General features: G+C 40.4%; 4 protein-coding genes and 1 pseudogene across 5 annotated transcripts; all 5 read right to left on the bottom strand.

The window, feature by feature from the left end:
- Positions 1–16,364: 16,364 nt before the first annotated feature.
- Positions 16,365–22,061, bottom strand: TTC32 (tetratricopeptide repeat domain 32). 2 transcript variants are annotated; one of them, XM_030311593.1, is made up of 4 exons: positions 21,483–21,783; positions 18,415–18,471; positions 17,920–18,086; positions 16,365–16,962 (listed from the first exon to the last, which is right to left on the bottom strand). In XM_030311593.1, the coding sequence occupies exons 1-4, from the start codon at positions 21,515–21,517 to the stop codon at positions 16,823–16,825; spliced, it is 399 nt and encodes a 132-aa protein (XP_030167453.1). In that variant the 5' UTR covers positions 21,518–21,783; the 3' UTR covers positions 16,365–16,822. The 2 variants fall into 2 exon arrangements, with proteins under 2 accessions (XP_030167453.1, XP_030167452.1); XM_030311592.1 differs by lacking the exons at positions 18,415–18,471; positions 21,483–21,783 and adding an exon at positions 21,800–22,061.
- Positions 22,062–26,259: 4,198 nt separating this feature from the next.
- WDR35 (WD repeat domain 35) lies at positions 26,260–86,550 on the bottom strand. Its single transcript, XM_030311590.1, has 27 exons — positions 86,409–86,550; positions 85,600–85,717; positions 84,018–84,089; positions 82,902–82,994; positions 81,081–81,209; positions 77,352–77,485; positions 76,057–76,222; positions 75,781–75,926; positions 71,555–71,680; positions 68,805–68,990; positions 64,000–64,060; positions 56,694–56,838; positions 52,800–52,869; positions 51,483–51,536; positions 47,456–47,565; positions 46,518–46,728; positions 41,269–41,349; positions 38,655–38,791; positions 37,638–37,841; positions 36,119–36,265; positions 35,347–35,479; positions 32,488–32,598; positions 31,366–31,530; positions 30,119–30,259; positions 29,094–29,250; positions 27,273–27,513; positions 26,260–26,971 (listed from the first exon to the last, which is right to left on the bottom strand). Exons 1-27 carry the CDS (start codon positions 86,430–86,432, stop codon positions 26,821–26,823), a joined length of 3,513 nt encoding a protein of 1,170 aa, XP_030167450.1. The 5' UTR covers positions 86,433–86,550; the 3' UTR covers positions 26,260–26,820.
- LOC115511095 lies at positions 65,519–66,920 on the bottom strand (annotated as a pseudogene).
- Positions 86,551–89,496: 2,946 nt separating the features above from the next.
- Positions 89,497–111,085, bottom strand: MATN3 (matrilin 3). Its single transcript, XM_030309063.1, has 8 exons — positions 110,869–111,085; positions 105,255–105,821; positions 101,851–101,976; positions 100,923–101,048; positions 99,170–99,295; positions 95,406–95,531; positions 91,710–91,820; positions 89,497–89,552 (listed from the first exon to the last, which is right to left on the bottom strand). The coding sequence occupies exons 1-8, from the start codon at positions 111,083–111,085 to the stop codon at positions 89,497–89,499; spliced, it is 1,455 nt and encodes a 484-aa protein (XP_030164923.1).
- Positions 111,086–123,232: 12,147 nt separating this feature from the next.
- Positions 123,233–141,365, bottom strand: LAPTM4A (lysosomal protein transmembrane 4 alpha). The gene is made up of 7 exons (XM_030311587.1): positions 141,086–141,365; positions 132,726–132,846; positions 128,741–128,817; positions 128,518–128,640; positions 125,487–125,582; positions 124,861–124,959; positions 123,233–123,870 (listed from the first exon to the last, which is right to left on the bottom strand). The coding sequence occupies exons 1-7, from the start codon at positions 141,194–141,196 to the stop codon at positions 123,796–123,798; spliced, it is 702 nt and encodes a 233-aa protein (XP_030167447.1). The 5' UTR covers positions 141,197–141,365; the 3' UTR covers positions 123,233–123,795.
- Between the last annotated feature and the right edge of the window lie 2,814 nt (positions 141,366–144,179).

Raw genomic sequence — 144,179 nt, 5'->3', positions numbered from 1 at the left:
GTGTCAGAGCAAGACCCTCAATCTTCCAGTGAATCTCAGTGCCACCTGAGCCTACCAAAAGACCTATCCATTCCTTCTGAGCAATTTCTCAATCAAGATCTTCCCCTGACTTCCAAGTAGTTCCCTCCAGCCCCGTGCAGGCTTCCTTGAGTGAAAAGAAGGGGCCAGGATGGACTGAAGGCAAATGCTGATGGATGCAAGATTTCTCCAGAGTGCCCCACACCTTGTCTCCAAATTCTTCCTGGCAGATGCAGAGAGTAACCTGTTGGAGGTAGACTTTTACCCTCTTTCCCAGAGTGAGAGTCCTACACCCCTCCTTGGTCAGGAGGCTGGTGGTAAAGCATGTGGCATCTAGACCCAGAAAGGGGAATTCTGGGAAAACCACAAAGGGCCAACCAAGAATCTATACTCCCAGTTATATGGACAGTTTGGTAACACTGAGGAAAGTCCCTGTGGAGCCCCAGGTCCCGTGTACTTTCTAGGTTTTCTGTAAGAGATCTGGCTCACACATACTGCTTGTGATTTGGCATCAATGTCCAGAGGTCAGGTCCAACAGATGGTAGGTAGCTAGTAACTAGGATTAAGCATGGTGGGAGGCAGTCTGCCATAAGTTGGACTTCTAGGAGATCTGCTTACCCAGCTACTACCTGTGTGACCTGGAACAGTCATTTCTCCACTTTGAACCTTACCACCTCCTTCTGCAAAATAGTAACTTGAACCTCATTAAGGTTACTGAAGACTTTAGAAGTGTTAGTAAAGCATTCAATACATTGACTTTCTGTTAGGGAGTCTCCACTGTTCTTCACTCTTGTTCTCACATATGTCTACACTGCCTGGCCCCAGTCTGCCTATACCTGAACCCTATGGGACATTTTCCGGGCCAGTGCTCTCCTCGGGGGAGAAGAAGAGGTGAGAGCAAAGCCCTCTCATGTTGTACAGTGGTGACACTGAGAAGTTCTGTCCACAGTCCTCCCACAAACATCTCCCCCTCTCCCTTCCATCCTCCCAGATGAGCCCAACCTTCTGAGAGCTGTCTCGAGCCCTGACTGAACTCTGAACTAACCTTTCTTCAGAGCTCTCTGAATAGTACTCTGCATCAACGCTGCATCTGCACAGGCCCATTTTGTTCTATCAGCCCAAGGAACTCCTGCTTGAAGGGGGCTTGCATGCTGATCCGGGTGAGTTCTAAAGACTCTTTGGCCAAAACCACTTGGCTCGCACCCATCAAGCTTGTCTAGTGTCTGGCTATGCTAATTTTCAGGCATTTTATGAGACATTTAACAAGTCTGGTTATCCATCTAGGAGAAGGAAGTCCTGCAAGAAAGTCCACATGAGTCCAAAATCTCAGTCTTCCTGCCTCAGTGACAGCCCCACCCCACATCTACCTTGAACTCAGGCCAGGAAAATCTTGACTGGATGGATACTTGACTATCCATCCTGGGTTCAGTGACTGTGGGGGCAATGTGCCTGCTAGTCAGATGGTCAAGATCTGAGGGGGAGACTTTAGAAAGCATGTCACCTGAGACCCCTGCCAACCCTGAGACCCTGTCTTTTGCCTCTTCACAGAGCAGCACCCAAAAGTCCTGGCCGTGGTCCTGGCTGGCTATCTGCTTCCTCATCACAGTGGTGGCCACTGTGCTGAACCTATCCGAGATGGCCTGTAAGTCATTCCATGGATGACAACTGATTTTAAGTATGATAAACATATTTATCCAAGCACACAGTGGCCCCGCTACACCATAGGGATCTTGTCTCCTTCCTTAACAAAGGAGAGCTCTCCGTGCTCCATAGCAGAGGCCCTCCAAGTGGGGCTCATGGCCTAGAGGCCATCAGCAGGGGAGAGAACTGCCCAGGAAACATAGCTTCCGATGAGAGTTTTCAGCAGCTTGGTCAGCCTGACCCCACTTTCTCATGACTCTGCCCACCTGTGAGGGACAGTCATGTCCTATAGAGACTACTTATAAGTCCAACTATCCCACTGTTCCACATGAGTATTTGCCAGGGGTGCCCACACGACCATCCTCAACCCCTAGGGTCAATATTTAACTCAACTCTGGGAGTTCACGGCACACAGTCTAGCTCTGGAGATTACCTTTGGCATGGCTCTCACTTCCTGAACATGTGATCTGGTGCCTGAAATGTGGGCCTATTGTTTCTGGGGCCCTTGCTGGCCAGGTCCTGGAGCAGTCTCAGAAGAGAGTGGTAAGAACGTCTCTCTGGGGCCCATTCCAGAGCTTGTCCCACTTCCAGATGATGCTGTAATGGACTGAGCCCTCAACCCGGCCCCCACTCTGCTTCCTGGCCCACGTAACTTTCTCAGGAGGGCAATGTTTCTCACTGTAAAAATGGGTGGTCCATCTCGTTAACCCAGCTGAGCATCGTGTTGGTTAGCTATAAGGGCCAAGGTGGGATGGCTGGGGGGCAGCTCTTAGCCTTGGCGATTAAGAGCCCTGGCCTCAGAAGTCCCTACTGGGGCTGCAACCCCTGCTGGGCCATAAGGGCTTTAAGAGGCTGGCTTCTCCCTGGTGAGGACCTCAGGCCCCCAGGTCATGATCAAAGTTTCAGAAACACCAAAAGCATTGAAGAAGAGGAAGAAGACAGTTTAAGTACAAATATTAGTTTATATAAAGGAGATTCTTACAGGGGCCCTAAGAAGACAGGATTTGCATGTGGTCACTAACACTTGAAGTGCTTTGAAAAGCAAAAGGCCCTAAGTAGCAGGGATAAACTGACAGGTATAAGAACTCAGAGAAGGGAGAAGAGCTCTGAGGAGCACGAGAAAGGCTTCAGCAAAGAAGTAGTAATCCAGAGCCTTCTCGAGGGGGGGGGGGGGGAAGGGGGCTCTAAGCCTGAGGAGGGCCAGGTGAAGCACACCCTGCTCCTGGTGTGTGGACGGTGGCCATGACCCAAGGCTGTTGCAGCCAGACTGCTGGGAGGGACAGAAGAGGCTTACTCCCTGGCTCCTGAGCCCTCCTCCCAGGTGGGTGGGGCCCGCCTAGCAGTGACCTCCTCACATCCCTCTCCCCCCTAATCTCGTGCAGTGCCCCCACCCCTCAGCCACCTCCCTGAGCGGTGGCATCTAGAGCCCAGCCATGTCTTCCCTTCCCTCACTCTCTCGGGAGAAGCCCACGTTCAGCCTGTGCTTCTCTCGTCCCCTCCTCACTGTGAGTCTCACCTGGGACCATAGCAACCTCCCCACCGCAGCCTGGCAGTGCAGTGTGGGCAGGTGAGGCATCCTAGTTCTAAGGCTCCGTTGTTGGAAAAGCATTCCACTCTCTCTAAACTAAATCCTCCAACCTAGTCCCTCTTCCAAAGAAGCCCAGCATCCCCTCTGAATGTGCCTGTCTGATTCGAACCCCAGTGCTATTTACTGGGCCCTTCGGGACACCAGGGATGCTGGGCTGAGAGAACTGGAAGGCAGGCAGGCTACTCCCACACCTCCCCTTCCCCAGGCCCACTCAGGCAGCTTGTTCTTGGACCCCATGAAACTTGTATCCTTAACATAAAGTCCCTTTTGACTTCAGCTGAATCTGAATAAGTTTTGATCCTTGCACCTAAATTTGTCCCAAGGTGGAAACAGCAGGGGTTGTCTTCCCCAATGGCTGAGTTACTTGTCTTCTTGTTTGTCAACCTCTTAGTCTGGGCTAAAGCACAACCAGACAGCACTCTACTCTTGGAGACCAGTGTTCTGCATTAAAATGCAGGGTGATGGCAAAGATTAGTTGGCCATACATTTGTGGGTCCAATTCTAGGTTCTCTATTCAATTCTATTGGTCTATGTGTCTGTTTTTGTTCCAATACCATACTGTCTTGATGATTACAGCTTTGCAGTACAGGCTGAAGTCCAGGATTCTGATGCTTCCAGCTTTGGTTTTCTTTTTCAACATTACTTTGGCTATTCAGGGTCTTTTGTGGTTCTATACAAATTTTAGGATTGTTTGTTCTAGCTCTGAGAAGAATGCTGGTGCTATTTTGATTGGGATTGCACTGAAAGTGTAGATTGCTTTGGGTAGTATCGACATTTTAACAATATTTGTTTTTCCAATCCATGAGCATGGAATGTTTTTCCAACTCTTTGTGTCTTCTTCAATTTCTTTCATAAGTTTTCTATAGCAGGAAAGAGTATCCAATGGAAAAAAAGACAGTCTCTTTAGCAAATGGTGCTGGGAGAACTGGACAGCAATATGCAGAAGAATGAAACTGGACCACTTTCTTACACCATGCACAGAAACAAACTCAAAATGGATGAAAGACCTAAATGTGTGACAGGAAACCATCAAAATCCTAGAGGAGAAAACAGGCAACAACCTCTTTGACCTCAGCCATAGCAACTTATTACTTGACACGTCTCTGAAGGCAAGAGAAATAAAAGCACAAATGAACTACTGGGACCTCATCAAGATAAAAAAGCTTCTGCACTGCAACGGAAACAATCAACAAAACTAAAAGGCAACCAGTGGAATGGGAGAAGATATTTGCAAATGACATATCGGATAAAGGATTAGGATCCAAAATCTATAAAGAACTTAACAAAATCAACACCTGAAAAACAAATAATCCAGTGAAGAAATGGGCAGAAGACACAAGTAGACACTTTTCCAAAGAAGACATCCAGATGGCCAACACATGAAAAGATGCTCAACATTGCTCATCATCAGGGAAATACAAATCAAAACCACATTGAGATACCACCTTACGCTGATCAGAGTGTCTAAAATTAAGAACTTAGGAAACAACAGATGTTGGTGAGGATGTAGAGAAACGGGGACCCTCTTGCACTACTGGTGTGAATGCAAACTGGTGCAGCTGCTCTGGAAAACAGTGTGGAGTTTCCTCAAAAAATTCAAAATAGAATTACCCTACAACGCAGCAATAGCACTGCTAGGAATTTATCCAAAGGCTACAGGAGTGCTGACTCACAAGGGCACATGTACCCCAATGTTTAAGGCAGCACTGTCAACAATTGCCAAATTCTGGAAAGAGCCCAAATGTCCATCTACTGATGAATGGGTAAAGAATATGTGGTTTATATATACAACGGAATACTACTCGGCAATGAGAAAAGATGAAATCTTGCCATTTGCAGCAACATGGATGGAACTGGAGGGTATTATGCTAAGTGAAATAAGTCAGTCAGTGAAAGATATCATATGTTCCCATTCATATGTGGAATTTGAGAAACTTAACGGAAGACCGTGGGGGGAGGGAAGGAAAAAAAAAAGTTACAAACTGAGAGGGAATCAAACCATAAGAGACTCTTAAATTCAGAGAACAGGGCGCCTGGGTGGCTCAGTCGGTTGAGTGTCTGACTTCAGCTCAGGTCATGATCCTGCGGTTTGTGAGTTCGAGCCCCGCATCAGGCACTGTGCTGACAGCTCAGAGCCTGGAGCCTGCTTCCAATTCTGTGTCTCCCTCTCTCTTTGCCCCTCCCCTGTTTGCGCTCTGTCTCTCAATAATAAATAAACATTAAAAAAAAAATTCAGAGAACAAATTGAGCATTGATGGGGGTGCCGGGGAGAGGAGAAAATGGGTGATGGGCATTGAGGGGGGCACTTGTCGGGATGAGCACTGGGTGTTGAACAGAAGTAATGAATCGTGGGAATCTACTGAAACCAAGAGTACACTGTATACTCTGTATGTTAGCTAACTTGACAATAAATTGTATTATAAATAAATAGATAGATAGATAGATAGATAGATGGATGGATGAAGGCAGTGTGATGGGAGCTGGCCATCAGCAGGCAGCCTGGGGCTGTGGACTCCATCCCATGTCACCAAAGAATCAGGAGGCAGCCACCTGCCCTGGGGCCAGCACAGTCAGCTGAGCAAAGCAGGCCTGACTCAGGTCTTGTGGCAGCCAGAGTGGTTCCTGTCAAGACTGCCTGTACCCTGGGAGGAGGAGGAGCAAAAAGAGGAGGAGTAGTTTTGCTCAGATTGAGGGGGTTCCAAGGATGCTGGACTTCCCGCCTCAAAATCAAGAAAGTCCTGGGCAAAGCAGCACAAGCTGGTCGCCCCAGAGGCAGCTCAGGTGCAAGGAGAGGAAGAACCTGGGACTTTCTAAAACGTTGACCCCTGCCTAATTAAAGGCTAATTGAAACCTAAGTTAAGTCAGGACTCTTCCCTTTTTGGTAAAATAGAAATACCGTCAGTTTGGAAGGGATATCATGAGGCTTAAGTGAGACCCAATGGAAGATGACAGGCATTTGTTTACTAGAAGTTTCTCTAACTAGTCCTTGACCCTAATCCCAGTAGCATTCCTCCTCTTGCACCTCCAGTTTTATGTGAATTTCCATTCTCCTTCCCATGTTCACGGGTAAAATTATAACCCACATTTACATGGGTGGAAACACCATTAAGTCTCTATTACCCTTTCTCTTCTACCCTCCCGAAGTTCTTTATAGCAGCTTCCTTTCCCGCAGTCCCCAGCTAGGGCCCCACAACTTACCTGGGCCTTGGGGCATCCTTTCTACTCAGGGGTGTGAGCTGGGTCCCTGTGTACATGATGCTTCTTTGCATCGCGTTTCTGAACTCTTGCACAACTCATCACAGGGCTGGGCCTATGGGCTCCCACTCTGGGGATGGCCCCGGGCAAAGAATTGCATCTTGAAGCAGTCTACAGTTGGCGTCAGGATCAATGAAAGCAAATATAAATGGAGGTGCTTCACTAACTGCAAGTCACTGTTATTCTTTTAAAAAAAATTTTAACGTGGGCGCCTGGGTGGCTCAGTCGGTTAAGCCACCCACTTGGGCTCAGGTCATGATCTCGCGGTTCGTGAGTTCGAGCCCGGTGTCGGGCTCTGTGCTGACAGCTCGGAGCCCGGAACCTGCTTCGGACTCTGTGTGTGTCTCTCTCTCTGCCCCTCCCCCACTCACGCTCTGTCTCTCTTTCCTTCAAAAATAAATAAATGTTAAAAAATTTTTAACATTTTTTTAGCAGAGCAGAGCATGAGCTAGGTTCATGCTTGGTAAAAAAAAAAAAAAAAAAATTTAAATTAAAAATTTAAAAAGGCACCATCCTGGTGAGTGATGTCAGTCACGAGGGATGCTGTGCATGTGTCGGGGTAGAAGGTTTATGCATCATCTCTGTAGTTTCCTCTTAATTTTGTTGCAAAGCTAAAACTCTACAAAATAAAGTCTTTTAAATAAGCAAATGATACGTAAATAAAAATAAAGGAGTAGATGATTTCTCAAGTTCCTTCCAACTCAAGTGTCATATGACTCCGATTAAAATTATATGCCCATTAAGCAACTCAAAAGGAATGATGTCTAGAAATGTGAAAGCTAGCAGACGGAGGAGGAAGAGCACTCGAGGCAAGGCCCGCCCCCCCGCCCCGCACAAGCCCGGGACTGCTGGCTGTGGCCTTAATTGATGATGATGGAACACAGCAGTGTTTTATGAGAGCCCGTGAGTAGGGAGCCTGAGGAGGCTATACATTAGTCATGTCTGAAAATCCTTCTCGCTGATGCTGGAAGCCAACAGAACTAGCCACTGGTACTTGCCCAGAGGAAGGACTTATTGATCCAGTAATAGGAACAGTTAGCCAGCATTGCTTTATTTGGTCAATAGCAATGACCTTTTTTCCAGAGAGGAAATCCCACATAAAACTATTGGAGACAAAATTTTGGATCAAGGCAGGTCCCGACGTGATAACTCAATATTACCCATTGTGCAAAATTCTGTGGTACCGATTTGGTCTCCAGTTGGAGACAGGAAACAACACCCCACCCTCTCCAAAAACCTGAAATCCGTGAGAGACTCAGCAGAACAAAGGGAAGTCTCCCTCCTCTGTACTCTCCTCCTCTCCCCTTCTCCACATGCTTGAATAGAACAGATGGGGGAGGCGACACTGATCAGTCACCTCTGGACATCAGGCGTCCATGCTCACACCTGGGCCAAGTGCCAGAGACACACACACAAATACAGTTCCCGTCCTCAGGGTCCTCTGCTTGAAGGGCGAGAGAAAACACCCAGAACATGAAAGAGCAAAATTAAATGCTGAGCTGAAGGATATAGGCAAGTGGCTCTCACCTTGAGTGGGCAGCAGCCTCTTCCGGGGGTGCCAGTGAAACGCAGAAGGCTGCCTACCCCCTGACCAAGGGAGTCGGGTTCAGTGGGCCTGGGGTGGGGTCCAGATGTTTGCTCTCTGACAGGTTCCTTGGTGCTGCTGGTCCGGTGAGCACACTCTGGGAACCCTGAGATACAGACCCAGTTGATGCCAACACCACGGCTGTGTGGGCCACATTCAGTGGCAACGATGCTCCGTCTAGACCATAATGAAACATTGGAGAATAAGGAGAGGAGTCTGGGCTGATCTTGGCAGGGAAGGGCTAATGGTAGTTCTCGAAGCTTAAAGAATGGGCAGGATTTGAATAAATGAGGGAGGCAACACTGAGAGAGAACACTGTGAGCAGAGACAGACAGGTGGGAGTGGGAATAACAAGGGGAGAGAAGTAGACACGGGCCATTGCCACATGCTGGCATCCGCGACAGATGCAGGCTTGGGCTCCGCATGCAGACGTCTCACTCCATTCTCCCTCCGCCTCTCCTCCCCATTCAAGAGGCTGCTCCAATTCCAAGAAGTCTACTGGCAGCTGGTCTTCATAATGGAAATGATTATCGTTCTGCGAGCCCCACTGACAGCTCCCAATCCTGCCGGCTCAGCCAACTTGGATGGCGTCTCACCTGGCTTGTTGTAATGGCTTGTTGCTTGGCAGCCTGAAAGGACTCCCACTTTTCTGTTCAGCCTCAATCCAGAGGAGCCTCTGTCCTCCAAGAGTTGAGTGTCTTGAAGGCACACGGGGTGGTTATGGACTTCTCAGCAGACAGCCAGGAAAACCCAGAATGTTTTGGAGGGTGCTTAGTCACGAGCCCCTGTCCTGATTCAGCCTGAAGAAAGGGAAGGAAGGTCCCTTTCTTCCCTCCCCTCCCTTGGAAATCTTTACTTTACAGGTTCATTCCAACAAAATGTTTGCTGCTCCTTCTACAGAGTAGAACACAAAGGCATATGTGTAAAACACAGATCATTTGGAAACTGAACTAACAGTCATTAGGTGCTGGCTTAGTTTCCCAGGGTTTTGGTAACAAAGCACCACAAACTGGGTGGCTGATGACAACGGAAATGTAATCTCTCCCAGTTCTGGAGATTCAACGTCTGAAATCAAGGTCCACCAGGGCCATGCTCCCTCTGGACACCCTAGGAGAGGATCTTTTCTTGCCCTCCCCCAGCTTATGGTGGCCCCAGGCGGTCCTTGGCTTGTGGTCTCTGCTCCCATATTCACATGGCCTTCTCGCCTGTGTCTGTGTCCAAATTCCTTCTTCTATGGACATCAATCATATTGGATTAAGGGCCCACCCAGCTCCAATATGACCTCACCTTAACTAGTTACATGTGCAACAGCCCACTTCCCAAATAGTCTCACATTCTAAGGTACTGATGGTTAAGACTTCTGCATATCTTTTTGGGGGACACAATTCAACCCATAACAGGTACCTGTTATAAAGCCATATTAAAACATAAAGTCCCTGCTGAATTAACCTTGCCTTCTAGAGGACTTCTTCCTCTAAACTAGAACAGTGAGCTGTTTTAAATAAAATAAAAACAACTATACATCAGGCTCTTTCCAAGATCGGGAAACAAGGGATCCAGCACTTGTTCACACCACACCTAGTAGCCACCAACGAATCTGTAAGAGCTAAACAGCAAGTGAATTAGCAGATTTGATAAGTAATGCATTCATCCATTCAACACATTGGAGACCCTTCCGTGTGCCAGGCTCTGTTGTAGGTGCTGGTGATGGAGCAGTGGGCAGGGCAGACAAACACCCCTACCCTGGAGGAGACTTACCTTCCAGTGGGAGAAGACTGGGAGGCACAAGGAATCCACACACGGTGCCGGTGCCGGCAGAGAAAGTGAGATGAGGGGGTCAGTTGGACTTGCAGGGCAGATGAGGGCCACCGTGAGGTGAAGTGATCAAAGGCCTTTAGGAGGGGAGGGCCTCAGGATGAAGGGCGGGAGGGAGCCGCATGCACAAAGTGCCTTCGGGAGAAACCTGCTTTTCTACAGACAAGCCACTATGGGGTGAGAGCCAAGGCAGACCAGTTGGGAGACCTGCACAGAAAGAGGGGGCAGTAAGGGGGCCTGGGGTGGTAGCAGAGGAGGAGGCGAGAATCACGTGGCTCAGGGTCTGTGCAGCTGCTGGAGCTGGGGTTCTGGGGTGAGGGATCTGGGGTGTGGGGCGGGGTCTGGGGCGGAGGAGTCTGGAGCAGGGGACGGTTCGGCACGGGTTTTAGGGCAGGGGCGTTGTGGGGCGGGGTCTGGGGCTGGGGCGTCCTGGGGCAGGAGGGGTCTGGGGCAGGGGTCCGGAGCAGGGGAGTCTGGGGTGAGGGGGTGGGGGGGTGGGGGCGGTCTGGGGCAGGGGTCTAGAGCAGGGAAGTCTGGGGTGAGGGGGTGGGGTGAGGGAGTGAGGGGGTGAGGGAGTGAGGGGGTGGGGGGGTGGGGGCGGTCTGGGGCAGGGGTCTGGAGCAGGGAAGTCTGGGGTGAGGGTGTGGGGTGAGGGGGTGGGGGGGTGGGGGCGTTCTGGGGTCGAGGTCTGGGGCAGGGGTCTGGAGCAGGGGAGTCTGGGGTGAGGGGGTGGGGTGAGGGAGTGAGGGGGTAGGGTGAGGGGGTGGGGGGGTGGAGGCGGTCTGGGGCAGCGGTCTGGAGCAGGGAAGTCTGGGGTGAGGAGGTGGGGTGAGGGAGTGAGGGGGTGGGGTGAGGGGGGTGGGGGCGTTCTGGGGTCGGTGGAGGTGTGGGGCAGGGGTCTGGGGCGGGGATAAGGGGCGGAGGAATCTGGGGCTGGGGTCTGGCTCCAGCAGCAGCGGGGAGCGGAGTGGGGAGGCCCAGGAGCTCAGACTCGCGCAAGCTCAGGTTGCACCGTGGCAACTGTAACCTTAAAAAGAGCGCTCTGAAGAAGTGGAAATAGGTTCCGGCAGATGTGGTGTCAAAAGGATATATACTCAGAGGTATTCTTGGTACAAACTGGCCAAAACCGCCTCGAGGGCACAGATCCATAAAGGTGGTGAAAAGAACTAAAACAAATGTTTTAAAGATGTGAGCGGCAGGAACAGGAAAGTGAGCTGTTCAACACTGTTTCCCGTTGTTCTGGTTAAGGCGGTCACCTCTGGAGGGGAATGCGGAGGAGAGGGTCTTATTCTCCATTTATCCCTCCGGTGCGCTTTTAATTTTTATTACCATATGCATTATTAATTTTATAACAAAAAATTGGCAAGCATTCTTAATGTGATTTTTTAAAATCATGGGTCCAAGCAGAATGAGGCAGATCTCTGTTCTTACAAAGAAGAATGTCCAAGACAATCAATAATTTAAATTACCTTATAATGATACGTAAGCCGTAATTCTGGACATGCATATGCATACGTGTGTCTGTGTGTTTATTTGTACAACCAGAAAGGTCTGGAAGGATAGATACAATGTAACAGTGGCTCCTTCTGCAGGGTGAGAGCAGGAAAGGACCTGGGGTTGGGATGGGGGATGGGGGGGGCGCTTTCCTTTTTTTTACAACACATTCTCTGCAGCTTTTGCCTACTTTTAAAGGGAGTACTTACATGTATGTGAGTTAAGGTTAGGGCCTTCCCTATACTCCACTTCATTCGGAGCTCAATTAAACCTCAACATAATTCAAACAAGAATTATTGAAATTTCAAATAAGCAGGCAGTAGAAATTTCCAGTCCCTCCTTTCTCGTAGTCCTGCGAGAAATAACTTAAGAGACTATATAATGGCAAACTCTATTAAAGTTGGTTTTGTTTTTTCAATAGAAGTGCAAAAATATAAATTGTTTAAATCTACGCACAACTTGGGGTGCCCGGGTGGCTCAGTCGGTTGAGTGACCAACTTGGGCTCAGGTCATGATCTCACAATTTGTGAGTTCAAGCCCGGCGTCGGGCTCTGTGCTTACAGCTCAAGAGCCTGGAGCCTGCTTCCGATTCTGTGTCTTCTTCTATTCTTCGTGCTCTGTCTCTCTCAAAAATAAATAAACGTTAAAAAAAAATTTTTTTATAACTATGCATGACTCTTCTAAGAAAACAGAATGAACACGTGACAAATGTCTTTTTAACTCATGAATGAGAGAAACACCAAGACAGTAAAAGAGCATTTGAGGAACTGAGTATTTACAGTCAATGAAGAAAGAATTGGGGAATAAAGTTACTAGGTTGGAATCAAAACTGGTTAATGTCCGCCAGGGCGATAAAACCATGATCTTTAGGGTTATCATTTCTACCAGACAGAAATCATTTACTTCTCCTCTGGACAGAGATCTGTAAATTACATGTAATCCCAGAGAATTAAATAGTCCCTGGGTGGGTCTGTTAGGCTGTGCTCAGTGTGCTATTGAAAGGACATGCAATCTTCCTTTTGCCTTATTTATAGATGTTGGATACTTTTTCTTAACATAAGATACAAATTTACATATTGGCAGCTGTGGCTTTCCATTTTCCAAATGCAGTTTGCTCATAATATTAATCTGCTTTTCACCATCTTTTGTGTCTGTTTTCAATCAAGAAGGAAAATTACCAACAAGGAACTCTAGAATTGCAGTAATGTTCCATTGTAAAAACCAATTTTAATATTGGTTTGGTACTCACCTTGATGGACACTAAAACAATTTACTAGCGATTTAAATTTTGTAGCAGGCAAAAAAAAAAACAAAAACAAAAACAAAAAAAAACAAAAAACCAAAGAAAAAAAATTCTCATGTCTGCTTTGAGTTGATGCTAGCAACAAAAATCAGTTGATAACTAACTGCAGTTTCGAATGTTTACATGGATTTTGGAACATCATTTTGAGCAAGTTACTGAATTTCTCAGCCCCAGCTTCACCCTTTATGAAAAACAAGACCTCCTTCATTGTGTTGTTGCACGTGAGATTATATGCTGACACACACACAAACCTGGGAGGACACTGCTGTGCTCTGAGTTCACTCTGTTTATGCGTATTCTCAGGTCAGAATTTCTTTGTGGGCTTCCCTTTTGGGTTTGTTTTATCATTTGTCTTTTGCTACATCTTTTATCATTTGCCTTTTGGATGTGTCCTTTCATCTGCTTGTGATTTTAAAAGATACAAACTGTGTTTTTAAATCTTACCAATTGCTTTGCTTCTCAAAAAAACACAATTGTATTTCTCATCTTCTTTCCTTTTTGTAAAGAATGTAATGGCGTTTGTTTGTTTTTAAGCCCTCTGACATCAGATGTGAAATTCAACAAATCTCTCTGTCTCTGACCAAATGCCATTTTAACTGGAATCCCTTTCCCATAATTTATTGTCACATTTTTGAGAAGTATGGAAAACACCAAAACATGAATTCATCTAGAAGCTGTTATAATAACACACTTAGCTCATGTAGCGACTGTTGGCTTTTCACTAGGGTCTTGAAACGTTATACCATGTGTTTGTCAGCACTTTTTAAAAATAACAACCTGTTCACTCAAACACGGTAAATGTGCTGCAGAAGTGAAATTCCGATGTCAGCTTCGGGCAGAGCCATAGCCTCCCGTGTACTCAGTTGGCATTGTGCTACTTAGGGGATGAGACGACCCTTCAGGACTCCCCATCTGTTTTGTGTGTAAGCTCTGAGGTACTGTTTAGCCCTTCATTTGCCCAAAAGTGTTTTTCTGTTATAACTTCAGTAAGTGCAGTTTACAAGAGGACCATGAAACCCAAAAATGCTGAAAACTTGCTTTTAAAAGCGGGACAGAAACTGAATATATTCAAAAAAAAAAATTGAATTGTACACTTTAAGGGGGTGAATTGTATGCTATGTGAGTTATGTCTCAATAAAGCTTTTTTTTTAATAGTACAGGAAGAAAAAAATGAGTATAAGTCAACATTCATGACATAACACTTGATGTAATTGTTGTAAATGTAATTATGTGATTTCAAATTCCTATTACTTATATAAACTTGTCTTCATTGCTCAATTAATATATTTTTCTACCTGTGAAAATTATTTGGATATCTTGGGCTAAAATGGAATTCATAATTTTTCCAGTTAAACTTAATGGAATGGATTTTTTTTTTATAATAGCTTTTCAACTAGAAACATTTTCAGGGACAAATAAACGCTGTTAAGCAAGAAAGAGGCTTAATTAATTACTTGAAACTGAGTTAAAATTTTAAGGGGGATTAGACTTGGTACTGAGATGAAGATCAGTGTAAATGCCAAATTGATTTGCCCTGAAGGCAGGTTGACATCTATCACACCCACTGAAAAGAGACTTAAGACCTGGACGGTGACAGGGGCCCAAGATTTATGTTGAGAGTGGGGGAAGGGTAGAGAGGCCAGTGAAAGAAGGAAACACCAGAGAAGAGCCAGGAGAGGGCAAAGAGATAATGATTAAAAGCTGACCTGGAAATTTAGTTTGCTGTTCCACTAGCAGACTGTAGTTTGTTGTCGGAAAGTTAAGTCCTCAGGCTTCATTCAGTTCTAGATTTCAGCAAAAATAAATAGTTCCCGGCTTTCAACTGGTGGAAGAGTTATTTTCTAAGCTCAAAAGTAACTTGCGTCCATTTATTCTATCTTACCGTACTTTGTAACAAATCACAATTTTCTGCCTTGTTTTTGCAGAGAGAAAAACTGGAAAATGACATCGTTTGGGTACTTTTCTAGTAGAAATACTAAAATACGAGAAATCTGAGTAATAGCACAAAAAAGAGTATCTTTAAGGCACATAGCAAAGGTATTATTTAGTCAATCAGAAATTTACAATCTGGTTGCATAATGCCTGAAGTTTTGAAGTGATAAAAATACATTATTCTTCAGTTATTTCCAGTAACAAGAGAAAAAGCCGTGCCTGGGTTCTAATTAGCAAGTGCTGATTCAGACCTTCAGTGATTTTCTTTTCTTCCGATAAAGGATGAAGAAATGTTGAATCTAAAAAACCAAATAAATTCTTTTACGGAGTTGGGCGGGGTGGGGGGGGTGGGGATTGGTTTTTGTTTTTCATATTACTTCTGACCCCAGTCAACAGTAGGGAAAAGAGAATAGAAGCCAAGAGAAAACAAAGTTACTGGAGCGTTATATAAATATTTGATATTCTGGATAGAAGGGCTTGAAGTTCTCCCAAGGCCTACGGACTTTGCTTTTTAAATAAAAGTTTTAAGAGAGATTTTTTTTTTTCACATTTTAATGCAACTTTACAAATTGTTTTAAAGACATTTCCAACAAATGGAAAGAGAAGCCACGCTGGAAAATGTGAGGAATTCCAGAGATATGGATACTTTCAGTTTCCTTTCAAACTTCTTTTCAAAAATACTCATTCACCTGCAGCCCAAATTCTCCATGTATTTTGTCAGATATTGTTTATGAACTACAAGCTGGGCAATTACTTCTTCTGCTTCACAAGACCTCTTGAACTCGAAACAGCCCTTTAAGGCCCATCCGGTGCTTGCCTCTGGGCCGGCCGGAGAACAGCACATCTTCCTCGAAAGCCACCGGGCAAATGCCCTGGCCTTTCTCCTCCCAAGGGTCACTGCCACCCCAAAACGGTTTTTCCCACGGCAACAGTAAAACGGTGTGGGCGATCCCAAGATGGAGGATATATATCTTTTAAAGTCAAACCTCAACAATAAAAACAAAAAATGCGGAAGAGATACGGCATTGTCTTGTCTCCCCCTTCTTGCCCATTCTAGACAGCTTTATCAGCCTGTTTATTGACAGCACCCAAATAAATCAGATTTTTTTTTAAGCCTTATGTTTATGAAGTGCTTTTCTCAGTCCCTCACCTCTCTATCCACCCCCTTCCAATTCCTAATTCATTACACAGAGTCCGAAGAGTACTTGGCTTGTAGTGAGTAGTCAATAAATGTTGATGACGATAACTCCTGTCATTATCCAGAGACAGAAGACTTACGTATTTAAATATCAACCTATCTTATCAATGATTTCTGGAGAAAATCTAGACTGGTTTCAAATTGTTCGCATGTAGAACATGTGTTTGTTTTTAAGCCCCAGTGTGGCATCTCTTTAGCTTAGCTGTATAAAAAAGCTTTGCTCGCCAGGTGAATGCCACGGGGAGAAAATGGCAGGGAACTATTCTAGATTAGAAGAACTCAAAGAGATACAACAACAAAAGGCAATGTAACTTGATTCATTCCAGGTCCAGAAATAAAAAGCTACGTGAGACACGGTGGAAGCAATCAGGGAAATTCGAACATGGGCTGGGTATGGACGATATTACAGAATTATTAATTTTATGAGGTACTATAATGGTATTGCAGCTGCAGTGGAGGATGTCTCGATTCTTAGAAGCTGCAGACTGAAACATTTAGGGGTAAAGTATTGGGATATCTGCAACTTCTTTTCAAATGGTTCAGCAAAATTTATATATTTAAATACAGAGAGAAAGCAAATGTGGTCCAATGGTAACAACTAGCGAATCCAAGTGAAGAGTTTATAGATGTTCGTTGTATTGTACTTCAACTTTTCTGTAGATGCCAAATTTTTTAAATACAAAGTTGGGGATAGAAAACAACAAAAAATATAGTTTTACTGAAGAAAATGCCACACCCTTCTTTAAATATTTTACTGTAATAACACACTATACCTTGGTATTATTTATTTACACTTCATAAAAAGCAACTTATTCAACATAGTTACTCAATCTGAAATTAACTACTTTAAATACATCACTTAACTTTCGGTGCTAATAATGAATCTCTACCTTAAATATAAATCGAAATAGCTCAACACCTAACTTGACATTACAAGCAACGAGATGCCAGGTATAAGGATCATGAGTTAATATTTCAATTATGCTAAAACTTTCAATAATTTTTTTCATTAATTCTTCTTTGTTTTTCTTCTTTGTCTAGAATAGTCTGTTTTAAGCTCAAAGTAGCATCTTGGAATCCAGGATTTAAGTCTAATACCTTCTTGAAATCTTCCAAAGCATCATCAAAGTATCCTGTACCAGAACGCAAAAAATGAAAAAGAGTAATAAAACTGAGTATTTCTATACATTATTCATAGCAGAGTTCAGAGAACACACACTTTGGCTTTTTTATTTACGAGCTTTCAACCACTCCTAGTAAAGGATTGTTTTTCTCTTAGTAATGACATACACATGTGTATATCAAAGTAATTTTGCATGCCCTTACGCCATCATTAAAACTAAAATTTTAAATTCAATTTAAATTAACACTTAAAATTAGCTCTGGGTTTATTTCTTTATAGCATAAATCATCATAAAATCTCAACAAAATCCTAACACCGATTTTACACAATGACAGTAAAATTAAAAACAGGAAATTCGTATTCTTTTTAACACTTTAAAAGAGAAACAGTACCTACAGTCCCATTAATGCAAGGATCTAAAACCCTTTCACTTTATATTGTCTCAGGTGCCTTTAAAGACTTTAACTCAGAGGCTCAGTCGATTGAGTGTCACCTCAGGTCATGATCTCGCAGTTCACCAGTTCGAGCCCTACATCGGGCTCTGCTGTCCATGGCGCACAGCCTGCTTTGGATCCTCTGTCCCCTCCTCTCTGCCCCTGCATCACTTGCTCTCTCTCTCTCTCTCTCTCTCTCTCAAAAATAAATAAACATTAAAAAAAATAGATTTTAACTCAGACAAGTATCCCAGGTGGCCGTCAGCACTGCCCTCAAGTAGCAGTTGGGAAGGCACAGGCGCCCAGTGACAGGCTCACCCTCACCGGCCTAGGTCCAATCACCACCCCAGGGCTCCACTGCGGTCTGTAAAGCCCACCAAAAGCCCAGAATAAAAGCTTTCTTTGTTCCAGGCTCTAAGCCTCAATTTTAACATAAATTGGAGACTTGGTGTTTACTACGTTAGTTTCACAGCATCTGAGAGCTCTGAATTCACAGAATATAGTCAAAGACAAAAGGGGGGAAAAATTCTTACCCAGCCTATACAATATCAACCCTCTGTTGTAATACGGAACTTCGAACGTGGGCTGGACTCGTATGGCAGATGTGTAGTCATCCATGGCTTCATAAAAATCAACCCTCAAGTACTTGATTTGCCCCCTGTTGTTATACGCAGTAGCCAAATCCTCGGGGCTGCATTTGCTTTAAACAAAAAGTTCGCATTAAAAACGTGTGTTACCAAATGCCTCCCGCTTCCACTTTCACTCTCTTTTGGGTATTGTCAAACTTCATCGCCTATAACATGCAGTATCTAAACTGGAACACCACGCTGGAGAAAGGAAATGCGAAGAAATAAAGCAGTGGGATCAGTTTTTGTTTAATCCCGTTATCTACGTTGTAGGGAGGTAGCGCTACCTGGTCAGTCTGAAAAAACACATTAATTTCATGGTATGTTCAGAGACCCTGTTCACTGACTACTTGTTTTGCAGAATGTAATATTAAAATCGTTGTTCATTTTCTCAGCACATACCAGCAGGGCAAAGACGACATGCTGAGCAAGGAGGAAAAGCCAGCCTGAAGTTCCAGTCTGCAACAGACATACATGCAGCAGATTGAATCATCAGTGTTACTCTCAAATTTTTAAGTGATCCCCCCAAAAATGAGATTTCTAATCATTTTTCACCAATAAAGAAATACACGTTGACCCTGACTGGAAATTCAGTATGCTGTCCCCCAGGGAGGGCTTCTCAGGACAAAGCTGCCTTCCCTCCCATCTTAGGTGGGATCGCCCCCAAGGCCACACGGGCCTTCTGCTAGGGGGGCATCAGCCCCCAGGACTCTGGGGGTCCTGTGTGCAGAATCCGCTCTGCTTCTGAAGCCTCCAGAGGCTGCCTAAGGGGCTCTGAGTGAGCAGACTTTCTTTAAGGGCTTAGCCGAGGCAGCCAGACCAGCCACCAACTCAGCGGGTCACCCCTCCCCTGCCAGAGGAGTCACTTGCACAGAGAACATTAACGGACGCTGCTCCGTGTCCGAGACAATTCTGTTTTCCTTTCTTTTTTTCCAAGGGAATTCTCAAATTTGAGCCAAATAGAAAAGGCACAGGCTACACTCAGCTCTCATTTCTTTGTGATGCCCCACGGTGCAAAGTACAGTCCTCAGAAAACACTGTGACTGCAGTCAGTGATATTAAAAGTGACATTCTCTTAATATTGAGATCCTTGAGATCTGACAGGCACTGCAACCACGGCTTCCACCAGAGGTCCTCACGGGGGTCTCCTTCAAAGTCTAAGTTCACTAACTATGGACAGAAACATTGCAACATGAGAAAACTTCTGCTTCCGTGAACTATGACAGAGACTGAGTGCGAGAATACTCTGGATGCCACCAGCACCATCGCTGAAACCTGGGGAACAGGAGGGCACGCTCCCTACAACTATCTCTGTTACGATACTCAGTGAACTGCCGCCCAGTAAAGGGTTTCTTTTTAAAAATGCAGCCTCAGGACTCCAGGAAGGTTTTAGTCATTCCATTTTTAAGCTTTAAAACTTTGTTACAAATTTCTTATATTCAGAGGTACGTAAAATGTTTGGTTCAGAATTAGATCTCATTACAACAAAGTCTAAAAATGTACTTTTCATGTGGAAATTGCTTCATATTTTAAACACACGGGCTGGGGCGCCTGGGTGGCGCAGTCGGTTAAGCGTCCGACTTCAGCCAGGTCACGATCTCGCGGTCCGTGAGTTCGAGCCCCGCGTCAGGCTCTGGGCTGATGGCTCAGAGCCTGGAGCCTGTTTCCAATTCTGTGTCTCCCTCTCTCTCTGCCCCTCCCCTGTTCATGCTCTGTCTCTCTCTGTCCCAAAAATAAATAATAAACGTTGAAAAAAAATAAATAAATAAACACACGGGCTAACAGTTAAAGCCGAAATTTATTTTCACAATATTGAGATTTTAGTAATGATAGTATTTATCATACTAGAATTTAATTACCTAACACAAATGTGGATTTTTTGCATTTGCACACTTTAGCAAAAATTAAAAAATAAAAAATAATAATAATAATACATTTGGAAGTTAGGTTTATGGCTAACACTGCACTTTGGGATATGAAAACAAAATGTTGTAAACCATTCAGAATGACAGGAATGCAAAAATTGCAAATACTTTTTCAAAATGGTTCAGTGACCTATTATTTTAAAAAATAAATTGAAGCTAAAAGATATATTTGATGGAAAAAATCTGAAATGACAGAATTCATTGTAAATTCATGAGATCCTAGAAGATTTTCAGAACTGTAAGGAAATAAGGTTCATTCAGGCACGCTGACCACCTTCTACCAAATGTTGGCAGATGTTCTGTCCTGCCCTCGTTAAGACGCAGATACTACATTTGCTACAAACATAGTCAGTGCTTTTCAGGTTGGATGTGCCAAGGAGACTAGATGGCCCAATATTTCTGTTGCTGATGAATACTTTTTGAAACCTACTAGGTAAGTCTATTCTTTGAGCTTGAAACAATGATAGAAAACTACATTTTCTATGTTTACTAATCTTTTTTTTTTTTTTTTCCTTGGCTGGCGGGGTCGGGGGAGCTCAGGGAATGGTGCTACTGTCTTCCTGCCTGTTCAGAAATTTCTATTAACTATTACCTTGGTGTGTTATCAAAACAAGAAAGCAAATTTATTTTTTCTGGTTTCATTCCATATGAGTTTAACAACCTGGAGAAGAATCATAAGGCTCATTCAAAAAACAAACTGGCATCCTGTCAAGAAAAACCAAATCCCTGAAGAGAGAGAAGAGTGATGGTGCAGAAGACACAAAACTGGCAAAAAGCTGTTCATTCCACCCGTCTCTGTTCTTTCTTTTCTCATCCTCGTCCACCCCACTCCATCAATAAGAACACAGACAAAATTTGGAATAACAACAAATGCTACACATCCAGGTATAAACCCAAAGTACTTGGGGCAAGCAGGTATTAGCAGGTGAGGATGGTAACATCACAAAAAGAAAAACATTATATGCTTTCTGACGGAAGTCCACACCACCACCTGTGACATAGTCTTGCCATAATACAGGATCTGAATTGGATCGAGCCTCGGGATTTAAATGCCAACTCACAAACAGTGCGGGAGACATCAGGGAGATGAATTCAGTAAACACTCAAAACACACGATGGCTTCCTCGACAGACTTCGAGGGAAAAAAAGAAGGGGAGCCTTATAGATTAAGAGACCTGGTGCATCCTGACTTGAACCAAATGCTATAAAAAACAAACCAACCAAGAAATCAAACAAACAAACAACAGACGTTATTAATCAGGACACAACACTAATTGTGTATTTCACATTAAGGAATTTTTTGACAATAATGATATTATGGTTGTTTAAGAACCCTTAATATTTAGAAATGCATTTTGAAATATCGATGGATGAATGATGTGTGGGTGAAATAATATTTAGGCCGAGTGATCTCCAACCCCACCCCCCCCACCCCCCCCACGCAACACACACACACACACACACACACACACACACACACACACACAAGTGAAAAAGGAAACACCCTCGCTGGGATGTGGAGGTTGGAGTCGCAGTCCCACGTACTCGCGTGGCACTACGCAGTCGTGTCCAATCGCCATCACAAGGTCTCCGATATCCGCCTGTTAAAATGACAGGCGGAAAAGCGTAGCTGCCGCTCTGGGTCAGAGTGAGTAACACAGAACTCCCAGGGGCGGGGGGAGAAGGCAGCGGGTGCCCCGGGTGTCCCAGAAGAACGCGACCCTTGCTGCCCTTCTGAAAAGGCAAGCATCCGCCCCCAGCATCCTCGGTACCCCAAAGTCAGGCGGCTGAGCGCCGGGCTTTGACGACCCCTGCTTCGCACCTCCCCGAGGTGCAGCTACCCCACCTCTCGCGATAGTTACCTCACGGGCGCCGCTCGCTCGGAGCCTGCACAGGCGCACTGGCGAATGTAAGCGGAGTACAGCGTCTCGGCTTCCGCGTATTCGCCCTTGTTGAAGTGAGCTTGGGCGAGTGCGAGCGATGCTTGGCTTGGTTGCCCTTGCTGCCCATCCATAGCGGTCTGAGGCCTAGCTTTTCGTGTAGAAAAGGAGTTGACTTCTGAACGGTTAGAGGCAGCACCACGGGGCCACTTCCGCACTCCCGGAATTTGACAGCAAAACCTCGGCGCTCGCAAAGGGGGAAGTTTGTGCCTTTCGAGGACCCATCATCTCGCGAGATCGATGACCCGGTGCTGGCAGGGAGCTCAGTCGTACCGGTAAAGTTCGGACCGACTGCGGTGAAGTGCGGTTCTGGTGTTACTGCTGGTCCTCTTTTTCTAGAAAGCAGTAGACAGTAGACAGATGGTTCCAACCTGGTTTCCAAATCCGTGGACTTATGTTGCGAGGAGCTTGTCCTTTGTTACAGCGAGTTATGGGGGGAGAGAGCCTCACTGTGCCGGAAGCAGAAGAAACCTTGGTTTGCTTTACGAATGGCTAATTGGCCAGCAGATTTATTTTAGCACGCCTTTGGGGTTCCAGCGACCACTTTCAGCCAAACACCCGGTAGAGGATGATCTGAATAGGCTGCGGCCATTCGGACACACTGTCGAGAAGGTGTCCGAATTCAAACTACCATTTATTAGCTCCAAGATCCTAGATTGCAAACTTCTTATATCTGTGGAATAGTGTAAGAATTCATTAAGTAATATGTTGTGCTAAAAATTTGGTCTGTTATGTTAGTTTACATTCTCTGGCTGTTGATGCCAAAGGGAAACCCAGATTGTAATTGATTAAGTACAGTAGATGTTTAGTTCAAGTAAGAATTATGTAAAGTGAACACTCCAGAGAGGAGACTAAGAAAACAGTTCCATTTATAATGGCATCAAAAATGGATAAAATATTTAGGAATTAACCAAGAAGTGAAAGACTTGTCCAATGTAAACTATAAAACACTGCTGAAAGAAATTTCACATAAATAAATGGAAGGACATCCCATGTTCAAGTTAAAAGGACCTACAGATACAATGGAATCCATTTCAAAATGCCGATGATACTTTTGTAGAAATAGAAAAAATCCATCCTAAGATTAATAACGGGATTTCAAGGGATCCCAAATAGCCAAAAACAATCTTGAAAATAACAAAGTCGGAGTACTCACATCCTGTTTTCAAAACTCAACTACAAAGTTATAGTAATCAAAACACTGTGGTATTAGCATAAAGACAGCCTTTTCAATAAATGTTGCTGAAAAAACTGGATATCCACATGCAAAAGAATGAAGTTGGAATGAAACACCATATAAAAAAATTAACTCCAAATGCATTAAAAACCTAAACGTAAGAGCTAAAATATAAAATGTTTAGAAGAAAATATAAAGCAAAAGCTTTGTGACACTGGATTTGGCAACTTCTTGGATGTGACCGCAAAGACAAAACATAAATTGGACTTCATGAAAATTTAAAACTTTTGTGCATTAAAACTATACAGAGTAAAAAAACCCCAGAGAATGGGAGAAAATATCTGCAAATCATGTTCTGTGAGAGATGCTGGGCTGATGTGTCCATCTACTGATAGGACACACAAGATTCTGAGTTGGTGCCTCTGTCACACTTGAGAAGCTCTGGTCTACATGACACTGGAGGGCCTGCCCTGTAATTTCATTGCTGGCGCTAGGCTCAGTTGCTGTCCCTCTCTGACGCTCAAGTCCGTCTTCCACAGAGTCCACCTGCATGTGGTGCTTTGCCTGTGGGGTGGCATCAACGAGCCTCCTCACCCAGAAATACAACTGCAACACGATAATCTGCTGAATGTGTTATGTTCCCCTGCAACTTCATACTGTCAACTGTTGAAAAAAGTATGGCCACACCAACAACCCAAGCCCTGAGAAGAAAAGTCAAATAAGGTCCCTCAATGGGCTCCTCCTTCCCCTACAGGGCAGCCTCTTGCCTGACCCTATGATCCTGGGGCCTCAGTAAAGCTTCACTTTCATTGACTGGACCAGTTAAAAATATATATACATACACACAAATACATATGTATTCATGCATACACACATACACATACATATTCCCCCCCAAAATATATAGAGAACTTTGGAAACTCAACTCTTCTCAAATGAGCGTACTATTTTGCATTTGCACCAGCAATATATAGGGGTTTCAGTTGTTCCATATCCTGACCAATACTTGGCAGTTTTAATTTTGGCTATTATGGTATCTGTGAGAGGTACCTCATTTTTCTCTAAATTTTACTTACTAGAAATACAAGCTATGCCAAATAATTAGTAGTTACATAAAATATTAACTCCAAGCCTCTTAATGGCTACTTTTTCTCTTAATTTTAGAGAAATTTCTTAAGAACAAGTAGTTCTTATTATGAAGAAAACTTACAATACAGTGATTTCTTCAGTTTCACCCGTTTTTTCTTCTAAATTCAACTAAAATATAAATTAATGCCTCTAATTTTAAAGAGGTTATTAAGACCATTTTCATTTCCCATCTCTCATAAATACCCTTTATGTATTTTTGTAGTTTTCTAGCAGGGATATATGTTACTTTTCTAAAAATATGTTTATTTTTTTTAAAAAAGCATTAATTTATTTTTAAAAATGAATTAATCCTAAGAATAGACAGTAGGGGGCAACATAATATTGTCATTTTCATTTTAGCAACTCAGTAGCAATATCTTAGAGCTATAAAATTATCAAATAAGTACTTCTGATTTTCTCTTAAAAATCTGGTAAAAATTTCCCCCATTTCTAAATGAGAACTCTATATGACCTCTAGAGTAATTCACTGCAACCTCCAATCATCGGACATTTGCCTAGTACCTGTCAAAGTTGTTTTTTCTGTTTGGTAGTAAAAATGATATTCTACATCTATTGTACCTCCTGTCCCTTTCTCCTCTTATCCACTCTGGAGCCCAACACCCTCCTAAACAACCCCCACTGAAAAATTTAAATCAAAACAAAACAAATACCACGTTACCCTTAAGTTATACATAGAGGAAACTAGGAATAAATACAAGTCAATATTTAGTCTTTCCTTTTTTTTTTTTAATGCCATGTAAAACCTAAAATCTCAGCTCTTGGAATACAAAAAGATCATTTCAAAGTGTATTTAGCCAAAAAAACCAAAAACAAAACGTGTGTAATAAAATTAGCATTTGTGGCATGATAGCAGGTCAACAATCTTTGTTGCTTGTTAAGCGCATTGCTTATCACCATAAATTTTATCAGTTGGTCCCATCATCTCAATACTTTGGCCTACCAAAGTATTTTCAAACTTTGAAATGTAATACAATTATACTTTGAAACCTCACATAATTCAGGCCAAGTTTTATGATAAAGAACAACTCAGCATTAATTAAATGGAGTCAGTATATGCTTATTACAGGAAGAGAAACAACATAACTGCTTCATTATACTGTTTTCATTATATGCTTCATTCTGTCCAACTTCTCTCCAAGTACTTGTTACATATAGACAATTTTGCTTCTCTTTGCTCCTTTCATCAGGGGAGAGTTTTTTGGTGTTGTTATTCTGAAATTTCCTTCATGCTGAATAAACCAAATTAAATCAGTTCATACTGTGGGTCTTTAGTCTCTAGTACTATTTTTATCCAAAACAAAGGTCCTTAAGACATTATGGAAGATCACTAAAACTTTCCGAGATATAAATCCCAAACAGGCATAAGATTTTACAATAGTAGAAAAGATATGTCTCTCTCTATATATATATGTATGTGTTTACACATGTATGTATATATGTATGTATACACATGTAGACATATGTGATAACTAGGTCTACAAGGTATAATGGTTGTTTTCAGACATTGTGGTAACTAACCTAAGTATTATAGCTGCAATAGTAGCGTGGCATATTTCTCTTTATTTATTGCCTCTACTAAACATCAGCCAAACTTGAGCAAATAACTGTGATGAAACAGTGCTAGAGTCTGGCCTGCAGCCACAAAATGAAAGGACATAAATTCATGAGAAAGAAGTGGAGAACACTTCTAGCTATATAAAACAGGTAAGCAATTACCCATTGTAATGCTTGCAAGTTTTTCTTTTTAAATTAATGATAAAACAGACACATTATTAAGAAAGGATCATTGCCCACAGCCCCAGAGCTGTTTAAATGAAGGGCCCTGCTTGGAGACAATGTTTCAAATAAAACTATAACTATAAAATGGATGTTTTTGTATAAATTTATATCATTATAAATACAGCCAATTTTTCTGCACAATATAAAGAGTAATGCCAAATGCCATCTTTCAGATGAGGCTAAAAGGGTAGATAAAAAAGGAAAAACTATATAAAAAAATAAGGCTATTAGAAACAATTCAAATTATAAAAAATATCTTTAAGTGTCTTCTCATTTCTGAAAATAAAATACAGAAGACATTCAATACTTATTTAATTAAATACAGCTAGCAATAGAGCTAATTTTAGTATCACAATTGTTTAACATTCTTCTAATACAGGTTATGTCAACTCCCTAAATTCAACTTTGCCCCACTCCCATGCTTCCCCCACCTGCCCCCTGCCAAGGTTTCTTAATGAATTAGTAACCTTGAAACTGTGAGAAAAATTTCTTATTTGGAATTTTTTCATAGTATTATGTAACCATAATTTATAGACAGAGAGATAGATATAGGCAGGTAGGAGATAAGGCTGATTTCCATACATTTTATATGAAAATCAGCATGATTATTTCATAGTTGTATTTTTACACAAAATTGTATGTATACATAATACATATATGTATATATAATATAGATGTTATATACACATAATTTGTAACTTTGTGTAAATATACAACTATGAAATAATGGTGCTGATTTTTATATAAAATGTATGAAAGTCAGCTTTATTGTATATCCAGTTAGAGCTATGTATACATGCTACATGTATGTTACAGTTAGATACAATCTGTCATTTCTTCATCCCACTGAACTATGGCATAAGGGACAGAAGTTGTAGTTACTGATTTCCTGAGCCAGAACACAGTGCTTGCACACATTGCACACCCAGAACTGATATTCTGTGATTGGGCTTCCCGTGGCAACACATGTTGGCAATTTCCCTTCCCCTCTGTAAAAACAAGAGGAAAAACAATTAATTATACTTTAAAACTTCTAATTACTTAAACTACTTATCACAATTAAAAAATTAAGGAATGAAAAACATCTCAAGGCAACTTTCGATTAAAAACTTTTCTTATAATAAGAAAATAAAGCATTAATATACTCACAAGACTAAATAAAATAGGTTGTAATAGTAAGGTAAGTTACTTCAAAATTTAGTGCTTAAATTATTACATCACACTACTACACTTATAGAAATCTCAGCTTCCAATAGGGTGTATAACATATCCTAATGACAATTAGCCTACCCTTCAAGAAGGCTGTCCAATTCAGATTTTCTATTATCTTTTGGAGTATGTTTGGTGAAGATTTCCAAAGCGAGATCTTCATATTGCTGTTTCTGCTCTGAACTGAGGGTCTCTAAAGATTCAAGTTTAATAAAAGCTTTTGAACAAGTACCAAAAGCTCTACCGGCACACGCACAGAGTGCTAACAGAGAGTAGATCTCGACGGCAGGGATGATGTCTTCATAGTCTCTCAGGTGAAGAGCTAGAGAAAAGAGGACAACTTAGATTTTGAAAAGAAATCATTAGTATGATCGTGCATGGAAAAGAGTCTATGTTAAGCTGCTTTAGTTTAACCTACATGAACTCTTACAAACTTAAAATAACGGTGGGAGATTGAAGCACTGGTAGAAGGAAGCAGGTTACGTGAGTTCCCAGTTCTATAACGCTAGCTAACAGCTCAGGTCCTACAAAACAACCACCATCAAATGATGTGCACGCTCTGCCATTCAGAAACACACACAAAGACAAAATAAAAATTGGTATCAAAACCCACATCTTTTGTTTCATGTTAATATATTAGAAATTTTTGTGGCATTCCAGAAAAAAGTAAATTAATATTATACTGTTAGTCATAATACTCAAAATAACATCAGGTTTCTTTTTGATAAAAAAGCAAAGCAGTACGAAATCATGTTTTTTCTTTGCATCTCTTTGAAGAGATTTTTTTGTCTTACTGAATGAAACAGAACTTTGAGAAAAGAGAAGTGACAATGTGCCTCTTAAGTTGTCAGTTCAGACATTTATTTTGATAGCTGCCATATCTTATTTTTACTTTTTCTATACTAGAGATATAATCTTTCTTTAAAATGTACTGTAGAATTAATAGATTGTATATTGGATTTCTTCACCCAGTAGATGAAAACTCTCAAGTTAAAATTCTAATTTATCTTTCAAGTTTAGAAACTGTGTATAAGTTTTATAAAATAGAACTATCTTAAACCTAACTGCATAATTTATACCACATATTAATCAGTTAAAATTAAATAAAGGTCAGTTGTAAACATGTAAAAATAAAAATAATTCTTATGTATAACAACCAATTAGAAAAAAAACTGTTACAGTCCCCTTGCTAATACAAGTGATAACATGGATCTGTGTTTACCAACATGGAAACATGACTGCAATATACAACGGAGGGCATAAAGCAAGCAAGCCCCTGAACAACATATATTGTATGATATTAGCTTAAGGAAAACTGTCCACAATTTTATAGGCATGGAGAAATGTCTAAAATGAAGTTCGCCCAAATGTCAGTAATCATTACTTCTGAGTTATAAGATTATTTTACAAGTTATTAGATTATTTTATTTTTTTCTGTTTTGACTGTAATCATTACAGAAGTGACATTTTATTTTTTACAGTGTCATTTTAACAAAAAAACAAGTTAAATACTATAGAAATCTATTAATATGGAAATATTTTACAACATATTATGTTTTTTAAAAAGGACATATGTTATTTATACTCCTGATATTATAAAAAACACAAACTTTTTTATATATTCAAAACTTTAACTTTTAATGAAAAGAATAGTGAATGCTATAGACATTCTTTTTGCTTATCTCAAACCTCTGACTTTAATGTGAACCGTATGTATTTAAAAAAATCAAAAGAACTTCAAAACAAAGGAGAATGTGCAAAATAGACTATAGACAGCAAATCTCAAACATGAAAATAAACCCATGGATAAAAGTGTTACTGAAGTTAATATATGGGCAATCTGAAGGAGCTGGCTCTTCACATCAATTTAAACACACTGTACCCGTTGGGTCAAAGGCCCACCTGTCTTCAATGCAGTGTCAACATATCCCTCATAGAGCTGCCTCTGGGCAAGTGTGAAGAAGTGGTAAGCCTCAGCCCCTCTCCAAGCATTATCTGTGAAACGACTAGTTGTAGACAGAACTTCCTCTTCCAGCAAACCAGCCAAAGCAGACGTGGCCTATGAGTCAAGCAGAGCCACGTTTTCTGTCAGTGCAACCATGAGTCACCCTAACGAAGACAACTTCTGAGACGGTTTATACATTAAACTAAGGAAAGTAGATTTTATCATTACAAAACTGTCATTACAGACTTCATTTCTCCATTAGAATTCATATTTTGTTAAGCTGCTGTAATCAAAAATTTCTTTCAGCTTTATTAAACTATAATTGACCAATAAAACTGCAAATTATTTCAAGTGCACCTTGATGTGATCTGACAAACATACACGCTGTGAAACAATTCTCCCCATGGTGTGGTCAAATTTTTTAATAGAACTCATTATAAACTTTAAGTTAGGGGCGCCTGGGTGGCGCAGTCGGTTAAGCGTCCGACTTCAGCCAGGTCACGATCTCGCAGTCCGTGAGTTCGAGCCCCGCGTCAGGCTCTGGGCTGATGGCTCAGAGCCTGGAGCCTGTTTCCGATTCTGTGTCTCCCTCTCTCTCTGTCCCTCCCCCGTTCATGCTCTGTCTCTCTCTGTCCCAAAAATAAATAAACGTTGAAAAAAAAAAAAAAAAAACAACTTTAAGTTAGTAAGAGATTCATTTACACATAAAGTAATATACATATTCTAGCAAGGTTTTTAAAACTCACTGGTTAGAAAGGGTTTACCAAGTAAAAAAATTAAAGCAAAGTCTACAAATTAGTCTTGCAGGAAAAGTTTCCAATATTCCTCAGCAGAAATTTCTAAATTTGAGTACTAATTCCAAGTACTTAAGAAAATAAATGCAGACAAGCAAATTAAATGGCCTGTCCCTAAAGAGAAGTTTGATAGTCTTTTTTCCTTAAACACCTCAGATGACTTCATGTTCTGTAATGTTCCACCTTACCTCTGAGCTCTTTCCTTTCACTTTTCCTCTTTGGGCATTTCTCACTTGCTCATGGTACTGCTCAATAAGCAAAGCGGACAGTACGTACAGCTTCTTGACACGTAAAGGTTTGGTTCTTTTCTTTGCCTCTTCATCTGCAATCTTTAAACATTTAAAGAACTTGGGGAAGATATTTCTTAATCTTTATTTGTACACATACAATCATCTCTAAAATTTGATTCTTTAATAAAAAGAAAAAACCAGTAGGATGGAACATAAATACCACCCATTTATGATAAATATTTTTAAGCCCATTTCCTTTTCCTTAGCTTATAAGTACTCAGTTCTTTCCTTGGCATTAGCCCTTGGAGTTACAACTCATAACAAATGCTCTTAAATAAGTAAGTCAAAATGAAGAAAGTTTTCATGGAAGAGGTAGCATTTTCCATAAGGAGATTTTAAAAACAGTGTTCCAAGTATACTGAGATAAGAGGATTTTAACATGGTACAGACTTCAGAAAGAAGGATTTATCTAAATGATTGAGGGGAATATTCCCTTTTTTATTAAATCAACGGGAAAAAAATGGAACAGAATATAAAATGTATATACATTAATACTGTATTAGTCCTTTTCCTTCCAAATGCATATTATGAAACAGTAATGTATTTAAAATGTGTACATTTATTTTTTTAAGTTTTTTAATTCATTTTGAGAGAGAAGGGGAGAGAACTTGCGTGCACACATGTGTATGTGAGGGAGGGGCAGAGAGAGAGAGCTAGGGAGACAGAATCCTAAGCAGGCTCTGCTCTGTCAGCGCAAGAGCTCCACGTGGGGCCTGAACTCACGAAACACAAGATCATGACCTGAACCAAAACCAAGAGTCAGACACTTAACTAAGCTACCCAGATGCCCCTTAAAATGTGTACATTTAAAAGGACAAAATTCTATTATCAACAGGATTTAATTCCCATTATTAAGGGAATTTGTATTTTATGGTCCCTGAAAATTCTATAAGTCTTTGTTAACTTCAGTGTTAAGTAAATATTCAATTGTTTAGGGATCGGTAAGGTGCTAACACTAATGAATAGCTTTTTTAGTAAAAGGTAATAATACTAAGATAATGCATAGTTATAGCAGTAATAAAACAAGAGGGCTTTTGCTATAGCAAGTACTTGTTCTCAAAGAAAATGGAAAATGTGTTCTTCAGTACATAAGAAAACATTGGTAACTAGAACATAGCAAATACTCACCAAGATTATTGTATTACCTTAAACATCAGTTTAGCAGCATCATAAAAGTAATTGGCTTTCCGATAGAGTTCTATGGCATCAAGAGTTTTATTCTTTTCCAATAAATGAGATGCATACCTCGCTAACAGAGATCCAATTTCTTTCATACTGTGATTTTTAGCCAACTCAACAGCTTTGTTCCACTGAGGGGGAAAAATATGCCATTCAGCTACTGAAGCATTTATAGTCATACATGTCATAAAATTCACACAATAAAGATTTAAGTTTATAGTAATAAATAACACTATATTAAAATTAAAAAACAGTATATATTTTTTTAATACAGTAACTTTAATTAAGAGTCTCATGCTCTACCGACTGAGTCTGTCAGGCAGTTTACAGTAACTTTAATTAAAATCAGAGCAATTATAAGTTCTATAAGTCAAACATGTCAAAATGATTAAATGGCCCAAGACTGTGATTTGCTTAAGAAGGACATCAGAAAAGGAAAGCTTCAAAGTTTATAATTACAATATTATAATTCAATTTTGCACCAGCTAGAAGTGAGGAAAAGCTAAACTTGCTTATAGTAGAACAAAATATGCCATTTCGGTTAAGAAAATGTCCTATCAGATTTAACATTTAAAAGTTATTTTTAAAAAGCAAATGGAGCTTTATAAAATACTTCAAGAAAACACTTAAAGGAATATACTGATATTCAACAATTTCCACAATTCTGCACTTTAATTTTAGTTAAATTCCAGCTCCCAAGAATATCAAATATATGTTTTCTCTAAAGAGACAGGAAAATAGATTGCCAAAATAAATACTGATAAGGTAACTCAATTCCTTCCTCTTGCAATGACCATTAACTAGTCCTTCTTTGGAAACAAAACCCTAATAAAATGCAGAAAATTATGAAATTACTTCCAGACAACAAGTTGCCTGACTAAAAAGCACAGGGTTTGTCCCCATATTGACTTAGTTACGAGTGGGTCGCCCTTAACGGTAGCACTTCAAGAGGTAAATGCAAACTCCAGTATTTTCTAGGTCCTCAACAAAGTAAGAAAGCATCTAGCTCCTTTCACAAAATCCACCTCAACCCTACAGTGGCAACAGTCTAAAAGGATGACTAGGGACCTTAATTTTCAGTTCCTTACTTGGTTGAGATGTACACAGGTATCTACTGCTGCCTTTGGCTGATTACATTTCAAAAATGCGGTCACTGCTTGTTCACACATTCCAACCCTCACAAACATTTGTGCTATTTCCTGTAAGGACAGAACAATATTATCAGATCTCACAGACCAAGGAAATCACTTATAGTTCAACTTACAAAACTCCATAGGGACATACGAATATTAAATTTACTGGTGGTTACAGTAATTTTTCATTGCAACATACACAGGGGCAGAGGCTACAAACCAGAAAGGAGGCTAAGGCATCACTGTCTACGAAACCGGTGCTTCACTGGCTCCGGCTGCAGATCTACTTTTTAACCAGGTCCGGAACGTCCTGCACTCTGCTCCTCTAGTAGCTAGGGCACAGAAACGTCAAGCTGGGAAACAAACCCCATACTAGTGTGTGAAAAAAACATTCAAGGCAACTGATGGTATAACAATGGTAATGTTAGAGGCTTAAGGAAAATCTCACATTCACAGAGCTCTCTAATACCTCTCTGAAGAAATGCCCCAGATAGGCCATTCATTAATTCAGGAAGCCAGATCCCAAACAGAGCTCCCTCCAAGGGTGGTGGGAAGGAAGGAGAACCACAACACAAACCCACCATACCCTCTGGCTCACTCTCCATTTTCAGAAAATCAATTTTTTTTTCCTTCTGAATATCTAATTGGCAAGAGTTTTCCTCTCCCTACCTCTACTTCTTTTTTTTTTTTTTAATTTTTTAAACATTTATTTATTTTTTGAGAGAGAGAGAGAGAAAGACAGAGCACAAGCAGGGGAGGGGTAGAGAGAGAGGGAGACATAGAATCGGAAGCAGGCTCCAGGCTCTGAGCTGTCAGCACAGAGCCTGTGATCAGGTCATAATCTCACAGTTTGTGGGTTCAAGCCCCACGTCGGGCTCTGTGCTGACAGCTCAGAGCCTGAAGCCTGCTTCTGATTTTGTGTCTCCCTTCTCTTTCTGCCCCTCCTCTGTTTGTGCTGTCTCTCTCTCTCTCTCTCTCAAAATAAATAAACATTAAAAAAAATAATAAAATATTTTGGGAAAATCATAAAAGTATGTTTTAGATCCAACTATCTTTTTAAAAGTAATGTTTAGGGGCACCTAGATGGCTCAGTGAGTGTCTAACTTTGGCTCAGGTTATGATCTCATAGTTCATGGGTTTGAGCCCAATATCAGGCTCTCTGCTCTCAGCACAGAGCCTGCTTTGGATCCTCTGTACCCCCCTCCTTTCTGCCCCTCCCCATTCACATTCTCTCTCTCTCTCTCTCTCTCTCTCTCTCTAAAATAAAACTAAGCATTTAATTAATTAATTAAAGTAATGTTTATATTTTTCTGGTTACAAAGCAATAGACTGTAATGGTAAATAAAAATTAGAAAGCACAAAAGTTACTTACAATGTTACTACCCATAGGAAATCTCTCTCAATAGTCTGATGTCATTTCCTAACATCTGTGTCTTAGAAATCTATATGTATGTGTGAGTTGGTGTATATATTGTGTTCATACTATATATAGTTCCGTTCTCTGTATTTTTCAATTAAACATTATGTAAATTTTACCATATTATTAAAAACTCCTTCAAAAACTTGATTTAAAATTTGCAATACTAAAAAAAACATTTGCACTAAAAATTTTTAAGCATTTTAATTACTTATTACTATAGCTATAATAACTTAATATTTACTCAGTAATAACACTATTCTGGATATCCTACAGCAATACTCTTTTCTGCATCATCAGACACACCTAACAGATGACATTAATGCAGGACACACTGTCCCGATATCCAAGGTTGTAACTAATTTCAGTTTCTTTCCTACTCAAGAAAACACAGGACTGAGAATAAAGTACATGAAAATGCCATTATTACAGGGATAATGGCTCTAATTCACAAGAGACAAAACTGAATTATCAGAATTCTATCATCTACTAATTAACAAACAAAAATTTTGTGGTAGAACTCACAACCGATACATATCCTGACCCTGCAGTTGAGAGATGCTAACTCTACAGGTACTATACAGCTCAATGATTTACATTTTACATAAAACAAATAAAATATAAACTCATTAACGTCATTCAAGAATTAAGAGGCTTAAAAAGGACATTCAAAACAAATTTCCAGAGAACTCTGTTTTTTTCTTTTTTAACACTAAATACTTTGTTAACATAACCTAATAAAAGTCAAGCTATCTTTTTAAACCTTTATTACAGCAAATTTCAAACATACATACACACACACTAATCCCCAGACCCAGCTCAGATAATTTTGAAGCAAACCTCTGACAAGAGATTTTAACTGTAAATATTTCATGTGTCAGCTAACTTTTAAAAGCAATTTTATAAAACTGACAATACTATAGGAGATTGTGAACATGTTAAAGTAGTGGGAATATGACTAATTTTCCCTCTATTTTCAAGCAGTCTGTAATATTGATATATTGTTTTAACAATTAAAAGTATCATTCCACATTTAAGAAACTATGAGATTATAGATTTTAAATTTTCTTGTGGCAGAAGATATTTCCTGACTATAACACAAAACCTAATAAAAATAACCTAACAAATCTAAAAACTAAAATTTTTTTTTTTTAATTTTTTTTTTTTTCAATGTTTATTTATTTTTGGGACAGAGAGAGACAGAGCACGAACGGGGGAGGGGCAGAGAGAGAAGGAGACACAGAATCGGAAACAGGCTCCAGGCTCTGAGCCATCAGCCCAGAGCCTGACGCAGGGCTCGAACTCACGGACCGCGAGATCGTGACCTGGCTGAAGTCGGACGCTTAACCGACTGCGCCACCCAGGCGCCCCTAAAAACTAAAATTTTTAATACCCACTGGAAGCAACTTGTGGTTTTCTGGAAGTGAACTGGCAAGATTCTCCAATCCCTCATAATCTTCCAACATATAATAGCATTCAGCTAAGCGCTCCTGGTTCCGGCCTTGTACATAATATTGTACAGCATTCAACCTATGGGGGGAAAAAAAAAGAACAATTTCTAAAACTAATGTGAATCTCCTGATAAATAAGCAGTCTCATTAAAAATGCTCATTAGAATTACTAGTATTACTCTAGTTACCATCTTCAGTTACAGCATGTCTTTGAAGTGTATAAACTGGGGGGATAAAATCTAAAGACTCTGAAGCACATTTTAGTTGCAACATTCTTTGGCTATTAAGAAAAAATTGTTGTAATTGGATATACAGTTGTGCTTCCAAACACGGACATAAATAAGTGTATTGATCCAAATGAAAACCTAAGAATAAAAGCCAATGACTTCTGAAAATAATCTACGAGAAAACAAGAAAACATAAAATACTTTTCCTTTTTTCAGAAATAAATCATATGTCTTTGAAATGCACGCTGTGGTCTTAAACAGTAGAAACCTGCCTGAAACTAAGCACACGTTTGTGAGTTTGGAAACTCCGAAGTTTTATAACACTTATCAAGGATCTCTTGCTCCCCATTGGGAATTTAAATCTGCTTGAATTTAAGAATCCAGGGGGACGGCCTTCAATGTCCCCAGCTTTGTGCCAATGGGAAGTACTCAGGCAGCTACCATATCAAGTGCTACATGAACAGATGAAGAGGTTCACATAGGTCGCCTACCACTTTTGCCGATCAGCGAAGTAGTCTCCGATGGCATTGTGGGCTTGTTCAAGGAGACTGTCATCTGCATCACCAGATCCAGTTTTCAAGAGCTGGAGTACTCTAAACCAATCTCCCAATTTCAGCCGGAGGCCGATAGCAAGATCTCTGTAAACAACAGCATACATTCATTCACTTGACAAATACTTGTGCAGTGCCTACCCCATGCTAGGGTCAATTCCGGGGTACTGAGAATACCCAGCAGTGAACAGACGGACAAGTTACCTCCCCAAACATTTTAGAAATTTGACCAGGAAAGAGGCAATGGGGAGAACTTGAAATCAGGAAAAGGAAATAACTTCCTGCCTTTTATTTTCCTAGCCTTCCAATTTTCCTAGCAAAATAATGATTTAAATAATAATAACTTCTTTTCATCAATTATTGAGACATGATCAGGCTTATTTAAAAATCATACATATACTGGGGCACCTGGGTGGCTCAGTCGGTTAGGCATCCGACTTCGGCTCAGGTCACGATCTTGTGGTCGCGAGTTTGAGCCCCGCGTCAGGCTCTGTGCTGACCGCTCAGAGCCTGGAGCCTGTTTCAGATTCTGTGTCTCCCTCTCTCTGACCCTCCCCCCATTCATGCTCTGTTTCTCTCTGTCTGAAAAATAAACATTAAAAAAAAAAAAACAACTTAAAAAAAAAAAACCATACATATAAACACATATTTGGTTTTATCTTTCTTTTCAGGGCTTAAGCAGTATTAGGGATCTCCTTGAAGTACAAATAATATTAACAAAATTTAGACATAATGTTTATAGCTGAAATACATACATTATTTTATGCAAATCTAAAATGAACATAAAGAATAAAACTCAATCCCTATATACCGTTCATTTTTATTTCACGCTCCTTGACAACAAAAAATTAAATAAAGGTCTAAATCAAAAAAGAAAACCCAAACGTTGAGCTGCATAATAAATGATAAAAGCCCCCAGTCTCTGCAGTCTTATGTTTTTTTTTCTACCAAATGAGAAAACCTCCCATGGCCAGCCATTAAAATATGTAAAAAAAAAAAAAAAGAAAAAGAAAAAGAAAAAAAGAAAAAGGAAACTGCCTCCAAATTTCAATACATAAATTAATATAAGGGCCACGTGGAATATCCAGGTTGTAACTAAACTGAGATTATTTTCTTTAATTTTTTTTTTTCAACGCTTTTTTATTTATTTTTGGGACAGAGAGAGACAGAGCATGAACGGGGGAGGGGCAGAGAGAGAGGGAGACACAGAATCGGAAACAGGCTCCAGGCTCCGAGCCATCAGCCCAGAGCCCGACGCGGGGCTCGAACCCCCGGACCGCGAGATCGTGACCTGGCTGAAGTCGGACGCTTAACCGACAGCGCCACCCAGGTGCCCCCTGAGATTATTTTCTGAAAGAAGTGGTATGACACATTTAGTCTACTGTACATTCCTCATTTGTACAGAAGAAAAGCATGAATGCCAGAAGTACTCCAGAATGCCTGTACCTTCATTACTCACCTTCTGTCCATATCAAGATACATTCTTTCTGCCTCTTCAAACCTGCCGAAGTAGGCAGCAACTTCGGCCTGCTTCATGGACTCACTCTGTAGATTGCCCAGGCGCTTCACGAACTTAATGCCTTGGTAATCTTTGCAGCGCACAAACGCTTGCTCTGCCGTGTGCAGATCCAGTTTCTGAAGAGCTGCTTCAGCCAGTAGGCGCCTTTATTAAAACAAGAAACAGAAAAGCTTATTGCCATTACTGATAAACAAGTCTTGAACCCGAATTTAATTATTATACCTGTTGTTTCTAGTTAAACATGGTGGGAAGTGATTACTTTAACATATTTATGTATGTTTTACTTAATATTATGCTTATTTTGAGTACTTCCAAATCTGAATTTAATTTCTGTATTTTAAAAAGAAGAACAGGGGCGCCTGGGTGGCGCAGTCGGTTAAGCGTCCGACTTCAGCCAGGTCACGATCTCGCGGTCCGTGAGTTCGAGCCCCGCGTCGGGCTCTGGGCTGATGGCTCAGAGCCTGGAGCCTGTTTCCGGTTCTGTGTCTCCCTCTCTCTCTGCCCCTCCCCCGTTCATGCTCTGTCTCTCTCTGTCCCAAAAATAAATAAACGTTGAAAAAAAAAATTTAAAAAAAAAAAAAAAAAAAAAAAAAAAAAAAAAAAAAAGAAGAACAAAGGGGCGCCTGGGTGGCTCAGTCACTTAAGCATCACTTCAGCTCAGGTCATGATGTCACGATTCATGGATTCCATCCCTGTGTTGGGCTCTGTGCTCACAGCTCAGAGCCTGGGGCATGCTTTGGATTCTGTGTCTCCCTCTCTTTCTGCCTCTTCCCCACTCACTCTCTGTTTCTCTCTCAAAAAATAAATAAAAAACAATAAACATTTTTTTTAAATAAAAAGAAGAACAAGAATGCAAGTCTACCCCCATGAAGGCTACCATGAGAGTGGGAGACAATAGAGCTGAGACTTTAAATGCATACACCAGACATTTTGGGAGGATTTTTTATTTTTAAATACCAAAGTCGGGGGTGTGGATTGTCCTCGATGAATTGAGATGCATCTTCAATTCCAACTTTCTCAATCAATGCTCGACTATCTCGCAAGGACCGGATCTCAAAGTTAATTATATAATCCTTGTTTGGGTGTTCTGGATTCTAAAAATAAAGATGAAAAGAAATGCAAATACCTGCCGTTAGAGTATGTGTTTCTTTTTTACAGTAAAATACATGCACACACACAAACAACTGTATCATGTTGTAAACCAAAATGGGAAGAAAAGATATTCCAATGTGTGGGTCTTTGAGTTATCTGGAAAACAGCCACAATCCACAGGTGAAGTTCCTCCTGAGGTTACTAGGCTGCCCACAGGGAAAAGAGGACAGTGGAAGAAGGGTTGTCTTACAATCATACAGCCTTGTTTCCCTCAGCTTAACTCTCATGTTCCCAGGAGCTACTATTCTCTTCTCGCCCAAAGTGCTGCAGAAAAGACATGTGCAGGGGCCTCTACCAGCTCACTCCTTAATCTACTCTCTCCTTGCCGGGGGGGAAATGAGACAGTTGTCCCCTGTGCTGTTGGGCAGCAGACAAGCAAATAAAAGAAAGAGCTAGTTTTCATTATCTCTTTCCTTTTGTTAATTTAGCTAGCTGACCCCTCCAAAATTTTTTTTTTCTGAAGGCCAGTCTTGCAGGAAATGCTAGCTAATGGCCAAGAAAATAAAACAGTTATAATGAACTCACCAATATCCTACATATTCCAAGTAAAGAAAAAGTGAAGCCCAGGAGAAAATTAGAGCCCCCTGCCCCCACATACAGAAAACAGCAATGGCTCCCAGAACTAAGCTGCATCTGGCCCTCCCCACCTGCAACTAAACCACTGTACTTAGAAACTGAAAAGTTCTCCCAGAAATCCCTGGCACAAAGTAGAAAGTAGTATGGAAAATGCATGAGGTTTGGATTCAAACAGATCTAAGCTTAGATCCTAATTCCTCAGCCTACTGGCTATGTAACAACTCTTTCTAAAACCTGCTGTACCTCCGTCCTGTGCCCACCCAGGAAGCCAAGGCCATCTTCCCCAAATATAAACCCAATCACATCACTCTCCTGCTTTACTTCCCAGTGACTCCAGGAGGCAGTCCAAACGCCACAGAAGGCACACAAGGCCTCGTATGACTGGGGCCAACCTCCCCCACGACTGTTCCCCTTCAGTTCCGCCAGTGCTACCAATTACATACACCAGCTTTGAAGCCAGACGGCTTGGAGTGAAATCATTCACGTCTCTGCCTACTGCCAACTGGGTGTCACTGGCAAATGAGTTTCTCTCTCCAAGCCTCAGATTCTTCATCTGAACAAATGAAGATAATAATCAGACTGACTTCCTAGAATTGTGAGGATTAAATGAGATAACACGTATCAAACGTTTAGCACAATGCCAGCCTTGTACTACTCACGTGGTTCACAGTCTCAGAACTGTACCAGCGCTCTCTCCCCACAGACCTCTGACAGACTCACCTGCCCACTGAACTGCGCCAGCCCCGCCCCTTTGCTGGTTGCTGAATTTCTTGTCTACCTCCCCAACCCCTCTACTTGAGGCCAGGAACTTGCCTTACTGACTGCCAATAAACATCTGCTGAGTCAGTGAACAGAAAGACTTTTGGTAAATCATTTTACTCACGAAGAGCTTTCTCCACTAAAACTGAGGTCTGTGTATTATCTACCGGGCACAGTTGTAATGACAAATGAAGAGTGACATGCAATGACAAATGACAATTGAACACCTCCTATGAAGGCACTTTAGTGAATGTAAATTTAGTAAATTCCCTTCCTTTTCCTTTCGTATTCCTTCTGCTCTAGTGCTCCAATAAATTTCTCATGGGGAAAAAAAAAAACAGGCTCATAAACAAAGGGCTTTAAAGGGCTACAATTTACATATCAAACCAAAACATGAAACCATGCTACAAATTGCAACTAGCTTCAGAAATGTAAAACTCTATTAACCCAATTCCAAAAAATATATGAAGTATACAGAAAAAAGTAAATGCTTTGTATAAAATGAAAGTAAAAATGTTTTTAATATATTCTTAGAGAAAGAAATTCTCAAAAGATAGTCAATGAAGGCCAAAGTAGGGGTTAAAAAAGATAGCTGGAATCAGAACTGGATTATTTTATAAAGCCTGAAAAAAAAATAGGAGGATAGTGGCCCTGCAAACAAAAAGTTACTCAAGTACCTGTCTTAGAGCTCAAAAGAACAAAGTAAATTGTCAAGTATTTCTTCTCTTTGTTATTAACATAAAAACAATGACAACCACAACTAGCCACCATTTTTTGAGCTCTTGATCCAAACACTGTGGTAAGTGCTTTTCACAGATTACCTTATACAATAACAATCCTGTTAGATAGGAGCCATTATTATCCACATTTTATAGAGGAAAAAATTGAAAAAAATAATTGAGGCTTATAAACAAGAAAGGAAAATGAAGTTCAAAAAAGATGAAGGAACCTGTCTAAAAGTGGTACAAGTGACCAAGCAGGGTCAATCCACATTCCTAACAGGAACACCACACTGCCTGGGCATAAAATAAAACAAATCCCAGTCAAGCCAGCAACAAAAATACAATTGTTTTTTAAGAATTACCTTCAATATCTCATCCAAAAGAACAGATTTAATTTCTAAATCCTCAAAGATACAAATATATCCAGAAGTCTGAATGGGCTCCTTTAAAGATAAAGACAAATGTTATGCTTAATTGTACAAAATTTTCCTTCCTTTAACATATGACTTTGTATTTTATTTTCAACATTTTCAAACCAACAGAAAATTAGAAAGAATGTCATTAACATCCATATGTCCATCACCTAAATATTATTAACATTTTGCTAAATATGCTTCAGTCGATTTTTTGGATGAAGTCTTTTAAAGTAAATCAAGTAAAACGTATAGACATCATGACATTTCACCCCTAAATATTTCAGTACATATCTCTAAAAGATAAGGATGTTCTTTAAGTGGCCACATTACTATTATTACACCTCATATAATTAATATTAATTCCCTAATAGCATCTAACATCAGTCCAATTTTTCTCAATTAATCCCAAAATGCCTTATACCACTTGATAATTCTTACTCATGCAATGCAACATTAAATTTAATTCTTAATAAAACCAACAAACACTACAGTTGTATGTAAGTACATATATCAAAGAAATCTTACCCCATACTGCAAAGTCCATCCTCTATAAAATTAGCCAGAGAGCATTCCTGATAGATTTTCTACATAAGATTTAATTTGCCAAGATGTAAATACACAAGTCTGTTACAGGTCTGTCTCTTTTCTTAGTATTATGCAAGCTTATAGAAATAAAGTGTAGCAAATGCATATTATAATGTAAAGTAGCTGCCCTAAATCTCTAGTAGAAAAAGGAGATATAAATATTATATAAATAACAAGAAATAAACTCTCACTATACTTACTACCTCCAAGAGCACTATGAAAAGGATAAGATAATGTCTGGTAATGGAAATAATACCAGAATGTAATTTTTAATGTTTATTTATTTTTTGAGAGAGAGAAAGACCAAGCTGAGTCAGGAAGGAGCAGAGAGAGAGGGAGACACAGAATCCAAAACAGGCTCCAGGCTCTGAGCTGTCAGCACAGAGCCCGACACGGGACTCGAGCCCATGAACCGCAAGATCATGACATAAGCCACAGTCGAACGTTCAACTGACTGAGCCACCCAGGCACCCCTGGAATGTGTTTTTAATGTGTGTGTGTGTGTGTGTGTGTGTGTGTGTGTGTGTGTGTGTGTGTCATGAAATAGAAAGTAAGCAAAATTCAAAGGAAATAATGTATCAAATTTATAACTCTGATACTTAGTTCTTCATGTGATAGAAACTACAGGAACATACTTAAAAAGATGGAAATTAGAGGTAAAAATTGAATCAGATTTTTAAAAATTGAATCATATTTAGTTTTAGTATGTCAAGGTTTAAGAATGGGGCTCTGTGTGCACATTATATGCATTTGAGTCTTAAAGTGACATTTTCTCTTAAAAAGTAAAAATTGTTGGGGCACCTGGGTGGTTCAGTCGCTTAAGCATCTGACTTTAGCTCAGGTCATGATCTCACCACTCATGAGTACAAGCACTATGTCCAGCTCTGTGCTGACAGCCCAGCCTGGACCCTGCTTCAGATTCTGTGTCTCCCTCTCTCTCTCTGCTGCCCCCGCTGTTCACGCTCTGTCTCTGTCTCTCAAAGATAAGTAAACATAAAAGAAATTTTTTTAAGTAAAAATTGTTGATTATATGAGAAAATTTTACCAAATTTCTTTATTTCCTCAAAAAAAGTTGTATTATGTAAAAGGCAAGTATGAGCAATGATCACACAGAAAGAATCAAGGATAAAATTTAATTCAAGAATTAAGTATATAATAACATACTTCTTATAAATTATAGAGGCCTTTCATATATTTTAATTATTTGAATACAACATGTATCCAAATATACCTGTATAAAAATGTTTATCATTAGAAAATTGCTTTATTTTTGACTAGACAAAAAACAAAGGTAGCCAAAAAATAAAGTCATAAAAGATGATGTGTGGATAAAAAGTTATACCAAAAATAAAGAGAAATGGGGAAAATAAAGATTGGAAGGAAGGTTAAAAACTAAGAGTTTCCAAAATAATCTATGATTATTGGCGCACAAGTAAATATGCAAATATATTTATATTATTCAGATTTTAAAAAGTCAGCTGCTACTTGAATTATCTCATCTAATTCTCATTATTTTCCAAAATTCACTAGATATCCATCCATATTTCCACTGAATATGAAGTTTTAGACCAGTGGTCAACAAAAGCAGGATACACTCCCCTACTCAGTACATAAGAAATTTATTTTTATCAAGAAAGTATTTTAAACTTCACTAATCTATACTGTATTAAGTACTCTTACCCAGTACATACATCAGAAGGTCTCAGAACATGTACAGTATAACAGGTATCTTGAGCGCTTATCCATTTAATTGCAGCATACTGTGACATACCGAAGTTTGTATATACCTAGTTAAGCGGATTCAGGGATTACAGTCTCTAATTTTGAGCTAACTCTCATAAATTGGACAAGTGGTTTAAAAATCTCCCTGGAAAGAATACGTGAATGAAGTGGAATACTGGAATGCAAGCACAAGCAAACAAGACGAGGCAGAACAGTCACCCCCTTTACTCCTGGCACAAACTCTGGGGTTAGCCACATTAGAAAGTGAAAACAATCACATTCAAATCAGATCTGACAGAAAGTCAGCTAAACAATTGAAAATTATCAAGAAGACTATTTGAAACACAAGACTTTACGAAGTTAATAATTCAAGTGTGCACGATGCTCAGACACTAGCTAATGGCAGTGAGAACTACAGCACCCTGACATTTCAAAATAAAGTTCACTTCAGCCTGTTAAATGTATTTTTTTCCTCATTCTTTCAGAATTTCTATTTTAGGGACATGATTCATAAAGTACTTGTATTAATATGGTAAGTCACGTATATTATTTCTAAATAAATAATTATGCATAGATGAAGATATGGGTTCAAAAATTTGGAAACTTCTTGTTTGGTAAAGAAGTGTATAAAAATGAGCTGAGTGGTAAAAATATGAGATATGAAAGGAATATGAATATGAAGTAGTACCAATGAAAGGGAAGATCCAAGAAAAAGACTAGAAAAGCTGAATTGGTACCTTTAGAGGGTCACTGGAGATAAAAATGACCAAGCAGGGAATATCAACATTAAATACTCATTTCCAAATTCTCAGAAAGTGTGCTTTATCAGTGAACTACAACTTCACACACAAATGGCACCCGTTTTTCATCTATAATCTGAAGAAAGGTTTACAACTTAAAGGAAGGTATGAATCTAGAATTCCTAACACTCAAATGGACAAAAATGGATTCAGTATTAACTGTCAAATAACAGCTTATCTCCTGAATAGTAAAAGAATACTATGCCCTTAAAGGAGCTCCAGTAAATCCTGTTTTAAAGAGTATGTCCTTACATAATCAGTCAATGAGCAGCCAAAGAAATGAACAGCAGAGTAACTAACCAATAACTAACCAAGCAGGGACAACAGCCAGCCAGTGTCCTCATGAATGGACAGAACAGCACAGCATGACTTAGAAAGAAATCCAGTCAGTGGTGAGGTTGAAAGAAATCCATCTAGCTTTAAATCCAATAGAAATTGAACTACTTGCCAAGCCTGAAAATGACTCTAAAAAAGGAGGGGAGGGGAAGGCTATTCTGTTAAAACTACTCAAGAAGCACTTTGCACCAGGCCAAGACGTCCCCTGGTGCTAGACTGAGCGTGTGTGCTACACACACGTTATAAACAGCCAGGAACAACACTCGCCCAGGCATATGATTTCTGACTTAGTACGCATGGGACACGGATGGAAAAAGGACCCTAACATTCAAAAAGTATTCTCCCATCCTCAAGGTTAGCCTGTGGTTACCTGTCAAATTTTTACACTTACTTTGTGGCAAGTGTCAAATTTCCCTTGGAGCCTTGAAAGAAGCCCCTGCTTACAAGTTAAATGCAGCAGCCCTGAATGCCTTTCCTTTAAACCCTACCCAGGGGCTAAAAATTACAAAGAGCCTTAAAATTCCTGACAAAGCCTTTGAGAACAATTCACATGAGGTCATTTCCCAGCCCAAAGATCCTGAGTAGCACTAAAATGGGGAAATGTGAAAATAATTTAAGATATTAAAGGGACAGTGTAATAGTTCACCACTAAATAAATCACTCTAGAAGATTTTTGGCAGCTCAGTGGTCCAAGCATGCAATTTCTTTCCAAAAAGGAAACCGCAAACCCATACATCAATTAATGATATCTATCAACTTATTTATTATTATTTACATTTGTTGGGTGCAACAACCATACAGAAAATTCCCAACTGGAAACCATTAATTATTCAAAAATTACATAAAAATTTATCTCAATGATGCTTTGATTAGGCTACCACTCAAATTACATTGAATTTCCTAAACACAAAGGCTAACAGTTGGTCCAGAGCAGACTGACAGGGAAGTTCCAAACTTAAAAATTAGCTGATGTGGGGCACCCCAGTGGCTCAGTCGGCTGAGTGTCCGACTCTTGACTTCAGCTCAAGTCATGATCTCACAGTTTGTAGGTTCGAGCCCTGTATCGGGATCTGCGCTGGCAGTGTGGAGCCTGCTTGGGATTCTCTCTCTGCCCCTCCCCTGCTCTCTCTGTCAAAATAAATAATCTTAAAAAAAAAAACAATTAGCTGATGTGAGCCACAAGTAGAAAATCAAAATATAACTTTAAAATTAGTGAGCAAGTGGCTTCCTGATACTCCAGAGAGGGCAGATTAATCAGTCCACACTTGCATATTCATAAAATCATCAGAGTGGGAAAGACCAGGATTAGTGGCTGATAGAGGTCATGTGAACATAAATAAGGAAGCACAGATTAAGGTGGACAGGGAGGCAAAGGAGAATAAAAGCCTACACTTTTTTGGTTAGGTTGTTTTAAGCAATTTTGGTAAATATTACTACTGATTTTCTTTTTTTCTTAACTTTGACAAGGAAAAAATAAAGACTATGTATTAGAGACCATGGTTCCATCTTTTAAAAAGTACAGATAAATGCTTAGGAAGTGCCTTTCAGAGAAAGCAGAGACTTTTTAAAGGATGAGTATTATTCCCACTTATGACCAAATATTTTACAAATCCACAGATATGTTTCTATTTATTTTCAGAAATTTACACCTCCAACACCAACAAACCTCTTAAGGAAACAAAAGGGAAATAGCCAGGTTTTCACATCTGGCTCATTATTTATGTACTGCTAATGCTCATTTCTTGTGTTTACCTCAGGATCCAAGTTTCTGAAAACATACATTCTTGTCTTCTCCATCATCGCAAACAAATCTGGATTATCCTTGGCCCACTTCATATCCCAGACATCTTTACGCTCCAATTTTAACAACTCGCCAATGACCTGCTGTCCTGTGCTGTCTGTTACCCGAGCGTCCAAGTCAAAGAAAGTTAGAACTCCTGAGATATCTATGATAGCAAGACGACTACAAATATTGAAATTGGAGAAAGGAAACAAGATGGTAAGATGACAATCAGCAATCACGAATATAATTACCTATTACCCTTCTTGTGCAAAATCAGTTCATCCAAATCTGGGAAGAAGGCAGAAATGACTTTAAGGGGCACCTGGGTGGCTCAGTCGGTTAAGCGTCCGACTTCGGCTCAGGTCATGATCTCATGCTTCGTGAGTCCCACATCGGGCTCTGTGCTGACAGCTCAGAGCCTGGAGCCTGCTTCAAATTCTGTGTCTCCCTCTCTCTCTGACCCTCCCCTGCTCATTCTCTGTCTGTCTCTCTCTCTCAAAAATAAGTAAACATTTTTTAAAAATTAATAAAAAAAGAAAAAGAAAAAAGAAATGGCTTTAAAAAAAATAACTGGTTTTAAAAATTTCTTAAATTTGATAGAAGACATAGACTACTCTCCATTTTGCTTCCTTGTGAGGAAAAAGTATCCAAAGGAATTAAAGCAACTGGCACGCAAACAATTTAAAGTATTACATTTGAATTTCTGTATTTTGCCAATTAGAGAAAAACATCTAAATACCGTATAATAAATAAACATTTAAATATAAACATAGTACAGTAAAACCACACTGAACCATAAGACAAGTTTAAAACAAATACACATCTTTGTATTTATTACATAAATCCAACAATCCAAATTGATAACTTCTAAGCCCAGCATCTATATGAAGAGAATTTTCAGACTTACCTAGAATTGCAATTCAAGGATAACTGGTAGGCTCGACAGTTAAGGGAATACTTTTGAATCAAACCAACATTAGGAAGACTGTATCTCTGAATGGTGCCAGATTCACGACCCTGTGGAAATTACTTTTGATTACTAAAGCATATTTACAAAATAACATTAAATTACAACTACAGGTCTCTCTATATGTTCATACATTTGTTTCCAAACCAAAGTGAATGTGTCATAACTAATTCCCAATTCTGATACTAAATCACGTTACCGAGTACATATTTATCTCCTAATTTAATTAAACCACTTTAAAAGTGGTTGAAGGTGATGTAATTTTTTTTCATGCAGCATTCAAGAAAGAAGTCAGAAACTTAGCTGTTCAGTAATACATAACTCCTTATATCACAAGGAAGAAATAACAAGGGTGACTTACGGTTGTTGTCTAGGTTAATATTTAAGGTACATTAAAAGCTAAAATATAAAGCACTTATTGCATTAAATTTCACCATGAATGAAAAATCAATATAAGATCACCATATGAAACAGTGGTTTCTGAAAGTCCACGTTTTTATCCTATAGCCATCTACCTGATACTAGTGGCAAATGGAGATGATCAGAAGCAGTGATACAATGAGTATTAGTTTAAATGTGTTAGAATGGCTAAAATTAACTCAGGAAAAAACAGATGTGGTGAGGCTGCAGAGAAAGGGGAACTCTTTTGTGCTGCTGGTGGGAATGCAAACTGGTGCAGCCACTCTGGAAAACAGTATGGAGGATCCTCAAAAATTTTTTAAAGATTAAAAATAGAGCTACCCTACAACCCAGCAATTGCACTACTAGGTATTTATCCAAAGGATACAAAAAGACTGATTTTAAGGGGCACATGCACCCCAATGTTTATAGCAGCGCTATCAACAATAGCCAATTATGGAAAGAGCCCAAATGTCCATCTACTGATGAATGGATAAAGTAGATGTGTTATAAGACTGACACTTCTCCTGGTCAGAAGGGGCCCACGGCCTGCCAGATGAGGTAGGTCAATAAACTGTTCTATGAATAGTGGAGAAAAAAAAAAAAAAAGATGTGGTGTATATATATACAATGGAATATTACCTGGTGATCAGAAAAACTAAAATCTTGCCATTTGCAACAATGTGGAGGTAACTAGAATGTATAAAGCTAAGCGAAATAAGTCAGTGAGAGAAAGACATTGCATGATTTGATTCATATGTGGAATTCAAGAAACACAACAGATATACATAAGGGTAGGGAAGGAAAATAAGATAAAAACAGAGAGGGAGGAAAACCATAAGAGACTCTTAAATACAAAGAACAAACAGGGTTGATGGAGGAGGTTGGTGGGAGGTAGGCTAAGTGGGTGATGGCCATTAAAGAGGACACTTGTTGGAATGAGCACTGGGTGTTATATGTAAGTGATGAATCACTGGGTTCTACTCCCAAAACCACTATTACAATTATGTTAACTGACCTGGATTTAAATAAATTAAAAAAAATTTTTTTTTGATATTTATTTTTGAAAGAGAGAAAGACAGAGTATGAGTGGAGGAGGGCAGAGGGACAAGGAGACACAGAATCTGAAGCAGGCTCCAGGTTCCGAGCTGTCAGCACAGAGCCCAACGCGAAGCTCCAACCCATGAACAGTGAGATCATGACCTGAGCCGAAGTCAGACACTCAACAGGCTAAGCCACCCAGGTTCCCCTAAATAAAAATTTTTAAGAAAAGAATATAAATGAGGCTAGGCAGAAGATTAGAACTGACACACCAAAAGCATGATCCTTAAAAGAGAAAACTGATACACCGGAATTCACAAAAATCAAAATTTTTTCTCTGTAAATGACCTTGTTAGGAGAAGAAAAAAGACAAAGTACAAATTGGAATAATATTTGCAAATCATGTACCTAAGAAAGTGGGCATCTCTCTAGAATATGTAAGGAAGTCTCAAGACATAAAATATTACATTAAAAGCTGATTAAAGATTCAAAAAAATATGTTTAAAAATAAAACAATCGGGAATGCAAGCTGGTGCAGCCACTCTGGAAAACAGTATGGAGGTTCCTCAAAAAAACTAAAAATAGAACTACCCTATGACCCAGCAATTGCACTACTAGGCATTTATCCAAGGGATACAGGTGTGCTGTTTCAAAGGGACACATGCACCCCCATGTTTATAGCAGCACTATCAACAATAGCCAAATTATGGAAAGAGCCCAAATGTCCATCGATGGATGAATGGATAAAGAAGATGTGGTATATATATACAACGGAGTATTACTTGGCAATCAAAAAGAATGAAATCTTGCCATTTGCAACTATGTGGATGGAACTGGAGGGTATTATATGCTAAGTGAAATTAGTCAGTCAGAGAAAGACAAAAATCATATGACTTCACTCATATGAGGACTTTAAGAGACAAAACAGATGAACCTAAGGGAAGGGAAACAAAAATAATATAAAAACAGGGAGGGGGACAAAACAGAAGAGACTCATAAATATGGAGAACAAACTGAGGGTTACTGGAGGGGTTGGGGGAGGGGATATGGGCTAAATGGGTAAGGGGCACTAAAGAATCTACTCCTGAAATCATTGTTGCACTATATGCTAACTAATTTGGATGTAAATTTTTAAAAAATAAAAAATAAAATTAAAAAAAAAGAATACTCAAAAACAATAAAAATAAAAAATAAAAGAATAGAAGTTTCAGTGTAACTCTGTGCAAACCTTAATGCTGACAGATCAATAGTTGGTATAACAGACAAGAGCGAACTCTGGTTTCCAAACCCTTCTGTTCCTCTGGCCATGGCAATGGGACAAAGCGGAAGGCTCGGCTCAGGCCATCTTTCCCTCTCCCCTTTTTAATCAGTGGAGCACCGCTTTTGCAGCGTGATTCTCAAGAGGGGCCTATCAGAAAGGGTGGAAGGAGGAGGGGGAGAATATTGTTTAGTGTATAAAAGGGAGGTACGGGTTTTGGAAGATTTACCATATTGTGGTAGGAAATAAGATTTTGTTTTTGAAAAAGGGGGCCCTTTGGCTTTAAAGGTTTGAAAAAGTAACGATTCTAAAACCTTTTACATTTCAACAGTGAAATTTTAAATGCAGAAGATATTTTCTCCATTAAACTTTCTGGCTGGTATTAAAACCATTCAAGTGTGTATGTTATAGGTAGACTGTCATTTGGGAATTATGTCAATTTTCGTGATTGATATGAGTTGCATGTTATTTTATTTTTGCTAATGTCAGAAACACCACTAGCATAACCAAAAACCCCTGCCATTGAGCAAAGACTCTAAAAAGAAAAAAGAGGCTCCATAAGACAAACTGCTTCAAAAATACACCAAATTCACTTGATGAGGAAAAACAATAATACATTCTTAAGATTTTGTCCCCCCAAAAATTATCTAATGGCTAAAGAACATAACTAGAACTGTAAATATATACCACTAAGGCTATGTTTACACAACTGAAATTCAATGACTCCACCACCATTATATTAAAGTAAACATTTAGTTCTAAAATTAGTATTTTCAAATGCCGGAGCTCAAGAAAAGCCACCATTACATTCACTTTATTTGAAAAATTCAGCAAAAATTTGCCCTAGACTTTTTTTTTTTTTTTTTACTGGTTAGCAAACACACCACCTCTTCATTTTAAGTCTTATGAAAATAGCTGAGCCAAAGCACTTTCTCCAACACCAAATAGTGGGCCACATACAGAAGGAAGCTTTCTAAGACCTAACTACTGCTATCCAATCCACTCGACACCTGCCAACCCTTGTGTGGCTCATGCAAGCCGGTGTCAAACTCTCCCCAGTTGGCCACTATTCTACTGCATTTATTAATAGTTATTTTTGCAAATAATTAACAATTTGTGAGGCAGTCTTTAAAAATTTCTTATTTACTACTTTGGGCTTAGAAAACTGGGTGCCCACAAGATGATATTCAAATCCAAAACATACTGCTTTACTCTATTTTTATAATTTAAACAATTATTATTCATAAAATCAGTTTTTTAAGAACTTACCACGATCAGTGTCTTATCAGATGCAGTTATGGCACAAATTGGATCCCGGGTGCCCTAAAATAAATCAATTATTATTCTTTAACAAATATTTATTGAGTGACTAATCTGGTATAAGGTAATATGCAATTCACTAAGAAGAATACTTCAATATATTTATTAACTTAAACATTCACTTACTGAGCACCTACTATGTGCAAGATGCTGAACTAAGCATCGAAGACACTCGAATAAAATCTTTCCCCTCAGGGATTACTCAAAAGCCTACTGGGGAAGAAAGCGAGCTGAACACCTAATTAATAAAAGTAACGGTACGCTCAGGATCTAGGAGAGCAACAGAGGAAGGAACATCTCATTTACACAGAAGTACGCAGGGAGATGGAAACCTGAGCTCAGTCATAAAAGATGAACAGATGACAGAAGGGCCAGACCGTGCCAGAATGAGGAAGGGGAAACAGCATGGCACAGCAACAAGCTGGACGAGTCTCAAGAGCTTATGCTTAGTGAGAAAAAGCCAATCTCAAAAGATTACATGCCACATGATTCCATTCATTTAAAGAATTCTCAGAGTGACAAAACCAGAAATGGAAACAGATGAGTGGTTGCCAGTGGAGCAGGGATGGGGTGGAGAACAAGTGTGAAAATGAAGAAATAGCATGAGGCAAGTTCTTTCATGATGGTAAGATTCCATAAAACCACACGCACACATGTACCTGCATAAACTAGTGAAAACTGAGTAAGGAATCCGGTGGGAGTCCAGTTAATGGTGTCATTATCAATGTCAATTTCCTGTTTTTGATATTATACTACAGTTATAGAAGATGTCACCATTGGGAAGTGGGGTAAAAAGGTTCTAAGCTATCTGTACAACCTCCCATGAGCCTATAATTATTTCAAAAATGTTTTTAGGGGCCTCTGGTGGCTCAAGTCAGTTGAGTGTCCGACTCTTGATTTTAGCTCAGGTCATGATCTCATGGTTATGGGATTGAGCCCAGCATCATGGATTGGAGCTCCACACTCAGCGTGGAGCCTGCTTAAGATTCTCTGTCTCTCTCCCTCTGCCCCTCTCCCCCTCTCACGCTCTCTCTCTCTAAAATTTTAAAAAAGAATAAGAAAAAAAACAAAAATGTTTTTAAAAATCAAAAGAAGGAAAAATCACAGCACACCTAGAAAAAGGTTTTCAGAACAGAAATTTTTTTTAAGAATTACCAGAATATGATGCTATTCACTAAAAACAAATTCTTTTTCAGATCTTAAACTAAAATGACAGTACTTCCAAATCGACAGATATTAACATTTGCTGGCAATAAGATCACTTACTTGAATGGCTTTACTATAGTCAAGCACCCCATCCACTGATCCAGAAGGAGTATCATCCACATGATAAATTCTGGAAAAAAAAGTCAGAATTTCAAAGATAGTCTAAGTACAGCTTATACCATTTCATAATCTCTAGAATAATTAGGTTGAATGTCACCAATGAATACTGTTATGTAACATAAATGTCCTGATTATTTTAAAGAGTTCTTGACACAACTTGGGGCGCCTGGGTGACTCAGTCAGTTAAGCGTCTGACTTCGGCTCAGGTCATGATCTCACAGTTCGTGAGTTCGAGCCCCGCATAGGGCTCTGTGCTGACAGCTTAGAGCCTGCTCCAGTCTTCAAATTCTATGTCTCCCTCTCTCTCTGCTCCTCCCCGTCTCATGCTCTGTCTCTCTCTCCTTCAAAAATAAATAAAAACATTAAAAAAAAATTTTTTTTAAAAAAGAGTTCTTGACACAACTCAATTGTATAAAGGTAGAAACTACCTACCAGGTGTTTCCTAGTTATGCAAGTAATATGTTCCTGAAAGCTAGGTCGAAAATATATTTGAACATTGAATCACATATTTTCAATGAATTTCATTAAGACCCAACAGCTATTTTACCTTATTCTCCAAATGAATGTCAGGAATAACTTCTGATACACTAAGTAAGTTTCTCTGTTGTTTCTCCGTAATTTCCGGTCTAATAATGTGCTCAGTAAAGGTGAAGCCTAGGGGCGTCTGGGTGGTTCAGTCAGTTAAGTGTCTGACTTCAGCTCAGGTCATGACCTCACAATGCCGTGGATTCAAGCCCCGCATCAGGCTCTGAGCTATCAGCACAGAGCCTGGAGCCTGCTTCGGATTCTGTCTCTGTCTCTCTGCCCTTCCCCTGCTTACTCTGTCTCTGTCTCTCAAAAATAAATAAATGTTAAAAAAAATTTAGGGCTGCCTGGGTGGCTTAGCTGGCTGAGTGTCCAACTTAGGCTCAGGTCATGATCTCGCATTCGTGGGTTCAAGCCCCCATCGGGCTCTGTGCTAACAGCTCAAGAGCTTGGAGTCTGCTTCGGATTATAGGTCTCCCTCTCTGTCTGCCCCTCCCCTGCTCGTGCTCTCTCTCTCCATCTCTCAAAAAATAAAATAAAACATTAAAAAAATTAATAAAAATTTTAAAAAATACATAAAGGTAAAGCCTAAATGTATTTGGGAAGCTCTAATTAATGGAATTTTTGTTCTGAACTAAAGAATTGTTCCCTATGTGATGATGATGACTACTTTTGGACTCTGCCCATCTCTCTGATACCTTCATTATAATACTATTCACACCATAGTATCTCCACTAGTTTACCTCTCTCTCTAGTTGGTGGGTTTCCCGGAACCAAAGGCTGTATCTCTAGTGCCTAGCACAGTGCCATATACTGCCAGGTGCTCTATGTCTGCTGGAAAAACATTAAAACAAGTGGAGGTGAACAGGGAAGATACAACATAGAGTAGCTATGAGGCCCTGGGCAAGTCACTTAACTTCTCTGATCCTCAATTTCTCCATGTGGAAATAAGGGCAACCTTTTGCAGGGTTTTTTTTAAGAGGCATAAATAAAATGATGTTTGTAAAGTACATATGCACAAAGCCTGATCAAGAAATCATAAATGTAATATAATCATAAGAAAATCAAGCCATTTTCTATCTCGAAAATATCATGAGATTTTATCATTGTTAAACTGAAATCATAATTGTACTTTGATCAATAAGGAGATTAAATGTTAAATTTAACAGAAATGTATTAAAGACAGAAAGAAAATATATTTTAAAAAGAAATAATTTAGAGGTGCCGTGCTTCTGTATTTTACTACATTTCTATTAAGTATATCCAGCCACTATTTCTACTAGTTATCACAAAATAAGAGTCAACGGTTAGAATAGGAGGGCTCTCAAGAGATCACGTGACCCCCTTCCCCCTCTTAAAACAAGCAGGGTACTACAAGAAAGGCCAATCTGAGTGAAGTGCTTCAGAGCCAGATCAACCTGGCTTTATGTCCCATCTCTACTTATCAGCTAGTGACCTTTGGCAAATAATTTAAGCTCACGTGTCTTAGTCTCTTCTCTGTGAAACGGGATTAATGAGAGTACTCACTAGGCTTACTGGAGTATCTGGCAGGTATGAAGTATTCAGTGTTGGCTGTTATCACTATCATCAAAGATATTTTACAGATGAGGAAAGTGAGGTCCAGAGAGAACCTGCCCAGTCATATCCCACATAGAAATACAAGGAAACGCTGCCATCTTAAAGCCAGAATATCTTCAGCTGGCTCCCAGGACACTCACTCTATGGAGAGGCTAGACTTTTCTGTCCCAACTTTGTCCTTAGATCTACCTTCTCCCTGCAGATGGCAGTTCTCTTGCTTATTATTGCTACCACTGCCACATGCTGTCCTGAAAAAGGCCAAAGATTCTTCCTATCTAAACTTTCAGAACTACTGAGAAGATATAGTATTTTTCAATTTTTTTTTGTTTTGTTTTGCTTCCACATGAATTCATGCATCCAGAATATTTTTACTAGGGACATTTCTCCTATCTTAGTACCTGAGTGAATCTTAAAGGAAAGGGAAGATTGCATTAAGACAGCAAGCATGTGTGAGAGAAGATGATCTGAAAAAGCAACCCAGCGTTTCTGACATAACCCCCAGTGCCCACTCCCAACAGAGGTCTAAGCCCTGATTAAGAATTATTAGGTTAAAGCACTCAACAAAATGCTTTATTTAAAGGTTTAGGGTGGGGCATCTGGGTGGCTCAGTCAGTTAAGCCTCTGACTTTGGCTCAGGTTGTGATCTCAAGGGTCATGGATCCAGCTTGTGTAGGGCTCTGTGTTGGCAGTGCATAGCCTGCTTGGGATTCTCTCTCTCTCCCTCTCCCTCTCTGCCTCTCCCCTGCTCGCACTATCTCTCTCAAAATAAATAAACTTTAAAATACATACATACATACATACATACATAAAGGCAGGCTTAGGGTAACAACAAGTGGGTAAAATACAGAATATCACCAACAGAGATAATATCACTTACAAAAACTCAGTAAACACATCTACACCTTGAAACTTATCACAGGAATCCTCCCATCCTAGTCCTAACTTCTCTATGTAGTAGAGCCCTCTCTATCACTTAACCCAACTCCCTGGAATCCAGGGCAAGAAAAAGAAGCCCAAGTAACCAGTTCACCCTACCTGAAGACCTCCTCCTTATCTGTGTCTAAGAACCTGCCTATCCTATGGTGGCTGATACTAGGATCACCCCCACTCTCCCAGAACAACCTGTGCCACTAACCCATAAGAATGAAGCTTTGGTCAGACATTTAGTTGAATAATCGTATTTCAAGTATAGCATAATAACCCTAACATGGTGAGAGTAGGTGCGAGAGAATAGCTATTTCCTTATAAAAACACAGACTTCTGGGGCGGCTGGGTGGCTCAGTCAGTTGGGCGGCCGACTTCGGCTCAGGTCATGATCTCGCAGTCTGTGAGTTCGAGCCCCACGTCGGGCTCTGTGCTGACAGCTCAGAGCCTGGAGCCTGTTTCAGATTCTGTGTCTCCCTCTCTCTCTGACTCTTCCCCATTCATACTCTGTCTCTCTCTGTCTCAAAAATAAATAAAACGTTAAAAAAAAATTTTATAAAAAAAAAAACACAGACGTCCAGTTTTAATCTCTAAGGGCTTTCTTTTATTATACCACACCCCTTCTTATTTATTTTGATCAATTTAAACAAATAAGTTGAAAGATTTTGAAAGATTTTGAATGGGAAAGTATTATTTCTAGTAATCAAAACAATTTACAGTTCTCAAGCATGACAATTTAGAATTAACTATGTCTGGTTTAAATGTGATACGGCTGAGCTACTAAAAACCATGTATCAAAAGATATACCTTTCTCTCCCTTCTTTCCGAGACCGCGTGATCTGATTAATTTCCAATGCTGTGAGCTTCTTTGCCACACGATATTGCCAGGTATAAAATGCTTCTTTTGAAGCTGCTATCACATGGGTTTTGGTCATTGCAACAAATAATGGTACTATTTAAAAGAGCATTAAAACAATTAGGTTACAGTTACACAGAATCACAGAATGTTTGTGCTGCAAAGGAATTCAGTGACCACTGTATTCAACTCCTCATTTCAGACAATATACCCAACATGCAGTCTCTAAAATCAAAAAACATAATCAAAAGCTTGTAGGACCATACAAAAATATTACATGAAAATGGATCAAAGACCTAAATGTAAGAGCTAAAATTACTGTAGAAATCTTAGGGGGGCGGGGGGGGAACCTTAGAAATAAATCTTTGTGACCTTGGATTAGGCAAGAGTTTCTTAGATATGACACCAAAAGCACCAGCAACAAAAGAAAAAGTAGATAAACTGGACTTCATCAAATTTAAAACATTTGTGCTTCAAAGGACACCATCAAAAAAGTGAAAAGCCACAGAATGGAAGAAAATGTTTGTAAATCGTATATGTGATAAGGAATTATTTCTAGAATATATAAAGATCTCTTACAACTCAACAATAAAAAGACAAAAAACCCAATTAAAAAATGGTCAAAGGATCTGAATAGACATTTTTCCAATGAAGATATACAGTCACTAAGCAAAGGAAAAAGATGTCCAATATCATTAGCCATCAAGCAAATGCAAATCAAAACCACAATGACATACCACTTCAAACCCACTATAATGGCTACAATCAAAAAGTCAGCCAATAACAAGTATTGCCAAGGACGTAGAGAAATGGTAGGGAAATAGTGGTGCATCCACTTTGAAAAATAGTTTGGCAGTTTCTCCATTTGCTAAATACAGAGTTACCACAGGCCCCACCAACTCCACTCCTAGGTATATACCCAAGAGAAATGAAAACAAATGTCCACACAGAAGCTCACACACAAATGTTCAGAACAGCATTGTTCATAATAGCCAAAAAGTTGAAATAGCCCAAATGTCCAATTAACTGATGAAGAGATAAATCAAATCCCACTACCTCCTCCCATCCCCATTATTATTACTGCTTGGTTTGGGCCTTTATCCTTCCCTCTGACCTCACATCTTATAATTCCTCATTAAGTTATAAAAGAAAATTCTAGATGGCTAACACAGGAAAAAACGCTCAACATCACTCCTCATCAGAAAAATACAAATCAAAACCACAGTGAGATACCACCTCACACCTGTCAGAATGGCTAAAATTAACAACTCAGGAAACAACAGATACACTGCTGGTGGGAATGCAAATTGGTTCAGCCACTCTGGAAAACAATGTGGAGGCTCCTTAAAAAATTAAAAATAGAATTACACTACTAGGTATTTATCCAAAGTATACAAAAAGGCTGATTTGAAGGGGTACACGCACCCCAGTGTTTATAGCAACACTATCACAATAGCCAAATTATATACACAACAGAATACTACCCAGCGATCAAAAAGAATGAAATCTTGCCATTTGCAACAAAATGAATGGAACTGGAGTGTATTATGCTACGTGAAATACGTTAGTCGGAAAAAGACAAATATCCTATGATTTCACTCATATAATTTAAGAAACAAAACAGACAAACATAGAGGAAGGGAAGGAAAAATAAGATTAAAAACAGAGAGGGAGGCAAACCATAAGAGACTCTTAAATACAGAGATCAAACTGAGGGTTGCTGGAGGGAAGGTGGGTGGAGGGATGGGCTAAATGAGTGATGGGCATTAAGGAGGGCACTTGTTGGGATGCGTATGGAGCGTTACATGTAAGTGACGAATCACTGGGTTCTACGCCTGAAACCAATACTACCCTGTATGTTAACTAACTTGAATTTAAATAAATAAATTTGATTAAAAAAAAGAACAATTAGAGATTAAAAAAAATAAAATCATGAAGAAGAGAAGCTAGATTTAGAGTACTGTATGGTAAAATCTGTGTACAAGCGGACCCACGCAGTTCAAACCTGTGTTGTTCAAGAGCCAGCTGTATCATTAAAATTAATTTTTGTCTGTTTAAAAAAAAGAAAAGAAAATTCTCCAAAGTTCCTTCCTAATTTAGGAAAATATTCTCCTAACCATATAACTTTGTTCATCTATTCCTTTTCTTAGAGAACATTTAAGCTCCTACCCTTTGTAGGACCTGTGTACCCTTTGATGACATAGCCTTATAAAATCTAGCTTAAAGATTAAAAAATAGAGGAAGAAGTAAAATAACTTGTCCAAGGTCACAAAACACAAACTAAATACCATAAAACTAAGCAAACACATTCACACAAACTATGTAAAAACAAAACAAAACTCCATCATAAAAGATCATTTTAGTACCTATTTTCTAAACTCCTGAATAATTAGAATAGTATAAAACTTGTGTTTTATTAAATATTAAGCTAAATAATTATTCATATGGCCAGAATAAAGGAATGGTGTTAACAGCAGCTACCATTTATGGAGTTCTTGCCATGGTCCAAGTAAACATTTAAGGCATTAAAAGACTGAGAAAATGGACAAAGAATCAGAAACCAGGTTAATGATAAAATAGTAATTGAGTAGATTACCAACTTTGTGATTCAAATTCAAGAATTTTTATATACAAAGTAATTCAGTATAGTTGAATCATGCTAAAAACATTTTTTCATTACAATTGTCAAGGTTTTTCTATTTGAAACACGTACTATTGTTGAACTCTAGAGGGAGCCAGAAGCCTTTCCTGTAGGGAACAAGTGGTCGAAAGGTGATCCTGGAAAAGTAGCAAGGGCCTGGGGAGCGCTGAGTGAGAAGAATGAGCATGCCAGGCCCAGGCTTTGCTTAGCTTTCTCTGACCCCACTCTCACTAAATCATAAGACATTTGCTAAACGTTTAGTAAATTCTACCACAGACACTCTAATGCTGATGAGTATAATGCGTTTAGTGGGATTTGAACTAAGTTCACAACTTTAAACTATTTTCTAATATGGGGCACCTGTGTGGCTCAGTGGGTTTAGTGTCTGACTTCGGCTTAGGTCATGATCTCGTGGTTCCGTGAGCTCGAGCCCCGCATTGGGCTCTCTCTGCTGTCAGCATGGAGCCCGCTTAGGATCCTCTGTCTCCCTGTCTCTCTACCTGTCTGCCTCTCTCCCTCTCTCTCTCTCAATCTCTCCCTCTCTCAAAAATAAACATTAAAAAAAAATATTTTCTAATAAAATACAATTTTTTCTAAGCATATATAAAAGCATTCCTCTAACCAATATTTACATACAACTATAAATTATACTCATGTTCCTCTCTGATACATCCTAAATAATCACAATACCTTATCATTAGCCTGGTTAAATTGAAATGTTAGTGGTTCATGGAAAGAGTCAGACTTTTGGATTCAAACTACAGGTACTTGCTTAACTCTGTGGCCTTAGATAAATCACTTATTCTCTCTGAACCTCAGTTTACTTACTGCAGTTGGAAATGGTAATATCTTATACAGCTGCTTTAAAGATTAAGAGATAACAAAGCATGGCAAAATCTCTGGAATAGAATAAACACTTAATAATAATTTCAAAGCCAATATTTATTAACTTAAATATATATATTATATATTACATATATTATATATATTATTTATATATTTAAGTTAATAAATATATACATCAGGTACATATACCATATACTATAAATACATTAACTATAATTATTTGGTTCTATATAATATATAATTGTGTTAATATATAATGAAAATATTACATAGTATATATTCTCACTCACACTCACAACTATTCTATGAGATAAGCATTATTACCCCACTGGGCAGATGAAGAAACTGAAAGAGGGAGGGGTTAAATAACTTGCTGAGGTGCATGGCTAGAAAGCCGGAGGTGAGACAAAAGCCCAGTTAATCTGGCTCCATAATCTGTGCTCTTAACCACGATGGCATATTGCTTCTAATTAAGGGTTAATAATAGTATTAGGTGTGGATACTAGTATTGTTTTTATTTTTATTACCTATATAGGTTTTTATAATAAAGTCACATATAAACCCAACAGTCAATACAAAAAAAAAATGCAAATACAAATATATCTAAAACATACATTCTTTGGATCAGTATGGGAGTAAATTCAGCAAATTCATATGGGTAGATAATCCTGTCTACAAAAACTATGCTAGATTTTCATTAAAAGATCCATCCCATCCTGGTGGATTAGTTCTTAGTTTCCTAGAACTAAGCCCCCAGGAGTAAGTTAGGAATCCAAATTTTAACAGACAGAACGTTTTAGAAAAAGAACACAACCAGGATAAAAGCATTCCATGTTCCTCTCAACTAGTCATTATTTGGAAAGAAAAATTTCAAATATTTAGAATGATTATTGGAAACAAAAATTTTTAAGAAAATAATTACGCTTCCATTAGCTGAACTTTGTTAACACTTATAGGTAGAAGTCACTAGGCAGGCAAAGGATGTAAAATAACCTAAAACAACCTAGGAATTCATATATAAGTAAAACTTGCTTGTAATATTTTAATGCTGAGGCCTGAAATAAATGTCTACATCTGTAATGTTCCCTTACTTTCCTACTTACTAATTTCTCAGCCTCTTAAAAAATCTGGTAAACTGAAATTGCACTGACATGTTTTCATCAAACTGCCTTTCTCTAGAATCTATGCATGACTCCAGGCATGTGGTAGAGACCATCATTAGAAAGCCACCTACCAGCTCCCACCAAAATGGCTAAAGCACAGGCACCTGGTACTTTCCAGGCACTTTCCATGCCTTCGTTTCTCTGCAAATGCTGCTTTCTTTCTCTCCTTAAAATGTCACCTGAATAAACACTTATCCTTCAAAATTCAGCTCAAATGAAACCATCTCTAAGTAGCAAAGATATGTCTGATGTCCTTACTCACTAATATCCACTTATCCAACACCTAGCACGATACCAACCTAGCACACAGCGGGGGAACAGTACACCAGTGTCGAACGGATTAACTACATTTCATTATTTGTTTAGATATCCTACAGGAAGTTTCATAGTCAATTTTTTATAACTCCAGATACCCAGTACAGTACCAGAAACTCACTGAAGTTTTGCTAAATAAATGTGTCATTTTCCATTTTCATGATAGAAATAAGTACTTTCCATATGCTCAATAAGCATTTGTTATAGGGCAGGCACAGTGTTAGAGGAATACAGAAATTAATAAGACATAGATCTCTAAGGAGTCCAAAATCTTGTGGGGAAGGCAAACGAGAAAATCCGTAATTGTAGTGCAGAGTAAAAAGTAGTACTCTGAACAGAAATGCACCTTTAAAATACCTCTTAAAGGTATTTTAAGAGCTCAAAGGAAGAGCACCGGAAAAGGGCACGTAACTCCTCCATGCATAGTACAAAAGCCCCACAGACTAAACTTGTATAATAATGCATAAAGCTCTTTTAAAAAGTTTCTACAGAGATTGGCAGGAGGAAGAGCAGCACAAAAATTACACTTTCCAGAGCAACATCAGTTACACATTTTTTTCGTTTTACCCTCCAGTCCTCACAAAAATCTGGCATACAAACTTAAAAAAGGAATTTTACAGGATATGTATGAAACAAAAATGTTGAGTCCTTGGCTCGGTTTACTGCAAACCAATGAAAGAACTGTTTGTTAAAATTTCAGCCAGCGAGACTGCAAAAAAAAAAAAAAAAGTTTCAAGACTCAAAAATACAAATAATCATGCCCTCAAGTATTTGCCATTTTATGAAGGTGAAGGATTTACATCTGGCTTTATGAAAAAAAAAAAGACTACCTATGATTAAAATTACTTTGAGGCTAACCCTACCATCATTATTCTGTTAAAACTTTTGATATCAAAAGAAAAAACATATAATCTAAAGACTGACATAATTCATCCCTTAGAGACTGTTATGTTTCCAATACAAGATATTCCTGTGATAAGAGTCTAATAATTTTAAGCTAAGCCTTTTAACAAGGAACACTAACATATATACATATATATGCAGGTACAAATATAAACATACCTCTATAACAATGAACGTAAGATATGAAGTTGAAAAGTGTCAATATATAAAACTGAGTTACCAAAACTCTAAACAGACAGCATAAAATCTTGAAAGCCCATTAAGTATTTCTCACATTTGTTTGTATCACCCAAACAGTTTAGCAAAATATATTTAGGAGACACTAACATTTGATGAAGGTTAAATATGAAATCTGAAAAAAAAAAAAAATGACTAGCTCTCAGATTCAGAAAATTCAATGCGTTTTCAATTTTTGAAGTCTAATAATTTTTCTAATACCATATCCAATAAACTACCACACTTAAAACACATTACTTTTTGGAAGTTAAAGTGAAATTGCTACAAAATATTTGGTAATGATTTTTTAAAAAAAAACTTAAGAGTTAGATGAGAAATTTTTTAATGGTTACTTTCATAATTGTTGGATAGAGGGAATGGTAACTCTAAAGTAACAAATGTCTTCTGAAAACAAAAAAAAAAAATCAGGAATTTTTGAAAGCTGTCTCTATTAATAGATTGATTTCATTAGAAAAATCTGGAAAGAGAAAATGCACTTTTACAAGCAGCTAAAGTGTTTTTATAGAAGAGAGGTATTTGCAAGCAGCTTATTAATAATAAAAGTGGTTTAACAACAAAATTGTTTCTATAATCCCATTTATTACATGCTAATCATTACATTGCATACCAATTCCTACACAAGTATATTTCCCATTGAAAGCAAATAATGGCAGTATAACAGTCATGAGATTACTGTGGCTTTTAGAGTAAACTTATAGGGGCGCCTGGGTGGCGCAGCCGGTTAAGCGTCCGACTTCAGCCAGGTCACGATCTCGCGGTCCATGAGTTCGAGCCCCGCGTCGGGCTCTGGGCTGATGGCTCAGAGCCTGGAGCCTGTTTCCGATTCTGTGTCTCCCTCTCTCTCTGCCCCTCCCCCGTTCATGCTCTGTCTCTCTCTGTCCCAAAAATAAAATAAACGTTGAAAAAAAAAATTTTTTAGAGTAAACTTATAATTTATTGTATTAAACAGGATATTTATACGGTGAAGTGGAGCATTATTGATAATTTGACTATGATAATGGGCATAAACTGGTGCTGGACTTGGCAAACCAGGAAAAATGGTCATTCTTGTTTAGAAGACCATTTTAATTAATAATGCCATAGCTAGGTTTTTAAATTAGTTGTACAAATAAAACTTGATTAAAGAGGGAATAGACATTAACATTTCCTTACCAATATCAATATATTTGGGATCCAAAGGTGTGCCAATAGAATTACAAAGAACTAGCACAAACTGTGAACAAATAAAACAAAGAGTATCAGAATTCCTGCTTCTGTACAATAAAAGAAATAATGCTTAATATATCATGCTTATCTCTGCAAAGTATCACAACAGGGAAATAACTGATAAAATTGTTAAGTGCAAAGAATAGCAGACAAATATAATCTACAGCATTAAACATAAAGATATACGAATTAAAATTAAACCAAGGCTGATTTCTCAATATAATGGAACACTGTCATTTTTAAGAGTTCACCTAAGAAACACAAGTACACTGGCTACGTTTCATTATTTACACTTCTAAAATTCCTGATCAGCTCTAACCTCAAAATTCATTTTTATCTTATAATCAGCTATATAAGAACTAATTTGTTACCATTGCACCAAATGTTTCCATCTCGTTCTCCTCCTTTGAAGCAATATAAAAATGACATGTACACAATTAATTATCAATAATTAATATTCAGTAAAATAATCAAGCATAATGCACACTTTACACCATACTAAAGTGATAATTTCATTCTTCTATTGTTAATCACCTTTTCTATATCTTGTGCTAAGAATACTATTTTACTTAGATATTCTCCCGATTGGAATAACGACTTCAAATAAACCAATTCTCTACGTACTACTTACATGCAGACTTTCTCTTTCTTTTTTCAGCTTCTCAAGAAAAACTTCTTTAATTTCATAAATGTAAATTAAATGAACCCTTGTGCACTGTTGGTGGGAATGTAAACTGATGCTGCCATTGTGGAAAACAGTATGAAGGTTTCTCAAAAAGTTAAAAATAGAACCACACTATGATCCAGGAATCACATTACTAAGTATTTACCCAAAAAACACAAAAACACTAATTCAAAGGGATACATGCACTCCTATATTTACTGCAGCATTATTTACAATAGCCAAGCTATGGAAGCAGCCCAAGTGTCCATCAATAGATGAATGGATAAAGAAGATGTGTTATACACACACACACACACATACACTATTCAGTCATAAAAAAATTAAAACGTGCCATTTGCAACAACATGGATGGAGCTAGAGAGTATGATGCTAAGTGAAATAAGTCGGACAAAGACAAATACCATGATTTCACTCATATGTGGAATTTAAGAAACAAAACAAATAAGCAAAGAAAAAAAAAGGCAGAGAGAGAGAGATACAAACCAAGAAACAGGCTCTTAACTATAGAAAACAAATTGATGGTTACCAGAGGGAAAAGGAGTGGGGATGGGGGAAACAGGTGACAGGAATTACACATCAAGAATACACATCAGAATGAGCACTGAGAAATGTATGGAAGTGTTGAATCACTATATTGTACACCTGAAACTAACATAACACTGTATGTTAATAATGCTGGAATTAAAATAAAAATTTAATTTAAAAAAGAAAAAAATTTAATTTTTAAAAAAACAAACTAAATGACAAAAATTATACTAAAATATAATTTACTTTTCCACTACTTAAAATAAGCTGATTTACTGCCACAAAATACCACAAGTAACTTGTATTTGTTAATCCACATATCATCTACGTGCTCATAGCTTAAAGAATGGAAGAGTTCCTAAGAACTCTTCTTACTGAAGAGTAAGAAGAAGTCCTCCCCTAAAACTTCCCATTTTCTGCTCCCTGGAGTAATGACTTTCAGCTCCTTTAATTCATCCTTTTGATATTTACCTCCACAAACCTAAGTAACACGTTGATAATGCTACTTCTTATTTTGTTCTGCTTCGATCTGGAGCAGTATCTACTGACTTCTCACTATCACTTCCCACTATCTTTCAGTCCCCTTTCCAGCCTCCCATCACACAGGGGTACACTTCCACCATTCCGGCTTTCCACTTACAATTTTGTTAGATCGGGATTTTAGGGGTTAATATGGTTATTATACTTTAATTAAAAGCTTTTTAATTATAATATCCATTTAATTACAAAATTAATTTTAAAAGCATCATTTTGATTATGTAAACGCTATCCACGGCTGAGCTGTAAGTACGTCACGATTTATTCTAAATCGCATTTTGCTTTCCCTGTAGTTGGTAACTGCCTTTCTTTTTTCTCTTTGCTTGGTTTCTCTATACCCAATTACCTCCCAGTTATGTACATCTTCTCTCAAGAGTTCAACCACATTAAGCGTTCTATTAATTTCATCTTGAGTTTCCTCTGGAGCCCCGTGATCTGCTGTCATCTGATGACTCCCTAGGCATGCCGCACACTGTCAACTGGTACCACTATGCACCACCGCTGTCAGGTTATCCAGTTTCTTCCTCTTGGTCTTTTCCTCGTTTTGGTAGGCCGTATTCTGAAGTAACTAAGAAAGCTTGGGAGGTAAGTTTTTGGTGACCTTATACATCTAAAAACGTCTTTGTCCTACCTTCATTTTATCTTTTTTCCACACAACACAGAAAGCTCTATTCATCCACACTAGTCCAGAGAAAGGCAGGTATGCTGTATAGTATGCTGTTGTCTTGGTCTCCTGCCGGTTCTCTCTCCATCCATTTCCGCCCAGCCTGCTTCTTTTTATCCTCGGCTGCTATCCTCCTTTCCTCTTCTGCCCAAGGTTTCAGGTACCTATAGCACTTGGTTCTGTAGGCCACACCAAGGAGCAGGGCCGAGGAGCAGCCGAGCTCGAGGAGCGGTCAGACCTGCACCAGCAGCACAATCTCGTCCATAACCTTCACGCTGGAAGCACTGTGCAATCAGTCTCCTTCCTTCATTTTAATTAGTCTGCTGCAGATACGGAATTCAAGACGGGAAATCATTTTCCCTCAAAATTTTGAAAGCAATTCTCCAAAGTATTGCTGTTGACAAGATGAATGCCATTATGATGCCTGACCGAATGAAGTCTTTCTGAAAGCTTATAGGATCTTCTTTTTTTTTTTTTTTTTTTTAATTTTTTTTTTTTTCAACGTTTATTTATTTTTGGGACAGAGAGAGACAGAACATGAACGGGGGAGGGGCAGAGAGAGAGGGAGACACAGAATCGGAAACAGGCTCCAGGCTCTGAGCCACCAGCCCAGAGCCCGACGCGGGGCTCGAACTCACGGACCGCGAGATCGTGACCTGGCTGAAGTCGGACGCTTAACCGACTGCGCCACCCAGGCGCCCCTAGGATCTTCTTTTTATCCCATGTTCTGAAACTTCACAATGATGTGTTTTGATTTGGAAATATTTTTATTCACTGAGGTAGACACTTTCAATCTCGAAACTGAAGGGAAATTTTCTTGAATAGTCTCTTCTCTCTTTGGATTACTCCCCTCCTCTTTGCCTACCTATTCACTGAACTTCCAGGGCTGGTCCTCTGATTTTCTTACCTATTCACTCCTGTTTCCCATTTCCTTGTCTTTCTGCTCCACTTTATAGGAGTTTTCCTTGATTTTATCTTCTAACTCTTCTGCCAAATTTTTCATTGCTAATATCATATTTGTAATTTCCAAAAACTTTTTCTATAGTATCCCTTCCTTGTTTTATGGATGTAGTATCCCTTAACTCTAATAATTTGAAATGACTCTTCTGAATTGTTCTTCTCCCTGCCGAATCTCTGCTTCCTCCCCATTCTTTTCTCCTTGTGTTTATTTTTGTGTGTGTCTGTTAAATGAGATGCTTTCCTCAAACGTCTGACAATCCTTGTCTATCTGCTTCTATTTCAGAGTATGACACTGAAAGCTGCTTGTAATCTATTGGTTTATGGGTGAGCCTCATGACTGGTCTTCACAGTAAGGTGACGAGGCAGGGATATTTCCTTGGGAACTCCCCATAGGACAACTTTTAGAGGTCTTTTCTCTTGAACTGGTCAGATTCTCCAGACAGGACTCTTTATATGCCTTTTTAATTTTCTCCTTCCTGCATAATCTCTGGTACTTCCAAATTGTTTTTCCATTTGTTTCTTTCTCCTACCAGGTACCATTAAGTCCTGTGTCTCTTCAGGATTCTGGGATGAAAACTGGTTACTTCTTTGCTTTCTCCATTGATGACTTAGGATTCAGCTTTCTTAGGTCTGCTAAGGTAATCACCACTAATCCACCCACTCTTTAACCCCCAAAACTATGTTACCATTTCCTTTCTCTTTCTGGTCCCTATGGGCTTATGACTTTTTAAAAAATACCTTTACTGTTATTTTAGTAAGTTTCAAGAGAGAACAGAGCCAAAGGTGGCTGTTCAAATGGCCACCTTAAACCAAAAACTTTATGCTTTTTAATGGAATAAAATAATTTATAACACAGCCAAAGATAATGATAATCCTTTTTTGAAAAATGTATATGCTTCTGCAAATATTTAAATTGTTTCATACTTTTTAAGGTATTATTTATATTATTTATTTTACACTATGAGACGGTTATTTTTAAAGCAATGTAACTCCAAATAAAAGTATACTTCTCAATGTCATAACTACCCAAATTGTTACAATGATCATAGTTACATAACTTCTTGAGCATTTATACTAGACATCTGGATATTCATTTTTCCTTGTGGAATTTTAACTTGGAAAAAGACGGTAGTATTTTAAATATGTTTCAGAGACAAAAAGCTTCCATACTGAACTGGTGAGTATGAAATGCTAATGGATTAGCTAATTGGAAAAAAAAATAGAGTCACAATGGAATCACATAATTTTCCAAAACAGAGGTCCAGACAGACATGGCCAATAGACCCAACACTTTGCTGTACTGCCAGTAGAGAGGCTATACCTGAGAAGGAGAGGTTAACCCATACCCATCTTAGCTTTAACATATGAAGGAACACTTACCTGAGGATGATTTTCATCAGCTTTCGTAGCCAAAATGCAGAAATCTCCACAGGTAGTAATAGAAATGAGACTCTTCACATATTTAACATATTTCTCATTGTTTTTTGTATCCCAAAAGATAACACAATACTCTGGACGATCAGGTCTGGTATAAGCATATACTACAGTATTGGAGCAATAACCCCACTAGGAAGCAAGGAAGGAGCAAAGGGCCAGAACAGGAGGGAAGAAGAGAGGGAGAGAGAGAAAGAGGAAAAGAACACTTAACACTGGGAACAAAAAATCTTATTATGTACTGCAGATACGTGGTTTTTTGGTGCTGACAAAATATATTCTTCAGGAGTAAAAGACAGAAAGACTGAACATTCAGCACAATACCTTTTCTCACTAAAATAACAAAAAATCTAAGAGAAACACAGTTATCAAACAAAGAATGTACTGCAAAAATAAGTTTAGTTTAACTTTCCTTATTTCCATTTGTAAGATTCACGCTTCAGTGGTGAAAATCTTGGATTTTTCAGTAGTCCGTAACAGCTGCGTGAGGGACAACAGGAGGAGTGACCCCTGTCAAAAGCTTAACTTCTGGGTCCCCAAGCCAAATTTCAAAAACAGATGCTTTTGCTTTTTCTCCCCTATCTACATTTTCTACATTCGTTTTTACCAGAGTAACATATGCACATAGTGTAGAGTCAAATAATTCTACATAGCTAATTTAAAACAAAAATAGAATGCAGACCCCACTGACTAATTTCCTCCCAGTGGTAGCCATTTGTAACTCTGAGCTTTGACTCTTGTTATCCACCTCCATATCACGTATGTATTGATTACGGCTTATGGAATGTCTTTCTCTTGGGCTAACTCTCCCAATATATTCATAATGTAATTTTGAATAAAGCAATATTCAAAGTTAATATTATGACTATGTTTACTATTCAAAATTAAGGCATATTTACTTTTTATAGGATGGTTAGTTTTTAAAATAAGCTTTTTACTTTAAAATAATTTTAGATTTATATAGAAGTCACAAGGATACTACAGAGTTCCCTATAGTCCTCTCCATTTCCCCCTGCTGTGAGTACCTTACATTGCTGTGGTACATTCATCACAACTAAGAAGCCAGCACAGATCCAGTACATTAACTAAACTCCACACCTTATTAGATTTCATGAGTTTTTCTCCAATGTTCTTTTTCTATCTCAGAATCCTACTTGCAATACATTATGTTTAGTCATCTTGTTTCCTTAGGCTCCTCTGGTCTGTGATGATTTCTCAGTCTTTCCCCATTTTTAATGACCTAGACAGTTTTGAGGAGTATTGGTCAGGTATTTTGCAGAATGTCCTTCAATGTGGGTTTGTGTGATGTTTTTCTCCTGCTCAGACTGGGATTTTCAGAACGACCATCAGAGAAGTGATGACCTCTTCTCATGTGCCACATTAGGGGTACGTGATATCTATGTGACACCGGTGATGATGCTAGCCTTGATCACCTAGACAATGTGGTGTCTGCCAGGTTCCTCCACTGTAAAGTGACTTTGCTTTTCACCCTTTCCATACTCTACTCTTTGGAAGTGAGTCACTAAATGCAACTCACATTCAAGTTAGGGGGGCAGGGGACCAGCTGGGGTAGTGTCTAAGTAATTCAAATACTTCTGTAAGGAAGATTTGTTTCTTCTCCCCCATTTATGTATTTAAATAATCTATTTTAGATCAGGTTTTGCTTGTGGACACTTATTTTTATAATTTGGGTTACAATCCAATGTTACATCATTTATTTTGTTGCTCAAATTGTTCCAGTTTGGGCCATTGGGAGCTCTTTCAGGTTGGCTCCTTTGTCTCTTTGGCATGCCCCCATCCTTTTGTTTGAGACTTCCTTACTTTCTGCCACTATCAGAGGCTCCAGGTTCATCTTGCATTTTTCCCACCCTAATCCTAGAATCAGACAGCTCTCCAAGGCGCTTTGCCTTCTAAAAAATGAATTAAGTTTTTCACACATAACAAATATTCTTAGTATTTTGCAGCTCAATTAATCTCATACTTCTGAATTTGTTTTGGGTCAAATGTTAAATTTAGGATAAAGTACTGATTAGTATTATGCTGCTTATTTTCATTTTCCTCTTCCGATCCATCCTCTCCCCTTCTTTACCCTACACTATGCCCTGGAAACTAACTTCTATGAACTCCATCACGTGGGCTACCTTGCCTTCTAGTTTCCAGCTGGGTCTGGCCAATAGAAGGCACCAGCAGGTGGAGAGATGGCTGAAGTACTCCCTCCCCAAAGCTGTCTCTGTCCAGCCAGTCAGCAGAAGCTGCGCTCCCACAGGACAGTCTCTCTTGTATACCCACAGCCCCAGTGGGTTCCAGGAACAATAATACTTCCTTATTTTGCCCACCATTGCTAATACCTGGATGCTTGCCTTGTCAACCCTTACTGAACCCCTTAACCTTGCCCACACCTCTGTAATAAACCCTTCATCAATCTGTTTTCAATTATTCTTTTGTGTGTGCCATGCATTTCCTGCTGAGACCCTGACTGTTGGGAGTATTTTATTAATTATATATAGTATTCTAGAAAAGCTTTCTGGTTCTAAAGTCTCCACACTAAAAACACCTCCTTTCATCTGGTTTCTAAAATAAAGTGGCTGTGAATACATGCAAGAAACATATTATACTTCAAGCTACAACAAAACTATTTAGTAAAAACAGCCTTTTTTTTTTTTTTTTTTTTTTTTACAACTGCTCATAATACTCACCTTATAATCAGGTCGAATGTTTGCAAAATATATAAAAGAATCAACAGCTAGTGCAATTTTCAGTCCTCCTCCTTCCCAAGATAGTGCAGACATCTGCTTTCCAGGAACCTTCAAAGTACCCAAATGCTGAAAAAAATGATTATATTTAACCTAAAGTATTGCAATTAACTAAAATATAAATTACCACCCACCACTTCATAGACATCAAGAGTGGCATAAAAATTATTTTGTGAAAGGTTACCACTCACTTCATAATCATTTTCCTTGAATTTTTATAATGAAAAACATACATACGATAGGAGAAATTTATGAACAATAACCAAAGAATTCAGTATCAAATTTCATCAAATCTAAGATTTGAAATCCAGAGATTTAAATATGCATCTTTACTTTTATGTACAACTCAGGAAAGAAAAAAATACATTGTTAATTAAAATAGAAACTCTGACTATACGATGCACCCCAATTTTGAAGTTGTTAAAAAAAAAAAACAACTGTGCCTCCTAGGGGTGCCTGGCTGGCTCAGTCAGTGGAACACACGACTCTTGATCTCAGGGTCGTGCTTCGAGCCCCACGTTGGGTGTAGAGATACTTAAAATATTTTTTAAAAAACTGTGCTTCTTGGAATCAATGAATTTTGGCAGTAAACACAATGCTTAAGGCTGGCCTCTCTTTCACCTCCCACAGCCAGTGGGTCAGTAGTCCCATCGCTTCCGCTCACATCCATCCTCCACTGCCACGGCCTCTTTTCCTGACTCAATGATGGTAACAGTCGAACTGCAATTTTTACCTTTCACCTCTTTCCTCATTCCCAGCCTCCATCCCCCAAATTCAATTCTTCATTTTACTGTCATAATTACCTTTCTGGGACACAAATCCAATCATGTCCTACCCTGCTTTAAAAAATGTTTAATAATTTTTAAAAATCAATAGCTCCCCACCATCACATTCTTTAGCAGAGTATGCAATGCCTCTTCCCATCTGGCCCAAAACCATACTCTTGGGTTCAGTACCCCACTATCTGGCCATAATGCTTGTGTTCTCACTCATGAGAGGACCACTATGCCTCCAGACCTTTGGCCCAGATAATATCTCTTCTGCCTGAAATCTCCCTTTCCTCTCCCATCCTTACTCTCCCTTGCCCTACTGCAGCACCGCTCTCCATCCTCCAAGACACAACTTTAGTACTGCTTCCTGCTTTCTCCCTCCTTCTGTGGGTCCAGAGAATTCAGATAGTGAGCAACCTGAGAGCCCTAACTTCATCATGCTTATATCTATGTCCCTATCCCTTAATGGACTGGTTGGTAAACAGGTACTCAATAAATATCTCTTAAGTAAATAAATATATCATGCATCCAAATTAATGTCTTCAAATATGACAACATGCTTGATACTTTTAATTACAACTATACCAAACCAACTTACGGTTTTCAATTTAACATAGCACATTTTATGGCTAAGTTAACAGTGAATAAATGAATACAAAGACATTTTCAGGTGGTCATAAAAAAAGAAAATATTTTAAATCTATGCTTTTTTGACAGACCTAAGAATTTTAATAAGTTGTACCAGTATCCTCTGTTCTTTTTTTAAAAAAAATTTTTTCTTAATGTTTATTTATTTTTGAGAGAGAGACAGAGCATGAGCAGGGCAGGGGCAGAGAAAGAAGGAGACACAGAATGTGAGGCAGGCTCCAGGCTCTGAGCTGTCAGCACAGAGCCCGATGCAGGGCTAAAACTCACTAACTGTGAGATTGTGACCCAAGCTGAAGCCGGACGCTTAACCAACTGAGTCACCCAGGGTGCCCCAACGATATCCTTTGTTCTTAAGCAGATATGCTCGAAAGTCAAATTTAATGTATTAAACTCCATTTTGTCAGGAAAACAGATAAGGGTAAAGATGTTTTAACCTAGAAAGCTCCACTCTATCTGTCCTGCTGCCTGTAGGAAACCAAAGGGAGCAAGCAGGCTCCAATGACAGCACTCTTTGTACTGACAGCCTGCACTGGAAGAATAAGGCTATCTCCCCACTCTGCAAACCAGCCAGGTGATGGCAGCAGCAAGGAGAGATAAGCTGACTTGTAGTAAGCACAGTGCTAGGCATTTTCTCGTTGTTACCTCCTTTAATTTTTGCAACAGTGCCATGAAGTATTACCTTTATTTCAGAACATAAGTAAATTGAGTCTCAGAGGTTAAATAAGTTCGCTAAGTAAAACTACACTGTAGAAATGGAATTCAAAGCCAAAGCCAAGCCAATCTGACTACAAATCGCATGCTCTATTAGCCCTTTCCACGGCTGAGACCACAGTATAAAAACCAGAAGACTGTGGCCTTCAGGATCAAAAGCAAATTGCTTCTTGAAGTTTCCTTAAGTTTAAATCTTTAGATAACCTCCTTCCAAGTTATCTTCATAACATAAATCCACAATAAGTCCCCCATATATTCACTCATTCAAAAAAATACTAAGTGACTAATATACCCCGAAGAACTACGCTAGATACTTTTAATTACAACCATACCAAACCAACTTATACTTTTCACATTAACACATAGCACACTGTTTTGCAAGATAAAACAAACAGGCCTTAGGATCCATGTTTTTCTACTTAGAGAAGCCCGAGCTAACAAAAATAAGCAGATGAAACAATATAACAATAAGCCAATGCGACAAAAACAACCAATAAAGAACATCAATTAAAAAGGAGGCTGCAACCATTGAAATAACTGGAATTCAGATTTTTAATAGTTAGGAACCTTGAGAACTATACTTCTGTTTTCCTTAGCTTTTAACATCTACCAGAAATATTATCAGGCAGCAACGTACGGAGAGTACCTACTCTCTACATCACACTCTACTGCATATTTTGAGATACTGATACAAAACCATGAGCTGACACCATTTTTTTCTTTCACAGAAATTATTAAAATATATTTTTAAATATTACATAAAAATATTAAAACAACTGGGGAAAGCTTTTGTACAACAAAAAACACATATTATTGAAATCTATGGTGAATTTATAAAATCCAACAGGTACTAAATGGAACCTAGAGTTAGAAAACAAAACAAGTATAAAGTTATTAAGCTTAGTTAATATTAAGTTTTCATTTCCTAAATTCTTTAAAATTCACAGTATATTGGGGAGCCTGGGTGGCTCAGTCAGTTAGGCGTCTAACTTTGGCTCAGGTCATGATCTCGCGGTTGGTGAGTTCAAGCCCCGTGTTGGGCTCTGTGCTGACAGCTCAGAGCCTGGAGCCTGCTTCGGATTCTGTGTCTCCCTCTCTCTCTGCCCCTCTCCTGCTCATGCTCTGTCTCTGTCTCAAAAATAAATAAAACATTAAAAAAAATTTACAATATATTAATTCTCCTTTTGATATTTTCCATTATGACTTCAACAAAATTCTCCTTAAAAATTAAAATTTATTAGTAACACTATTGAGAAGGATAACCCATGCATTTATGAAAACAATGCTTGTATTTTAATGTAGCGTCACCTAAGATTAGTTATTAAAATAGATTTTCTTAAATTTTTTTTTAATGTGTATTTATTTTTGAGAGAGACAGAGACAGAATGCAAGTGGGTTAGGGGCAGAGAGAGAGGGAGACACAGAATCCAAAGCAGGCTCTAGGCTCTGAGCTGTCAGCACAGCGCCTGACGTGGGGCTCAAACCCCTCACCAGCCGTGAGATCATGACCCAAGCTGAAGTTGGATGCTCAACCGACTGAGCCACCCAGGCGCCCCAAGATAGATTTTCTTAAAATAGTTGATTACTGCACAAATTAAAACTGTTAGAAGTTCGTGGTAAGGAGAGACAGTTATGGGTGTTTGATATCTATGTATGTTTTAATACGTCACATTAAAAATCCAAAATATTAATCTGAAACAATTAAGTCACATTAAAAACAACTCAAGAAAACAGCTGGGAAAAGAGATACGCATTCAGATCACAGAAAAAATACCCTAAGTACGTACTGCATAGTGATTTCTTATGTGAAACAGCTGATTTTCTAAATGTTCAGAGTATAAACTAAATTCCATGATAAAATACAACTATTAAGACTTATAAGTGAGAATATTATTTAAAGCAAGATGCCTGATATTTTTCATCATTTTTACTCAAAATGTCCCTTTTCAACAATGTGACAAGTTTATACCTTTTCCCCCATTCTTTTTTCCCCTACCACACTCACTACATATTTAAATTGAAAGAAAAAAAGACACTTACCTCACCAAATGGAGTGTAAAACTGCACAGTGTTTACATCTTTATCCTGAGTGACAACCTTCTGGGAGCCTGCCACAGCCAACACGCTGCCAGTGTGGTTCCACTGGATACTTACTACAAACATGCCAGTATCAATTAAAACGGGATCTACTCAAAAAGAAAAATGAAGTAACTGTGGTAAAATACTTAGCCTTAAGAACTTTATAAAGAACAATTTTAAAATATTCTTTTTAATTCTCCACATTAAAAAAGAAAGAGAGAAAGAAAAATGACATACTCTGGTCGTTCTCATGTCTCATGATTTGGCACCTCCCGTTGTCAAAACAAATAGCAAGGCAGGGGCAGTCTGGCTCCACGTAGCCTTCTTGGCCATGGTACCAGTGAATTCCAGCAATACTGATTGCTCCGGTGACGTTCACCAAACAGTTCAGTTTCATTTTCATCTAAACAAAATCAGTTAAGTTAATACTTCATATTTTAAAACAGATCCGTATAGACTATTATAGAAAGAACACTGAAAATGAGATTTAAAAATCTGGTTTCAGATGCAAGTTCCATCACTTACTGGTTTACCAGCCCTGGACAAACCACTTCAAGCAGAGTTTCAGTTTTCTTTATTTGCAAAATAGGGATTAAAAAAAAAAAACAAAACTCACAGAGAATTTATGAGACTCAAATGACAAGAGGTAAATGAAAGAACCTCAAGAACAGCGGTGTCAAGGAGAAGTCGGCTATTATCACTTACACTGGTTAAGTGCATTTGTATAATGCCCTCAACCTCACTACAAACAAAACTGCCCCATAAGTAAGATCAGAGATCTGACATAGCTCAGTCTCACAAAGCTAGAGTTTTCCTTGAGATCATGCTATCTGAGCCTATTCTATTTTGCCTTCTTTCCAGGACCTGACTCTTATCCCTTACTGTTTAAGTCTTCCATTCCTTTTACAATCTTGAGTAACTTGCTATAAAAATATCATTGGAAAAAAAAATATAGCATTGGTATCTCATATAAACTTTGGCTTCTGCTATCAGAAGACACAAAGATTTGGGATGCCTGCGTGGCTCTGTCAGTTCAGCATTCGATTCTTGATTTTGGCTTAGGCCATGATCTCACGGTTCATGGGTTGGAGCCCTGCATCTGGCTCTGCATTGACAGCACAGAGCCTGCTTGGGATTCCCTGTCTCCCTCTCTCTCTGCCCCTCCCCTGCTTGTGTTCTCTCTCAAAATAAATAAATAAACTTTAAAAAGAAGAAGAAGAAGAAGAAGAAGACGACGACACAAAGATTAAATTGCATATCATCTGACTCATTATCCCTCAGCTTCAGATTTCAGACTGAAATCTTGTCCTTCCCAGTTACCAGGAATTCAGAACTAAAAGCATTAATTTACCTTGAAGAGACCCAGTATTTTTTTAATTAAAAAAAATCTAAATAATTGGGAAAAAACATGAATTGAAAACTTTCTTGATTACACAAACCATCATAATAAATAAATGTACATATACATATATAATATATAACATAACCATATAAAGTTGGGTAACTAAAACTACGAATATATATATACTTACTATAAAATTCCCTTGATTATCATAAATGTGTATTTCTCCACTTGTCATTCCAAAAAGTAGGATTTTACTATCTGCAGACCATGCTACATGGCATAACTGTACACCCTTCAAGTCTTTTCCCCAAATGCGATTCCCTAAAGTAAAACATAAAACAAAATTATTTCATTAAAATTTCAAGGTCACGATTCTCCAACAACTGCTCTAAAACTGTGTTTCTCTAAAGAGCTCTCACATTCTTCACAGAACCATGTGTTTGTTCAATTTATTCAGTCAATAAATATCTGCTGAGCACTTACTATGTGCCAAACACCCTACTAAATATTTGCAATAGCAGCTGTTTCCAACTTTCTTCTCTTCAAAACTCTGACCCAAGACCTCACTCCCAATTAGCAGATAAATTCATCTTCAACTTTGTAAAATTAAATAAACGCTTTCAAAGAAGAAATCCCTCATTCCCACTTTCAAACATTCAGAACATTAAGTGAATCCACACCGACCCTTTCTGCTTAGCCCCCCCCATTACAAAGGAAGAGTTTTGTCCCCAACCAGACACCCATCTAGGGCTAACCCCTCCACCTATTTTTTGGTCTAAGCCCTTCCCAGCTTTGCAAAGATCTCCCTCTACTGATTATGCACATTTTCTCTCTCTCTTTAAACTCTTCTAAGCCCTTTCTTACAAGTATTTAAACATACTCAGATCCATCCTTGAAAACCAGCACCTCAAATAAAAACAAACAAAACAAAGAACACCTCCCTCTACCCCAAGTTCCCCTCTAGTCACCATCCTATTTCCACCATTCCTCTACCAGCCTCACTTCTTAAAAGAGCTTATGCAGGCAGTCATCACTTCCTCCCCTCCCATTCAACCCTCAGTCCAACCTGATCTGGCTTCTGCCCCACACCTGCACTGAAATGGCCTTCATGAGGTTGTTAATGACCTGTTGCTTTTCTTTTCTTTTCTTTTCTTTTAACCACCCCTTCCTTCCTTCTTGGTTTCTGTGAATCTGTTTACTCCTTTATCTCCCATGCTTGTAATTCAGTATCCTTTACAGAATTCTCTTCTGCCAACCCATTAAATGTTGCAGGTTCTTATTCCAAGATGGCCCAGTTTTCCAGCTATTCCAATGGTTTAAATTACCACCTACATGCTGGTGATTCCCAAAATTATGACTCCAGTCCAGATGTGTCTGAGCCACAAATGTATATATCTAACTACTTGGCTGTCCTACAGCATAACAAAGTCAACATGTCCATAACTGAAATCTTCCTTCAAAACCAGTCTTTCTCCCACATCCCTTATTTCAATGCATCACCATCCACCCAGCTGTCAAAGTTAAAAACCTGGCTATTCCTCTGGACACTTCCATCCCCTCAGCCCCAAACTCATCAATAATGAGACCCCATCTATTTTACCTCCTAAATATCTCTAGCATATGTCCACTTACTTTCATCCTCTTTGTCATTTCCCTGGTTCAGCTACCATCCACCATCACCTCTCACCTGAATTACCATATCAATTTCCTAAGTGGTACACCTGCCCCATCTTTCTTTCCTTCCTCTGCAATCACAGAGATGCTTCCAAAGAACAAACCTGATCACCCTGCTCCCATTCTTTTTTTTTTTTTAATTTTTTTTTTCAACGTTTATTTATTTTTGGGACAGAGAGAGACAGAGCATGAACGGGGGAGGGGCAGAGAGAGAGGGAGACACAGAATCGGAAACAGGCTCCAGGCTCTGAGCCATCAGCCCAGAGCCTGACACGGGGCTCGAACTCACGGACCGAGAGATCGTGACCTGGCTGAAGTCGGACGCTTAACCGACTGCACCACCCAGGTGCCCCGACCCTGCTCCCATTCTTAAAACCTTTCATTATGCCCTTAAAGTTAAGTTCAAACTTCTTAGATAACTTACAATCTACATGATCTGTCTTTACTAATGTCTCTAATTTCATCACATACAACTCTTTTCCTTTTAGTATTATAGTACACTGACTCTCAAATTTTTTTCAATATCCTAAACATGGCTAAGTTCAACCCCTGTGGACCTCCTCAAGTGCTATTCCTTAGGCCTAGGACATTCTACAAACCCACATTCCTGGTGGCTAATGCCTCAGCAGACATCACTTCCTCCAGGATGCCTTCCCTGATCCCTCCAAGTCTGGCTTAGATACTTCTACTACATGTTTGCTGTATTTTCCCATCTCAGCACTTATCACAAGGCACTGTAACTGCTTGGTTACTAATCCACCTCTCCTGCTCTAGATCTGAAATACTTTTTATCATACCTAGTGCCTAGAACTACAGCTGTCACTTTATGAATTCTCAGAAACATTTGGGGAATAAATGAAGTTACAACAGAAAAAAAAAAAACAAATGGAAAAATGAAAATCATTTTGAAATAAATTATTTCTCTATAGAGAAAATTTCACATTAAAACAAAGGTACAGACCCTCGGAAGCCCCAGTGTTAGCTATGAATTAAAATTTGAAAGACCTAAGTTTTAAAGCTACAAAACACATGTAGCAATAACAGATTCAGTTCTATTAAAAAATGACCAGATGATCATTTCGCGACATATAAAAATATCAAATGATTATGCTGTACACCTAAAACTAATGTTATATGTCAATTATACTTAACAGTTCAACTTTTTCAAAATAACCATAGATTGTTATATCTCTATATACTTGAAAGTAAATCTATGTATTTATAATACAGTCTAATACATACAAAATAAGTTACATAATTAGGCAGACATATTTAAAATAATCCTGAAAAATTAATTTACTTTTTTTCTGTGCCACTGTAGGAAATTTTTTTTTTTTAATTTTTTTTTTCAACGTTTATTTATTTTTGGGACAGAGAGAGACAGAGCATGAACAGGGGAGGGGCAGAGAGAGAGGGAGACACAGAATCGGAAACAGGCTCCAGGCTCCGAGCCGTCAGCCCAGAGCCTGACGCGGGGCTCGAACTCACAGACCGCGAGATCGTGACCTGGCTGAAGTCGGACGCTTAACCGACTGCGCCACCCAGGCGCCCCGGAAATTTTTTAAAAATAGAATTTTTACTTGGAACACCTGGGTGGCTCAGTCAGCTAAACATCCAACTTTTTTTTTTAATTGTTTTTTAATGTTTATTTATTTTTGAGAGAGAGAGACACAGTGCGAGCAAGGGAGGGGCAGAAAAAGAGGGAGACACAGAATCTGAAGCAGGCTCCAGTCTCTGAGCTGTCAGCAAACAGCCCGACGCAGGGCTCAAACCCACAAACCATGAGATCATGACCTGAACCAAAGCCGGACCATTATTAACGGACTGAGTCACACAGGTACCCCAGCATCCAACTCTTAATTTCGACTCAGGTCATGATCTCACAGTGCATGAGATCAAGCGGCACCCCCCACCCCTGCATCAGGCCCTGTGCAGACAGCACGAGCCTACTTAGGATTCTCTCCCTCCATCTCTTTCTGCCCCACTCCCTGCGTGCATGCATTCTCTCTCTCAAAATAAACAAATAAAACATTAAAAAAATAATAAAAATAAAATAAAAAACGGGTTTTTTTACTTGAGTATACTTAAAAGTAAATGTTTCTTGAATGTTATTAAATTGTATACCAACCATTTTCTCTGTGTTTTTCTGTCAGAAGACTAACATATGATAATTAATTAAACCTCTAAAGATAAAAATGCCAGCCAAAACCTGATCTCAGTTCTGTGTGCAACAAAGTATTACCATCCACCGAACCAACTATCACAGCCCCGTCTTCATACACAATGCAGATCTTCTGTCCGTCAGCATTCCAGCTCATACTTCGAACCACTGATTTATTTCTGTTGTTGATCATCTCCTCGTACCAAGAGCCTATTTGCACACACACACACACAAAAATTACAAGTCAAAACTTTCACATTAGAGTTGAAAACATTCCACAAAATACACTGTGGGATAAATGAGTGCAAAATTTTCTACAACATGAGACGTTAAACAATAAAACCTTCGAATCCAACATAAACAAACAAAAAAAATTAGCTGAGGCCTTGACCAACAATTGCTTCAAAGATTATCACAGAAAACACAATAAATGCCCATCTTTTCTCTCTTTCTTCCTTTCTGTCCATTAAAAAATAAAACTCGGGGCGCCTGGGTGGCTCAGTCAGCTGACAGTCCGACTTCAGCTCGGGTCATGAGCTCACGGTTCGCGGGTTCGAGACCCGCATTGGGCTCTGTGCTGGCAGCTCAGAGCCTGGAGCCTGCTTCAGATTCTGTGTCTCCCTCTCTTTCTTCCCCTCCCCTGCTCATGCTCTGTCTCTCTCTCAAAAATAAATAAACATTAAAAAAATTTGTTTTAAATAAATAAAACTTTATTTGCTTTTGAAGGGCCAAAACAACTGACTTTTCTCAAAGCCTAACTTTTCCCACTTGAAAAACTTCAGATGATAACCAAAGAAAAAAACAAAATAACCACAATTTTATATGTATGCATAAACTCTCCAGTGATTAATTACAAGTATATTGAATATCAGCATATTAGGTAAAAACTCTAAGCCTGCTTGACAAAAATTTTCAACAGTTCAAATCACTTTAGTGATTTCACATCACTAATGCTGAAAGACAAAACATTCATGTACACAGGGCTGGGGTGACAGGTCTCAAGGTACAATCAAATGTGAGGCAAAACACAAGGCCATTTTGGTATCAGGAACTCTGGCATGCAGCCAAGCAAATAACCACGTAATTTGGAAGAACAGTCGAGCAGGCATTATCAGAGTCTGAACTCAGGACCTGAGGAGACCCACAGAGTAAAAATACAGCTTATCCTCATCTCCTATACTCTCACCTTCCATCCCTACACACACATATACACACATAAACCTTGAGAAAAATAAATAAAACTCAGGTACCAAATTTTTCAATTAAGAATTTTTAAATGGTATACCCTGAATGTTTTCAAAACACCACACATGAACTAAGGTACTCTTCTCATTTAAATATGAGACCCCAAGAGATCATGTATTGTGAGTTATTTTTCTGATAAAAGTGATGTGCCTAAATTAATCCTTCTCTCGCTCTGTCTTAAAGGCAAAAGGCACAAATCATGAGCCAGTAGAGCAGAGATAAAATCTGTATCCATGAAAGAAACGATGCTAAATGGCTCAATAAGGGGAACGAATTATTGCCTCTGACTTCTTAATGTTTTTATGTACTGGACCAACTCTAGCCACTGATCACACAGAAAATAATTCTTATCGGAAACCTGGCAAAAAAAGATCTCAAGTAGAAACTATCCAGCTAAGGGCGTAAATTCATTGTGGAGATAACCAACAGTCATCTAATTCACTTTCTTCATGCAAGGTCACAGCTAAAAAAAAAAAAAACAACAAAGTTAAAAGGAAAAGTAGGCAGCAATAAATCCAGAAATATTACCCCTGTGAGGTCAGGATGAATTCCTGCTGCTGGTTAAAAGCAGTCTATTTCAAATATATTGTTTCCCCATTCAAATACTGTAATCCGGACTCTAATCTGTGAAAGATTACATAAACTCTCCTAGTGTACCTTTATATAACATCCAAACAATGATAAGCCCATTTTGATCACTGGTAGTCAACTTCTGATATTGTTCATTCCATGTTACAACTTGAACCGAACCTAAAAAACCATAAAACAATTCAGAAACTAAAAAAAGGCTACAATTTCAAATTTGTATTTTTATAATAAACACCAACAGCATGTTGAAATCAATATGGCTCCTCTGCAACTAAACAGGATTTAATATCATTCCAAAATATTCACAGGATGCAGTCACTATTATCACTCATTTTCTACAACAATGTGTGATACTAATTTTCATGTTTGTTCCTATTTCAGGCCAGCAAAGGCACCTATTATGGTCAAATGCAAAAGCTGCCATATATCTGATGACAGAAACAAATATAAGTAAGATTTACCCAACTGGCCTGATTCCCAAGGATTATAATTCCCAAAGGACAATATACTACGAACTTGGGGTTTCTTTCCAGGGGTGTAGAGGTTGTCTGTGGTTGATATATGCCCTAATTTCTCTTCTTTCCCCCTCTTGTTTTCCATTCTATTAGTAACACACTCTTGAACATATCTTAAGCCTCTGGGTTATATGAACAACTGATTCTTTTAGTTTTTTTAATCTCTAAATGCTTTAGTGTATATTTCATAAGAAGACATTCTCTTTCATAACCATATTACAAATTAGGAAATTTAACACTGATATAATATTACCTAACCCCGGTCTACATTCAAATTTTATCAACTGTCCAAATATTGTCCTTTATAGATACTTGTTTTTCTCATTCCAAGATCTAGGATCATAGAGTACATTCAGTTGTCATGTCTCTTTAGTCTACTTTAATCTGGAAACATGGGATAGATTCTAAAAAAGGATTATGTCCTACCCATAGACAGCAGTATCTTTTAATATATAAAAGAGCTACTCAGTTTTAGATTTATCGAAGATGTTGTTTGATCATGTAAAAGTTGTTGAAGGACTCTAAGCTCAATTAACTATGGCTCAACAGAAATGATTACTTTAAATATTATCATTATAAAAAATGATATCATTTCTGCAATAAGTAGATGGTTTCTCAATGTCTAAAAATAAGACCATTCAAATAGGATTTTAAAAATTACATGACTCACCACTATGACCTTCTAGATTCTGATTCATAGAAAGGTTACTAGGGACTGCAAGACCTCTCAATTTTGCATCATCTAGGAAAAAAAGACACCATGGCAAATACATTAAAGTAATAGATTATATGACTTTGACATTTCTTGCTTATTTTGAAAGGGGTTACTATTCCTGGATGATTTTAGAAAAAATTTTTTAAGAATGCCTCATTCTGATCTATTTTTCTCATGGTGGAAACATGGACAGTAATATACACCCCCTTGCAGAGATATTATTCTGACAAAATAAAGCAAAATGTATTTTAAAAACATTGTTTACCCAGTATATGAAATATACTGGTAATTATTATTACTGCTATTCCTTCCCAGAAGATCACAAACAGAAATATTTACGATATATAGAATGAAAACTCTAAAGCATAAGAGGGCTCAGAAAGTAAAGACTTTGGAAACTGGTTTTTACTACATTTTGCAGAATCTTATATTCATTCATTCATTCATTCATTCATTTGTTCATTCAATGAATGTCTACATTGTGTTACGCACTGTGGAAGCTTCCGAATATAAAATGATAAAATAGTTAAGGCCTCTCCCCTAAGAGAGTTTGTAGTCTACTGAAGGGACAGATATTAAACACACACTCACCCACCCACATAAATATATATGCATATATGTAAAATCATAAATTGAGAAAATAAAGCCATAAGAAGAGACAGTAACAGAGGGAGACTGATTTAGATTGGAGGAAGGGAGAGCCAAGGAAGGCTTTCTGGAGAAAGGAGGAGGAGGAGTCCAGACTCAGAAATACCAAGTGCAAAGACCCCACGGGTCAAGTGTAGAGGCTCTGAATCCAAAATGTAATTTGCTTCAGCCCTTTATCTTACAGAAGAGTGAACTAAAGCCCAAAGATAAACACCAACTTGCTGAAATTCTTTCAGTATGGCAGAGCTGAGGTTCCAACTCCAATCACCTTACCTACATCTCCAACTTAGATTGGGGGACTGTCTAGCTCTCCATTCTACAGCAACACTAGGGATGCTAAAGAAATGTGAAGCTGCTATGATTCCAGAGAACTAAAAAAAGACAAATCAAGCTGTAAACACAAGGAACTTATAAACAAAAATGTTTTTAAACATCTCATTTTCTGTTCTCCGGAACTAGGTGAATGATTATTAACATATCTGATAAGCAGAAAAGATGACACCAGCCTGCAAATGTGACAAAATGTGAGATTTTGTGACCTTATTAAAACTCAAATTGTCATTTTTCTTAAACTCTAAATAATAGAGCAGAATAAATAGACATAGCACAAGGCAATGTAGTGACTTAGTTTGCATTCTTCATTCTTTTTCATTTTCCATCAATAACTTGAGTAAAAGCCATTTGATATTTACATTCGATGTTCTCTGAACTTTACTGCAAAAAATACTCTATAAAAACAGCACTGAATGTTTGGAGTCTTGTTTGTTTGTTTTTCATTTTAAAAGAATTAGAACTGCATAGTGACAAATACCAAGAGCAAATCTCACCGAACAAATGATACTAGGCAATTTTCCATCCAGTTCAAACACTTGGGCTTGCTTTCATTTACCTGTCTGTGACTCTAATTTCAAAACTTTCAGTAATCCGTCTTCACCACCACATGCTATGAATCCTTGGTCCTTGTTCCAAGATACACATTTCAGCTTTACGTTATCGGGAATGGCGACCTGAAAAACAACCACAGCCACTCTCACAGCTTTTCATGTTGGAGTTGGAAAGTGAGTTACAGATGCAGGCTGAAGAAATCCCCCCAAGAAATAAAAAATGGTCAGCCTTGCAGAGAGTGTACTGTTAGGAAAATGGGCATGGCACGATCCCCTGAACTTTCCGCGCCCTACTATTTTCGAAAGGACGGCGGGGGGAGAGGGGAGCACACAAGAAGGGCACTGACTGCAGAGGAACCCAATGGGAGAGTCACCTGAGAAATTTTAAAGGAAGGAAACGGGGAAAAGAGGTATAAATCCATACCATTGATCCATATTCCCTTTCCACACATAACACTTAGGATACCCTTTTGTTATTACTTTTCTCTCGCCCGCCAGCCCATGACGATCCAGTGAATTGAAGTCACCTGGATCAACAGGTGGAGAAGGAGCGGTAGGGAAGCACGCAGTGATCGGTCCTGCTGAGGTCCCCAAAAAGACCCAGGCAGGGGGCAGGAATGGGAGAGAGTCGTGCGAAAGGGCTCTTGGCTCCGCCGAGAATTATCTGGGACTCGGGACCCGAAGGAGGAGGTCCGAGGCTGGACGAGGCAGGAAGGTGCGAGGTGGGAAGGCGAAGGATGCGGGACAGGATGCGGGATTCGCCTGCAGGACGCGAGAACAGAGGAGGAGCTAGGGCGTCAGCGGGAAAACTCACTTTCTTGCTCAGGTAAAAGAACATCCTGGGAACCCCGAGAAGACGACCCCAGCCGTCCAGGCCCGCCAAAGGAAACCTTTTTCGAAGTCTCCAGTCGCGAGTACCAGAAGCTCTTGCAAGCGCCTGTCGCCCTGGCAACCACCGCCGCCCAGGCGCATCCGGGGCGCTGAGAGACACTTCCGGCGGCGGCGTCGCACCGCCGGGCGTCGTGCGCCTGCGCGGAGATCGGGGTGTTGGAGTAGCAGCAGACAGCAGACGGCACTTGTGGTTGGGGCTGGTTGCTTTGTTTCTGGGCCTTTTTGCCCTACGCCTGGGGGGCCAGCTCGGTGTCCCTCAGCGCCTTGCCTTCACCTCAGCTGTCTTCTTTTCGAGCGGCTCGAAGAGCAGGCTAAACCTCAGTAGGTCGCGGTGGAACTTGCCTGGGGTGTTAAAATCAACTCAAGCAAAGGCGCCTGAGGTCACGGTGATTGGGTATTTTGTAAGCCCCAGAGACCCAGCATTGTGGAAAGTCATTTACTGTGTTTGGCCGGCTGGCGCCGTGGGCCACAAGGAAGCACCAACGTACATTTTTGAAGTCTGTAAACCTTCCCTTATTCCTTTGAGGATTGGAGAACCCTCTGGAGCAGTTTTTAGGAGATTGAGTTTATTCTGTTTGTTTTAGAACTTTTTAACAGCTTATTTCAGGTGTTACTGCAGCCCAATGGTACATGTCAAGGAGTATATATATGAGCTTTGGGCCATTGCAGCATGTAATTGCCATTTGGGCATAGCCTTCCGTTTTTGAATAATTAAAGTTGGTGTTTGATCCCTGGCCTGAGAACTATTCTGTATTCTCTTCTTTTTCTACTTTAATTCTTCAATCTCCCTTGTCCTTTTTGAATGCTTGGAGAGTTACAAAGCACAGCAATTTGGGCACGGGGTAGAAAATCCCACGAAATTACTTAGTCTAACCCATTTTCTAATTTATATCTGATTTTCCCTTTTACCATATTCTGCGGCCACTGCTGTTGAGTTGTATAATCTAGAATGTACTTTATGCAGCAGCAGCAGTAGCAGCAGCAGCTAATTTCCCCACCTAGTCTTTCCCAATTTCAGGCAAATAATGTTCAGATCCTTTGAAGGGAGTCTGTTGCCTCACCCAGCACATTCAAGAATTGACAATGGTCCCAGTGCCTTTCCTATCAAATCTAAATCCCAGCTAAAATTAGATTTTCCTTGGATACCGAAATGTCTACTATCATGCCCCCATTCTAAGCAAGTCCATATGCTTTCTGCCTCCAAGGCCATCTTATATATCCCCTGATGTTCCTGTCCTCTCTGCCAATTGTGCCTAGCCGAATGTACAAATCAGGTCTCCCTGAGAAATTCTTTCCAAACGTAACCCCCATCCCATTCAGACAATATATTTGCTTTCAAATGTGTGTATCTGTTTTTTCGGCATCAAGCTGAATTCTGAAGATATGTTGGCACCTGTGCACAAGCTCCCTATACTGGACTCATGAAACAAACCAGAACTATCTAAGTCAGGGGATTCCAATCAACTGGTCAAGTTTAAGAGATGGTAAGTTGAAACTGGTTGTTGGTGGTCACACTCGAAAAATCATCTCTTTAAATACATTCCCCTAGTGCTTGCACGTGACTTCTCATTTATTCCTTCTATAGCACCTTTTCTCTATGATATATTAATAGATATTACGGATTCTGTGTTGAAATAAGTTTGGAAAATAATACTGCTCAAAGTCATCTCCTTTCAAAAATGTTGAGAAATAACCATGTATGTTTCATATACTGTATACTTCCTTGATGTATTTATTTTTCATTTCTTCCTTTTAAAGTTTCTGTTTTAGATTTTTGACTGATTTTGGGCTTACATCTGTAGGTGATATTTATTTTTCAGGTGCTTATGTTAATATACCTTCATTATTTTATCCAAATTTAGATAATTTTGTTCTATTCCCTCTCCCAAAATATTCTCAATTAAAGCTTATTTAACCTGAATTTACGTTTTTAACCTTAAAAGTTATGAGATTATAGGAAGAGTTACCACATTGTGTCCTTTGATAAGAAACTGTTATATATTCAAAATAATTGTTAATTCAGTTTAATTTAAGGAAATATGTTAATAGACAAAATTGATATGGGTCGCCAGAAAAAGTCATGACAATAATATGTAAAGATATTAACATTTTATTATACTAAAGACAATACAAACCAAAAAAAAAAAAAAATTCAGTAATACACAATTTAAAGGACTGTTTCTCTAAAAACTATAAGCTTTCAAGCTGAAAAATAAAATACATATATCAAATGTATAAGTGAAGAATGGTTACGCTTATCATTAAAATTTAAAAAGACAACATTACTTTTGTTACTTGTTAGAGTGATATTTATAAAAATATAATTTTATTGATTGGATCCTAAGGTAAAACAGTAAAGATAAAGTAGGATAGTTTTTCCTTGGTATAAAGTTATAACACTCTTAATTCAAAACTAAAATCTTTAGTTACATGTTTCTTATAATGTTTCATGTAATGTTCACTTGATCTATTTTTAGAGATGTGTATTACAATCCCCTGATCACAGCTTCAGTAATACTCTAGCAAAAAAAGAGCAAAAAATAAAGTGTTAAACAGTGCTAAATTATATTCACCTCAATTTAGTTATATGAACTTTTTTATGTGTAAATACTCCATACAATTTACACTCTGAGTAGTAAGTCTGGTTTATACTATAAATACTGTCAAGAGAAAATAGGTCAAAAGTTCCCATTGTAAGTATGGTTATCTTACTAATATAAACATTTAAAAATTAAATGGCTCAATTGGTAAATAAAGAAATATTAAACTTTTCATTCTATTTCCTACCAATCATTTCACAGTCATAGCTTAGAGACACTAAAGTTTGCTCTTAAGGATGTGAATGTTTATTTCCTTTAAAAAATGACACTGATTCTCTAGAAGATCCTCGTACTGTTTATCCAGTAATATTCAGGCAATTGTAAGGGCAGATATTAGCAGGAACATGGAAGTATGCAAAAGTATCAAACACACCAAGCTCTCCGTATTTCCAGGTGAAAATTTTGAGTAATTTAACGATGTATTTGTCCAGATTCATTTTCTTGCAGCTTCCCTAAAATGTCATCAAGTGACTAGTTGTTAAGGCCAATGCCTTTTTTTTTTTAATGTTTTTAATTTATTTTTGAGAGAGAGAGAGAAACAGAGCATGAGCAGGGGAGGGACACAGAGAGAGGGAGACACAGGATCCGAAGCAGGCTCTGGGCTCTAAGCTGTCAGCACAGAGCCCAACACGGGGCTTGAACCCACAAACCATGAGATCGTGACCTGAGCTGAAGTCTGACGTTCAACCAACTGAGCCAAGGTACCCTTATTTTTAAACATCAGAAAACAGAAACACAGTTTCATACACTTAAATACAAGATAAATGAGAATAATTACATTCTATTGTAAATAAAGAAGAAAAAGAGTGAAATTATTTTCTCAGCAAAATCTAATTGAACCTAAAACTCCTAAGTTCTGTTCTTTAGAGTCCTGTTACAAAGCAGTGGTCTTCAGAGATGATACAGAGCCCTTGTCTTCAAACTTTTTGCTCCGATCCCCTAAAATAATTTTGACAAATAAATGCTGCCTTGTGCATATTTAAATTAGATGAAAATTTTCATCATAAATTTTAGTTACAAAATATGTAATTTCTGCCATTTTAAAAATGCTGATTTTTTAAAATAAAATCTAAATTAGTTTTCCAAATGTCCTATGTAATATTAATACCATACTGAATCAATACCTACTATCATTCTTCCAAAATAAAATATTTAAAATAAAGGAATTTGTATTTCCTTGACTTTATATTTACTTTCTACTTTCTCCACAGAATTTTATTCTACTTTGAATCTTGGAAATCTTTTCTTGATCTCTATTAACACTTCTTTGAAATAAACTTAACACAAACAACAAGCACATAAACATTGATATTGAAATTACCTTTAAATTAATTTTCTTTGACCATAAGGCCTCCAGTATTTTTAATCATCTGGATTGAGTTATCATTACAACTAATATGAGCATGTAATTGATCAAACAACAAATAAATTACAAATTTTGGCAAAAAATTACTAAAACTGAAAGATGAAAGGCAAACTTTAATTGGAAAAGTATCTCTTAATGGAATAAATTGGGGGAGTGGTGTTTATGAGGCCTTGATTTAAAAACTGTTGAACCATCCATCCCTTTGTTTGGCTCTCTGGAGATTTTACTTTTCCAAGAAGTTCACCTTAGAAGATTGAGGCTGGTAGAAGATTGAGGCTGCCTTCCTGGTGTAAAGTCAGGAGAACAGCGATGTGAAGTGAGAAATGGGAACAGAGAATGCCAACTGAGTCCCTGTAGCATTTTAGGAAGGTCAGCTTAAGGATTTGCAAATGAATTTGGTACAACTTTCTGTGCACCACCCCCATGTCCCTATCACCATTTGAATACCATTCCTCTAAGATCCCTAGGGACAGTGTTGTTAACTTGAGCTGTCTAAGAAAAAGTACTTTTCCTGAATTACTCCTTTGGTTAAAGAACTGATTTTTAGGGGTGCCTGGGTGGCTCAGTCGGTTGAGCGTCCGACTTCGGCTCAGGTCATGATCTCAAGGTTTGTGAGTTCAAGCCCCGTGTTGGGCTCTGTGCTGACAGCTCAGAGCCTGGGGCCTGCTTTGGATTCTGTGTCTCCCTCTCTCTCTGCCCCTCCCCCACTCGTGCTCTGTCTCTCTCTCTCTCTCTCTGTCTCTGTCAAAAATAAATAAATATTAAAAAAAATTAAAAATAAAATAACTGATTTTTACAGTTTCTTAGATGGTACATTTTGAAATCTTACACATTTCTTACATGTTACATTTTGAAATCTGCTTTTGACCACTTGGCTAGCCAGTATATGTGCTGTCTGAGCTATTGCCTCACTAGTCAGCTAACTCATTCTGTACATGCACAGATTCTGAACTGAGCCATATTAAGGGATCCTAGCATAATAGCTCCATCTGTTAATAAGAACTCAATTAGCATATACTACTGGAAAAGCACTAGAGAAACAAATAGGCAGCTTTTAACATGTAAATACTAACTGGGCAAAACAGTCTATTAAAATATTTTAAAAGAACTCTAAAAAAATAAACACTGTATTACTATTGCTCATCTTAAAATGTAATGAATAGGGCCCTTATCCCATGGAATGTCCTAAAATGTTTGGCTCAGTTGTACTACTGAGGGTGGCTTAAAGCAGAAGCAGAAAACCTTCCAGAAAGGATATGTTTGGCGTTCAGTCTCTGCAGATAGGAGTTGACCTTATCCTGGAATGCCAGAGTGGCTTCACATCCACAAGCATCTTCTGTGGAGATGAGTCTTCGTGCTTCTTGAATGGCTGATGATGACAGTATACAAAATGTTACAGCTAATTAGAAATCATAGCAAGTCAGGAAATCTACAATTCAATACTTCCATTTTTAAGACTTACCTAAATGCATTTTCCAGGAGGTAAAAGGGTATAAGCACACAGAAAGAGGAGAAAATACTTTGGAATGCTAATGTCACAGAAGAAATTGAATTAGATGTTGGGAAGTGCTTACAGTTGCCAAAGCTGGGTGTTGGTTATATGAGAGTTCACTATATTCTCTATACTTTTGTGATCGTTGGAAACTTTCTGTGATATGAAGGAAAATTTTAAAAAGTTGATGTAGGCGCAAGCCAAACATACAGAGCTAAGATAATTAATCTTATTATGATACTGTGTCCTTATTAAGACATGAAAATGAGGAAAACAGTTCTCTCTTTGGCCAAAATGTTCAAGGATTAAATGAATAAAATGAAATAAAGGGATTAAATTCAAGGATAATTCCTGATGTCCTATACAGACTCTTATTCTATTGGATGGTATGAATTGAGAGTTCTAGTTCTTACCCATAAATACTTTGGAACTAAAAAATTCAGGTTGGTAACAACATTTAAGCAAATAACCTGGGAGAATGATAATGCTAACTTCTAGTTCTCTCTGAAATACAGTGAGGCAGCTATTCCTACTCAGTATCACAGCCCCCAAAGTTGCCTAACAGAAGTAAGAGTAACTTCCCAGGTCTGAAGACTGGTATACAATCTTGCAGTTGGGTGGTACCACCGCCTGAGGACAGGGAGTGGTCCTTTGCTCCCACATTTTCTCCTACATTCTACAAAGATAGGCTATTGAGGGGACCATAAATTCACTTGATTAAATATAATCTACCTACCTGTCCAAATCCTGCTGACTTTTAGGGATAGCCAGTCCAAACCAGTCAGTCAGTAAGCCAGAAAGTAGCTACTGAAATTAAGTACATGCCCATCATCCCTGTACCGAGCATATAGTTGGCACTTAGAATACTTTTCCAGTGTTATCTCGCCTGATAGACTATAAGCTCTATGAGGGCAAGGGCTTAGCGGGGTATTCTAATTAAAACACTCCACAGAAAATTTAAAACTAGGATATAGCACAATTGAAAGTTGAGAGAGAGATCCATTCACAATATCATCAAAAAGAATAAAATCTTTAGGAAAAATTTAACAAAAGAAGTACAAGACTTATACACTGCAAACTACAAAAACATTGATTTGTCTCCCATTCCTTCCTCAGGACCTGACAGGGTACTAGATATATGAGTAGCTCCACGAACACTTGCTGAGAAAATAAGTGAATGGCTAGACAAGTGAGGTCGTTACCTAACCCGTCATAAATTATACCGGAATCCCCATTTTCCAGGAGAAGAAAAAAATGCCCAAGACTGATGTTTCTGAGGATTAAACACCTAGATAGGGTGACAGTACCCTGACATACTCAAATTCTAGAAGCAAGCTGCTCCCTATTACCCTCGCCCTCCTCAAGAAGCTGATCCATCCGTACTTCAAATGAAGAAGTAATTACCAAGTAACTGTCAGGGGCCATGGAGGATGCTAGGAATACAGACATCTACTATCTTCAGGGATTGGAATTCACAGTCTACAGGAGCATAAACATACAAGTCCCAAACTCTGACTTTGCTCCCCAAATCTGCTTCAGCCTCAGTCTTCCTCACCTCAACGGAGATACCCCATCCTCCTCCCAGCTGCTCAAGGCTGAAATAGGAAAATCATCCTTATTCCTCTCCTGCCCTATTCCCTGGTTCCTGTTCATTCTGCCTCTGAAAAGTATCTGAAATCATCTTGCTTCTGTCACCACTGCCACCCTCCTCGCCCAAACTGGGACCACTGCAACAGCCTCCGACTGGTCCCGTCTTCTGCTTTTCATCCCCTGCAATCCACACAGCAGGTAGGGTGACTTGTGAAAATATAAACAGAATGCCTCTGCTGCTTAAAACTCTCCAGTGACTTCCCATTCCCATAGAATAAAATATAAACTCCTTGCCCTCACCCCAGTAGATCAGCAGGACTTGGCCCCTGCCTCACTCTCCCAGCTATCTAATACCACGCTTCTTCTGGCTAGTCATGCTTCCCTCACACTGGCTTCTCTCCCCTCCTCTCCCACCAAAGCCACCACCGCACAAGCACAGACTGGCATTGTTCTCCCTCCATCCGCCAGCCCCCCAGTCCCAACCTAACTATGGCTGATGCTCGGGTCTCAGATGTCACTTCCTCATCCAGGCACTCCCCCAACCCACACTGTCTGAGGACCCTGTTCTTTACCCCGGCTCTTATTTCATTTATAAATTGTCACTTCCTTGTCTTTTCCCTTTAGACTATTATCGAAGACCATACTTATTTTGTTCACAATTATATACCTAGTGCCTAGCACATAGTAGGCGCTCTATTTGCCGAATGGAGGAAGGAATGGTTGAAGGAACACACAAGTAACCACAACACAAGGCATCCTGCGTTGAAAGAGGGCGGAGCTCAACAGAAGTAGAAGGGGAACCCTGGTAGAGGGGGTAAAATTAAAACTAGGCCTGGAAATTAAAGAAACAAACAAACACTCTTTTTCAGTATTCAATTCACACAAAGTAATTTAGAGAACACTTATCCAGGTAATGAAGCATATTGAAAATAAACACTAATAAAGTTACTGCACTAATGAAAATATTATGAATACTGCTGTAGACACATCCTTTAGTAAAAATATAAACACAGTCTAGAAGATATTTCCAACACACACACACAAAAAATTTATATCCAGAGATGTGAAGAGTTCCTTTGAGTCAGTAAGAAAAATACAAATAACCAGATAGAAAAATAAGGGCATAAATAGCATTTCCCAATAAGAAACTGAAATGACCAAAAAATACAGGAAGAGGTGCTTAACCTCTCTAGCAACCAGGAAATGAAAGAAATAAAGACCACGGGGAGATACTTTTTTGCATCGATGAGACTGGCAAAAAATCAATGCAACAAAACCAAATGATGGCAAGGATGTGGTTCTCGGATTTTGACGAGCAAAAGCGGCAAGGGAAGGGGATCCCAGCAGAGGGTGGAAACGGGCAGGGCATGTTTCCGGAATATCCACGTGGTGGAGCACAGGACATGGAAAGGAACGAATCTGGGGATAAAGGGAGTGACCGGGTGAAGAAGAGAGGTCACCAGGGGCAGGGAGAGAGGGGACAGGTACAGAGCTTCAGTTTGCAATGATCAAGTGCTATGGATGGAGTGTGGGATGGTTGCACAATAGGAATGCACTCCACTTAACTATACTTTTAAAACATCTTAAAAATGTTTAAAACGTGAAGTTGTATGTTATGTGTCTTACCACCACCACAACAGAAACTCTAACTTAGGACGGGACTGTGATTAGAAAGAGAAACAAAGACAGAGGAAGGAGCCACGAGGGATGAATGGCCGTGGGCAGAATGGTTTTGTTCTGAAGACAACTGGGAGCCACTGGAGGATTCGGACTGGGAGGAACAATCAGGACTGTGCTTCAGACTTGGAGAGGAAGGCTTCCTCCTGGAAGATTGTCCTTCCAAATGACATAGGCTTGAAGTCCAGTCTTTACCTGAGCACGTCTTCCTGTCTTCATTCAAGGTGTAGCCGGCATAACACTCGCAGTGATAGGCCGCTGCCCCGTCGTCCACACAGATGTGCTGGCAGCCGTGAGAGCCCAGAGCACACTTGCTGAGAACTGGCCGGGAGCGCGGCAGGAAAGAAAATATTCCCAAGTTACAGCAGGAAACCAAACGCAGATTTCTGGGTGAGAAGAACTTCGGTGTGGAGGCAACAGATGCTGAGGATGAACCCTTCAGTTGTCAGCAACAAATCTCCCACTTTTCAGGAGAAAGCCTGTTTTCCTGTTCTACATCTCACATGCCTCTAGCCTCGCCTTTTCCTGGCTCCCCCCTTTTCCCTTTAATTTCTTGCAGATATCTAGGGGGTGCCTTCTCTTTCTTTCCTGCCTTGCTCCCGGCCAGTTCTGACTTTGATTATATGGCTCAGACCTTACCTTTGGCTTTTCCTGATGACCACGAATGCCTCCAACATCTCCAGCCACACGTGGATCATCATCACCATCACCAAAAATAATGTATTAGAGACCTACTTGCACATGGAGCTAAATTTGATGCTGTGTTGACCAACGGCCTGGCCTTAAGAGTGTACAAAGTGGGAAAAGGGTGCCTGGGTGGCTCAGTCAGTTAAGCATCCAGTTCTGGGTTTCGGCTCAGGTCATGATCTCATAGTTTGTGTGTTCGAGCCCCGCGACAGGCTCTACATGGACAGTATGGAATCTGCCTGGGATTTCTCTCTCCCTCTCTCTCTCTCTCTGCCTCTCCCTGGCTTGCACTCTCTTTCAAAAAATAAACATTAAAAAAAAATTGTACAAAGTGGGAGAGAAAACACGAGCCTGAGCACATATGCACACATACACAAAGAGATTGCGATAACAGTGATGATGGTGAGGAGATGTGTATGTTTGGATAGTGAGGGGTTTATTATCTGTCACAGTAAATATATTACAAGGAGGTAGATGGTTTGCCCAGATTTGAGTGGAGAGCAGACAAAAGTGCTGTGCTTGTCTGGTCCCATGTCCACACTGGCCCAGGACAAATGAAAACAGCAGGTCTCCCTTAATAAACCCAGAAAGTCTTTCATGGAAACACAGGTTCTTCGTCCAACATCACAGGAGACCAACCTAACTGGTTTGTCCCCCTCTAACTCTTAAGTGTTCCTCCACACTCAGGAAACTTCCATGGCTCACTATTGCCTATAAAAGAGCTTTGGGGCACCTAGGTGGCTCAGTTGGTTAAGCGTCCGACTTCAGCTCAGATCATGATCTCACCGTTCATGAGTTCAAGCCCTGCATCCGGCTGTGTGCTGACAGCTCAGAGCCTGGAGCCTGCTTCGGATTCTGTGTCTTCCTCCCTTTCTCTCTGCTCCTCCCCCACTCACACTCTGTCTCTGTCTCTCTCTCTCTCAAAAATAAATGAACATTAAAAACAATTTTTTTTAATAAAAGAGCTTTGAGTGAAATGCAAGTCTCTACATAATTTATTCATAGATCATCTTTCCAGCTTTAACACTGATATTCCCCTTCATTACTTCAGATTTTTCTAGCAAAATGCCAAATAGCAGAATGTTTCATTTTTCCCCTCATCCCAGGCTACCAGCGGCTCTACCGACAACAACGGGCCATGCCTCCACCCCCAGCCCCCCCAATCTGGGGCTCCACATTTAATCTACAAGCCTTGCTACTGGCCAGCAGGGGAAAGCAGGCCATTGGAGGGGATGTGACCCAGGTTACGTACCCCAGCTTTAGAACAGTATCCATCATTACTTTAAAATATATAAACACTAACTTTCCACAACCTGGCCTTGCTCTTCTAGCTACCTTTGCAACCATGAAACAGTATGGCTTGGTGTTTGAGAGCATGTGTAACCACCAGAGTAAGGGCCTGGGTTCAAATCCTCACTCTGCTACTCACTAGCTGAGTGACCAGGACCAAGTTATTCAACCTGTCTATGCCTTGTTTCCTCATAAAGTTGCTCACAGAAAATGCCTAGAACCATGCACAGCATACAGCAGGCACTGAAGAATGTTGGATATTGTGACCTGGGAGTATTGCCTGGGGTAGTCTGCCCTAACTGAACACTTTCTTTGATTTTTTCAAAATAAAATGTTCTACTTTATTGCATAATATCTGTTAATTTAAGTGTACATTTGTTTTAGTTTCCTTTTTCGAGGTCTTCAGTGTTCCTGGTGGCTTAAGGTACCAAGTGGGATATTTGTAACCAGTTTGAGAAGTACAGCCATGAGGCTTCTCCACCCCAACGGAATTAGTCCTATCACTGAGCAAACCAACACAAGCCACTCCCCTTGGCCATCTGGCTCTCCAGTCCTCTGTCTAAACCTTCACCATCCTCACGGCTCACCTCCTGCCCTACCCACTCCATACCCTTCTCCAGGCAGCCCACCTCCCCAGCATCCACAGCCCTCGGTTACTGTCTATCCCTCTTCCTGGCTAGTCTCTGCTTTCTCAAGGTGTTGGTTCTCTTTGCACCCAGTCTAGAAGTTGCTCAGAGACACAAAATGCATTTCTTTACATCCCCACAGCATTTTGCACAGTCCTGGAAAAAAAAAATAGGTACTCAGTATTCTTTAATTGATTTGTTTTGTTTTCTTTTTCTTTTCTTTTTTTTTTTTAAGTAGGCTGGATGCCCAGTGTGGAGACCGACATGGGGCTTGAACTCAGGACCCTGATCTCAAGACCTGAGCTGAGATCAAGAATCAGACGCTTAACTGACTGAGCCACCCAGGCACCCCTATTTTTCTTATTTTTTTTAAGTTTATTTATTTATTTTGAGAGAGAAAAAGAGAGAGAACCAGAGAGGGGCAGAGAGAGGGGGACAGAAGATCCGAAGCAGGCTCCAGGCTGACAGCAAAGAGCCCGATGCGGAGCTTGAACTCACGAGCAGGGAGATTATGACCTGAGCTGAAGTCGAATGCTTAACCAACTCAGCCACCCAGGCGCCCCTCTTTTTTTTTTTTTTTAAAGGGAATTGGTGATTTGCCATTTCCCTTATTCTCTCTTCAAAAGGTCACATAATATGTCTCCTCAAGGGATAGGAACATATACATAAAAATCTTATTTAAAAGTTTGAATATGCCAAAATTAAACACCGCCTTGAGAGGCACGAATTTCTCTTAGAAAGTGTTTTTACATTATAAATGCCACCCTGTTCTGCCAGTGAGTTTAAGTCAAATTAATGAGGATTGGCCAAGTCATAAGGCTCAGATTCACTGAAGATTGATCATCTAGAAACTGTCAGGGAACAACTTACTTCAAACTTACTGGAAGATCTGTGTGGGTCTAATTTAGTCATTGACAAAGTCTCCTTTACTAAAAGGATCCAGCTTTAAGATTAACACTACAGAAAAGTTCCTGGCCAAGTTTTAATTGGAAAAAGATCAGTTCAGCCTATCACACCAAATAGTTACTGTCCAACTGACTTCCTCTAAAGTTCCCATTTGCTTTACAAGTCCCCAGTATACAGAGCTATAAAATTTTCCTGGATAAAGACCCTACATTCAATTAGCTCTTCTCATCTCCCCCCCTCCCTACCCATTTCTGAAGTGAGCTGTATTTGCAAAATGAAACGAGCTCACTGCTGTCTGAGCTATGTGTGTCTTCGTCTATAAGTACCGTGGACGGTCTAAAGTCCGACTCTTTAAACTGTCTTTAAGAATCGCTCACTATGTGAATTGGAACTTGGTTTCCCTGCCATACAAAGAGCCAACAACGAAAGAATTTGTTCAGTGGACCTTACCGGAACACGTTTTATTATCTGCGTTCAGAGTGTAGCCTTCGTAGCATTCACAGTGATGAGACCCACCTCTGTCATTCACACAAATGTGCTGACAGCCATGTGTACCAAAAGCACATTGATCTTGAGCTGCCAAACAGAAGTCCAGGAGAAGAGAAATGAAAAGGAGAAAATTTTTGTATTACCCGTATATAACAATCTTCTTACTTGCAGCTAGAAATATATAAGAGGCAAACCTCTTACAAACTTTCCACAGCCATCTGTACTATTGGCTCATACTGGACGTTGGCTGAGTTAAACAAAATCCTGCACACACAGTGCTTATTCTTCATCTTTCCCCAACTGATCTTCAAAATCACCAAGAAGGAGTTTTTATAATCTAAGTATCTCATAAATACTTTCTAAAGCATTCCTTCAGGACTTATTGTATTTACACTGAATCAGAGGGATACCAGCAAATATGTGGCTAATTACACTAGATTTAGAAAGACATCAAATTTGAATCTGAAGAAACTGTAATTCAGCCCTCTCCTGTTATAAGTGAGGAAGCTGAGGGGCGCCTGGGTGGCTCAGTCAGTTAAGCGTCTAACTTCAACTCAGGTCATGATCTCACGATTCGTGGGTTTGAGCCCCATGTCAGGCTCTGTGCTGACAGCTCAGAGCCTGGTGCCTCTTTCGGATTCTGTGTCTCCCTCTCTTTCTGCCCCTCCCCCGCTTACACTCTGTCTCTCTCTCAACAATAAATAAACAGTAAAAAATAAATAAATAAATAAGTGAGGAAGCTGAATCCAAAGGAAACCAGCTGACTCAGAGCAGCATCAGAACTCAAGACCCAAACTCAGTGCACTTTTCTGTATGCAGACAGGATACTTTTCAACTATTTTTTATCTTTAAACTTTTCACTTTGAAATCATCGCAAGGCATATGAAAAAGTTCCAAAAATAGTACAAAAATTCCTGTACTCACCCATCTCCCCAAATGTTAGCATCCCATACAACCATGGTACAATTATCAAAACTGGGAAATTAACGCTGACACAGTACTATTAACTAATCTACAGACCCTCATTCAAATTTTGCCATTTGTTCCGCCACTAATGTCCTTTTCCTGGTCCAGGATCCAATCTAGGACCCACATTGCATTTCATTGTCACATGTCCCTAGCTCAGTCTGTATCTTTCATGACCTTGACACTTCTGAGAAACGGTGGAAAATCACTTTGTAGAATGTCTCCAAGTTTAGGTTTGTTTGAAGTTTCCTCATGATTCTGGATGTTTAGCAAGAATACAACAGAAGTACTATGGTGCCCTCAGGACATCATGTCAGGAGATGCATGATGTCACCACAGGGCATTACTGGAGGTGTTCACTCTGACCACTTGGTTCAAGTAATGCCTGCCAGGTTTCTCCGCTATGAAGTAACTGTTTTTCCCATGGTAGGTAATAAATACCTGTGGAGCGTTCTTTGATTTTAACCTACTAAAAACTGTCTTCAGCATCTGGAAAGCACTGAAAGGGCTGGGTACAGAGATGGAAATGAACAACACACTCATGCGTGTGGCCCATGATACATAGATCCTGCCATTTCTGACTTGTCTAATAAGACTGGTCTGACTTACTAGACAAGTCAGAAATGGGAAAACCCCAAGAGAGAAAAACCAACCAAGTGCCTTGTCAGCATGACCTACGCCTCCAACACCAGCTAGGGAGGCATATAGATAGGGAGGCAGCAAAAGTAAACCCTCCTCTCCCACTTACCTGAACATGTTTTCTTGTCTTCATTCAAGGTGTAACCTTCATAGCACTCACAGTGATAAGAGCCAGTTCTATCGTTCACACAGATGTGTTCACATCCATGAGTGTTAAGAGCACACTTATTGATAGCTATCAAAAGATGATCAGGACAAATGTAAACACACAGAAAACATGGTAAATTAATTGAGCCACTACACACACACACACACACACCCCCACACACACACACACCCACACACACACACTGCTACTGAAACAAGGCAGCTCAGCACAACAGGAAGGTTGGGAACCAACCAACCAACAGACAGGAGGTTGGGAACTAAAGTCCTGTGTTAGCTCTTTCACTAACAGACCCTATGACATGGATAAGTCTTCTTCCTCTGTTGTGTCTCCATTTCATCGTCTATAAAATGAGTATGTTGAATTAAATAATCTCTAAGTTTCCTTCCTCTCAAAAACTTTTTTCTAGGATTAAAAAAAAAATAGACCTAATTCCCATCTTTATTGATTATATGTGAGTATTCATATACTAGATGAGTGAGAACCTCCCTAAACTTTCTTCTGTGTCTAAATTCAATAAGCAGCTTTGGTCACAGGGACAAAGGGGAAGCTTGTATTTAATTAAGTAAAATCCAGGAAAAGTTCCAAATCCTCAAAAGGACCAAAAGTGTTGGCCCCCTTCCTTCCTAACCCATTTCCCTACTAACACTTTTCTCTAAAACTAATAATAAGTACTATAAATAAGCTGATTTAGATATTACCTCACTTTTCTCCTCTCACTTTTCTGCAACAATTTTGGAGGAAAAACGTGGATAAGCAAGAGTAAGCCAACCAAAATGCAGTCAGGAGAAAAGCATACTGCCAGTCCAAACCCTAGAGAGTAGGTCCCCAGGTAAGTAGCAGTCAGACACCATCCCTGAGCAAGCCTCACCTGAGCATGTCTTCATATCAGCGTTCAGGGAATATCCTTGGCTACACTCACAGTGGTATCTGCCTTCCCCATCACTGATGCACACGTGCTGGCACTGGTGTGTGCCAAGTGCACACGGGTCCAGGGCTGTGCACAGAAAGTTTACAATAGTCAGTATTGACACGTAAGACACATTCCAGATACCTCTCTTCCATGTCAGAGAGACATCACTCTCTGGGTTCCTCTCCAATTATAGTTCACTATAAACACTGGGTATTTGTTTTTGGCCTCTGGCTTATTAGAAATACCACTCTTCAACTAATAATGTTATGAATTTAAAATTACAGATTTTATTGTCAACTCTCTCAAAGAGAAAGGAAATTTTGAATTGGGAGCCAAAGCCAAGTACTTACATGGGTCAGGTCTTCAATTTATCCACCTGTTTAGGAAAAAAGACTTTTTACTTCCCAACTGCAAGACATGGGGAGAACTACAATGTACTTCTTGAAGGTCTACGAGCTAGCTGACCTATTGCAGCCAGAGATCTGGTTTCCAAGGGCTCTATCATTTGTGTCAAAACAGAAGTCACAGGCAGGCATCCCTCTGGGCCTGGAACTCTCTCACTCTTGGGCGGCAATACATATTTGAACATGCAAATGGTGGAGGGCAATGCCTGAATGTGCAGCATGGCCCTTGAGCCCAAATGTTTATGTATGAAACTTCAGGGCCTCTAATATCTGCAAGGAGAATAAACTCACATGCTTGATGCAAGCAGGTGAAAAGAAAAGGAAGACCAGAATAAATGAGATTATGTTAGCTAAACTGCATACCCATCGTTTCACTCCTGGAGTTGTTAATATCTCATTGGATTTTTTTTTTTTTCCCTAGTGACATGCCTTGAAGAAGAATCAATGAATTTAGTCATTTCTGAGAAACCAAGGAGGACTGTTGGAGGAGGCTGGCATCCCTGGGCAGGTAACCCAGCCTCGACTGCTTTGGCGACAGGTCAAGGCTAATATTTGCCCAAGAAGGGCCTTTTCATGGGATGATCTTTCCAACCCGTTGACTACAACAAGCTGGTCCTCAGTCTTTTTTCCATAGAGAGGGGATTTTTTCCCCCAGAACAAGCAGGCCTTTTGTACCAGAAGGAAAAGATTGCCACTCACCACTTGCTACTTTATGGCCTTCAAGCCCAAACCCAGGTGCTAGCTGTGAGACCCAACTCTGCCACAGACCAGCATCTTTATGGAAAAGCTCTCACCCACAAGCATAAGGGGTTTTCCTGGGAGAAAGAAAGCCATGTTCTTTTGAGAAACCAATGAATACTAAGTAGATGCCACCAAAGCCAAGGATAGCTTGTGAAGGCCCAGTGTCTTGGGACAGGAAAGACAAGGGGCCACCAGCCAGGTTTGGTTGAGATGAGGCCAAACTTAGCTCCAGACCAAGACTTCATCTCCCATTTCCTGACAAACTGGTGATTGCTGAGTTCCACATTAATTCTGATATAAAGACTTCTTGAAATTTGCAATTGTAATTATTGATTCACTTGTTTGTCTCATCACCATACCCAAACTATTTTTATTGCTTGATAGTAGGGAAGGAATATCTTTATCTTCATATCATCAGTGATTAATTAATACACATCAAATAAAGAGATGGGGAATAGATTACATAGCAAATGGTATCTACATTTTAAAATTCACCTGAACCAGGGGCACCTGGGTGGCTCAGTTGGTTAAACATTCAACTCTTGATTTCGGCTCAGGTCACGATCTCATGGTTTGTGAGATCGAGTCCCACATGGGGCTCTGTCCTGACAGCACGGAGTCTGCTTGGGATTCTCTCTCTCCCTCTCTCTCCGCCACCCCTCTGTTCCTGTGCACGCGCGCACACACATACATGCATGCACTCGCTCTCTCAAAATAAATTAAAAAACTAAAAATAAAAAATAAAAATAATAAAATTCACCTGAACTAAAAATTTGCCCATACCTGTTTGGATAACTCCATGGAGGGCTTTGAAAGACTATACCTCTAAATGATTTTAAAAACTAAAGCATGAATATAGATAGAGAAAGACAGACAGACAGATAGATAGATAGTAGAAAAAAGAAACTTAAAAAAGTATGAGTCTCACACATTCATAACTCTGATCAGTGACTGAAAATAAAGCCCAGCCTTAAGTAAATTCATATTCATGGATTTGACTGCTAAAAGTTCCAATTAAATTAGCATGCTCAGGGGTGCCTGGGTGGCTCAGTCTGTTGAGCATCCAACTTTGGCTCAGGTCATGATCTCCCGGTTCGTGAGTTTGAGCCCTGGGTCAGGCAGGCTCTGTGCTGACAGCTCAGAGTCTGGAGCCTGCTTCAGATTCTGTGTCTTCATCTCTCTCTCTGCCCCTCCCCTGCTCATGCTCTGTCTCTGTGTCTCTCTCTCAAAAATAAATAAACATTTAAAAAAAATTTTTTTTTTTATTTTTAAAAAATTTTTTTTTCAACGTTTTTATTTATTTTTGGGACAGAGAGAGACAGAGCATGAACGGGGGAGGGGCAGAGAGAGAGGGAGACACAGAATCGGAAACAGGCTCCAGGCTCCGAGCCGTCAGCCCAGAGCCCGACGCGGGGCTCGAACTCACCGACCGCGAGATCGTGACCTGGCTGAAGTCGGACGCTTAACCGACTGCGCCACCCAGGCGCCCCTAAAAAAATTTTTTTAATTAACATACTCATATTCAAACTCCATCCTAAAGGGAAAAAGACAGAAGGACAGTAACAATGATTTTTTTTAATCTGCTTCTTGCTACCTCACAAGTGAGCTGAAATCCCAACCTCCCTAATTCCTAATCCCATCCCTCCATGAAGAATAGTCAGAGGAAGAACAAAATCTGAAAACTAGTGTATCTAGGGAGTAAGCAGAACCCTGACTGCCAGTTACACTGGAAAACAGGCCTGGACAGACAGACAGCTGCTGCTCCTTGTTTTCTGCAGGAAAACAGGTAGAATTCTGTGGCATCCAGAGATGGTAAAGCTAAAGAAAATATCTGGGGAAAATGGAGCTGTGGGCAGAGGGGAGAAAAGAGGTGTCTTGAGTTTTTTATTTTTATTCTTCTCTGACCCCATCAGGGAACAGCAGGATCATTTATCCTGGATATTTCTAGACCTTCACATTTCTAATGCAAACATGAAGATTTTATGAGCAAACCAAGTTACATATAAAGCAACTCTATATTCCTAAACCAACAAAGTGTGTTTATGTTGGTAAAAAAAAAAAAAAAAAAAAAACAAGAAAAGCACTGCTTATATTTTGGTTTTCCATAGAGTTTCCACACCCCCCCCCCAAAAAAAAAGAATAAATCTTTTATTTCTTTTTCTTTGGATACACAGTGTCTGAATACATCATCTTTTCTATTTGGGAGCAAAGACTTACCACAAAAGGTCTCCTGGAATCTAGAGGAAAGTTTCTCGATGACCCCATAGGTCTCCACATAGAAAACATGCTCATCTAGGGGCTCACTGGCGATCATCTTGAGGGACTCCATGTCTGCCCGGTCCACGCCCACGGCATAGAGCTCAATACCAGATGCCCGGGCCCGAGCGGCCACCTCATTCACCTGGTCCTGAGGTCTTCCGTCTGTCACAATGATGGCCACCTTAGGGATGTTGGATGTGGGCCCCCGAGCTCCTGCCTCCACCGTGAAGGCCTCATCCATCGCTGTCTGGATAGCCAGACCCGACATGGTGCCTGTAGACAAGGGTGTGATCCTGGCCACAGCCCGCTTCAGCGACTGCTTATCCGAGTGGGTCTGGAGATGGAACTCAATCTTCACGGTGCTAGCATAGTTCACCACCGCCACCCGTGTGTCCGCCGCCCCAATGTCCAGAGTGTCAATTATCTGGGAGACAAAGGTTTTCACCTTGGTGAACTCCAGGGGCCGCACACTGCGAGAGCTATCAATGATAAACACCAAGTCCAAGGGCTTGCTCTTGCAAACACCTGCAAAGGAGAGTGTGGGAAAACAGGCATGACTAACCAATAATCTGATCCCAATCAACAATGGAGTCATCCTCACACCCAGAGAGCCCTGGTGTTGGAGACCCCACTGTCTGTTATCTTCCCCCAAGACCATCCTCCCTTTAGACGTTGAAAACTCCAAGGCCCTCCAAATTCCTTACTAAGAATTCACATCGGGGGGTGAAGTTTCTCCAAATATCTCACCTACAGGCTGGCTGAACCCCAAAATTTCACCTAGAACCTCATCCCTCTGCTTCAAGTTTTGTTCCCAAGATTCCTCTTGACTCCCAGGAATGAATGGATTCCAGCTCTTTCTCAGGCACCTTGGCCATGAGCCAATGGGACAGTGTCCCTAAATGGTGTGAAAGGTGAGCTCAGGACAGCCTACCTGCACACTGTCCAGGCCTCACAGACACCTCAGGCAATGTTGCAGTTCAAGGCGAGCACACTACTGCTTTTCTGGAGATTTCCTTCTCCTACTCCAGTGCTAAGGAAAAACTGACCCAAGGGAAGCCCTAAATGCCCCCCCCTCCTTCTCATCATTCATCAGGTTTAGCAAACTCTGGGGCCCCACAAGCCTGAGAGTGGGAAGAAGAATGACAACAACTTAATCTGACCCATGTGGGATGCCTGGGTGGCTCAGTCGGGTAAGTGTCCAACTCTTGGTTTCAGCTCGGGTCATGATCTCACGGTTCATGGGTTCAAGCCCTGCATTGGGCTCTGTGCTGATGGTACGGAGCCTACTTGGAATTCTGTCTCCCTCCCTCTCTGCCCTTCCCCTGCTCGCTCGGTCTCTCTCTCTCTCTCTCTCTCTCTCTCTCTCTCTCTCTCAAAAATAAATAAACATAAAAAAAATTTTTTTTTAATCTGACCCATGTCCGCTGTGCTTCCAACTCTGTCCGTGTGTCTGGTTTTCAGAAGCAGAGACGTCCACTGGTGCCCACCCTCTGCCCCCACCAACCTCTCATGGTCACCCCCTTTTCACTTTTTTCATCCACCAGATACTTTCTTGAGGGCCTCCCACGTATTAAGCCCTGGGGCTACAGAAGCAAAGGAGCTTGTATCTTTCCTACTTAAAAGTACCAAGCAAGTTGCAGTAACACCGCAAAGCTTTGTTTCCGTCTCTGCCTTCTTCTCTTTCTCCCCCAATCTCATTCTACACTCCTCCCTCTCCCAGCCACCAAAATCAAGTCATAAAGTCAGGACTGGCTGAGAGAAAAGCCAGGTATTAAACATCTTTTTCAATTCATTCCTCCTCCTCCTCCTCTACACACACACACACACACACACACGCACGCACGCACACCACTCATCATACACACCAAGTCCTAAATGGAAATGTAACTGATGCTTGAGCATGAAGCATCAACCAGGGTTCTTGCCTTTCTTAGCAGGGGGGCTGGAAGGTGATGCTACTGTAAGAAGGCAATTTACACAGTGATCTAGGGGAAAAGATGTATTCAAAACAAACTCCTAGGCAAGACGGGTTGTGACAGAAAAAGCCCAATCTAGAACAGGATTGATGCCTCTATATAGTTTTCTTTAAAAACTGAAAATTATCGGGGCGCCTGGGTGGCTCAGTCGGTTGGGCGGCCGACTTCGGCTCAGGTCATGGTCTCGCGGTCCGTGAGTTCGAGCCCCGTGTCAGGCTCTGTGCTGACAGCTCAGAGCCTGGAGCCTGTTTCGGATTCTGTGTCTCCCTCTCTCTGACCCACCCCCATTCATGCTCTGTCTCTCTCTCTATCTCAAAAATAAATAAATGTTAAAAAAAAATTTAAAAATAAAAACTGAAAATTATCCTCTTGGTTTTATCCAGCTTCCTGGAGGTATTCAATTAAAAAAATAAACCATACCTTATTTTCTTTTTTTTTTTTTTTAATTTTTTTTTTCAACGTTTATTCATTTTTGGGACAGAGAGAGACAGAGCATGAACGGGGGAGGGGCAGAGAGAGAAGGAGACACAGAATCGGAAACAGGCTCCAGGCTCTGAGCCATCAGCCCAGAGCCTGACGCGGGGCTCGAACTCACAGACGGCGAGATCGTGACCTGGCTGAAGTCGGACGCTTAACCGACTGCGCCACCCAGGCGCCCCAACCATACCTTATTTTCAATAACATCTTAGAGATCACAGTTATTGTACCAACATAGTAACTCTGTGAACAACCTTCAGAGGTGCAGAAGTTGTTTTTATACCCATTTTACAGGTGAGACGACTGAGGTTCAGGGAGGTGTAGGAGTCAGAAAACAGCAGATCATGGACTAGATTCCAAGTTTCCTGACTCCCAGCCTAAAGGGGCTTTTCACTGCATGGCTTCCTCTTTCTGAGGCAGTATTTTCCACCACAAAAAAATCAACATTATCTCATGTACCTAGTAAACATCCTGCTTCTTGTCTCTGAGTCACCACCCTGAAATATGCTGTATGTCATGTATTTAGTTAAGTCAAAAGGAGTTAAGTCTTTTAAAAAAAAAACAAAAAAAAAACTCCCAGAATTTCATTTCATCCCTTGATTACCATGCATCAGGAACAAGGAAGAAGAATCATACTGAAAATCCTCCATGGACATACATATAGGTGTTTCTGCATAACTGGAGTAAAAGGATAAATACATGGTGAGCCCATATTTGACAATGATTTCACTAACACCCAAATGGTGTCCTTACTAACGCCACGGTTGTGTTCTTTTAGTAAATATGCATGATTCCTTCCTTCTCACATGGAATCCTGTGTCAGAGGGATATAGTGGACAGAATCATGCTCCCTCCCCCCAAAGATGTCCATGCCCTAATCCCCGGAACCTATAAGTATGTTACTTTGTCTGGGAGAAAGACTTTGCAGATGTGATTAAGTTAATGACCTTAAGACGGGAGTTCATCCTGGACTATTGGGATGGGTCTGATGTAATTACAGAGGCCCCTAAAAGTGGAAGAGAGGCAGGAGAGGAGACTCAGCCTGCCTTTGGTGGCTTTGAAAACAGGGAAAAGGCCATGAGCCAAAGAGTGAAGGCAGCCTCTACATGCTGAACCGGGCAAGGAAACAGTCTCCCCTAGACCTTCCCCAAAGGGAAACAGCCCTGCTGACACAATTTTAGCCCTTTGAGACTAGTGTGAGACTTCTGATCTACAGAACACTTACTTAATACATATGTGCTGTTTTTAAGTCACTAAGTTTGTGCTAATTCACAACAGTATCAATAGAAAACTAATACAGGGAGGCTCAACGTCGATGGCAAGACATTCTGTGAACATCTGGTTACTTCCTGATTGGATGCCCTCTGCAATATCACTGGTTTTGAATCTCACTCCCCTTTACTAGATAGATGGCAGCGCTTTGATTCTCAGAAACCAAGAAAGTGAGAATCCGAATTTCCTAAAAGATTTCCGTACTTCCAATTTTGCTGATTTCTGATAGTCCTGCTAGAAATAAAAGCCTATAGCAAAGCGTAGCAATTTCTGGGTGCAGAAAGAAGGCAATTTGAAAAAGGGTGACATGTGATGTTTATTAAGGCTTAGCATTCAAGATCAGTTTGGATTTCAAGTAATGCAGGACCAGTGCTGCTTTGGAGGAACATGAACACCCCATGCAGAATCCCTCCTCCCTCTCCCAGCCCCATCCCCAAGGGAGGTGGGTCAGGACCAAGAGGTAAGGTTACCTTTTAGAAGAAAGGCTTCCCTACACTCCCAACCCCACCCTTCCTCCCATCCTGGAGCAACCAGCAGGCTACCACTGAAATTAACCTTTGTGAACCCTGGTACTCCCTGGTTCCAATGCTGTCACCATTTCAAATCCAGCCCACTGGGGCTGATGCAGGAATGAGTCCTTTGGCTCCTTCTCAACATTATCCAGAAAGGTGCAGAAGGGGAGAGACAAAACAAAGCAACCTGAGGCATAAAGCGTCACTGGGTGAATGAGAGTGGAGACCCAGAAAATGGTTTGATGCAGCCCGTCTTCAGCAAGACTGAAACTGGACATTTTGGTAATGAAGATAAAGTTGTACGTAAACCATTTTAAGAGCTTGGTAGACTGTAGCAGTGGAAAGACCCTTGTGTAGGATTTTACAGCCCTCAGGAGTTTTATTCTGGGCTCTGACACTGATTTGCTCAGCCATTTGATAAACCTCTGTTTATGTGCTTTTAGAGGTTGTGTCAGATGCTCTTCCAGCTCTGCTGTACTAGGAACCTCTGCCAGAGGAACCAACTACTGACCAATCAGGGAAACGGAATTGTTCGCCAAAGACCCAGTGTCCTGGTGTTTGAGGATCTAAGTGAGTAAAGGTTGGGATTGGGACCCAGTCAGTTGGAGCAGAACACCTGGTCTTGGCAGAAGAAGACGTGGGGACCAGGATGATTACAAGACAGGTCTGGGGCCATCCAGGGGGCCTCTCAGGTTTCCTTCTTAGACTCACACCCCCACCCCACCCCCACCCCCGATATCCCCCCCTCCCCTGCCTCCACCCCGTGTGAAGTCCAGTTTGATTTCTGGTCCAGATCCTAGACTGGATCAAGACAGCCTGAAGGCTGTGGCCAGGGGAGGAAGGGTAACACTCACACAGAAGTGGGGCTATCGATGAAGTGATTTCCAGAGAACTAAAGGCAGAATCTCAGGAAGAAAAGGTTTGTTCAGAGGTAGGGGCTGGCACCAGAACGCTGAGAGGCGTTCCCGCGCTGCCCCATCCTCCAGGCCCAAATTGCAGACGGAAGTGCCTGGACTTTGAGCTTCAGGTGACCCAAATTCTAGTCCCCACTAGGAGTGACTTTGGGCATCGCCCTTCCCCTTTCTGGACCGGTTTCCCCCACAGGCTTCATCGGGGAACGGGATTCTTTGTCTCGCATCGCAGTCTGGCTCAGGCTGGGATGGACGGAACACTTGGCGGCTGCACGGGGCTTCTCCAGGTCGATGCTCCGCTTCCCTTACCACTCATCCTTCCCGCCTGGGCCTCCCTCCTTCCCTCCCTCCCTTCTGCCGGCTGTCCCTCCCTGGTGCCCGCTCGCGTCCCTCCCGAGCCGGGGTCCCACTGCCGCCCCCGTACCTGCGCCGCGGGCCCCGCCGGGCTGGCCGGTCCCGGAATAGGGCGCGCCGGTGGGGGCAGCGGGGGCAGGGCGGCGCCCGGGGCTGCCCGCTGGGCCGCGCATCCCCAGCCTCCGCGAGCCCGGGCGGGCCAGGGGGCCGGGGGCGGCGGGGGTCGGCGGCGGCAGCAGCAGCAGCGGCCAGAGCAGCAGGAGCAGTCCCGGGAGGTGGCGCAGCATGGCGGGCTCTGTACTCCTGCAGGGGTCTGTCGTCGAGGGCTCGCTCGTTCCTGCAGCTGCGGGCCTGAGCCCCGCGCCAAGGAGGCCAATTTAAAGGTCCCGCCGCCCCGCGCCCCGCCCACCCCGCGGCCCCGCCCACTCCGCCCGCCGGGCCGCCAGAGCGCGGGAGGAGCGGCCGGGCGCCGCGCCCGGGAGGAGCGGCCGGGCGCCGCGGGAGCCTGTGCGCGCATTCCGGCGGCAGAAACGGAATGTCTGGGCGAGCCGGCGGCGGCGCGGTGCCCGGAGCCCGGCCCGCAGAGGCCCCCGCCGGGCCTCGTCTGGGTGGGCTCGTCCGGGCGCCTCCTGCCCGCGCCCCGCCTCTCCCGAAACCTGGGTCCTGGCCTGCGAACCCCCTCCCGGCCGCAGCCCCGCCGCCCTGCGCCCTCCTCCCGCCCCTGCAAGGCCTGACCCCCGGCCCCAGCCCAGGAGGCCCAGGGCTCTGCCTTCCCGCTCCGGCCAGGGGTGCCTGCGGCGAGGTTTCATCTCGCCCCTCACACTGCATTCCTTTCCCCAGCCAAGTAACCCAAGTTTTTGCTATGGACTCTCGGTAAAAAGAAAAAAAAAGCCTCAGATTCTAGCAGCATGAATAGAAATGCTTTCATCCCAGCTTCAAACATCCATAAACATTTGAACTTATATTACCAGGAATAGAAAGTCAAACATACATTCCCCAGGGAGCCCCCTGCCCGCTTGGAAGGACCGCCTGTACCCACAGAAGCTTCGAAGGCGCTCCTATATCCCATTTCCTCTCCGGAAGGGAGATGGTGGTGGTGCAGGGCTGGAGGCCACCCAGGGGACCCTCCAGGAACTCAGTCTCCTGGAAGGAAAAAGGCATAAATGGTCTACCTGTCTAAAGGAACATGGTGAATTTAGGAAAAAGAGACAATATCCCTGAAGGAACCAGACAGGCTTCTAAAAACAGGTGAGATTTGAGCTGGATCCTAAAATGAAACAATGAACATGAATTCCAGCAGATCCTATCTGGTCTTCCTGCTTCCAGACTATTAGCCCTCTAAAATTCACACTCGGCGCAGTAACCTTAAAATCACTTCTTTTCTTTTTTTAATTTTTATTATTTATTTATTTTTGAGAGAGAGAGGGAGGGAGTAGGGGGGAGGAGAGGGAGACACAGAATCCCAAGCAGGCCCCAGGCTCTAAGCTGTCAGCACAGAGCCGGATGTGGGGCACGAACTCACTAACTGTGAGGTCATGACCTGAGCCAAAGTGGGAGCCATCCAGGTGCCCCTAAATCACTTCTTTTCTTAAACCCTTGCAACTTCGCTTATAGAGAAATCCAAATTGGGAGTGGGGTGGGGTGGGGGTGGCTGGTGCCTTGGTGACTCAGTCCCTTAAGTGCTGGACCCTTGGTTTTAGCTCAGGTCAGATCTCACGGTTTGGGTTGGTGAGATGGAGTGCACACTCACACACACACACACACACACACACACGCACGCAGTAGGGCTCTACGCTGATAGCACTTAGGATTCTCTCTCTCCCTCTCTCTCTCTGCCCCTCCCTCACCTCTCAAATAAATGAACTTAAAAAAAGAAAAATCCAAATTCTTTTTCATGGCAAAAAGAGGGATTCGGTCCCTCCTCCTCTGCAGCACTTCCATATCCAGAACTGTATTCCTGTTCTCCATGCTTCAAACAAGCCAGCCTTCCCCCTGTCCTGGAGGACGCCAAGCATGTTCCCACCTTGGTTATCAGCGCGATGTCTTCCTCAAAGCAGCCTTCCCTGAGGCCATATCTTAATTAGTTTTTCAAATTTATTTTTACCACCATCCATTGTAACAACTACATTTTAGATTATGAGCCAAGAACTACATAGATAACATACACACAACAAAAATGACAGTTGCATGAAACAATATTTACACTTACCACATGTGATGCTATTTTATTCACCTCCACATTCAGTTCTCATTTTTTTTTAAAGATGTGATCATGAACATCTAAATAAAGTTTGTGTCGGGGCGCCTGGGTGGCGCAGTCGGTTAAGCGTCCGACTTCAGCCAGGTCACGATCTCGCGGTCCGTGAGTTCGAGCCCCGCGTCTGGCTCTGGGCTGATGGCTCAGAGCCTGGAGCCTGTTTCCGATTCTGTGTCTCCCTCTCTCTCTCCCCCTCCCCCGTTCATGCTCTGTCTCTCTCTGTCCCAAAAATAAATAAACGTTGAAAAAAAAATTTTAATAAATAGAGTTTGTGGTTGACTAATGTTCCCCAGTTGGCAGTTTTAAAATTCTGTTTTAAATAGATTCTTGCGTACTGTCAGTGCTTTTCCAATCCATCACAGCATCCTGTGTGTCTCATTTGGAGGACTTACCCAATTTGTAATGATTCGATACATAATAAATTTATTTATTTCTAAGGGTATCTGGGTGGCTCAGTCGATGAAGCATCCGACTCTTGGTTTCGGCTCAGGTCATGATCTCACGGTTTCGTGATTTCAAGCCCCTTGTCAGGGTCTGTGCTGGCAGTGCAGAGCCTGCTGGGGACTTTCTGTCTCCCTCTATCTCTGCCCCTCCCCTCAGGCTGTCTCTGTCTCTCTCAAAATAAATAAATAAACTTAAAAAAAAAAGTTTATTTCTCTACGCCATCAGACTGTAGGCCCCAGGAGGGCAGAGCTGATGCCTGCATTGTTCGGTGCTGAATTCTGTAAACTCCACCTTACGGCCTGCAGGGTCCCAGCCTGTGGTGGGACTGAGGCTTTAGGAAATGGAAGATCAGAGAACAGGGCTGAAATCCACCCCTGCCTTGGCAGGACAGTAAACAGGCACGACAGACTGTAAGAAAAGAAAGAACTTGGCATTACTTTCTCCAACGGTCTAATGATGCCAAGGAAATAGATTTGCTCAGTTTCACTTCCCTGCCTCACAACAGATGGCTCTGTGCTGGTCACTGGCTCCACGGACAGCCCTTTCCTCTGGCCTCCTCTAGTGGGGAGTTGATCCTCCTCCACCACCAGGCTCCTTCTCTGAAGAAATCCAAGTGTACAAGCAACATAAAGTGCAGTGGTCTGTTTCAGCACATTTCCATGTAGGCATATGTAAACATTAAAACTATTTGGTTAGGCTAAGGAGGGGCGCCTGGGTGGCGCAGTCGGTTAAGCGTCCGACTTCAGCCAGGTCACGATCTCGCGGTCTGTGAGTTCGAGCCCCGCGTCGGGCTCTGGGCTGATGGCTCGGAGCCTGGAGCCTGTTTCCGATTCTGTGTCTCCTTCTCTCTCTGCCCCTCCCCTGTTCATGCTCTGTCTCTCTCTGTCCCAAAAATGAATAAACGTTGAAAAAAAAAAAAATTTGGTTAGGCTAAGGAATAAATATGGGTAGTTTTCCTTAAAAATTCATTGGAATACTACTGTTTTGTTTTCACAACCCTAAAAAAACTATTTCTTTACTGGTCAGCTCTGACTAGGTTGGGCTATGGTAATAATGACCCCAAAATCTCAGGGGTTCATTTCTTGCTCTGTTATGTGTCCTTCAGAGGTTGACTGCAATTCTTCTCCACCTCTTTTCTTTTTTTTTTTTTAAGAGAGAGATCACATGCAAGTGGGAGGGAGAGAGAGAGAGAGAGAGAGAGGGAGAGAGAGAGAGAATCTTAAGCCGGCTCCACGCTCAGCACAGAGCCCTACCTGGGGCATGATCCCACCACCCTGGGATCATGACCTGAGCCAAAATCAAGAGTTGGCTGGTTCAACTGACTAAGCCACCCAGGCACCCTCTCCACTTCTTCTTCATTCTGGCACCCAGACAAGAGGCAGACCCGATCTGAAACATGCTGGTCTTGCGGCAAAGGAAGGAAATGAGAGATGGCAGAACCAGATGACAGATCTTAACGTTGCAGCAAGTAAGTGGCTTACATCAATCCCGCTCACATGTGCTTGGCCAAAGCAAGTCATGTGGGCAAGCCAGTGTCAGCGTGTGAGGAATAGGATTTTACATCAAATCCTTGGAAACCATAATACAATCTAGCATATACCTTTTATATACCTTTTATAATGGGATGGATGGGTGCCCCCTGAGGTCTCCTGTCTAGATTCGGGAATAATTTTTGGCCTCTGAATCCTGATCCGCTTTTTGTCAGAGGCCCCTCCCTTTGGCCCATCTAACTCTGACCTTTTTTTTTTTTTTTTTTTAAGATTTTATTTTTAGGTAATCTCTACACTCAACCCCGAGATCAAGAGGCACACGCTCCACCGACTGGGACAGCCAGGCTCCCCTACTCCTGACCACTATCTAACAGCTTTCCAGCTTCACAGGTGGAGTGCCTCAGTGGATTGATTTCTGCGTTCTGGCTGCTTGGGCCTTTGAGAACGGAGCTGCACTAGCTCTCAGCTCAGACCAATTGGGCAAAGTCTCTGAAAGCCTCTCCTGACAAGTTGTCACCAGGGAGAGCCACGCCCATTCTTCCCTTCCCGTTGTGTACTGAGGCCCAGCTCCAAAAGGCTCCCAGGACATATGCAAGGCCATGGTGTCTGTTGAATTCAGAAAGTTTTTTCTCATATCCTGGAGTTTCTGATGCGTGACCGAAAGACTTAGTTGTGCTAATTTACAGAAACGTCCAGATTCAGTTCTCTCTGACTCTGTGTGCCAGAAACCTAAGGGAAGGAGGTTTATTGCACAGGCCTGAATGCAGAGGTTCTGCAACTTGAATCCCTAAGGAGGCTTATTAAAAGGCAGATTCCTAATACTCAGGATTCACAAGGCAGATAGCCAGATACTCTTATTCAGATGGTTTGGGACTGGGCCTAGGAATATGCATTTAACAACCTCTGTAGGAAACTGCTACCTGAGGGGCTTTGCAACATCCTGGTTCTAATGGTCTTGACAACAGGCCTGGACAGGGATCCGATGCAAGGGCAAGTGCAAGGAAGTAGCCACCCAGCCCAGAAGGTGCACGGTGAGGCCAGATCCCCGTGCAAGACAGGCCTCTGAGGGACTGACTGTATGATCATAAGACCTCTTGGGCCAGGGAGTGACCACTCTCTCCATCACACTTCTTAAGAGCAGTCACAAAAACTCAGAGCACCAAATCCAAAGCCTCTTCCAGGAGTTCAGACAGCTCTACTTTGGTAAGTGTCCCAGTGTCAGCCCCTCTGGCCAAGCTGGTATATAATCCTGATTCTCCATGAATTGTCTGCTTCCTTTCCCGCTCCCTTCCCTGCTGGCCATCCTCCACACACTCTCGAAATCCACAAGAGTTCTTCTAGGTCAGTTTTTAAGAAATTGTCATAGATTTTGCTGTAGAAGTCATGCTACTTACTGTGGAGAGTTTAGCAAATGTAGATAAGCAAAAAGAATATAAAGACCATAGGTAACACTACTGTCCAAAGATAAGCTATGTGGTATTATCTCTTTTTCTCTGCTTGTATAGCCATATATTTTTTATTAAAAATGGCATCACACTGTATATTGTGATCTTATTACTTGCTTTTTGTTTGTAAAGTGAACATTTTTTTGTTATATTCTTCTAAATCATTTTTAATGGGTATATTGTATCCTATCGTATATTCCACTTATTTAAGCAATTCTCCATTGTGGGACATGTCATTTCTAGTTTGTTTTTGATTATAAAGAGTGCTTCAATGAATCTCCTTTTATGAATTGTTGTGAACTATTAATCTTTTCCTATAATAAATTGCTAGAAGTAGAATGTCTCAATGACCAGGCCTTCTTTGGCCTCTTCTTTGGCCATCATGTTAAGAATTCCACCCATTGTGGGGTGCCTGGGTGGCTCAGTCGGTTAAGCGGCCGACTTCGGCTCAGGTCATGATCTCGCGGTCTGTGAGTTCAAGCCCCGCGTCGGGCTCTGTGCTGACAGCTCGGAGCCTGGAGCCTGTTTCAGATTCTGTGTCTCCCTCTCTCTGACCCTCCCCCATTCATGCTCTGTCTCTCTCTGTCTCAAAAAATAAATAAACGTTAAAAAAAATTTATAAAAAATTAAAAAAAAATAAAAAGAATTCCACCCATTGTGGTTTCAGCTGCCACCTCTCTACTGGTAATTCCCAAATCCGGGTCTCTTATCCCAATCCTGTTCCTGAGCAATAGACTTACATTAATAACTCTGCCTGCTGTATTCTCTAGTCACAGGTCACAAAAGCACCTCAGGCTCAACCATAGAATGAACTCAACTTCCTCTTTTTTAAAAAAGAATTATTTTTAAGTAATCTCTACACCCAACATGGGGGTTGAACTCATAACCCTGAGATTAAGAGTCACATGCTCTACCGACCGAGCCAGCCAGGCGCCCCTCAACATCTTCCTCTTTAATAAACTCCGTTAGTCCTCATTTCTGCCTGTGGAAACAGTATTCTCCCAGCCACACGGGCTGAGATTGGTGCCCTGTTTCCTCTCTTGATCCCCTTGTATTAAATGCGTTATCAAGGGGCACCTGGCTGGCTCAGTCGGTTAAGCGTCTCACTCTTGATTTCAGCTCAGGTCACAATCTTATGGTTCCTGGGTTCAAGCTCCACATGGGGCAGTGCAGAGCCTGCTTGGGAATCTCTTCCTCTCCCCACTTCGTGCTTGCTCTGCTGTCTCTCAAAATAATAAGTTATCAAATGTTCTACCCACATCTCCACCAGTTCAAATCCTGGCCAATTCTCAAAGCCTATCTCAAATCGCTTCATTAAAGGAAGCTTATCCTTATCTTTCCAGCTGTACATAATCCCTGAAGGAGAAGAAGACAGAAGTAATATGTGAAGAAATAATGGCCGAAAAAAAAAATTGAAACTTGATGAAACCTGTAAGCCCAATGAGCTTCAAGCACAAGAAACACACACACGTAAAACCTTACATCTTTTAATGTACATTGTACATTTTAAAAAAATCAAGGAACATTATTTAAAAATTGCTTGAAAAAAGTGACAGAGCAAAACTTTTAATCACCAAAAGTTAAAAAAAAAAAATGAACAAGGGGTACCTGGGTGGCTCAGTCGGTTAAGCGTCCAACTCTTGATTTCGGCTCAGGTCATGATCTCATGGTTTGTGAGTTTGAGCCCGTGTTGATGTTGGGCTCCATGCTGGGTGTGGAGACTACTTAAGATTTGCTCTCTTCCTCTGACCCTCCCCACCCCTCAAAAAAAAAAAAAAAAAAAAAAGAACAAAGTTAAGGATGACAGAAAATTTCTCAGTAGAGACAATGTGTACAAAAAGACAGTGCAGCAACATCTTCAAGGTACTGAATGAAAAACAAAAACCTGACAATCTAGAATTCTATATTGAGGGACAAAATCGACCTGTGTGAGAAAATAATTGAGAAGTAAAATGAATGCCCAAGCAACATGGGATTCAGGCACACGAGAGACGCAACTTAGGGCTGATGGAATGAGCACACACGCTAGAGTCAGAAGATTGAAATTTCAGCCCTGCCTTCACCAAGCTATGAATCCCTCATCCCGGGGAATTTAACTCCGGTCCGAGATTCAGTTTCTGCATCCATAAAATCAAGAAGATGCAAACCCCTGACCTAGGCATTTCTTGGAGTTGTTCTTAGGATCAAGTGAGGTAACAGACACGGAAGAGTTGGCAGCTATAGAGCGCTGTGTAAATATTGTCACGAGGGGGTGTGTGAGCAAGGAATGGAGAGAGGAAGGACTGAAAAGGAAGAAGAGTTTCTGACCTGGAAACCAGAAAGAGTAAGAGTTTCCGGTCTGTTTGAAAGGAGTTTTGTATCTGTCGTCATTCAGTTAGGTAACGCAAAATCTGGACAAGGCATCAGGAAACCTGATTTATATTCCCTGGCCCTCCTGCCAGCTGAATGACGGTTAAGTAACTCACTTGCACATGAGTGGCTGACTAGATTCCTTGTGTCGACTCTCTGTGACACTTATTTTTGGTTAACAGTTAATTATCTTTTAAAGAAGATAATGTTTTTCAACGTTGTTTTAGAGAGAGAGAATCTCAGGAAGTCTCTATGCAGAGCATGGAGCAGGAGAGAGAGAGAGAATCCTTTTTTTTTTTTTTAAATATATATATAATTTATTGTCAAGTTGACTAACATACAGTAAGTACAGTGTGTTCTGGTTTTGGGGATAGATTCCCGTGATTCATTGCTTACATACAACACCTAGGGCTCATTGCAACAAGTGCCCTTCTCAATGCCCATCACCCATTTTCCCTAGAGAGAGAGAATCTTAAGCAGGCTCTACTCAGTGTGAAAAAATGATACCAGATGGAAATGTAGATCTACAAAAAGAATGAAAAGCACCAGAAGTGGTAACTGAATGGGTATACTTGTAATTTTAAAAATTATCTTCTTCTTTATGGGGCTCCAGGGTGGCTCAGTCAGTTGAGGGTCTGACTCCTCATTTCAGCTCAGGTTATGATCCCAGGGTTGTGGGATTGAACGAACCTCCCACTGTGGGGCTCCGCAACAAATCATTTTTCAAAGCTAATTCATTGGTAGCCCATTTGCCCAATGATTGGAAGAGAGAATGGCCAATTTACAAAATCTACCTAATTTACTAAAACCATCTAATATTTAAAAATTTTTCAACATATATGGATGTATTGAGGACTTGCTGTAAGTCTGCTGTTGTGCTAAGCACTGTACACAATGCCTTCTCTTATGAAGTCATATGGTGCTATTAAAGCTCAAAGAGGCTAAGTGACTTGGCCAGACTCACGGTGTATCAGTGGCAGAACTGAAATTGAAAACCAAGCCTGTCTGAATCCAGTATCTGATTTCTCAACAACTCCTGTATGTAACCCAACCTGTTTTATAAGAACTACTGATTTTTTTTATGTGCCAGGCACTCTAGATTCTGCACATGAATTGTATCACTTATTATTTACAAATCTGAGCCATCAGAGACTTTTCCTAGAGAACATTCAGAGAAGCTATACCACAAGTCATTTTAGGACCCTCATCTGTTCGGAACCCTCCAGTAGGCTCCCCTCTTACTAAAAGTCTTCACGATGAACTACATACAGCGGCCAACCCAATACCTCCCTGAGCTCACGGCCCACTGCTCTCCATGCTGCTCCCTTTCTACTCTCTTCACTCAAGCTGGCTATTCCTTGAACACTCCAAGGGTTCTCCTGCAGGTCCCTCTAAGATGTTGTTCCTCCTTCAGGTTTCATTCACATATCACATTATTCTAAGTGTGGCCTTTCATGACATCCACAAAAATTGTACCCGCCCCATTCTTTTTTTCTATAGTTCTATCACTAATTTACTATGTAGTTTTAAATTGCCTTTCCCCACTCAAAGGAGACCAGGGAATTTTTACTACTATGCCCATCTCTATGTCTCTTGTACCTGGGACAAAATATACACTCAAAATTTATCGGTTGAATTAAACATTTGCTCAAGGCCACAGAGTGTGAACTGGGTACTGAACTCAGCAGATGATCCCTAAGACCGTGCTCTTTCCATTGCATAAAATGTGCTAATGATGCCAGGAAAACACATGTTCCAGTGAGCTCGGTTTTGGGAACAAGGGCCTCACAGGACCCGAATTTTGTTTGATAGGCCTCAGAAACACTTGGAACTTTATGGAGCTTCTACAGCCACATTCATAGCAGTAAGTGCTGAGAATGTGTAGAAGGCCAAAACCAGAGCAGAGTGGACAGAAGCAGATGGAAGTGGAAAAGCGACAGAAGCAAATTGCAGATGACGAAGATAGGCGAACCCCCACAAAAAGTTGTGAAAGCCAAGAGGTTGGGTAGTCAACAATGTTGGATGATAAAAACCAAAACTGAAGTTAAAAAGCAGAACAGGACTTTGGGATTTAGGCCAGCATCAGGATCTCAAGAGACTTTTTTGTGGAATTTCAGAGGGAGGGCCAAACTTAGAAGTCAGAATGCTGACATTTATGAGCTACTTAATTAAGGCAAAGTTGCTTCCTATTTAGAAAAAAAACAAGGCCAAGTGTTTAAACGTTTATCTTCAATGTTATCTCTACCTGAATTTTAGCATCAAATATACTAAACTACTACTGTTTTTCTCCAGAACTAGCAGACAGAAGAAAAAAAAAATTACCTTTTAAGGCAAACAATTTTGGCATATATTCACTAGGATATTTAACTGTTCTGTGACAACAGATTTCCCTTTACTGGAAACATGACCCCTTAACAATCTTAAGTTTTTTCCCCTTCCTTAGGGGAAATGATTGGGATTAACACATTGTTACTGTTCTCTATAAACTCCAAGGCCAGTGTCCTTTTCCACAAGATAAAGCTGCTTTAAATGAAGTCGTGATTAAAGGTCATGATGGCCCATTTCCACTCCAGGAGGAACAATGCCCAGTTGGGCCCACAAAGCTTGGCTGTGGATTGCAGGCAAACACCACCCCCACCCCTAAAATGGGCCCAAGTCAGGGACCTAATGTGTTCACATTTTGATGTAATCTCACTACTGAAAAATAGCTATTAAGTTTGGTTAATATCTAAATACACCTTAGCATGACCTTCAACAGAACAGAATTAAACCAACAACTAAGGAAACAATGGCTCTCTTGCAAAAGTTCAATTTTTTTTTTAGGTTTGAGAGAGAGAGAGAGAGAGAGAGAGAGAGAGAGAGAGAGAGCAGGCAAGTGCGCACACAAGCTAGGGGAGAGGCAAAGAGAGAGAATCCCCAGCAGCCTCCATGCTGTCACAGAGCCTGACACGAAGCTTGATCCTAGGAACCACAAGATCATGACCTGAGCCAAAATCAGGAGTTGGATGCTTAACCAACTGGGTCACCCAGGCACCCCTCTATTTATTTATTTTTTAACATTTATTTTTTGAGAGACAGAGAGACAGAGTGTGAGCAGGGCAGGGGCAGAGAGAGAGGGAGTCGCAGAAACTGAAGTAGGCTCCAGTTCTGAGCTGTCAGCATGGAGCCTGGCGCAGGGCTAGAACTCACAAACGCAAGATCACGACCTGAGTTAAGTCGGATGCTTAACTGACTGAGCCGCCCAGGTGGCCCTCTATTTCAGTTTTTATACAAAGTGAGGCCTAGCTCAGAGAAGTTATCCCTGATTTAGAAATCTTCTGGGGCGCCTGGGTGGCGCAGTCGGTTAAGCGTCCGACTTCAGCCAGGTCACGATCTCGCGGTCCGTGAGTTCGAGCCCCGCGTCAGGCTCTGGGCTGATGGCTCAGAGCCTGGAGCCTGTTTCCCATTCTGTGTCTCCCTCTCTCTCTGGCCCTCCCCCGTTCATGCTCTGTCTCTCTCTCTGTCCCAAAAATAAATAAACGTTGAAATCTTCTAAAACGATAAAGATATCAGTAAAATACCCTCTACTACCCCAAACTGGGCATACCCCAAACACAACTGTACTTTCCTAGTTTACGCTTTATTTTGGTGGTGGGTGTTTATAAGTGAGATTGCAGCCAAACAATTGTTCTCCCTTTAAAAAACGTGTAAAGTATGTTTTTTGGTTGTGTTAGGGCTATATGATGTATGTGTACATGGTCACTACAGCTACATTCTCAGCAAGATGCAGAGTGGTGTATTTTCAGGAGAAAATTTTTAGTCGTGTGGTTTATAAGCCGCAGTCTGCTTGCTTTCTCTTTGGTTCCCCTCCGAAGGTCAACAGACACATCTTACCTTGAATTATTCTTTTTCTCCCCCTCCCCTATGTTGAATTATTCTTGATGAACTCATTACTTAACTACTAAATGATCTTTACATAAAAACAGAGCTTGCAGGGCACCTGGGTGGCTCAGTCGGTTAAGCGTCTGACTTTGGCTCAGGTCATGATCTCGCAGTTGGTGGGTTCAAGGCCTGTGCGTCCGACTCTGTGCTGACAACTCAAGAGTCAGGAACCTGCTTCGGATTCTGTGTCTCCCTCTCTGCCCTTCCCTCACTCACGCTTTCTCTCAAAAATACACAAATATGAAAAAAATTCTTAATATTAAAAAAAACCCCACAGCTTGCTACCCTCATCATATAACTTTTCTAACAAACCATAATATTAATTCCTGGCCAGTGAGTCCAGTAATATATTAACTTTAAATAACATTTGTGTTACTGAACTAAAGAAATGCTTTCAAGTGAAATCTAGCATTGTGTTCTCAAAGTACCAAAAGATCCCAATAGTCTTGACTTTATTGTAAAGGAAAATGTGAGGTTCTAGCTACCAAAACAGGGTAACAAATCTTTTTTTTAAAAATGACAACAGTAAATATTTAAGAGATTTATTAAAGCATCTTATCACAAAGATGGAAACACATACAAATTAGAAACGTGCAACCGTCATCTTCCACAGTCAAGTTAAAATGGTATAGATTTTTCCTGTTTTCATAGCCGAAAACTTCAGATCTTATACCCAACTTACTCACCCTGAATATTTTAGTCATTCTTCCTGAAAGTATCCAGGGCAGCAAATAACCAAAATGCAAACTATTATATAAAGAAAGTGCAAAGTTACAAAAGAAAATGTGTAGAGAACACCCCCATCCCTCCCCCCTTTCAAGGCAAACAATGGCACTTTGCTCTTGCTTAACCTAGATTGTCTTCAAAAACACTATTAAAATGTAATAGACATAACGATAAAAAAAAAAAACAAAATAAAACCGACTTTGAATAGATGTCAAAAAAGCTTGTTAGTGTTTGAAAATAAATGCTTAAACAAAGGAAAGTGTATTTTATACCAAACAAGTTTGAAGAGCCCTGTATTGCAGCATTCTGTAAAATAAACAAGACGAAAAGCTGGTATAGGCTTTATTGACAAAGGCAGAACTTCTTCAGGCAGGTATGTAAGGAGGCGGTGGCTCTTTCTCAGGCATCTTCACTGCCATTTCATAGGTTGGCAAAACATACTGAAGAGAGAAAAAAGTTGTATCAGACTTAAATCACCTTGAAAAATTCCTGTCTGGAATAATTCAAATGCTTTCCGAGTTTAGCTGAAGAAACTATTAGCTAAAAAGTTCCTGAGCGTAACTGAGGTGATCCAAGACTGCTAAAGAGGGAGGGGCAAAGGAAGGGAAGATGGAGTTTTGCTTCTGAACTGACCGCAGGCCACCAGGGCACCTTGACAGGAAGTAGGTAGCACCGTGCTCCCCTCTTCCCTACAGTGTGACTGACAGAACCAGTGCCTCAGGGGCTGCAAATCCAAGTTAAGGGCACCACTGACCCATGCTAAAGGAAGCCTCCATTAAGATGCTGGATCCTGAATTTCATCAGAATCTGTAATTCAAGGGCCAGGTACTTTTATATCATTTCTTCTAGGGTAAAGGGCACATCTATGTAAGAGTGGCATTCCAACCTAAGTGACTCAAGTGTGAGAGGCGGGCCCTACATGGGCCACATGTATTCTACATGTTGAAAACCTGGAAAGATAATACAGCAGCAACTAAAGGGTCCCAGGAAGGAGGCCTCCCCACAGACTCCTGGAACCCATTGCATTCATCTCCCCACAGAAAATTCAGCTCCCCCTTTTGATCGTGTGGATGTTTTTTAAAAGCAACACAAGCTGTAAATGACAGTACCCCATCCTTAGAGGTTCCAGAAGCCACAAGCCTGGCATGGCTCACACGGCTGTTTCCTGTCTGATCTCCTCTGCAAAATGCAACACTTTTCAAGACTACCTACGAGTCCAACCTAACAGTCAAACTGAATGAGCAGAGCAGTGCAGGGTGTCTCTCACCCATGTAGCCAGGTTTCCAACTGGGAAATGTTACATCTTGTGGATTTAAGCTGTTTGTGTCCTAAACCACATACACGGCATTGAAGAGCCAGTCAAGACCTAGGCTCATTAAGAATGATCAATAACAACTACTGAAGATCTAATGTATTAAAAGATCGTTCACCTGTGGAGGTGCTTCGAAGGCAGGGTACACAGCAATCTCCGGCATGTTCCTGTTGTTGATGTATTTATAGCAGTTCCAAACACAGTTGATTAGATATGCCTAAAAGAACACAAACAAAATTGACACATGCCAGAAACTCAGCAGACTACCTGCTCTAAAATTAAGGTGACTTCTAATGCCTTTCCGTGTACTTTCTCCCTGGAAAAGGGAATGGACACCCCTTTGGACCTAGCACAAGCCAGGCCCTCTGTCTACTTGCCCCCACTTAAATATCCCAAGTTTTATTAATATCATTTTACAGAGAAACCAGAACTGGGGTTTCAATTCAGGTCTGATAACCATTGTGCTGCCAAGGAAATTCTGTCTCTGAACCTTTGGAATGTGAACAGATTTTCAATTAAATCATGAGCTACTTCTAAAAACATAATGATGTTCTTTACACTTAGGAAGGATCCTGGTATTTCCAATCACTCTCTGGAAATGAGAAGGACATCACCTAGGTGTTATCTTTACTACTATGTCCGAATAAACACTATCACTTAACTGTTGGAACTATGAGGAGAAAAGACAACAAAAAGGTTTAGATGAACAGTGTCACAGCCCAAATATTTAGTTCAGCAACTCACCTTAAAAATGATGAATAAGGCAAAGAACACAAGAACAATGAAGAGGAGGCAGCTGGAGTCCAATGCCAAGAGGTCATCTTTGTAGGGGAAATCAGGCTATAAAAAAAGGGGGTGGAGAGGTGAACAGGCAGAGGAAAGAAGATATTTAGGGCAGGGACACTACCCTCTAGGATAGCACAGTGATGAATACACATCATTACACACTTGTCCAAATCTGCAGAATGTAAGTGAACCCAGTGTAAACTAGGAACTCTCGGTGATAACAATGTGTCAGTGTAGGTCCATCAATTGTAACAAATGCACCACTACGGTCTGGGATGTGGACAGTGAGGGAGGGAAGGGCGCGCTTTCTATTCGATTTTGCTGTTAACCTAAAACTGCTCGAAACCATTAAGTTTATTAACCAAACACATACACATTCACTCATAATTCAGCTATGGCAGCTGCACGTTGTGACAGTCTAGAGAGCATCTTAAAAATACAAACACAAAGGCACCAAAGTCAGAACTGATATTCTAATAAAAACTAGTAAACAGAATTGAACTCGCTGTACCTTTAAGCCTCATCATCATGAATGCATGCTACTAAACACCTAAAATGCATTTGAATTCTGCTGTATGAGCTGAGCTCATCTTTCCTCTTCCCTGTTTTACATTTTACTGGCCTTTGGAAAAAGATGATCTCCTGTATGCGACTGCAGACTTGTCCCTGAGTTGCTAAGTTACGAAGTGCTAAGGCTTACCTAAGTTTCAGGGGTCATTTAGTCCTACGTGGGGAAATTAATTTTTCTAAGAGCCAATGCCAGTCTCAATACTCATCAGAAAGGGGCAAAAAGAAGGCATGCCCTGGTTATAAAGGCAGGTAAGATTCTGTGGCTTACTGCAGACTTACTATGTTCCATTGTGAAGGGTTCAACTTTATTTACTCATTAAGCTAGGTTCCAGGAGAAGAGTACTACAAAGGAATAATTTAGGATTTATAAGCTGGCCAAAAAAGAAAGTATTGCCACTCTGAGAGACCAAGTGAATATAACGACAGAGTGGAGAAACCACTGGGGTCTATAAAAGGAATAGTAAAAAAAAAATTCACCCTAAAGTTTTCCTATAAAACTCATTTAATTTTTAAAAACATACCTGTTTTTAACGGAAATGTAAATACAAAGGCCCAAATAATTTTCAAAAATAAGCAGCATGTAAAAATCCCAAAGGACTGAAAAAGAAAAAAGCATCCACACACCAACTCCAAACACAGCTGTCTCCTTGGGACAAAACTGTTCTTTAAACCTTTATGATAAATAAAAGGACAAAAATTGAATGAGACCAGCTCATGGGGAACGCTACAGATTTTATTCAGAAAGCTTGCAATCTTTCAGCCAGACACGACATGACAAGAGATCTAGAATGAGGAAGTTTCTGACCACGGCCAACCAGGACACCAGGCCTGCCCCCAACCCCTTCTCTCTAGCTCATCACGTGCTGCTTCCCTCCCTTTCTCTATGTGGCAGCCACCATGGTCCCCTTTTAGTCCTCTGACTATACCATGTTCCTTCCTGCCTCAAGGGGTCTCTGACCTGGGACATTTGCTCCTGTATTTTCCCTATCTTAATTCCTACTAGACTCTTGAGTGCAATTCAAGTCTCACTTCCCAGCCCAGGTCTGACATTGGTATGATATTCACTCACGCAGCCAATACTTTTTCTTCACAGTTTTACTGCAGTAATTGTCAATTTTCCAATCCCTTTACTAGCAAATGAGTTCTACTGATGTATCCCAAGAACCTAGCAGAATGCCTTGCACAGAAGCAGCAACCACCAAATGTTTTCTGAATGAATAAATTTGGTGGTACACAAGATACAATAGGCAGGATATCTGCCAAGTCGGGAGAAAATTCCCAACGACAGCATTTTTGAAATGAACTTCCATTTATTTATCTGGACTTCACACCTCCTTGCAGACCTTACTCCAACCCAGAGGGTTCCCTACCCCTCCATCACAGGGCACTAATCTAAGCTCCTCACTGAATGCTGTGTAACAGTTATAGTTCATTAACACAGATAACATCTTCATGTCTTAACTCCCCCAATTCACGTCTGATCCTCGAGAGAGGAAGTTATGTTTATGTTTGTATCTACACCATTCACCAATAATTTGCTTTGAATAGAGGTAAGGATACAGTAAGCACTCAAATATTTGCTATTGATGCCGGCAAATTAAAAAGGGGAGAAGCAAAAATGGCATCCAGTGTTTGTTTTGCAGCAAGCTGTTGTAGAGGCCAAGCACACCCCAAGCAGCGGGAGGGGCCTTACCAAGCTCCTCCCCTGGGAACTACATTCAGCAGCTCAGCATCCAGCCTGCACAGCTCTGAACTGGGTGTGTGGGCCTTTGTGCTTTACCTCTATTTATTTTGGGCATCTGTAGCAAGATGTGCCCTTGGGTGTCAGAAAAGACTAAGATTATTTTTGGGGCCTGGGAACAAACACTTACAACATTTCAGCTTACAGAAGATTTTAAAGGAATGCGCTTTTGGATAGAAGGGGAAGCCTGTATAGCCAAGTGATTATAGTACCGGTATACTCAAAACAAAAGTTGAACTACTCCTTAAGTTCTACGATATCCACCTTTAGAGGCTTTTCAAAAAAATATTTATTTATTTTGGGGGAGGGGTGAAGGAGCAGAGAGACAATCCCAAGCAGGCCCCACTATCAGCACAGAGCCCAATGTAAGGCTTGATCTCATGAACCATGAGACCACAACCTGAGCCAAAATCAAGAGTCAGAAGCTCAACTGAATGAGCCACCCAGGTGCCCCATATTTAGAGACTTTTAATACTAGACTATCCAAGTAAGGAAATATCCTATGTATATTACTGGCTTTAACAAGGTAGTTAAGAGGAGCAATAATTATTTTGAAACACTTTTAAAAATAAACAGGGTAGATTAAAATAAAAATAGCACCGAAAGCTGACTCAAAATTTTGATTTAAATACTGTACTTAAAATGAAGAGAAAAAGTTTAATTAGTATACACACTTACTAATTGATCCAGATACTCTTTGATTCTTGGCAAGTAAGTGAGAGAACTGATAGCAACGAGGCAACTGAGAACGAAGTCAAAAAGCCGGTAGCAGAAGAATGGAATCAGCCAACCCACTTGATACTGAAGAAAAAAAATAATCACAACATCACAACACAAATATGAAATATTAAGTGCCACTCAGTAAAGGTCAAACTCAAAGTCAAAAATATAGGGTACTTACAGAAATTGCTCCATATACCAGCATTGAACTGATGATAAACATAAGAACAGAGACAGCAAAAAGAACACAGGCATTATCTAAGAAAACAAACAAAAAATCTAATTAAGCTACTTATGCAACAAAAAAAACCCAAAACTCTTCATGACAAAATGTTTTTTGTTTTTTGGGGGTTTCTTTTAAAGTTTATTTTTATTTATTTTGAGAGAGAGAAGAGACATAGAGAGCAAGGGGGAGAGGGGCAGAGAGAGAGAGGGAGACAGATTCCCAAGCAGGCAGGCTTCTCACTATCAGCACAGAGTCTGATGTGGGGCTGGAACTCACGAAACCATGAGATCATGACCTGAGCCAAAGTCAAGAGTCAGAGGCTCAACCAACTGAACCACTCAGGCACCCCAACAAAATTACGTGTTAAAGCTAGCTTAAAAAAAAATGAGTATTTTCCAGAATGCCTCCGAAAAAACCCTAAAGCCAAGAGAGTTTAAAAAAAAAAAAAATCCATCTCAGCATTAAGTAATGAAGTTTTGAGGAATTCACCCCTTTGTTTTTGTTTATTAAATTGCTACAACTCATTGACTCTTATCATCAACCAGTCACTCTGCTAGGGAGACAGATCTCTGCCCAGAGCCTAAGAGTCTGAAGGCATGCAGATAATGATAATCCAATGTGGCAAGTGCTACATTGGATTAGCTGTCCTTGGGGAATCAGGGAAAAAATATGGAAGAAATGACACATGTTGGGTCTTGTGAAATGAGCAGGGTTCAACAGGAGGGAAAGGCTGGTATCTGCTTAAAAGACACATAAACTCAGAGCACTACAGCTGCCCTCTCTGGCCTCAAGAGAAAATATAGAGATTCAAGGTTCTCCATTAACCTCCTCTCTCTTACGCCAACATGGGAACTTCCTGCTCCCCACTCCTTGCCCTTGATTTCTCCACTGCTTTAACAAGCCCATTTTCTTCTTTGTTCTTCACCTGTCTCAGGTTGTCTCCTTCCTCAAGGTTATCCAAATTCATTAATTACCTCACAAAACACCTGAGTAATCTCAACAATACTAAGCCACACTTGAGAGGTTTTTTTTTTTTTAGCAGATCTAAAGTTAATTCTTTGACTCTGGATAGATAGTAAGAACCAGAAAGGCACTAATGATGATGGATGATTAGAATAACTGCTGGATATCACACATGATATCACGTATCATCTTGTCACTTGGAAGTATAAACATCATCAGTATTTGGTGCTAAGTTAAGGGCCATCTTTAGATTTTTCTAGAGGATATAGGATATCCTTTAGATACCCTGTAGCAAAAAAGGGGAGAAATGGAATAACAGGTGAAAAATACATACACAATACCCAGAGCGAGACACTCCAATATTTGTGACTTAATAAAGCAAACAAAATATGAGGGCTAAACGCACAGATATGAACCTCAGGTTTCCATCCACCACCACATTCAAGAACCTCCTCCAGGGGGCCCCAAGTGTTCACCCGTTACCAAAGTGAATAAAATTAAGGTTAAATTCACATTTGAAAAGCAGCTTGTATATGTTGCAGAAGCATTTCATATATATTGAGGGTCATATTCTGTTTAGCTGACTAACTGCAAACCTCATTATTTACAATCAGCCGCAGGCCAATGATCAGAAATTAACTTGCCATTTTAACACTGCGCCTATGGGAGGGTCAACGTTCCACTTCCGTTAGAGACACAAACTACTGTATGACCAAGAACTACACATTTTTATGTTCTCTCAAAAAAGGTTTTGGCAGAACTAGAATCAACAAAAGTATGCTAACTCCGTATCTGATTCCCACTACGGTGGCCACGGCAGCCATGCAGCATGCAGTAAAACCTGTGGCTTCATCCCTGCAGCTCCAGCCACAGCATAAGAATGTCAACAGCCATAAATCTTTTTTCTACACCTTGATTTAAAGAGAAACACAAGCTGACACTGCATGCTGAAAAATGCCAACATTAGCAGGTTTTATATAATTTTACAGCCTAAAATACCAAAGACAGGCATTAAAAACTAAAGTTTTATTCATCGTTGTATTTTGGTTTTTATTTTAAATAGAGAAACAGACTACTTAAGAAAAAACAAACTCCAGAAGGGAGGTTTCTAATATGCTCTTGGTATTTCTTTTACCACACTTGACAACATAATTAAAGGATTATAAAGATCTGAATGGACACTCAGTAGACACATTTTTATTTATTTATTTATTTTTAGTAGACACATTTCTACAAAGCACTTAAAGGGGAGCCTGGGTAGCTCAGTCGGTTAAGCATCCAACTTTTTGTCTCGGCTCAGGTCATGATCTTGCAGTTTCGTGAGTTTGAGCCCCGTGTCAGGCTCTGTGCTGGCAGTGTGGAGCCTGCTTAGGACTCTCTCTCCCCTGCTCTTTCTGGCCCCCCACTACACTCACACTGTCTCTCTCTCAAAATAAATAAACTTAAAAAAAATTTTTTTAAAGCACAGTGTAAAAAACTGTTAGTGATTTCATACTGTAATGTCAACAGATGCCCACAAAACTCTACTTGAATCCTAGAAAAGGCAGCTGGCCCTGTAGACAGTGAATTATTTAAATTAACAACCAATTTTTATTTATTTATTTTTAAGTAGGCTCCACACCCAACACGGAGCTTGAACGACAACCCTGAGATCAAGAGTCACGTGCTCTAACTGAGCCAACTAGGTGCCCCCACAACCAAATTTTTTTAAAAAACTTCATAAGCTTATGGGAAGACCATAAATTTAATGAAGCTCAAGAACTTACAATAAAAGCTAATAAAACTAAAAATATGGTAACTTAAATCCTATAATATGATAAATACAACTTACACATGAGAACTCAGAACATTTTTCTGAAGTGAAATTTAAAAAAATCAACACGCAAAAAAGCTGTTCATACTGCAAAGTTTGAGGCATAATTTTCTGTTTGAACATTAAATTTCTATTCATAATATACAATCTTAACTAAAATATTTCTGAACCTGTATTTTAAATTTTAATGCTTATTTATTAAAAAAAATTTTTTTAACGTTTATTCAGTTTTGAGAGAGCACGAGAGGGGCACAGAGAGAGGGAGACATAGAATCTGAAGCAGGCTCAAGGTTCTGAGCTGTCAGCACAGAAGCCAACGCGGGGCTCAAACTCATCAACCATGAGATCATGACCTGAGCCCAAGTCGGCCACTTAACCAACTGAGACACCCAAGTGCCCCATTAATGTTTATTTATTTTTGAGAGGAGAGAGAGACAGAGTGAGAGCAGGGAAGGGCAGAGAGAGAGAGAGAGAGAGAGAGACAGACAGACAGACAGACAGACAGACAGACACAGAATCCAAAGCAGGCTCCAGGCTCTGAGCTGTCAGCACAGAGCCCCACACGGGGCTCGAACCCACAAACTGCAAGATCATGACCAGAGCCGAAGTCTGACACTTAACCAACTAAGCCACCCAGGCACCCCTGCTCCTGTGTTTTAGAGAAAGATAAATAATGAAAATGTTACTGGAGAGTAAACAGGTTTAAAAAGGTAATTTACACGAATGTCTTCTATTTCTAACTCCAACAGTGTCTTTCTTCATCTAAATGATAGATATATATTTAGAATTGTGACCCTGAGCAAAAGATATCACCAAATATTCCAATAATTCATATTTCACAAGTTCCCGTAAGCCTATTTGCTCCCATCCTCTACTACACTTGCTAGCTGACCTTCAGAGACTCACAAGTCTTTTTGTAATTTCTTCTTATCATCTCCACAGCACCAGATAGGAATCAAAGGTATACAATGTATATTTCTCAAAAATCTAGTAGTCCATAGCATTTTCTGGGCAAAAGTGCTCAATTATAATTCTCACTGAATAATTTGAAAAACCCACAAAAACACTTTTATGCCTCAGCAAGTAAAATAACTTAACTATAATTTAATCAATTCTCTGAATAGTGTGTGTGATTAAAGGATATATTTTCACCTAAAAACATACCAGCCATTCTCTCAGATGAATAGTAATTGCCAATGACTTCATACTGAATGTTGACAGCTGGCATTGAGTTTGGATGAGTTACTTCCACAGTCAGCAAAATTGCCATCAATAGGTTTACCACCTGTGAAAGATAAGATGTTTGGTATCTGTTAATATTATTCATCAGGAAACAGTCTTCACAATCTTCGGATGTCTTTCCATATTTAAACTGTTTTACTTGCAGTAACAAAGACAGAAAATAACAGATTAACCTGTAGATAAAACTGTATGCAATACCATAGAAGAACAGCTGAAAAATAATTATTTCCTAAAGTATAAACTTAATTGTTTCAGAGAAAAGATGTATTGCCTGAACTTGCGTTAATATCAACACAATGGCAAAATGATTAAAAGGAATCATTACAGATTGTTCATGTTCAGAGTCACATGTTTATTCATACACCGATCTCAGAATTTCTGAGTTTGAAGAAGCCACAGTTCATCCAACATTACTTATGTAATACCATCAGTTAAGAATATAGTGATCCAGCAGGCTTACCTCACTACCTCCTCTCTGCTCTCCTCTATACACATGCTCCAGTTTGTTGGACATACCATTAAAATGAGGTTAAGATCAGCTTAGTCAGAGCACAGCAGGGTCTCAGCCGCTAGAGCCTAAGCTAACAAATTTCAATGAATGCAGCCCAATTTGCACTGGCTTCATAAATTTTTGGAATATTACATGAGAGCAACTCCCTAAAACCCTTCATTCTTTTTCACACTTGATCCTGCTAAGCTACCACCTGAACCTGTACAGTTAGTTGGATTCTAATCTGTTACAGTTAGTATAAGGGCTTGATACATTTGCAATGGAATTTCATCTTATATTCTTGCCTGTCAAGATCTTCTGACGGACACCCCACAGATTTACTATCTTGTTTTTTAGCTTCCAGCATTTAAAAATATGATCAGCATGTAATCAGTATCTCCACCTCAGTCACTAGAAAAGAGAACCGGGCCAAGCACAGGAGGCGTCCTCTTCCCATTAATCAGCAATCTTTGAACAGAATCTTTATCTCGTTCAGAGAAACATCTTGAGACTTTGTCAAATTTCCTGCTGCAATTCCATCATAGTATCTGGTGAGTTTTTCTAGTTTACCAAGGTTGTAACTCTATTTGAAGCGGTAATTATTTATGCCTCCAGTGGTTAAAGAATCCCTGCAGTATGCCAGGAGGCACTGCTTCTTGAAGTGCTCAAAAACAGTCCTGTTAATGATTCAATAGAGAAAACCACCTAGGCTTGGAGTTAGGCTTCCCTATCTAAAGTGCACAGAAACATATCCTCCTCCCTTTGTAAAAATCTGAACATTTGATGCTTTTAAGGTATGTTAAAGCCTTGATCATCAACTGTACTTTAAACAAACTCTATTACATAGCTCTCTCCTATCCACCATGAACGATAAATGATTTTATCAGCTGGAGGCACTGCACATTCTCTATGACATGCAAACCAATTTTAATCATTCAAAAAGGGGATCTAAACAATACCAAATTCAGAATCAACTGACATTTATTGAGAATATACTGTATACTAAGCATATTCACATACAGTATATTATTTCACTTATTCCTCCCAACCACCTGCTGAAGTAAATATTACTAAAGCCCATTTGCAGATGAGGAAACTAAGTTTCAGCATGCGAAATAACTTGTGTTACAGAGGACAAAGGTTAGAGCAAGGACACAAACCTGATTCCATTTAAGACAACCAGCTTCTTAGCACCACAGGATTACTTATACCAATTCCTAAGCAACTCCTGTTTTGAGGCCTTTCCAGAAGACGCTATTATCTAAGGCTATGTTTATACTTTACTGTCCAAATAAATATGTTCAGTAACATACCTTTTCCCTTGCATTGCTCAAAAGCAAGGTACTTTATCCTTCAACTCTTGAAAGGTCTTACATAGGACAATCATATTTGCAAGGTGGCTCCCCAGTTGAAGGCTGATTTTCTTTGGGGGGGGGGGCATTTTTACTGCAATGGGTTTTGGCTAGTGTGTGGTATAGGAGTAGGAGCTAATACAACGAGGTGAATTAATTATTGAACAATCAGATGTATCTACTGAAGCCTTATAAAATCAGTTTGAAATCAATCCAGCAAATTATTCTTTGCTAAACACTATACAGTCATAGTTAAATAGCTCTGCGCAGGGGCACCTGGGTGGCTCAGTCAGTTAAGCATCTGACTGTTGCTTTTGGCTCAGGTCAAGATCTCACAGTTCATGCATGAGTTTGAGTCCCATATCTGGCTCCATGCAGACAGCAAGGTGCCTGCTTGGGATTCTCTCTATACTTCTGTCTCTGCCCCTCCCCTGTGGGCTCTCTCTTTCAAAATAAATAAACTTAAAAAAAAGAGTAGCTCTGCATAGTACAGAAAAACAGTCTCATGTCAAGAAAACTATGCAAACTCAATTACTAGATGAAGGAAATGATACGACCAAAATATTTAGGAGTTTAATTTTCCCTTCTTAAATATTTTTACTGCATGTAGGACTTATAAAAATGTATTTTTCTGGAGCACCTGAGTGGTTCAGTCAGTTGAGCGTCCAACTCTCGGTTGCAGCTCAGGTCATGATCTCACGGTCGTGGGATGCGGCACTGTGTTGGGCTCTGTGCTGGCAGCTGCGGAGCATGCTTGGGATTCTCTCTCTCCCCCTCTGCATGGCCCTCCCCCTCTCGTGCTGTCTAACAGAAAATCTTACAAAACAACTTTTTAAAAATCTATTTTTCTTCTCATAGATAAGCCACAGACTCGCAGTGACACTTCGAATCTCATTTCACTGTCACAGCCCTGAGTATTAAACAAAAGTCAAAGATCTAATCAAGAGGACCAAGAAAGGATAAATAAAATGAATTGCAGTGCTACTTCTTTAAAAGCTCACAGTTCTTCAAATCTTCACTGAGTTAATATATTCTAGGGGCGCCTGGGTGGCTCAGTTAGTTGGGCATCTGACTTTGGCTCAGGTCATGATCTCGCGGTTCGTGAGTTCGAGCCCCGCATCAGAATCTGTGCTGACAGCTCAGAGCTCGGAGCCTGCTTCAGATTCTGTGTCTCGCTCTCTCCCTGCCCCTCCCCTGCTTGCTCATGCTCTCTCTCTCAAAAATAAAATAAACATTAAAAAAATTAAAAAAAAAATTATATTCCATTATGTCAGTATATTTCATTAAAATCTCAACTTTCATTTTAAATATTAACCTGGAAAATCCATCCTTGTGATCTTAAAAGACTTACCACTGAGCACCCACCCTGTGCTCATATTTAGGCCCTGTGCTATTTAATTACAGTCCCTCGATACTTCTACTAAGTTCCATGTAGCATTTTTAAAAAAATATATAAAATCGACTTTACAGTTTTGCAATATAAAATTTGATATAAAATTTCCCTGAATAATAGCAAGTATGTACAATTTCTTAATATTTATTCCCAATTTTTTCCTTTTACTATATTCAGGAAAAAAACCAAAAATGTAATTTAAATAATGATTAATTTCTAAACCTCATAATATGGAGGTACAGAAGACAGCAAACATGTTAACAGCACAAGCTACAAACAGACCATTCAATGTAGAAGCAGTCCTGTGCATTTATTAGGTTAAATTATGTGGTTTACATGGTTTTTGCAAGCCTTCTGCACACCTTGTATAAGTAAACAAAGAATTAACAAAAGCCAGATGTGTTGGATTTTACTTGTTACAGAGATACTGTTACCAGGCTACCAGGCCCAGGCCCACGGAAGCCCTGGGCCTCAGAAGAGGAATTCCTCTTTGCTTTCTCCTCTTGCTGCCACACCCATCCCAGAGGATTCTTTGGGGGCTGGTTTTTGTTTTAAATCATTATTCTTCAGGTTTGCAAAGCACATTCTGCCACGACCCAGTATCTGCTGAGACTATAAAACAAAGTGTGTGCTTCAGGGCATCCTGATAAGGGTCTCACAGGCAGAGTCTCCACTGGGAGCCAGTCGGCAAAGCACTGCCAGCAGATAAAGATCAAAATGGCCAACCTCCAAAAATTCTGTTACATGTTTCACATATATACAAGCCTCCTGTTGTTTACTGGTAGTTACAAATGTGCAGTACAAATGAGTTATTCCTACTATATTTAAGAGGAGGCAATTAATTTAACAAATGTCTAATGAATACTTCAAATGTTCTAATTAACAAGCTAGCTGCTATACACCTTTTATAGAGAAAGACCTATCATCTTTCTCCCTCAAGAACATCTTGTGGGGGAGAAAAATGAAAAGATAATCATTAGTAATCATGTAATAAGTAGTATTTAATAAGTACATACAAATAGTATAAAGAAACGTTTCCAGATACACAGTGAGGAAACCAGATCCCTCTGGCTGAGAAATAAGAAAAGCTTCACCAAGAAAACATCTGGGCTAACCATTAAAAAATGAAATGGAACTGGCAAAATGCTATTAACAGTGGAAGCTGGGTGATGAGTAAATGGGAGATGTTAACACTATCTCATTATTCTTTAGATTTGAAATTTTCCTTAATATATTGTTTTTAAAATGTGACTTGGGGGGAGAAAAAAAAGGCACATGTCAAAGTACTGAGGCACAAAAAAAGTGTGTTTGAGGAAAGATATTAACTTCAAAATATAAATAGGTTATACTCTTATTTAAAGGAGTCAGGGGTGAGGGTTGGAAAAGAATACAGCTTGAGGACACCTGTCTTCACCTCTCTCCCAGTCACCTAGCTTTAGATTATTTATGGCTGAGACATTCATGAAAAATTAGCAATATATTAAATCTTTCCAAAACAAAATTATTACAAATGCTCAAAATGTATTCTTTTTATTTAACGTTTATTTATTATTTAGAGACAGACAGACACAGAGGATGAGCAGGGGAGGGGCAGAGAGAGGGGGAGACACAGAATCCGAAGCAGGCTCCAGGCTCTGAGCCGTCAGCACAGAGCCCGAAGCAGGGCGGCTCGAACTCACAAACTGCGAGATGATGACCTGAGCCTAAATCGGCCGCTTAACCAACTGAGCCACCCAGGTGGCCCCTCAAAATGTATTCTTGTAACACACCATCAACCATGAAGGAGGACACCTACTCATTAAGACTATTTTCAATTATTCAATGAACATTTGAACTTCTGTGTAACAAATTGGTTTGAAATCATCTGGCTTCAGATTCTTCAATAAATAACAGAGAAAACAATTTTAGGAATGCCAGAATTTAAACTAGAGCTCATTCTGAAACTTTGTATTACTTGACCAGGGATTAAGCCACCCGTGCTTCTTTCAAATCTAAAATGCCAAAAGCTAACACTTCAGGGCTGGTACCTCTGGTGCACAGAACTGGCTCTGACTTCTCTATGTCCTATTTAATACCACAGAATTAATACTTTAGTACACCGTGTTGGAACGGCCTGAACACCAGACCAGTTGCCAGAAAGCAATGACACTGTATCCGATACATTCACTGATACAGCCTCTAGGCCCAGCAGGAGGGAGACAACTGCACCCCCCACCCCCAAATTCCAAACAGCACAGAGGCCATCATCATAGATATTCTCCCACCTGAAACTTAGGAAGGGAGTATCCTGACAAGGTACTGGAGGAGGAAGGGACGTTCTATCTCACTCAATCCCATATTACTTCTATTTTAGTAAAGAAGCTTCTAGCAACAAAATGCACTGTTTGGACAAGTCCTTTTTGTTTAGAGATATTACCCTACACTTTACCGGGGTGGTCTTGTTTTCTAAAAGGTTACACACCTTCCCAACTAGACAGAAATTGTGTTTTTTAATACTGCCATGGTATGGAAGCTACACTTTTGAAAGTCACCAACAAAACCAAAGTCCTTTGTCCAGTCCTTTATCCAATTAAAATTTGATGTTACCGATCACCTTCCCCTCTCCTTTGTCACTGTACTGTTAAGTCTCATTTTTGTATATGCGCTCCAAAAACCTCTGTAATACCATAAAATAAGTGCAGATACAATTTTCAAGACAGAACATTTGAGTGCCTCTGTGTGGCAGATAATAGAAACAGAATAGACAATGGCATATGGTCCCTGTGATTTACTCTTTTTCTATGTCTACCAAAGCCTTCTACATTGCAGATGACCAATAAATCCCTTATTTTAAGACAGATTAATTAATTTTAGAAGCTTATAATGTTCTATTAACCTAAAAGCCCATGCAATGAAAAACAACTATGGCATCCTTCTAAAATTGTGAAAACTAAAGCACGGAAAATAAGGAGATGTAAAATGTTTTCACATCAAGTGCCTCCAGTGGGGAGTAAATTTAAACTCCTCACTCCCTATTTTGGGAGAGTAAATACCCTTACTAAAGTTTTACTCCCTGCATTTTTGGTTTGCTGTTTGTAACTCATATTTTCCCCTGCAATTCCTTTCACTTTTATGAGCTGATCCCATAGCATTAAAAAAAAAAATCTGCCTAGAAAAGACTGGAAAGAAATACCGCCAATTACATTCAGATGGTTGAAATTGGGATGGTGGTTATTTCCTTCTTGAGGAGGAGTTAGAAATCCTTTGTTCTGTGAATGGAGGGAAGGATCTGAGAAGAAACAGGACGATTAGGTTTTCAGGAAGAGTCCCAGCTGGTGGACACACCTCAGTTTAGTAGGAGGGAGGGTTATCTTCTAGGGACAAGGCAGACAGGGTAGAGTAAGAGGCTTGAGGACCCTTGTATGATTCATTTAGGGGAATGGAAGGCAGAGCTAAGAACAAAAGAAATGGAAGACCCAGACCCCTGGCAAAATGGAGAATAAATAAAAGGAAGTTAGGAATACAGTGCTATTACCGTCCACTAGCTGATTAACGTCCAATATTACAAATCAGTTAAAATATAAAACAGAGTTTCTGAGGGGAAATTTGATATAATTTTATGCCAGTAAGAGGAGATTTCTGAATATGGAAGTATAGGAAACATTAAAACAAACCTAGAAACTAGCAAATAAGCCTACACATTGAAGTTTTGTTTTTTAAAATGTACATCAATAAAGCAAAACTGTAAAAAAACAAACAAAAAACAGGGCAGTCAGGAATAATGCGAGGGTCCGGTAGTCCCCTGGAGGTGGGCCATGAAACAGTATCTACCTAAGATTATTGGCATCTGGTGTTTGTCCAAATACTAATGATTTCAAGGCACTGGGTAGGGAAGTAATGATAACACAGAAAGGCAAAAAAGAATGTGTGAAGTTTTTTTTTTCTTACAGTTCACAGAAGTTAACTGAAACAATACAGTATCACTAATACCACAATCCTCCATACCAAACCAAACCAACAAAAAAACCTCAGACAACAACAAATCACAGTCATTGGTGAGAACCGCCAATCAAGTCAACAATATGAGAAGTTTGTCAAAGCTTCAGTGAAGTCATTATAGCCTAAAGCTATCCCAACAGGGTCATAATTACCTTCAAAGTGTAGGAATACTGGAGATGGTGGTTAAGAAATCACAAAAGTATTACTGGTGAACCACCAATCAATAACACTGTCAACTTGGTTTATGATACAGACTTACATAGATCTTGGAATCCAGGAAATGCTACCATATGTGGCCAGAATAAAGGAGGCTCTCAATAAAGGTCTCAAAAACCGGAATGGGTTTGAAATAAAAAGCGTCTAATGGGCAAGGGGTAGTTGAATCAGGAAAAATCAGATCGCGTGTAAATCCTGGCAAAAGGTATTGCCTCTAAGAGAACCTCCAGATTCACAACAGAGGCCTTTCTGCCTACATCACACACACACACACGTATTATAACAAAATAAGGTCCAAGAACCACAGGCAACTGAGTTATAGCTGGATCTTTCGTTTTCCTTTCCGGTAAGACAATGTCGAAACTGGGCTACATTTCTCAGGATCCACTCTTAATTGTTTTGTAGGGAACAAAATTCCAGGGAGTGTACGTGGAAGAGGGTTCTTTCTGATCACGGAAGTACAAAAAGGGCCTAAACCGGGTACTTTCCAGAACTCCTTACCAAATCCTAGTACCATTATCCCTCCCACCCACCACCCCTACTCTCCATCCTCCCCACACCCAGCCCACAACGTCTCCCCTTCTCCCCACCCCGACTTTCTCCTGTAATTCGTGCCAAGGTACAATCTCCCCATTCCTACCCACCCCACTCTGATTCAAGGCCACAGTCTCCTCTCTCAAACTTACAACACCCTAAAAAGAGTCTCCCCTATGCCTTCTCGCCCCACCCAACACCCCCTTTCAGTCCCACCCCCTCCCAGTGAACACTCCCTACATTTCAGACCCGGCTCCCCCACTTCCCGCTCATGCGCATTCCCCCAGGGCCCCAATCCTCCCGCCCCGCCCGCCCTTACCATATACCAGGTCCCCAGGATGATCGTCCCGGTGCGGACATGGCAACAGCCGCAGCAACGGGTGCTGTAGAACCGGTCACTGCGGCTCCGCTTGAAAGTCATGGACACCATCGGGAATCTCTCAGGCTTCGTTCTAGGATGGGCCCCTGACAAACGCTTTTCGCCCAGAGGTCGAACCCAGAGAGCTTTGCCACAGTCTCCAAATCCAAACGACGCGTCTTCAAGCCCTCCCCTGGCCCGGGCCCCAGCCAGCTCCTTCGCACCTGCGCACTAAGTGCCGAGCGCCGCTCTCGCGCGACCTCGGTTTACCCCTCTTCCTCCACCTTCCCCGCACACAGGCCAATGGAAGAGCGGAAAGCTGGGTGGACTCGGCCCCTGATTGGACAAACATGAAGATTGACAAGACGTCACGCCCAATCAGAAGTGCGACTCGCCTTAGCGCTAATGAATCCCCGCCTCTTACTAGAGGGCCGGGACTGGCTCGTAGGCCTAGAATAGCTCGGGAGAGGTTGGTGGTTTACCATACCCGAGACGAGAGCGACAATAAAAGAAGCATTTAATGGGGAGAAGCAGAGACAAGATGGGTTGGTGGGAGAAAGCGGGCACGAAGGACTTTACTGTGTCTCCGCCACGAACAGCTTCGGAGGCGTCACGGGACCGAGGCTGCTCACGTGACCTTTGCGCGCAGCTTGATTATTTGGCTGGCCGGGGGCGGTGCCACTGGGAAAGGGGTGGGGCTAATCCCCGTTCTGAAGCCTTCCTCGATGCAGGGGTGGGAATTGGGGACTTCTTGGAAGAGTACAGTTTTAGGTTTCCACGCTCCGTCACTTTCAAGACTGCTTTTTGGGAGCAAAGAAAAGACCACCTAACTCTTAAGCAACTAAGAAGCAAGAGGATTGAGAAAAATAAAAAGATAAAGTAGAAGAACTGTTTAGTTGCTGGGTCTTTACAGATAAGTGATTTTTATTGGGAAAAATTGTGAAACACGTTGAAATGGACCAAGACATTACTGGGTTCCTAAAGTGAAAAACCAGCCGTAGTCTGACACACCTTTCTGGGTACCCTGATTCTATGTGGGCTTTCCATCTTTCTTTGAGGAACTCTGTACAACTCTCTATTGTAGATAGCTAATAGCAAAAGGAAATACTCCTGTCCATTGAACTTGACAATGAATCTTAACGCTCCTGGGAGAAAGCCATTTTGCATCTATTTGTAAATTCATCTCCCATTCACAATTCAACAATATAAGTGAGTACTTTAAATTCTCCTTTAAACTGGTACTATCATGTTAACTGGTTTCCTCATTGAATAAATAAAATCTTTGCCGCTTGTTTATTTTGTATTTGTGTGAGACTTAAGGCTTTTACTTAAAAAAAAAAAAATACATGGTTTACTGTTGGGAAAGTACACTCCCTTTTAGGGAAGAGAAAGGCCTCCCCCAACCCTGCCAAATGTATTCTTAGCTGGAGACCACAGTGAATTCAGAGTAAAGGTTATTGCATTGACATGGCTTCAGTGAACACCGCTTGAAGTTACACATTGATTTCTTGATTATCTCTCACCACTAAAATGTAAATTCTAGAAGAGCAGAGACTTTGTTTACTTCTGCAACATGGAAGAAATTGTCCATGGACAATTATCCTGGTTTGGATAATACTTGCAATATGGGAGGCCATAGTTAGGTCAGGCTACACTGAAGTATGGAGTGGGGTGGAAGCAATTTGACTCATAATGAATTGACATATCTCCACTTTAGTCCATACCAACACTCCCCTCTCCCCTTCAAAATTACATAGCCCTTACTGTGTTCTGTGCAGGGGTTCAATCACTATTTTGAATCATTTCATCCTTTCAACAATAACTATAGGGAAGGTGATTTTATATTATTTAACTCCACAGAAAAGTTAAATTTCACATCCAAGGTTACAAAGCCAGTATGTGGAGAAATTGGAACCTTCATAAATTGCTGGTGAGAATGTAAAATGGTGCACATGTTGTGAAAAAGTTAGTTTCTCGAGAAGTTAAACACAGAGTTGCCGTAAGATCCAGCAATTCCACTCCTACATATATAAAGAGAATCAAGTTCACACAAAACCTTGTAACAAATGTTCATAGTGGCATTACTTATATGGAAAAAAAAATGGAAACAATCCAAATGTCCATTAGCCAATGAATGGAAAAGTAAAATGTAATGTATCCATACTAATGGGATGTAACTTAGCAATAAAAATGAATGCATAATCCACCTCAAAAACATTATGCTAAGTGAAAGAAGGCAATCACAGACCACAATGTTTTGTTGTATAGACCATTTTTATGAAATGTCCAGAATAGTCAAATATATAGACACAGAAAGTATATTAGTGGTTGCCAGTGGCTGGAGTCAGTGAGGGACAGGGATGATTGCTAAAGGGGATGAAGTTTCTTCTCTTTTCTTTTTAATGTAGTTTCTTTTTCAGTGATGAAAACGTTCTTTTTTTAATGATGAAAATGTTCTACAACAGGTTGTAGTAATGGTGGCACGACTATGAATATACAAAAACCCATTAAACTGTACACTTTAGGTGAAATGTGTGCGAATGTGAATTATATCTCAATAAACTACTAAAGGAGGGGGATGGGAGAAGGGACTGGTTGCTGAGCCCAAATGAAGGGTCAGCCTTAAGAGGAAGAGGAACCCCATTGAAATGGAAAAGTATGAAACAGACAATGAAAATCTCAATAGATTGGATAAACTCTTGATTGAGTCATTTTGAGAGAAAATTAGTGAATTAGAAGATTGCACTGATGAACTGATCCAGAACTTGGCACAGAGACAAAGAGGTAAAGTATGAGCAGTGATGACATGGAAGATCAATCAAAATATAAGAGCAGGGGCGCCTGGGTGGCGCAGTCGGTTAAGCGTCCGACTTCAGCCAGGTCACGATCTCGAGGTCCGTGAGTTCGAGCCCCGCGTCAGGCTCTGGGCTGATGGCTCAGAGCCTGGAGCCTGTTTCCGATTCTGTGTCTCCCTCTCTCTCTGCCCCTCCCCCGTTCATGCTCTGTCTCTCTCTGTCCCAAAAATAAATAAACGTTAAAAAAAAAAATTAAAAAA

This window comes from Lynx canadensis, chromosome A3 (assembly GCF_007474595.2).
Source record: "Lynx canadensis isolate LIC74 chromosome A3, mLynCan4.pri.v2, whole genome shotgun sequence".
Taxonomy (NCBI): Eukaryota; Metazoa; Chordata; class Mammalia; order Carnivora; family Felidae; genus Lynx; species Lynx canadensis.
This window is presented reverse-complemented; position numbering and strand designations above follow the sequence as displayed.

Bases quoted from the DNA above. Each gene is read 5' to 3' on its own strand.
- TTC32 (XM_030311592.1), bottom strand. From the start codon at position 21,951: ATGGATGGGCAGCAAGGGCAACCAAGCCAAGCATCGCTCGCACTCGCC. The intron at 18,087-21,799 runs GTAACTATCGCG...TTTTGTTTAAAG, and splicing joins GAGCGAGCGGCGCCCGTGAG to CAAATGCAGCCCCGAGGATT. The intron at 16,963-17,919 runs GTAAGAATTTTT...GTTCTGGTACAG, and splicing joins GTTGATATTGTATAGGCTGG to GATACTTTGATGATGCTTTG.
- WDR35 (XM_030311590.1), bottom strand. From the start codon at position 86,432: ATGTTCTTTTACCTGAGCAAGAAA. The intron at 84,090-85,599 runs GTAAATGAAAGC...TTTTTTTCCTAG, and splicing joins GAAATTAGAGTCACAGACAG to ATGATGCAAAATTGAGAGGT. The intron at 71,681-75,780 runs GTAAGTGTCTTT...CATTTTTTTCAG, and splicing joins TTTACACTCCATTTGGTGAG to CATTTGGGTACTTTGAAGGT.
- MATN3 (XM_030309063.1), bottom strand. From the start codon at position 111,085: ATGCTGCGCCACCTCCCGGGACTGCTCCTGCTGCTCTGGCCGCTGCTG. The intron at 101,977-105,254 runs GTAAGTCTTTGC...TTCTGTGCACAG, and splicing joins ATTCCAGGAGACCTTTTGTG to CCCTGGACCCGTGTGCACTT. The intron at 91,821-95,405 runs GTAAAGACTGGA...TGTCATCATCAG, and splicing joins AGACAGGAAGACGTGCTCAG to CCATTCAAGAAGCACGAAGA.
- LAPTM4A (XM_030311587.1), bottom strand. From the start codon at position 141,196: ATGGTGTCCATGACTTTCAAGCGGAGCCGCAGTGACCGGTTCTACAGC. The intron at 128,818-132,725 runs GTATGTTTTTAG...TTGTTTTCTTAG, and splicing joins TTCATCTGAGAGAATGGCTG to ATAATGCCTGTGTTCTTTTT. The intron at 128,641-128,740 runs GTAAGTACCCTA...TTTTTTCTTCAG, and splicing joins TGGTATATGGAGCAATTTCT to TATCAAGTGGGTTGGCTGAT.